This window comes from Oreochromis aureus, linkage group 23, assembly GCF_013358895.1.
Source record: "Oreochromis aureus strain Israel breed Guangdong linkage group 23, ZZ_aureus, whole genome shotgun sequence".
Taxonomy (NCBI): domain Eukaryota; kingdom Metazoa; phylum Chordata; class Actinopteri; order Cichliformes; family Cichlidae; genus Oreochromis; species Oreochromis aureus.
Genome location: NC_052963.1, coordinates 26,996,050 through 27,116,388, shown reverse-complemented (window position 1 = coordinate 27,116,388; position 120,339 = coordinate 26,996,050). Strand labels below are relative to the sequence as shown.

The following is a 120,339-nucleotide window of genomic DNA, read 5'->3' as shown; positions in this document are numbered from 1 at the left end:
GCTCACTTTTCTTTACAGCATTACTTACATTCACTGAGGTTTGTTGGCATTCATTTATTAACAGCTCTCTTAAGGTCCCAATTTCAGTGATGTTGAGGTATAGTGTGATTGTAAATTGCAACGGGGGCCATGATAGAAAAACTGCATTGTGCTGCTAACTGAACTTCAGCTCTTTGCAAACAGCTGCAAAGGGGCATGCTAATACAAAGCTAGCCAAGGACCCAGAGTGATGTTAAAGCTGAGAGAATACCAACCCAAGTCCAGCAGCCAGACCCTGAACTTAAACAGGTAACAAACTGATGAGCAGTCAAGTCGCAGCCTTCGTTTCTACCTGTTCATGTTTTTACAGCAGAATCACTGTGACAATCGCTTTGAAGTCTCTTTGTGCTTATTTTAAACTTTGCTTTGTGCTGTCGGCTTTGTGTTCATTCCTAAATTCTTATAGCCCTGTTCCACTATTACCGACTCAGGTTAGCTTGGCACGGCTCACCTGGCGTCCATTTTTTTCCATTAGGTGGTAGTACCTGGTACCAGATATTTTTTAGTACCTACTTGGCCGGGGTTCAAAGCAATCTGAGGTGATCCAAAAATGTGATGTCAGCTGACTGCATGCCACCAATTGGCTAGTCAGTGGTGTCACTCAATGAGTCATGGGAGCATCTCTTCATGAAAATCAGCAGCACAATTTTTGAAACCCTCTACAATGAGGGAAATGGTTACACAAAAAACAACACCCTAATGATCCCAACGCTGATCATAACAAAGGGCGAAGTAACTCCAAAATGCACAACCATTTGACCACACAGTATGCAATTAATTTGCACAAATGGAATGTCTTTGCTATGCTGCTTAGTGATATTGGTGCCTCTCAAAGAGGAGCTAATGAGAACACAATGAGAATTGACAAGAGAATCAATACGGAATCTAATTAATAAGTGATATTGATGGAATGTGTAAATTCTTATCAATTTCCATCTCTAGTCTTTACACTTGCTAATGATCAATTAAATGTATTTGATTCCCAGCTCTAGCTGCTAATTCCTATGGAAGTAGTGAAGTTGTACTTTTTCATAGGACTGCATAGAGTCCTGCAAAACATTTTTCACATGACTGTAGCTGTCTGGTAAGCAGGACCAGGAGCCTAGCTATTTTTTTTTTAATGGTTACTGCTTACTGGTTAAAATTGCTAGCAGTCGCCTAAACATTATAGGTGATTTATCATTTCTGTTAGCGCAGAACTAATTGACTATTATTAGTCAATTGTCTAATTGCGGCAGAATCCGTCCCATAGGACCTCTTTCAGTGCTATTTTTGGTACAGAAAAAAACAAACACCTGCAGGGTCGGTACCTCTAAATGACCTTCAAAAAATGTTACATGTGGCTGGATGCTGAATGGATAAATGTTGGAACACTTCTTTATTTTTAAAACCAGCAGTCAGTACGATGTAAGAATAGAAGCCGAGTAGCTTATCATGGCCGTCAATAATGTTCTTGTCTATACTGGGGGCTGCAACAAACAGCAACCAAATTATTACTTTTGACCATGATTTCAGTGGATTATAGAAAACAATAGAGAAAAAGACACTTTATGGTTCTGTGACAGTTTATGCAAATTAATGCCTGCCTGAGTTCCTGCAGTGGAAAGACTTATGTATGTGTACGTATGTTTCCATGGTCTCCCTCTGGGCACTCTGGCTTTTTCTAACAGTCTAAAGGTTAGGCTAAATGGTAATTCATAACTGGCCATGGATGTATGACAAATAATTGGTGGAAGTGTTAGAAAAAAACACTGTATGACTGTATGGCTAAATCTATGTCAATAAGTAAGTTTAGGAAAGCGCTGTATAAATGCCAGTCTATCACCAGAGGGGAACTACTGTATATCCTGGGTGTGCCAGACTTGGTGTGCAGTTTGTAGCTGACGGAAAAGAATGTAAACACGTCTGAAGTTTTTGCCCCATAGTTGTTGACCGCGCTCACTGAATGTGTGCTCAAAGCCTCACAGACATGCTGAATGCATTTCATTCAGGAAGTTTAAAGCTGCATTCTTTACATTAACAGCCTTCAACATTTAGCTGTGATAGTCAGAGAACGACGTTCCTCACAAAGACACGGAAAGTGCAAACGAGGTGACTCACTGGATTCTCAAAAACTGGGACAAACTACTTTCTCTTATATGAAAGAGAGAGAGGCCATTCATGCATGCTGGATGTTTTCTCTCTCTCTGTGTCTGCTGGCCTCGCACGCCCTCCCTCACTCAGCTGTCTTCACTTTCGATCGCCCACACCCTATTTATCCTGATAGAAAAAGAGAGAGAGAGAGATGAGTCATTCACACATTATTCACGTTTCTCTCAAAGACACACGCATTTGGTCTTCTCTCCTTGTGAGGCCCATCGATCAGTCTGAAACCACTGTGAAAGCCAGAGTAAGGAGCAGACACAATGTCCTCACAAAACAATGTCCTCACAGGTGTACTCACAAAACACAATACAAAGGTGTGGGAAGGAGAAAGCAAACACTCACACACATCTGTGGTTTTCTCCTTGAGAATACTAATACACTTTTCAGAATAAAACTAAAACTACAGCTATCCAGTCTTTTAAACGCATACAAACTACAAGATAAAAGTTCCTAAGTCAAATATTTTGTGTGATAAATTAACTACTTCATTTTGCTGGTCAGTTGACAGTGAATCTCTTGGTATATTAAAGTGGTGTCATTTTGTTGGATGTTGAATGGTGGTTGAGCATTGGGTGATGAATTAGTGGGTTTGCTTGTGATAAATATTAATTTGGCGGATCAATAAATTGGGAAGTTGTCAGTCTCGTTAATTAGATTAATTTGTTGGTGATACGTTAGTCTAGATCAACAGAGATCTGCACGTTTGTGGTGAGCCATGACTTTTACAAAAAGACTAGCAGAGACGATGACCACACTGCTGACAGATGCAGTTCTTCTGCACTCCTTCCTGGCTGAAGAACTACATATAAAAACTGTACTGTTAGCAAATTGTACACATATTATCAAAAGTAAAGCTGCTTATTCTGCTGAAAAACATTACCCGTTAGTATTATATTGATTAATATTACTGCAGCAGATGTTTTGGGGGGGTTTCGGAGGGGGGTGGGGGGAGGCTCAGATTAAACAAGAGCAAGGGCTATACTAAAACTAAAGCTTTTTCCTAATGTGACCTTTAGCCACATGATTGAACCAGAAGTGCCTGAATTTGTTGTTATCTATTGTCCAGCTGGACCTTACTCAGCATTTCTGTCTGATTTTGCAGACTTTTTATGTGATTTAGTGCTCAGCTCTGGTAAAATAATTATTGTGGTTGACTTTCACATCCATGTAGATATTAAAAATGGCAGCTTCGACACGGCATTTGATCGATTATTAGACTCAATTGGCTTCTCTCAACATATAAAAGAACCCACCCACCACCTTAATCACACTCTAGATCTTGTTCTAACATATGTCATAGATACTGAACATTTAACAGTGTTTCCTGAAAACCCTCTTTTGTCCTGTTATTTCCTAAAAACATTTAAATTTACAATAATGGATTACACAGCAGTGGGGAGTACATTTCATCACAGAAGATGTCTTTTTGAAAGTGCTGTAACGAAGTTTAAAGATGTAATTCATCTACTGTTATTATCTTTTATGCCTTGTACCAACAAAGAGCAGATCAGCTACCTGAACACTACTCCTACAGCGGTCACTTATCCTGTTAATAATTATACTCTGAACATTGTAGCTCCTGTGAAAAAGAAAGTCTCAAATCAGAACTACATGACTCCCTGGTATAACTGTCAATGGTCCGGGCTGATTCCCTCTCTAGCTCACGGTGGGGGAGTAGGTTCGTCCGGATGGCTCCCCGGCCTCAATCGGGTGATGAAGGTATATGGTGGGCGTGGTCTGTGATGCCGTGCCGACGCACCTGCACGGCATCTGCGATCATGCTCGCCTGTTAAAACACGGGGACTCATGGGTTGGTGGGTTGTTGTTGTTGTGGTGGTGTGATGTGCGGCTGGCAGCTTGGACCTGCAGCCAGTGTAAATAAATGGCTCAAAACACGGATCTGTGGTCCCGCCGTGCCTTATTCACGCCACACACACTGTGGGACAAATTCAACAGGTGGACACAGATGAATGTATTGCAACAGATACTGCCCCCCCCCCACCCATAATTTTATGCATTTGGTGTGCTTATCATTGTTACGTTATGCATTCAGTTCTTTATTACCGTATTTCTGACACATACTGTGCTGACTGGCAATCCAGCTAGAATATTTTGGTCAATGATGATTCCCATGGGTGACACTTACACAGGCACTGAATCGGGCAGCTTTGGGGTCCTGTGTGTTTTACTGCACAGACAGCCTGCAGAGTGCAGCTACGCTAAACTGAAGTGCTTGTGTTTTGTATTTGCAGTTGCAAATGAGCAAGTAAAGAGAACGATTCTGAACTCATGCACGCCTGGAAGTGTCATTTGTCCAAGTGTGCAACAACACCAATTAGTTAAACTGCAGGAATGTCTTAAAGATATAAAGACCTGGATGGTCGCTAACTTTATGCTTCTTAATTCAGATAAATCTGAGGTTATTGTACTTGGCCCTGAAAATCTTAGAAATATGGTATCTAAGCAGGTACATACACGGGATGGCATTACCTTGGCCTCCAGTAACACTGTGAGGAATCTTGGAGTCATTTTTGACCAGGATATGCCTTTCAATGCACACATTAAACAAATATGTGTGACTGCTTTCTTCCATTGCATAAAATCTCTAAAATTAGAAATATCCTGTCTCAGAGTTCAATTCAATTCAATTCAATTCAATTTTATTTATATAGCGCCAAATCACAACAAAAGTCGCCTCAAGGCGCTTCATAGGTACAGTTGGGGTGAGAGAAGGAAAACCGGATAAAGACATGCTGTGGAAGAGAGACAGAGATTAATAACAGATACGATTCAATGCAGAGAGGTCTATTAAAACCGGTCAGAGCGGGCACGCTCTGTTTTGCGTAACTATTTTTAAATCCCGGTAGCACTGCAACCACGTGAGGTAGCACAATAATTTTTTTTGCATATGAAACCGGAGGAGTTGTACTTACATCTCATGCCATCAGCTTGTCCTAGGTCACAGTTTCCTTCCACATATAGCTTTGCAAAAACTGCATAAAAAGCACTTGCAGCAACAAAAACATAATATTCAAGAAACACGCTTTGCCGATCCGATCAGCTGTTCATAGCACTTCCTAGGTTGGAATAGACGTCAGGCCGAACTTTTGCATGTCCGCCATGACCTGCCCGAAACCGGAAGTGACGTCATTTTCGCGGAAATGTAGTTTTTTTTTTACCATCAGGGCCTCATGAGCCTGTACTGGTGTTTTTAAAAGTTATGTTTGACTTTATGACTTTCTGTGTCGTTTCTGGGATGCTTTGGACTCATATTGCACTGCTGGAAATAGTTTATTTTGATGCATATGCTCCTTTTTTGCAAATTTGCACTGTAATATTTATTTTCGTTTTTCCTGCAGTATATAAAAATTGGTGTATTTCAAAAATAAAACTATGAAGACACTCAAAATAAATCTCCTGTGGTGGGAAACTATTTTGTGCAACTTTTTTGTATTTACAGTTTTGAGGGATAAGCCTCTTACATTTCTCTAACTAGAAATATATGTTAAAAAAACAAAAACGATTTTCAACTTTTTTTGTAGTTTATTGCACTTTTTGGCAATTTATGTAATTACTATGCACTTAATGCATACATATTATTAAAATTTGGGCTATAATGGTTGTATTGATGTATAGCAACTTGAAATGCTCCCAAAAATGGCACTACAGCATGTAAAAATATAATATAAGCTCTGGCGGACTTGGTTCTATGGTAGGTCTTAAAGGGTTAACACATACTGAGTGAGAAAGGTGACTGGAAAGGAAAAACTCAATGCATCATGGGAATCCCCGGCAGCCTACATCTATTGCAGCATAACTAAGGGAGGATTCAGGGTCACCTGGTCCAGCCCTAACTATATGCTTTAGCAAAAAGGAAAGTTTTAAGCCTAATCTTGAAAGTAGAGATAGTGTCTGTCTCCCGAATCCAAACTGGAAGCTGGTTCCACAGAAGAGGGGCCTGAAAACTGAAGGCTCTCCCTCCCATTCTACTTTTAAATACTCTAGGAACAACAAGTAGGCGTGCAGTCAGAGGCGAAGTGCTCTAATGGGGTGATATGGTACTACAAGGTCATTAAGATAAGATGGGGCCTGATTATTTAAGACCTTGTATGTGAGGAGCAGGATTTTGAATTCAATTCTGGATTTAACAGGAAGCCAATGAAGGGAAGCCAAAACAGGAGAAATATGCTCTCTCTTTCTAGTCCCTGTCAGGACTCTTGCTGCAGCATTTTGGATTAGCTGAAGACTTTTCAGCGCGTTTTTTGGACATCCTGATAATAATGAATTACAGTAGTCCAGCCTGGAAGTAATAAATGCATGAACTAGTTTTTCAGCGTCACTAAGAGACAGGATATTTCTAACTTTAGAGATGTTGCGCAAATGGAAGAAAGCAGTCTTACATATTTGTTTAATATGTGCGTTGAAGGACATGTCCTGGTCAAAAATGACTCCAAGGTTCCTCACAGCATTACTGGAGGCCAAGGTAATGCCATCCAGAGTAAGAATCTGGTCAGATACCATATTTCTAAGATTTTCAGGGCCGAGTACAATAACCTCAGATTTATCTGAATTAAGAAGCATAAAGTTAGCGACCATCCAGGTCTTTATGTCTTTAAGACATTCCTGCAGTTTGACTAATTGGTGTGTGTTACCTGGCTTCGTGGATAGATAGAGCTGCGTGTCATCTGCATAGCAGTGAAAATTTATGCTATGTCTTCTAATGATGCTGCCTAGGGGAAGCATGTATAATGTAAACAGAAGTGAGTGATGCTGAAAAATTAGTTTATGAATTTATTACTTTTTGAGCTTCCATCCATCCATCCATCCATTTTCTTCCACTTATCCGGGGCCGGGTCGCGGGGGCAGCAGCCCAAGCAGAGAAGCCCAGACCTCCCTCTCCCCAGCCATCTCCTCCAGCTTTTCCGGGGGAACACCAAGGCGTTCCCAGGCCAGCCGAGAGATATAATCTCCCCTCCCATCACTCGTGAACAAGACCCCGAGATACTTAAACTCCTCCACTTGGGGCAGGAACTCGTCCCTGACCCTTCTTCAGCTTGATGGCTCCCCTCACCTCTGGTGTCCACCATTTGGTTTGGGGATTACCACCACGACAGGCACCAACTACCTTGCGGCCGCAGCTCAGTGCAGTGGCTTCGTCAATGGAGGTGCTGAACATGGTCCATTGGGACTCAATGTCCCCAGTCTCCTTCGGAATGTTGTTAAAGCTCTGCCGGAGGTGTGAGTTGAAGATCTCACGGACCAGGGCCTCTGCTAGATGTTCCCAGCACACCCTCACTGTACGTTGTCCAGCGTCCTCCCTCGCCACCTGATCCAACTCACCACCAGGTGGTGATCAGTTGACAGCTCAGCCCCTCTCTTTACCCGAGTGTCCAAAAACATATGGCCTCAGGTCTGGTGATACGATTACAAAATCGATCATCGACCTGTAGCCTAGAGTGTCCTGGTGCCAAGTGCACTTATGGACACTCTTATGTTCGAACATGGTGTTCGTTATGGCCAAACTGTGCTTTGCACAGAAGTCCAATAACAAAACACCACTCGGTTTCAGATCCGGGAGGCCGTTTCTCCCAATCACGGCCTTCCAGGTCTTGCTGTCATTGCCCACGTGAGCATTGAAGTCTCCCAGTAGGACAACAGAGTCCCCAGGAGGAGCACCCTCCAGTGCCCCACCCAGGGACTCCAAGAAGGCTGGGTACTCTGAACTGCCGCTCGGCACATAAGCGCAGACGATGGTCAGGACCCATTCCCTGACCCGAAGGCAAAGGGAACAAACCCTCACGTCCACTGGGAGAAACCCCAACATACCAGCAGCAAGCCGAGGGGATACCAAGATACCCACCCCAGCCTGCCGTCTCTCACCAAGGGCAACTCCAGACTGAGACAGAGTCCAGCCCCTCTCCAGGAGGCTGGTTCCAGAACCCAGGCCATGCGTTGAGGTGAGCCCGACTATATCTAGCCGGTACCTCTCAACCTCACACACTAGGTCAGTCTCCTTCCCCACCAGAGAGGTGAGGACCTCCGCTCCTGGCTGCCGCCCGGCTCACATTGTACCCGACCCCTACAGTGCCTTCTGCGGGTGGTGGGCCTGCAGGAAGATGGGCCCATGTCCCTTTTTCGGGCTGTGCCCGGCCGGGCCCCATGGACTAAGGCCCAGCCACCAGACGCTCGCCCTTGGGCACCCTCCCCGGGCCTGGCTCCAGGGCGGCGTGAACTGTTCCCTTGATGGTCTTTTCATAGGGGTCTTCTGAATCGCTCTTTGTCTGGTCCCTCACCCAGGACCAATTTGCCATGGGAAACCCTACCAGGGGGCAGAAGCCCCCAGACAACATAGCCCCTGGGATCCCTGGGACACACAAAACCCTCCACCACAATAAGGTAGCGATTATTGGAGGGGAAGCTTACAGCACCTGGTATTCCCAGGCGGTCTCCCTTTCAAGCACTAACCAAGCCCAACCCTGCTTAGCTTCCGAGATCAGACGAGAGTGGGCGTGCTTAGGGTGGTATGGACGTAAGCCATACCACTTTTAGAGCTTGACTACTGTAATTCATTATTATCAGGATATCCTAAAAACTCCCTAAATAGCCTTCAGTTGATCCAAAATGCTGCAGCAAGAGTACTGGCAGGAACTAGAAAGATAGATATTTTTCCTATCTTGACTTGTCTTCACTGACTCCCTGTTAAATCCAAAATCAAACCTGGGGGAGAGAGAGGTGTGCATGTGTTGACAACTGAAAAGCTGCCGCCATCACAAGACACTGTGTGCGTTCCGGGTTCTTGCTATTTACAGTGGTGGCAAAACTCAGGAAGAGCAGGATTGTGCTGGTTGTGCTGGAGCAGTATATAGAGAGGCTCCCGGGGAGGAAAGCGGAATGGTTCTGCTGCCAACGGCTGGCAAGCCTGGAGGTGGCAGTCACACTGGCGAAGGACCATCTGGCAGCTCGACCAGTTCTGGTCCCGAGGAGGCTTCTGCTGTAGAGGCGTCTGCCGAGACATCAGACTAACCTGTTCCTCTCTGCTGTCTCTTCCCAGGTACCAGTGGCTGCAGGTGCTGCAATTGACTCACCAAGGGTCACACAGACTGGGACAGGAGTGTGTTGGGGGGTGTGGGCTACTGCTTGCTTTTTCACAAAACTGGATTAAACCATGGGCTACTGGCAGATTTCCTTGTCTCCAGAGTCTAAGGAAAAAATGGCCTTCTCCACTTCTCCATGTTTGGTTTGTACTAATTTGTCACAGTTCTGTTCAGCTTGTTCAGTTTATGACTGATTACACTCCAATGTCATTCACTGTCTTTCTCCCAGCTTTCCTATCTTCTCTCCATTGTCTTGTCAAAATAAAGGCTAAAAAGCCCCCCAACTCCAACAAAAAAGAATAAAAACATTTTTAAAATTTCACTGGACAAGCACTGAATGCCTTGCTTACCCAGATGAAATGCTACAGTTCTAAACAAATATGTAAAATCTGCAGGCATGCTCATACTTTTCGTAATGAAAGTTTTCAGGTTCCTGTCTTACTGAAAAATTACGTTTGAATGTGATTTGGTTGCATGAAGATGGCATTTGATAAAATACATTCTCAAAACAATCTGTAGTCTTATGACAAGGTTTTTATTGAAATCTATAAACAATAATGTAATTAAAATGGTTACACCTGAACCCCAGCCATCTTCTAGGCTTCATCTCAGCTAACCAGAGTCCCTGAACTCAACATCTGGACTGATTTTGTCCTGATGGAGCCTTTTGGATTATTTTTAATATAATTAACTCAAGAAATATGGATGCTGTGAGGTTAATTTACTAACAGACTGTCTAAGAAGTCTGTACTCTAGTTTTTGTGAGTGAAAATAAAATTTTATTAGTTTATGGATGCAGCGTACTAAGTTTGCTAGCAACAGCTGTGAACTTCGCACTCCATTTTCTCTTCCAAATAAGGTCACTTCTGGCTTCCAACTAACATGGTGGTAACCATTAAGCCAAGTCTACAAACCAGCAAGTGATGTAATGATGGCTATGTCCTTTCTTACTATGATTTCATATTGGTTTAATTTTATATTGATTAGTTCCTGCGGGGTCAAAGGAGTTTGCAAAGAAAAGCGTCTGGACTTCTTTGAGTTGCTTGAAGACGTTTCACCTCTCATCCGAGAAGCTTCTTCAGTTCTAAGGTCAAATGGCCGAGAGTCCCAAATTTAAACCCAGTGGGAGTATCCCCCCAAAGAGGGACAAAGGACCCCCTGGTGATCCTCTAATCACATGCGCCAAGGTGTGAAAGCGGGTGTGGGACCTAATCAGCCAGGGTTTCGGGTGAGCTCATTGTGAAACCTGGCCCCACCTTGTCATGTGAATTCCTGAGGTCAGATGGCCCAGGATGTGAGTGGGCGTTAAGGCGTCTGGGGAGGGAACTCAAAACTGAATTATAGATGGCAGACAGTTGGTGTCGTAAACCACCGCCTCTGTTCAAAGATGGTCGCTCACAGTGGACATAGATGGCCTCTTTCACTCCTCTTTCAAACCATCTGTCCTCTCTGTCAAAAATGTGAACATTGGCATCCTCGAAAGAGTGACCTTTATCCTTAAGATGCAGATGGACTGCTGAGTCTTGTCCCGTGGAGGTGGCTCTTCTATGTTGTGCCATGCGCTTGTGAAGTGGCTGTTTGGTCTCGCCAATGTAGAGGTCTGGGCATTCCTCGCTGCACTGTACAGCATACACCACGTTGTGTATGCTGTACAGTGCAGCGAATTCACATGACAAGGTGGGGCCAGGTTTCACAATGAGCTCACCCGAAACCCTGGCTGATTAGGTCCCACACCCACTTTCACACCTTGGCGCATGTGATTAGAGGATCACCAGGGGGTCCTTTGTCCCTCTTTGGGGGGATACTCCCACTGGGTTTAAATCTGGGACTCTCGGCCATTTGACCTTAGAACTGAAGAAGCTTCTCGGATGAGAGGTGAAACTTCTTCAAGCAACTTAAAGAAGTCCAGACGCTTTTCTTTGCAAACTCCTTTGACTACGATGACCTGGATGACTGAGAACCTTCACAGACATATTAGTTTCTGCGTTTAATCAGTGATCTAGCTGGTTTGTGAAGGAACCTTCATGTGCGTTCCTGCTTTTTAAAATGTGGTTTTCACTGACCCGCCAACAATGAACACAGACATATTCCATTATTGTGAAACTCCATGGCAACAAACTGAGCTTAATTAGCGAGGAAAAAAAAAAAGTCTTAAAGACCGAACACGTGAAAGAGGTGGGGATGAATACAGAGTGATGTGAATATGAACCAGCTGTGTGTGTGTGTGTTTGGGCGTTAATGTTGGTGGAAATATGTTGTATGCCTTCAGCACTCCAGCTTCAGCTTCATTTTTTTCATTGCTTCAAAGTGCTGCTCAAACACATCGCAGTGTTTTTATCAAAGCCTTAAACATCTTTTCCTCTCGAAGGACACGATGACTCCAGCAGCAGTTTCAGTTGTGTCTCTAATTCAGTTTAGAGTTAAAACATGAATAGATTTTTTAAAATTAATAATTCTGGGAAACTTCCTAGCATGACGGACTGTTCCTTTAAGTGATGATAAACGAGGCGTCCAGCGGCATTGGGTTTCATCACCCTCACCTCCCCCATCAGAGGCACACACTTTCATGCAGCTCTGTCAAAGCCGCCGCTTACTCTCCGGCTTTTTGTGTGTGGTTTTCTCTGTGTGTGTGTATATAATGAGTGTGTAACCGTGATTGTGTGCCTGTAAACGCCTCCGTGTATGTGTGTGTGTGTGTGTGGCTGCCTAACACGATGCTGAAGACGACGGATTGAATTGCTAATGCGCCTCAGGGATTGTGTGCGTGTGTGTATCTGTGTGTGTATGTGTGTGTGGTTCGTCTGGCTGGCAAGCATGCGAGGCTGTTTAGCGAGCGAGACGAGCAGCGCTGCCGATGAATATTTAAACAGAGAGAGGGAGAGAGAGAGCAGCCATCATTTATTGATGTTGGTGAAGGGAAAGATGAATAGCCTGTCTGTGTACACAGCGCTGGAGAGGAGTGTGTGCTGGAAACAGCCGGCATCCGAGCGCAAGTCGACTCTGAGGCTGTATGGGAAACTGCAGAAGCCTGAATGTGAGGCCACGGGCAAAGATTCAGTCTTTGCCCGGAGTTATTTTCAGAACAGGAATCTTCTTGATCTCTGCAAGATTTGGTAAAAGTTTCTTAGATCATCTAAGAATTTGTTACGAGCATTGTTTTGAATCCAGACTCACCAGTTTCAACCAAAAGTTTGGAGCTGATATCAAAAACCTTTCAAGTGTTCCACTGCTGACATAAACTTTGTCAGTCAGGTGTTTCACTAAGCAACCTTTGGTTGGTTATTAGCATTGCTCAATTATCCAGTCAATAAAACTGAAAGTTCCTAAGAGTTAAAAACAGTCTACATTCTTTAATCGCCAATATAATGATCAGTGTAGCTGTTCTCCCAGGTGTTACAGTAAAGTTTAATGAAAAGACATACACGAAAGAAGACAACTGATGAAGTTTAACAGAGGTCAGCGTTAGCAGGAATTTAGCTAGCAAGTTGACATCTGGAGATGATATTCCATTTTCTGGATGAAGTTAGAGGTACTAATTGGAAGGTTGGTGGTGTCATCCCTGGCTGTTCCAGTCTGTAGGCTACAGTATCATTCAGCAAGATACCGAACCCCAAGTTCCTCTCAGTAAATCCATTGTTGTGTGAATGTGTTAGATAGACCACTTAGACATGGAAAAAAGTGCGTGTAAATTGCTGCATAAGATATTTTGTGATTTAAGTACTCAAGTGGAATAGAAAAGAATTGTACAAGAATGAGTCAATTTACCATGAAAAAAGTAAAAAAAAAAAGTAAATACTGCTTTAACTTTGTAGTTGAATGTCCAGGAACTTCCCCAGAAGCTGGTCTGCCTGGCCTGGTCCACAGGAGCTTCTCTTTCCTGTACTTTCCTTCCTGCACCTGCTCCGAGTTAACGCATTAGAATGCTATTTTAAGGCTGGCTGGCTACTGCTGTTCTCCACCAGATTATTGTCACTAGTATGGTAGTAATCAAGCAATCTTTGAAACTAGCAATTTATTGTGCTATCTTTCTAGTCATCCATTCGAAGACAGTTTGAATGGACAAACCTGCCACTCTAACCTGAGCCTAATCAACAGGTATGTTGATGTCTGTACCTGCAAAGGAATGGAAAGTACTTACCTGTAACTCACATGCCTGCCCACCTTCTACCATTGCATTCCCAGGCATGTTAGAATCCTGCCTGCCTACTGATAACCCCTCTGAAACTTTAATTCCAGTCTGGAACCTTTGAATTAAGTCACAAGTTCAAGGCTATTGCTTCATAGTCACCTTGGCCACTTATAACAGGTTGGCTTTTCTCTGTTAAAGCTTACAGTAACGTTCCTGCTGTGAAACCTCCCTTTCAAGCTATTTACTTCTTCCAAGTAAATCCACTTTTGCGTTAGAATAAAATATATAAAAATTTTAGGTCTATTTTCTCTGTCAATTTTGAGTCAAAACATGACAAGTTTCTTATAATCTATTTACACATCATGGGCAATGCCCTACAACCATCAAATCAGATGTCCTGAATGTCTAGCAGGGCCTGGACTTCATTAAATGTAGTGGTTTAGAGCTTGATTACATAGTTACTACCACCCGCCACCTGTTGCAGTGTAATATTAGAAATTGTTGGGCTTAAAAAACAAATAAGTTAAATACTGCAAGTCTAAGGAGCTTGGAAAGAAAAGCGTCTGGACTTCTTTAAGTTGCTTGAAGACGTTTCGCTTCTCAGATGAGAGGTGAATCTGCGGGAGCCCGCGCAGCTGCTTAAAGCTGTAGCGCCCAGATTACTTACAGCTACTTCCGTGCAACTGATATAATGTGCGGTAAGCTGAACACAGCTTCAACCATCTGTTTGTTGAAAAATAGTAACGCATTTTCTTGTTAGTAATGGTAACGACGTTGTAACGATAGAAATAGTAATTACCGTAAATCCCGTAATACAGAGCGCACCTGACTAAAAGCCGCATGCTCTAATTGTAGAAAGAAAATCAATTTTGTACGTGTACAGGCCGCACCGGATTTTAAGCCGTATGCGTTTCACTTGTAATATGAGATATTTACACAGAAATATTACACATGAGGATTTTTAATGTTTAATTTAATCCGTAAGGTAACATAAACATGGTAACATAAACGTTATGGTAACATACAAAAATACATACTGCAAATGTTTTTTTTCCTCGACCAGCGCCTGTAACACGGCTACCTTTAAGTAAACGTACGTATCAGTAACACACAAATTATGTTGCTTATGGTTTTTTTACGGAACAGTGCACAAACAATATTACAACGTCTCTTAACAACCGATAAAAATATATACCGTATATATACTACTTATTTTGATTGGTCTACTGTTACCAGGCAAAAATGTTTTTGGCTGCATGAAAAAAAATATGCATTAGCCGCACGTCAGTATAAGCCACAGTGCTCACAGTGTGGGGAAAAAGTAGCGGCTTATGACCCGAAAACTACAGTAGTTAGATTACTCATTACTGAAAAAAGAAACGCTGTTAGTAACGCCGTTACTTATAACGACGTTATTCCTATCACTGCTCATCATGCACAAGAACACACTGACAAAACATAGCGCGTTAGAATATATTTACTGTGTCCATGGTACTTATCAATAGATACACCCAAACTGTCTTAAGTAAATTATTTGATAGCATCATATGGACTCTGTAACAATAAATAACAGCATAATCACCTGCTTCTCCAATGTATAGACAGACTTCATCTCCACTGTGTAGGAGAAGAGCTGATAACAATAGTTCTTGTTCTATGCTGCAGCCTTGGTGAGTTTTGACATATGAACCACTTCTCCATTTGCAACAAATTGTAGCAAGTGCCGCTAACAGATTTTTATGGTAGAAAGATTAAAAAGCAGTAACAACCTTTTCAAACCATCTGAAACTCATTCAAATGGGATGTTTATAAACATTCTTCAGAGATTTTGCTCCATATTTAGATGATAGTATCACACAGTTGCTACAGATTTTTCAACTGCAAATCCATGCGAATCTCACATTCCATCCCAAGACTGAATTGAAATCTTGTGACAATGGAGGCCATTTGAGTATAGTGAACTTAACATGAAACCAGTTTGATTTCAGCTTTGTGAAATGGTGAATCCTGCTGGAAGCTGGTATCACAAGAGGGGTAGGCTGTGGTCATAAAGGGATGGACATGGTCAGCAACAATATTCAGCAGGTAGGCTCTGGTGGTTAAACAATGCTCCCTTGGTACTAAAAGAAGGAGAGGCATTGGTTAAACAATGCTCCCTTGGTACTAAAAGAAGGAGAGGCATTGGTTAAACAATGCTCCCTTGGTACTAAAAGAAGGAGAGGCATTGGTTAAACAATGCTCCCTTGGTACTAATGAGCACAAAGAGTGCCACGAAATTAAACCCCACACCATTACATGACCAGCAGTCTGAAATGTTGGTGATACGCAAGATGGGTCCATTATTTCCTGTAACATGCAACTGACTCACTTTAGGAGTCTACCTCAAATGGAAGTTAGATAAACTGCAGGGTTTTTCTTTATTTCTCAATATCATCCAGTTATTACTACAAGCTCAGCAAGCTAAAAAAAAACCAAACAAACAACAAAAAAACATCCCTTCAAATCAGCCTAGTTGCATGAGGGTGAATCTGCAAATAAAGTTAGAATCATTGAATCGAGTCTGAAGTCTTGAGATGCCAGTTTAGGAGGTGGGGTTGACAACTGGATGTTAAATATATGAAACTGGTTTTATAACCTATATAGAACCACCACTAGGGGGTGATCAAAAATTTGGGCTTTAACGCTGCAAAGCAGGAACCTCGTCCATCTTTATAAACAATCCCTTGGCTAAACTAAGCTAGTAACTTAACTGTAACTTATCATAATGTTACTTACTGTTACTGTGGAAGCTGTAGGCTCTTTCTTTATTGTAGCGATTCATCGAGTTCAGTTAAAAACATTCTTTTGGAGGCATTTCCACATCAATTAAGGGACTAAATTTGAAGTTAATGGTGCATTAACCATTATATAAACCCATTAATCACAGCCTATACAGCTCAGTGAAATGGATGCTGGAGTTTGGCGTTGCGTCATGAAAAACTTCCTCCATCACTTTCACCCTCTGCTTTCGCCTCGCTGGCAGAATAATTGCTGCTTCTCTCAGCTCTCATCTTTCAAAGAGAAAGAGGAAGGGAGGTCGTTTAATGTTTACACGTCAACAGGAAGGCGAGAGGGCAAAGGTCAGCGGGGGTGACCTCCGAGGCGGTGCTGACAGCAGGAGACAAACAAACACAAAGAGAAAAGAAGGAGAGGAAAAAGGTTTGGAGGAATGCACGAGGGTGAGCGAGTATGTGTCTGCATGTATGCCGGAGAGAGAGAGAATAATGGAGGAGGGAATCAAGACAGTTTCAAGGCTCCCCCTTTCTATTCGCTCGCTCGCCCTCGTTGTCTCGCTCTCTCTCTACCGCACATACACACACGCTGCCAGACAAGGTCACACACACACAAACACACACACACACGTTTTCATGCTTCACTGCCAAAGCCTTCAACGGTCTCTTTTCCCTCTCGCTCTCTTTCTCGCTGAAATGCAGACACTTGCTCGCTCGCCCACCGCTGCACTCGTCTGACCTGCTCGCTCTCTTTCCAGGGAGGGAAAATGAGGAAATCAATTAGACTCCCCACCTCCTCCTTCTCCTCCTGCCTCCTCCCTCCCCCCTTCAATCCTTTCTGATGTGGGCGATTTCATCCGGCAGGGACCCGACTTCTCGTCTTTCAGATCTTCTGGTGTTTTGTTATGTTCAGTTTTTAGATGTTCAACCAGAAGCGCTGCGACTGATGCAGGTGGAGGGTTTATGAAGGCTTAACATATCATATGGAGCAGAAATAAGAGTGCAGGATCAGCCTTTAACATTTATCCTGAAAGTTTTAACAAAATGTTAAAAATTTTCCACCAAAATATCCGTTCTTAAAAAACAACATAATTTCAGCTACATTGAGTTATTCAAATATATACAAAAAGCAATGACTTCAGTAGCTACTTGACTTGATTTGTTTTTTTGGAGCTAGTGCCCGGCTTAGGGCAGCAGGTTTTAATTCAATTCAATTTTTATTTATATAGCGCCAAATCACAACAAAAGTCGCCTCAAGGCGCTTTATATTGTACAGTATACTCTATAATAACAGATACAGAGAAAAACCCAACAATCATGTGACCCCCTATGAGCAAGCACTTTGGCGACAGTGGGAAGGAAAAACTCCCTTTTAACAGGAAGAAATCTCCGGCAGAACCAGGCTCAGGGAGGGGCGGCCATCTGCTGCGACTGTTTGGGGTGAGAGAAGGTTTACTAGGTTGTAGTAAATCAATGAATTATTTTCCATTAAACTGTGTGGAAAATGTGGACAATGATTTTTATTTCTTCCTAATCTTTTCTGGGAAGACACAGGACAGCCTGTAGGAGGCGCTAGAGAAGGTCTTCACTCCTTGCTGAATGATACAGGAGCCTAAAAAAACTAACACTGTTAACACACCAAAACAATAAATGAATAAAAGACATTAAAAAGGTTAGAACAGTAACCAAAAAGAAGTGTGAAAGAATTCTAGGATTCTGTCAGAAGTTTTAGTCTTTTATGGCGAAGGTTACGGGAGGTGGGAGGGGGACTACTCTGAATTTTCTTGGCAGTTCAACAAGTAATGATTTCTCCACATGCGTCATGTTTGCTACTATCATCAAAACTGTCTAATACCATGTTAAAACCAGCATTCTTTCTAATGATCAGCAGGGGGTGACTCCTCTGGTTGTAAAAAGCAATTTCATTAAACAGAAGTCCATGGAAAAATCATTCTACTACTTACTTGAACTCCCAACTCAGTGAACACTTTCCTGATGAGTTTATGGTCTCAGATGCTAGTTTGAAGTCTTAGTCAATAAAACATGAAGTTCATATTGGAAATTTTGGTCCCATTAGAGTGAAACAAGACCAGAAAGCAGGGAAGGATATACTGTGTGATTTATAAGTTGCAATGTCCAATGTTTCTCTGTTCAAGCTATAACTGGCTCATCATATCTGTTTTAAATTTGAGGTGCTGAAGTTAACCTCAAGGCTTAAAAATACTGATTCCCACCAGTGCTACCCCTAGTTTTCAATAATCAGAAGGTCGATCCCTGACTCTTGCAGTCCAAAGGCAGTCCAAAGCACTGTCACATCATGACAAGCAGGTCCTGGGTTTGACACCAGTCTGTGGACTTTTTATACAGAGTTTCCATGTGTTCTCCAAATACTCTAGCTTGCTCACATAGTGCAACATGTGGGGTTACTTTAATTTGCGATTCTGAATTGTGTGAATGGTCTCTATGTTAGCCTTGCAATAGTTTTGGTGATATATCCATGGCGTACCCTACCTCTTGCTCTATGACAACTAAGGTGCACACCCCCAGCCCCCCAACCCTTTATGACCCTGAAATGGATAAGCAGAAGAAAATGGATTGATGGACTGAAGACTCTTCGAAGGTGCCAAAAGCCTTCAATTCTACAAAATGTGACCTCTAGCAAGACAATCGTGGACAAACCTTTCCACCATTATTTCCAGTAAGTATTCACACTGCAAAAACTCAAGTATGTTGTTTGCATACTGAACTACATTGAAGCCACTTTATAGCATCCACCAATCCATCATTTTTGTATAAGGCATGCAAGCAGGAGCCTCCTGATGGCCTAATCTTCAACCACCCCAACCAGCTGCTTTGCAACCTGGGAATTCTCATCCTCCTTTCCAGCTCCAGTGCTGACCACACCCACTGAAAAACAATGCAGCATCACCAACATGCAATGTCGCAGCACCTGTCACTCCAGATCACTTACAATAACAGCAGGTATATTTTTAAGGTTACAAGGCACAGACTAGGTGAGGATAGTAGGAAGTTGGACACATGAACAGTTTGGCGTATTTGGGCAATTTTCAAAATAAAATGTCTCAGAATAAATGTAAGGGACGGAACAAAACTGCACCTAAGTCCTGTTGTCAAAGATGTCTACTTGGTGTATTCCCAGGGTTTCACTCGACAGAGGTTAATTCTGGGCTTTAACAACACTCCGAACGCCTTATGGAGTTATCGTTTCTAAACGGGCGCCAATCAAGAAAGGATGTCCTGACTGTCCTAAATCTTTAACCGGCCAATCACCATGTATAGAGATTGACAGACCACGTGACTTTCGCGCAATGCATGCCGGGCACCGGTGGCAAAACATTGAAATTGCCGCATTAAATGCAAGCATTTGCAGCACCGCAAAACGTTTATTCTCCGGTTCCAATACCTTCTTGGTTTTTCTTTCCTCACCAAAAAAGCTATGTACAAAACGAAGGAGAACAATGCTGGTCCGTACAAAGACAGACTCGACGAAAAGGCAAAGAAAAGGTACTTGGAAAAAGTCAAAGGAGTGAAAGGGTCAGACCCTTACGAGCACACAGAGTGGACAAAAGAGGTCAGCGTGCTGCCCAACTTTCACCACGCTCAGATTTATAATTATACGGTTCTTGGGTGAGTGCATACACTCATGAAGTTTTTAGTAACTTCAGGTCACTGCAACAAGCCCAGGTACAGTTTACCATCGGATGGGTACAGGACCTTGAAATGCACCGTGTAGAACACAAGACCATCGTACGAACAAAGGTAAGTTTACCAGTCTCACAAATCGCCTTCATAAATACACATTCGTTAACCGTTTATTAATAGGAGCTTTGAGCTCACGGTAATTAATTTGTAGTGAAAAGAATTTCTGGTACGCATTACAGAAATGTAGCAGTGACAATAATATTGTATGCTGTAATCGCACTGGACAATTAGTGATACAAAAATCTATATCCTGTGAATAAAAGTATATGTTTTCAGCGCCATATAAGACGTATTAACTACTACAAAACACTTACCTTGGTGGAAATGCTTGGAGCAGACTAACGTGAGCTGGAGTGTATTCGAACGTTATATTAGGTCTTCTCATAGCGGCAATCCAGGCCATCCCTCGCCTCTTCGTGACTTCAGAGACATGGCTTGGACAATTTCTCTTCCACGCCAGAATCCGATAAAAACCAATCACATTTCCCGTCGGCTTCACGCGGCTGTCGTTCGCCCGGCTTGTGCAGTTAATAATACAACAGCTTCTTGCCATTTTTTTGTGTCTTTTTATCGCTGTGTAACTGATTTCAATTGAAAGCCTGTGCCCGCTAGTACCTCTTGCCACGAGTTCCCAGAATCCTTTGCGGTTTTACCCCTGAATGACGTCACATTTTCAATCTCTATTACAAACCGTGTTTTATGGTCAAAATCAGCTTTTCTGTGGGAAAAACTAAAGGGCAACTGTTTCTTTCAGTTTGTACACATAATCGTTGCCTGATTAATGAAACATCGATCATAGCACCTAGGATGTAGCCTGTGCACATGGCTAGTGCCACTGTCGGTGTGCTTGTGTTGCTCTGTGATTTTATGGTCAAAACAATAGTTGGTGATGGAGTTTCTCTCTCCAAGTTCATCCATTATCTAGTAGTCAATTTAAGAAATACGGGCAGTTCAAGCACCATAGGAGGAACAGGCCAGTCGCAGTCACTGCGAGCTGCGTCAACACGACGTGTACTTTCATTTCTACGGAGGTGCATGCATATGTTTTTCAGAAGGATTTGCAGGTATAGAGTAAGGACGGTTTCACCGGCGCCCTCTGCTGTGCTACAGGTGGAATTAAAGGAGGTTTCGTGCAAATTTATTAACATGAAGTCAACTGGAGCTCATCGATCAGTGCTCATAAAAATGCTAACAACAGACTTTGTGTTACGACGTTTTAGCGGACATTTATAAAAAATGTCCTGTGTTTTGCAAGGTTCCGCTCATGTTAGCAATTTTCTTTTTTTGTTTATTCACCCTGTAAACAGTTTAGATTCAAATGAGCTGCGCTACTCTCATGCAACATTAAATACATGACAGTTTCATGCTGTAGCGCCCCCTAGCTATGCTGCATTAAGGCGTCGCAGGTGGTATTTTAAGCAAACCTGCAGGATTTATTGCTCCTGCTGGTGGGTTTTCTTTTTCTGTGTGCCGGCTGCTCGCTGGAAGAGAAAAATAGAGCCGAGCTTCGCCCGCAGCTGCAGAGGAAAAAAAACATCCGTGTGCGCGCATTAACACACACACACAGACACACACACACACACACAGAGACACACACACACACACACAGATGCATGCAGGCAATCAGGGCGTCACATGGAAGACTAAAAGTGTGTGTGTGTGTGTGTGTGTGTGTGTGTGTGTGTGTGTGTGTGTGTGTGTGTGTGTGAGGGAAATTAGACTGCCTCATTATTCAAATTGGCTCGAAGGAGAAACGACGCACTCGCCTCGTTTACGCCTCAACAGAGAGAGAGAGGGGAGAGAGGCAGAGCGAGAGCTCCCCGATCTGTCACTCCCTCCTCCCGCCTTCCTCCTCCGTCTCCTCGTTCTGTCATTCACCGTCCCTTTGTCCTCTCCCGCCCCCGTCTCCTCTGTCACTCACTATCCCCTCCTCTCCTTCCTCTTCCTCTCCCTCATCCCTCTCTCCATCACTCTCATCCCTCCTCCCCTCCTCCTCCTCCTCGTCCTCCGATCTGTCACTCCTTCCTCCCCCTCGTTCTCTCCTTCTCAAATTACATCCTCGTTGCCGCCTCGTTTCTCATCCCGTCGCCGAGGGCTGTCGCCGAGGACCGGCGAGGGCGCTAAACGATTTCCCACCATGCATCACTCTGCACACGCATGCACGCACTCACAAACACACACACACACATTTTTACCTTTTTCCATCTCCTTATAGAAATGCACATTGGACTAGTTGGTGAGACGGAGAGAAAGAATTTAAAGGTTCTCTGCATAGCCATCATAAATCATTATTAATGACGCCCGCATCAGATATTTGCTCTCCGTGTACGTGCTAGCATCGACCAAATCATTAATGAGTCATCCACAGGCTGTCCTGCTCTATTAGGTTACTTTACTGATACATGAATGTATGTTTTCCAACAGCTGGATTTAATTCCCCAAAACGGACGATCTATGCTGACACTGACCGCAGTTTTAGCCTGGCGGTTAAACTCTTCTTTGTTTCGGGGCATCCACTCATGAAGCAATTCGCTCAGCACGCAATGCATTGTCATGTGGGGGTGTCTGGTTCATGTTGCTTGGGTAACTCTGTAAGCTACCCGGTATCCTTCGCTGTCACTTACAATCGCTTCAATCTGTTGCCACAAAAATGATAAAAAGTTTGATTCTAGACCTGATCACTTTGAGACACCAACGATAACACTGAAGTCGGTGAACATTGTGTTGGGTGTAATGACCTAGGAGCCAGGTGAAATTGTAAAAATGGACCAAAAAACTACTTTCGATTACTTTGATCATTAGCAGGTTGCTGCAGTTGCCCATAGATTGTATGGAAGATGCCAACTTGTCTGCTAACTTGTTAACTACTTGCCAGGCAGTAGTAGTACAAACTGTTAAAAGCTAACCTTCAAAGTAAAAGTTGTGCCTTTTGAAATGTGTTGGTTCTATCACTGAGGCTTAACTTTTATACTGAAGTTTTGCACTTTTCAGTTTCAGTTGGCAACTATTTGCAGACAAGTTGGCATCTTCCAAGCAAACCATGAGCAATTGTGGGATTGATGCAGCATCCTTTCAGTTACCGATTTCACCTAGCAACAGTAAGTAACCACTCACGAAATGCACATTCTTCCCAAAGCAACCAGAGGATGTGGTGTGGATATGGATGTAAGTACTGTGATCTCACTAACTGGATAGTAAACTTCCGCCACGAAGCCTAAAGTCAAATATTGTCACCACTATCTTGATGTTTTAAAACAAATATGATGAGACAATGTGGCTGTCACTGTGAAATTATTTGCTCATTGACTAACGATTTGTGACTGAAAGACTTTCCTTTCATTACATAAAATAGAAATAATTTACAACTTAATGTTTTCTAATCTACCTATCTATCGACCATAGGTGAGGGTAGGGACGATGTACATCCCTACCCTCACCTATGGTCACAAGCTGTGGGTAGTGACCAAAAGAACGAGATCGCGGATACAAGCAGCAGAAATGAGCTCTAAAAGGTGGCTGGCCTCTCCCTTAGAGAAAGGGTGAGAGGTTCGGCCATCCGGGAGGGGCTCAGAGTACAGCCGCTGCTCCTCCACATCGAAAGGAGCCAGTTGAGGTGGTTCGGACATCTGACAAGGATGCCTCCTGGGCGAGGTTTTCGGGGCATGTCCCACCGGGAGGAGGCCCCGGGGCACACCCAGGACACACTGGAGAGATTATATCTCTTGAACGCCTTGGTGTTCCCCTGGACAAGCTGGAGGAGGTGGCTGGGGAGAGGGAGATCTGGGCTTCTCTGCTTAGGCTGCTGCCCCCACGACCCGGTCCCAGAAGAAGATGGATGGGTGGATGTTTTCTAATCATTGACTTAACACTAGTGGTTGAGTGAGTCCATAATGTAATCGGGAAGGTTTTTTTCCTTAGATATCTAGGGGACAGGAAAACTTATCTAAAATCTACCGCCTCCTAGTGGCCATTAGAAAGAATGCAGGTTTAAGGTACTTCTGCGTTGGCTTCATTTTTTTACACTTGCAAGCAAGTCCAGCTTTTGTACTATCTAAGGCTACGTTCACACTGCAGGCGAAAGCGCATCAAATCCGACTTTTTTGAGGCTATGTGACCCATATCCGATCATGGTATGACAGTGTGAACAGCACAAATCCGATATTTTCAAATCCAATCTGGGTCACTTTCGTATGTGGTACTGAATCCGATACATATCTGATGTTTTAGAAAGCGACTGCTGTTTGAATGGTCATGTCGCATTAAATCCGTCTTTTACATCACTGACACAAGACAGACGCCAATTATCAGCGCCCGAGAAGACATCGCGAACGCTTCCTGGCTATCCAGTGTAGATGTCAGTGAAACTGTTGGGAAGACAACGTTGGAGAAACGTGAACATTTTATGTGTACTGTATAATCTGCAGATTCTGACAGAAATCTGCAACTATCCTTTGAAGCACCGCTCCTCTCAAAAACAGCAATAAGGATCATTATTAGGCCATATGTAAATAACTTTATAACTTTATAACTTAAAGCAAAATTGGGAAACGTAAAGTCTGAAACAAGTCTTTATATTAAGGGCCATCAGTCAAACAATACTTTTTGGTCGGGTCTAAACAGAGCGCGTTGTGTGACGTCTTCTTTTGCGCATGCGGGCCGCTTTGAGGGTTCACACTAGAGCGCGTTTGCTGTCGCATTTTATTTGTAGTGTGAACAAGCAGACAAAAAAATCGGATTTGATCAAAAAATCGGAATTGAGCATTAAGACCTGCAGTGTGAACGTAGCCTAAGACTAATGCAGGCATTCATTTATATGTTGCTCTATAGATTTTTAAATATTTTCTCAAATTTGTGGTGTGCTTATTTAAGAATATACTAATAAATGATTAAAAAAAAAGTGCAACATATCAAAATGTTTGTCAGTTTATTGTGTACATTTACATCCTGCTTTTAAGGATTTGTGTTTGGAGTGGGTTTCTCTGTGCGATGAACGTGTTATCAGATTTCATGTGCTACACGAGCTGCGGCGTGATGTGAGTGTCGACTCTCCATGCAAACTTCACTTTAACTGTGAAAATCTGCTGTTCTTCTGTCATGTTTTTATGATCTGCTGCTGCTCATTTCATTTTGCATCTAATCACCGCTGACGATGGCATGAGAAACAGTAGCAGAGAGAGAGGGGGTGATGGAAAGAAAAGGTAAAGAGGCGAGAAGAAAGGACGAGCGGAGGGAAACAGAAAGAGACGGAGGCTAATGGATGTCTACAGGGTCGCATAAATCACACACATTCTGTGTGACAAATTGATCGCCCTGCTGCAAATTTCCCCCAGTGCAGCAACTGACAGGCGCTGTGTGCATGTTTGAGTGTGTGTATGCTTTCAGGAGGAGCCAACAGGACACAGCAGAGACAGAAGAAGAAAGAACCAAAACAAGAAGATGGAAAACAGACTGAAGTAAAGGTTAACAGGGACTGATCAAACTCTGTGTTGTCTCTAATGGCTCAGTCCCTCTAGAGTCAAAATAGGACAGCAACCTCTTTGCTACTAGGGGAAATTGGTGGATGCCTTGTTTTTGCATTGAAATTCATTGCATTAGGCAACCAGTTGCACCTGTTCACCCCACAGTTCAGTGAGCAACACTCTGAAGCTCTGGGCGACCACTTTTGTAACACACTAGCACAGGTTGCCTGATAGGAGGCAACCTGTCTGCAAATAATCACGGTCTGATTCACACTGACTACAGCTCAGTCTCAGACAGATTGTTGAAGGTGTGCAAATAATTGCAGTCTAATTTGTAAACGCCAACACATTGCAATCGATCTGATCTCAGCTTATCAATGTAACTCAGATCAAAGCAACTCATCATCCCTTTTTGCCACATGGGACTCAACTCAGCTATTTGTATTTCTCTGATATTATTGCATAAAGACAAGGCTGTAGCTACTATACTACTGCACTATTTAAAGTTTGCACAGTTTACATGAAATTGTCAACTTGACAAGATTCAATCATACACTTGTGGTACACCGATTTTATGACTGTCTTGACGCACTGATGTTGCTTTGACAATGTCGATATCTGACATCATACATGATAGAAATGTTACAACAGTTGGAAAAATATCCAGTTTGTGGAAAAAACTCAAATGCAATTACATTATTTCCAGTTTTGACTTCTTCTTCTCTTGCACCACTGGTAATGAGCCACATCTATAATGGTGCAGCAGAAATGGATGCGGCAACAATAACAAGCCAAAAACAAGTGGAACATTAACTAATGTTTACTAATGTTAGTCAGCAAATAGACTAAATAGCCTAAATAACAGAAAGTGACTGTGAACTATTTTGAACACAAGCTACCTGTGGTTAAAAAAAAAACAAAGGTGACACTTGCCACTCTCTTTTTTGGTTAGCAGTTTCCCATAGTTTGTCTGGAAGAGAGTAATTTGTCTGCAAGCACTTGCTGACTATTAGCCAAATGGTAGTAAAACTTAAAATTATTCGGCTGGAAACCAGAGTAAAATTGTGCCACTACTTACATACTTACTTTATACTTTGAAGGCAAATGTTCTCCATTTTCGTGTTTCACTAAAGTAGCCGTCCTCAGTGGAAAGCACAGACAACCACGGCAATCTGCTAACACCAAAATGTTTGCCAGAAGATTCAAGGAATACAAATGTTTCCATAGGAGGCAGAGGTTGCCAGGTTCTCACTGATCAGTCTCCAGCAACCACATAGCAAACAGTCATGGATTGGTCTCTAAACCAGTGTGAACAGATCTGGATTGACACTACATTGTCACACGCCCAAAATGGTGGATAAATTAATGTCATGTCGTTAGTGGTCACTTGACCGCAAACTAGGCAAAGGTGATCAAATTAATTCTTGAGGCTTTGGATTGGGGCTTCTCTAACCAATGGGTGATGTCAAGCTATATTTGTCTTTTATTCTCCTCTTAGCAAGTAAAGTAATGTTAGCTAGAAGAAACACACTCTAAAGGGAAGTCCACACAGGAAGTGACTAGCAGAGATGTTGTGATCATGAATCATTCATGATCATCCATCCATGCAGCCATCTATTCTCTTCTGCTTTTCTTTTTTCTTTCTTTATCAGTGTTGCCTGGGTGATGGAGCCTATCCCAGCTATCATTGGGCAAGAGTTGGGACACACTCTAGTCAGGTTGTCAGGGCTGGATTGTGAACCATTAAAAGTTAATGATGTTCAGCAGCTCAACAGGATAGCAGGTGAAGAAATTTCGGGCGATGCAAAGTGGAACAATTGAAGTAAACGTTTCTCAGCTTGAAGGCAAGCGACTTAAGTGACTACTAATAAGAGTAAGGGATACAGTTAAGTGATAAATGAAAACGTTACTTAGCCAACTAAAACCTTCGATGGCCACCAGTGATCAACTGCCAATGACAAAGCAGTGCTTGACTACTGGACGTTTGGATCCCCATTAACAAATAGGAATTTGACCTGAAAGATTTAATCCGTCAGTCAATCTGATAATGGCAGAAAGACGATAATAATATTGACCACAGTAGCTACAAAAATGAGGGTGGTTAGCTAGCTGTAACTTGTTAGGTCAGATACTTGAGTAAAATAAATAACATAATTTTTGTTCTTCTACTTTTTATTATCATAAATTATTTGCTGTTAACTTGGCAAAAAAAAAAGGTGTTTTTTAGTGCAACAACACATTCCTTGTTTTGGTGCCCCCTGGTGGTCAGGTTTTGATTAAAAAATTTTTTACATAGAAAATGTGTGAAAGCTGTCATAACAGAGACATTTGTGGTGTGTGTACATGTGTGTGTGTGTACATGTGTGTGTGTGTACAAGCTGTGGAAACCTCCGACTGTCTGTCAAAGCAGCGAGCCGCAGAGGGAGGAGGGAGACACACACACGCAGGCGAGAAACATCGTGTGGGAGAGAGAGCGAGCGGCGTGACAGGTGAATAATCAGAGCTGCAGCGCCGGCCGTCACGGAAACGAGGCCTGACAGCACCGACAACGCCGGAGACACGCACACAAAGAAAGACACACACACACACATAAAGAGGAGGGCTGGGATTAGGTTTAAAGTACAAATACACACACACACACACTGATCAGCAATCAATCACACAAAAACTTTAAACATGCTCCTCCACCCCCTCCTGCTGCTGGCCTTTGACCTTTAATTTTCACACTTTGCTTTCATTCCTCCACACGCAAACATTTACACACAAACTAATGAAAACCGTTTTTGTGTGTGGGTGTGTGTATGTGTGTTAATTATTCTGGGCCCAACCTCCCAAACACTAATTGGCACTCTGACACGCACACATACACAGACACATACACACACTCACTCTGCTGCACAGCGATATGAGGTGTGTGTGTGTGTGTGTGTGTGTGTATGTGTGTATGTGTGTGTGTGTACGTACAGTGGTGTTACCACAGCGCCCCCTGCTGACATCTTTATTGAAGTCTGTTAGAGGACAAACTGCAATAAATTAAATGAATGGAAACTTTAACTTTCAATAAAATGTATAAAAAACAATTTTAGATTAAAAACAAATTAGAACAGTGCTTTATTTAAATCAAGTGTGTTGTTTTTCGGGGGTCAATCCAGTCCCTTTATAGGTAAGTCTTACTACCTGGCAGCCCTCTTTAAAAAACCCTCTGGGCTTTTATTTTGAAGTCAGAGTGTATTATGCCCTGAATCTCATACATATGCATCGTGCGCCTGCAACATTAACTGTACCTTCTGCAGTATGGACTTTTCACTCCTGCAAACTTGACTGTAACTCATTGCACTGAAAAGCACTTTAAAGATAGTGACACCCCCTGTACTATGACCGGGTTGCATGCACTTGTGTTTTGTATCATGTTGTGCTGGTATGTGTCTTACTGTATTGTCTCCAGTTGGTCCAAAATGCAGCTGCACATTACCCCAGTGTTGGCCTCTCTACACTGGCTTCCTGCTCCTTACAGGATCCAATTAAAAATCTTCCTTTTTGTTTTTAAATCACTTAACGGCCCAACTCCTTCTTACCTGTCTGAGTTCCTATTTAATTATGCTCCAGAAAGAACCGTGAGCTCCAGGTCAAAACTAACCTTTAACTATTCCACGGACTAAACTGAAATCTCATGGTGACAGAGCCTTCTCTGTGGCAGGTCGCAGACTCTGGAATAGTCTTCCTCTTAATATTAGATCGCACAAACGCTCTAACATTTGAAATCATTATTAAAGACACATTTTTATGGTCTGGCGTTTAACACACATTGACCTAAACATTTTGGTTTTTGTGGTTGTTGTTTTAGTTGTTTTTATTGACTATTTTATTTATTTATTAAGTTTTCTATATTTTACTGCATCATTGTTGTGCATTTTACTTATTTTAGTGGCATTTTACATTGTTAAGCACTTGCATCATGGACTTTGGAAATGTGCTATATAAATAAACTTGACCTTGACCTTGCTCTATAAGTGAGCACACCAAGACAAATTTCCATTAACTATGTTGTTGAAACGGCCCAACAACTTTATCCCATTTTTTTTCCACCATCAGTTTGCACTTCACAAAAACATGCAGTAGGTGAATTATTATTTTGAGATAATTGACCAGTATTTTGAGACAATAATCTTAAAATGAGATTTGAGATACTAATCATAACTATTGGGTAAATTATCTCAAAATTTTGAGATGACAATTAACCAAACAATTTCAGATAATTCACTAAAAATATTGAGATAATGACCAAAAGGTTTTCGTAACCCAGAATTATGAGCTATTTACCCAATATTTTGAAATAATAACCAAAAATTCTGAGATACTAACCATAAATTTCAGGTAAACTATCTCAAAAATTTGAAATGTTCACCCAAGATCTTGAGAAAACCCTAAATTTTAGAATGTGGGATAAATGATCTATAATTTGATATGATTTACCCAAAATACGGAGATAATAACCCCATGTTTTGAGGTAACCCAGGCCTTTTAGATAAATAGCAAATTTTTTTAGATCATTTACTAAGCATTTTTAGATAATCTAAACAAAAGATTGAGATAATGACCCAAAGCGTTGAGCTAATTACCCAATATTTTGAGATAATCCACAATCCTGACATACTAACCCTATATTTGAAGTAAACTATCTGAAATCTGGAACAGTGAACACAAATTTTGAGATAACCCTAAATCTTTAGATAATGACCCCAAATTTTGACATAGTGTTGAGATAATTACCTAAAATTTTGAGACAATAACCTTATATTTTGAATGTAACATTTTGATATTTATGGGTTTGGTTTGAGGCCCAGAAGAAGTAAAAACAGAAACCAACATTATCCAGACATCATCTTAGGCCAGGTGATTTCACAGAGCTATTCAGGGACTTTTGGATGGGCATTATGTGCTCATTGCATGGCTGATAGTTCACCTGAATGGTATTTTACCTAATTGGGACAAACAAATTAAGGGGAGTGTTCCTATCCAAACCTGTCATACTGTTATAATAAAATATAATAATATAATATTAAATAATATAATAGTAAAATATAATAAAATTGGTCCATCTTAAAAACATTAAAAAATTATTTTTTAGTCATTTTTCTGACCTTCTATAAGGCTACTCTTCTTAATATTTGTTCCTTAATTTGTTTTTCTCCTTTTTATATTATTTTTCTTTATGTATAAATAACTGATGAATCAACATCACACTAAGCAGCAGATGGTTACTGGCAGGTGAAGAGGCGTTCACTGACTCCTCTGTGCTGGAAACTATCTGGCAGCTGAGTTTAGTCATTTCAGCTCCGAGGTCAGAGGGATTATGGAAGATTACAGGTGAATGGAGGTGTGATTGGCTGCAGATGTCCTGTTAGTCTTTCCATGAATTTAATGATCGACGAGATTCACCTGCTGATCTGATATGACCCAGAATAACCTGGCAATGACGACTTCCTGTTAATCAGCATTTTTACAGATCTAAAAAAAAAATGATTAAGACAGTATTTGATGCTTTTCTTTGTCACACAGAGGATTAATGTGAATCTTTCTGGAGTTGAGAGCAAGCAAAAAATCTGAAGAAAAAGACTATCAGCACTGGTGAATTTTTCATATGTAAGCTACGGCTTTGATTTGTAAGGTTAACCTACTGCGGGAGACAAATTACAGTTTTGGAGAGATACTGCTTAAATCTTTAATTTGTACCAACTTGCTGTGAATGACCATGATTTATTATTTATTATGATTGATTATTATTAATTATGATGATTTTTTTTTTTTATTAATACATCTACGTATATCTGTAGAGCCACGATGAATAAATAACGTGTCTGTAAGATCCCCAGTCTTTGCTGTATCTTATAGGTTATGACTAATATAATGTCAAACCCTGAACCTGAAGGTCGGGCTGCTCAGTTTAGGAAAGAAACAGCAAAAACAAACATAATTATAGCTATTCATTCACTTAACTGTCATATATTTGTTGAACTTTAAAAATACATGTCTTTTTACAGGAGCTTCCTTGCTCTTTAAATAAAACTGGGTCATTCAATGCCAGCTCATTAAATTCCTCCCACCTGACCATCACAGGCTTGCCTGGAAACTAATTTCAGGTTCCCAAATGTAAATTGACTCAAAAGGGATAAAGGGGTGTTTTTAGATGTTTTATCTAGAAAACTGCAGAAATATAAGCATTTCAAAGATTAACATTGAGGAAAAAAAACAAAAAACACTTTCACAAATTTATTAGAAATTTCCATTGTCTAAAGAAGTTCATCTGGATTTGGTGTATGGTGTCACACATGGGGAATATCACAGTGAAGTCTGTGAAACTACCTGGACTATTTTAAAGATATTATGTTCCTTAACACATGAAAGATCCCTGGTTTGAGACCAGAGGGATACACAAATCCTTACGGGGCATCTGGCATAAATAAATATGCCAAATCAAACATCTGGCGCTACCTGCTGTGGTGAGCCTTGTATATGAGAAGCTCTGGTTTCTACAGGCAAATCTGCTGTCAGATATCCAAATACTTTACCTAGAGCTCCACTTCTGAGAGTCCACATTCATAGAAACATGCTACCAGATATTTAGCCTAAAACATTTATTAAGGGGTTTTCTGCTGAAGTTTCTCATGTGATGTCATGCACACAAGGCATGAGGCAAAGGGCCTCCATTTCCAGTTTGTTACATTTTTTGTTTCACTACAGCTCAGAGGGCAGCTGGACAGAGTTTGTGGACAAATCCATCACTTCAAAGCAAAATATGACCTCTGCAAGACGCCAACAACTAAACCAAGCATAAGGAGGTATTTTTCATCTGGTTGGGGAATAGACATTTGTTCCTAGTGCCAGGTGGTCACTAACATGACTGTAGGCCTGTGTAACATAGGCTTTAGCAATCATTTTCCCTTTGACTGCAATCAACCGTCAGCAAACAGTTGGTAAATACTTAATAACAATAATATGAATTCCTTCATGACAAGTGGTTGCAGACTGGTTTCTAGGCCTGTGACTGGGGCCTTATTTACTTGATAATTCACTGTTACCGTGATTGTCACTCATCAAAAATGATAACTTAATGTCATGTGGTTAGTGGTCACATGTCCGCAAAACCTCAACATAATGAAATGTCAAATGACCCCTTAAAAAAGCATCTGAAACCACCTCTGCCTCTGAAACTTAGCAGATTCAGTTTTTAATTACCATTGAAACTGTTGGGTTAGTGCTGGACAAAGATCACTGTTGGGGTTAAACTACAACAGTTGCCACTTTTCTAAAGAGACGTTCTGTTTCAAGCGCAGAGACTGAAACTCGAACACGAGAACAAAAACCTTTACACAGTCACCTTTGTTCGGCATGCTAACATACCACTAGTGCTGTCATGGTAACATGTGGTCTGGAGCTGTAGATGGTTGCAGCCACACGGAAACCATTTTTTCAAATGTGGTCAGTAAGTTTTGATGAACGAAAAGACCAAAAATACACACCAAAAACTTTTAATGGTCAAACTGGACAGAAATAGAAAAACCAATAAACATCAGTATATGTACACCCAGCATTCTTCACACACACATACACACACAGACTCCAGAACGCCTTCAGGTGTAATCGACCATCAAGCAGTGTTCAATTCATTAAAATAAAGCTTTGAGACGACAAACAATCAAAACATTCACTTCTTTACGTTCAGTCCAATCAAATCAACAAAAATCTGCCAATAATCATTCGTTACACCGTCTCTTTTATTCAGCTGAAACCAGACAAAAACAATGGGTTTCTGCCAAACTCCTTAAAATTTTCAAAATTTTCCTAAGGTGCTTTAGTCCTTTAACAAACGGACAAACTGTGGCATCTTTAAAATATCAGAACTTCCACATTTAAGAAGCTACAACCAAAGAACTGAGAATTTGTGGTCTGGTTACAATCGCTTGTCAAGAGATATTAAGAGGTTATGAACGATCATGCACCATGAGAACTGGGTTCTTATTACTATTGGGAAATTTAAGGACTCCTATTTTCTCCTTTTTGTGCGTCTAAAGCTGTACAGAAATGTCAAGCCAGCTTCTTTTGTGCTCTCGTCTGTTTGCATAGTTTGGAATTTGCAGCATGAAATGAAGGATGTCAGGAGATTTTTTTTTTTTTTTTTTTAAAGGGCAGACAGATGTCAACCCTGAAAATAGAATGCAAGCAGCCAACCACCTAGATGAAGTCTTCAAAAAAAAAAAAAAAAAGAAAAAAAAGAAAAAGAAAGGGAAGTCCATTGAACATGTTTTAGCTCTTTAACTACAAACTGCTGTAGGGAGCTCAGAGCAGAGACACTCTAATCTGCTGAATCTTAACAGGATGTCATATCCAGAAGACAAAGAGTGGATTCAGGTGTTTAAAGTATGCCAGAGAAAGAGTTATTGGAATCAGAGACAGATTTTTGGCTCGATGGCATTCCACAGGGATTATACCAGGATCCTCTTTCATTTAAAATTTTTTAGTTTAGGTTTTTTTTAAGCTTATGTTTGTTTACAATTGTTTAGAACTGCAACAGATTTCTCCTGATGAAAGGTCAACTACCCGAATATTCAAAATTAATCAATTTTAGATTGTTTGTCCTTCTCCTGCATACCCACCATATATCTCTTAAACTCATTAATTTGATATATTTAAGAGCTGATAATCAAATTTAGTCTTAACTTTACAATATTTAAAACTGAATTTGCTACTAAAGCTACTTTGTGTAATCACATTCCATGTGATTGATCTCCAACATTCACCACCAGTGAGCAGCTGATGAATTAAAATGTTTTACTATTGGTTTATTTTGGAGGGTCTCAAGCAAAAACTCATGTGCAAACATTCTTTACAAATTCATTACCGTACTGACTTATTGTTTAGTAGCACAGATCCAGACTTAATTCAGAATTTTAAAGCTTGAATCAGTTTTGTGCTTAGTGACATATACTGATGTCACTGCCAAGTCTCTTCAAAAAGACCAAAGCATAAATTGGCTATAATGAATGAAGTCGGCATCAGTGCATGTGCCAAAATGAGATCCAAAAAGCTGCCAGTGAATACAAAAAAGTGGCATTTAAGATGACTTAACGACCCTCACAAGGACTGTTATTAAAATTGTAGTTCTCATTATTTGACAAAAAAAAATGCCCAAATTGTTCCAGTCACACAATCACAATCAATCTGCAGATATTTTTATTCACCGTTATTGGGACTGGCTAGTTAATTTAACACAATGATATCCACCACTGCAAGCTGTGAAAAAGCTTTTAAGTGAATTCTGGTGTCTGCACACGCTCCTTCCTTCACTTGTAGTTACTGAGCTAAAACCCACAGAGCGCCAACCGTCGGGACATTCAGCGGTCAGTTCCCGCAGCCGATCTCCTCCTTGTAGCGATTCGTCAGTGTGTTAGCTTTATGCGTCAGTTTCGACAGAACCGCGTGGAGTCCATTCAGGTGGAAGTGAAACTGCTTCTCCAGGTCATCCTCCTCTGCCACTACCACGCTGGCCACACCTGCCTTCTCCTTCCGCAACTCCTCGCCTTGCACGACGCCCCACTCGATGTCATTGCGGATGGATTTGAGCAGGATGTATGAGCTGTACATGTCAGCATCAGGCTGGAAGTAGGCGCTGTCATTGGCGGGACTGGTGTTACCTGTGCCACCACCGTCATCCCCACCATCCCCGTTCTCTGTTGGCTTCAGGTCATCCCTGTCGTCCAGCGGGACGTCCCGCAGCAGGCTGGGCAACATCACTGTCTGGTCCATGTTGTTGACGGCGCCAATGAAGCGGTTCATGGCGTTGAAGAGTGAGTTCTTCTGGTTGTAGGAGTCAGGTATCTGCATGACTGCGGCTGGTGAGGGCCCGTCTTGGCCAGCGGTCGCAGCGCCAAACTTAGCCCGCTAATGCTCCTTAAAGGATTACTGAGAGACTGCGGAGGCACTCACTGCTCCAAAATGGGCTAGCTCCTGAGCTGAAGGCCCCGTGTTTCTGCTGCAGGACTCCAGCTGACCCCAGAGGCATAAACCTGAAATAAAAAAACAAAAGGAAGAGGAGGAAGGATGAAGCAGCTTCAAATGGAGACCCAGCATGTCCAGAAGCGACAACTAGAAATCTGCAGGGTCATTTGAGGCCTTCATGATTTAACTACAGAGCTCAGGGATGGGAGAACTAGTCAGGAGCTCTAACAGTGTATCCTGCATCCATTATCGGACATCGGATCCCCCCCCCGTTACTCACTTCATATTCAGCCACCTCTGTTGCTGCTGGATGTCGGTTTACATTATTTAAATCCCTCTGTGCTGCACGGCCACAGCCTCGCATGCAAATAAGAAACGTGAGAAACGTGAGGTGCTGCAACGTTTTTCAAAAACAGCGTGAACACCTGCGGGGGCAGCCCGGGCAGAGGAGGAGGGGGGTCTGCGGGACAAAACACGGAAATGAAGGGGAATCACAGCGCCGTCCGATAAAAGCACCGGCCTCCACCTGCTTCATTCTAAAGCTAAACCAGGGGACCTTTGAACAGGTGGGACCAATAAACCATCTACCCCGTCTATGTAACTGTGAATTAGTGACGCTTACACCGCTTGAATCTTCATTTTAACCGGAACAAATGACCGCACATCTGCTCTTATTAGCCTCGCCACCCCAGCCAGCGGGTGATTCCGGGTACCGTTAGCTCGCTAAGTCGAATTTTAAACCGGGTAAACACCGGTGGCAGTGCGCCTACGTGAGCTTACCGTGTGTCGGCTTTGGTTCCTGGGTACCAAATCGCTGCTTCTGCCCGTTAAAGCTGTCCGGAAAGGGGATCGTGCAGACGGTCGGGCCGGTGGTGTTTGTCAGGGAGGCAGGACAGTCGGGGCGGAGCGAAACATGGGATCACGATCACAGCCAATCACAGAGGGCGTGACGTCACGGAGACCGTCGGTTAGTGTTGCATTGTTTATAAACTGACTTGAATAAAAATAAAGCTTTTTCTAAGCTTTATTTTTATTTCAAAAAAATAAAGCTTAGAAAAATAAAGCTTTTTCTAAGCTTTATTTTTATTTCGAAATAATATATTTATTTACATTTAAGGTTTAAAACGAAAACAGTAATTAAATTAAAATTTAAATATATTATTAAGACTTTGTTTTATTTTATATAGTTTGTCACGTTGTGACTGATGCAACCTTGTCCCCCCTCTTTGGGGGGAAATAAATTATTGTTACTTTTGTATGAACAAATAAGCATCAATATCCCCCTGAGAACCCAGGAAAAGAGAACTTTTGTGATTTCCTTCCTATTTGGAGGTAACAGAGACCACCCAAACACATCAGATATCAACGGAAAGCCCAAGATGTCCTCTATTTAGTACATCAGGACTTAGTAAGGTAGCTCAAATAAGTCAAAAGATGTAGATCAAATAATATATATAATGATAATGATAATCAGATCAGACTAGATTATATTTCAAAGGAGTCAAGGATGATGTTACTAAATGTTCGTTACAAATTTAATTTAAAATATTACAACTTTTGAAACTCACTAGAAGTTTCTGATTCCATATGAGGAAGGTTTTCACAATCTCATACTCTTGTTTTCATTTCCACAAATGAGTATTTTAAAGATTATTTCATACGTTCTAACGTGTTTGCAAGGATTCTCTCAGGGTATTCTGGTTTCCCACAGTCAGTTCTGAAACATGCAGGCTAGGTTAACTGGTGATTCTAAATTGTGTGTTATGTATGAATGTGAGTGGGAATGGTTGTCTGTCTCTAATGGATGGATGTGTTCCTCTGTGATGTGTAAAACATTGCCCCCGTCTGGCTCCACGTTAATATTACGACTGAGTTCTTTCCCAGCCATGAAGTATTTATTTTCACTGTGTATTTTAGTTTATTACCAGGACTCTCTTTTTTAAATAATGCCAAACAGCAGTAGGTATACTTTTTAGCTTCTTGTTAATACAAATATCTTATCAGCCAATCACATGGCACTATCTGAATGCATTTAGGCATGTATAAAATAGTCAAGACAACCTGCTGAAGTTCAAAATGAGCATGAGAAGGGAAAAGAAAGTTGATTTAAGCGACTCTGAACATATGATTGTTCTCTAAGAGAAAATAGCTCGAGAAGCTAGCAGATCATCTGATCTGATGAGTTTCAATTTCTGCTTCATTATTCAGATGGTAGGTTCAGAATTTGATGAATGACATGTAAGCATTGGTCCATCCAGCTTTGTATCAGTGGTTCAGTTTTTTTCTGGTGTAAAGGTATGATGGATATTTTCTTGGTATGCTGAGCATTGTTTAAACGCCACAGTCTAAGTATTGTTACCTATCCTAATAATTCTTCCATTAGGAAAACACACCATGTCACAAAACTCAATCTCAAAGTGATTTCTTGAACATGACAAGGAGTTCTCTGTACTCAAATGGCCTCCAGAGACACCAGATCCTCAATCCAATGGAGCACCTTTGGGGATGTGGTGAAACAGGAGATTCTTGTGGATGGATTCACATGAATGTGGAGCTGACAAAGCTGCAGCAACTGTGTGATGCTATTATGTCAATGTAAGGTTACATATTACATGTAAGGTTTTCTTATATTGGACTTATCGACACAACACGCAGCCTCATTTATTTTTTTTGAAAACATTGACAAACTCACTGATAACTATTTGAGACATGCATTCAGAAAACAGAAATATAAAATCTGTCACATCACAGTACACAGAATATGAAACACGAACATCTTTCAAACACAGCACACTGCGAAAGAATCAAATTTCAACTTTAACCTAAAAATGTGAAAGCCTTTCAAGTGTTCTGGTGCCCCTAAGAGGGCTTTCTGAATATGATTGTTACTGACAACAGGTTTTTTCAGGACCTGAGCCTGACACACATAAAAAGAAAGATCGTAACAACACAAAGAGAGAGAACACAAAGGGGTCAATTTTCAGTATTTCACAGCAAGACACAAAATAAATACAACAGGAATGTTAACAGTGCGTGTTTGTATGTGTGTGTTTTTCCTAAGGTTTCCATGGTGATGTACATCTTATTCACTTTCCTGCAAAAGAAAACACAAACAGAGGAGATGGAGGTAAATAACAGCACATGCTTGTTTTACATTCACTTAAAGAGTTGAGACTGTGGTCAGGTAAACTTTAGATTAAAGTTAAGTGTAGGTCTATGTTGGGGGTACATCAGATATAGTTATGAGGTTGGAGTTAGGTTGGGAGTAAGTTTAATGTTGAGTCTTAGGGTAGGTTAGGTGTAGCTTTAGGTTTTATCCTGGTTTGAGATAGGTAAGGTGTAGATCTAGGTTTAGGTTAGGAGTAGGTTTAAGGTATAAGTCTTGGGGTAGATGGTAGATTGAGGTAGGTCCGGTTAGATGTAGGATTGTTAAAGGTTATATAGGTTGGGTACAGGTTAATGTTTTGTATGGGTGAAGGTCTCGGTTTGTATTAGTTAGGTTTGATTTAGGTCAAGATCTAGACGTGCACTGGTTGTGTAGCTCTAGGTTTGGGGTAGTTTTAAGTGTAGATTTGGGGTAGGTTCTCTTGTTTGATGTAGGTTAGGTTTAGTTCAAGGTCTACATGTAGGTTTGAAGTAAGGTAGATGTGAGTCAGGTTAGAAGTAGGTTAAGATCTAGGTTTGTGACTTATATAGCCCTTTTCTACTTTACTCACTTAAAGTACTTTCTTACCACAGTTGTGTCCACTCTTTTATGCACACATTCCTATTATATTTTTTCCTATGCCTAAGCACTCTAGTTTAGGATCCTTTTGTTGTTAGATCTCAGTTTCAGGGCCCTGTTTCAGAAAGCCGGTTTAGAAAACTCAGAGTTAAAAATGATACTCAGGGTTGAGTAACCCCGAACAGTCCAACTCGGAATATTCGGTTTCAGAAAGGCTGATAACAATTAGTTCAATCAACGCGGAGTTGCTTTAACCCCAAGTTAAGCGCGCGCATAAAGCCCTGATTAGTGGAGCACAGATTAAGCGAGTCACCATGGAGACGGAGGGAAAGAAGGCGCGGTCAATGTATTTTACAGCGCTTGAGGCCGAAATTCTGATGGCAGCATATGCCGATAACATGCAAATTTTATGGAAAAAAAAACACAGCCTCAGCTGCAAAGAAAGGAGAGCACGCATGGCAATACATAGCCGACAGAGTCAATGCGTGAGTGTTAATTTAAACATTGATCTAGGGAGTTCCACCCATTTAATACGTTATTTTATTATATTTCATTTTATTTTTATTTTATATATTTTATTTTGTGATGTGATGTGAGCGCAGGTGCAACCCAACAGGCCCCAAACGTTCCTGGCAGCAAGTAAAATGAAATATAAAAATGTAGAGGAAGAGGGTCCAGCCACTTCTCCAACAAACCTTTCCTCAGTAAGATGTTCAGCACTGATTTACAACCAACCTAAGTAGGCATGTACTATGAATGTCAATGCTATTTTCTGTGTTTCAATAGCTCCCTGTAAAGCAGCTGTACAAGACCTGTTTGATCAAGAAAATAAAAATGCTTTTTGGAAATGGAACACTTCAAGCAGCAGAATGGAATGTGAGTGCCATCTATACAGCCAATCACGCCTGGGAACCCTGAAAATAAATGTAAAATTTAAGTAGTAGTTCAAGTATCACCACATCATGAATTAAGTTTTGTTCATCCTGATACCTGCAATTTTGTGGAATCCCTCTTTGATAAATCTTGTGGGTCTATGACCGGGAACACCACAAACGAGTACAGGAGACGTTTCAGTGCAACTGTAACATTCCTGACTGCCCGACAGACGGTAGCCTTGGAAACGTGCTCAGTGTCACCAATATTATACAGAAAGCTCCCGTTTGCAAAAAAAAACGAAGTGCAATACAAATAATATGTACAGAACTGAGAGAATGTCCGCGATGTGTCACATGAGCAATATAAGGCCTGAGGATGTTATTCAAATAAATTATGGATTGTGCTGAAAACGGTAACGTTCACACAGAAAATCATCAGGACATGATAAAATGTCCAAACGCTCTAATCACTCTCTCCCGGCGGAGAGCTCTGCGGAGAATTTGGGCTTCAACATCTACTGGCTCTTCAAGGAAGGGCACGCCATGTCTGACACTTCCTACAGTCAGGTTTCCGACAAAGAGGTGGAGAAAGTCAGGGTTAGTTGAAGTAAACCTGCTAGGGGGCAGGTTAGCTTCACGGAATGTGTCGTCATAGTAACGCACTCAGAATTAATCTAAACTTGCTTTGTGAAACCGAAAACCCAGAGTTTTCGTTAACTCAGGGTATACTTACTCAGAGTTTGCACTAAACTGGCTTTCTGAAACAGGGCCCAGGTGGGTTAAGTGTAGTTTTGGTTATCTACGTTACACCTTGGTTGGTTAGTTAGTGTCCATCAGAAAGTGATGGGTTAGTGCAGGGGACGTGTGGATTACCTGTTAGATCATCTCGTACTGGTTGCTGTTGATGAAGTGAGACAAGCAGCAGGCCAGAGTTACACCGACCAGCTAAAACACACATAGAGATGGATTTTATTTCTGCTTCAGTTTCACTGTCTCCTGTTGTCTTCTATTGATTCCAAAGGCCATGTTTAGTACCTGAGAGAAGGCAATACCAAAGGTAACTCCAGCAATGATTCCCATGTTGCTCTCTATGAAGGACACAACCAGCTCATAGCAACCCTGCACAGGGTAAAGTGATTTGCATTAAATACAAACTGATGGATCATCATCATGTGACCACTTAGCATAATTGTGGTTGTTAGACTTAATAATTATAATAATCTCAATCTCCACAGAAAAGCAAATGCAAATGAAGGCTTTTGGGAACTGAATTTTCTTCATGTATTATGTGTGCCTTCCTGACCTCTTTGTAGACCTTCTGTGCTGCCAGAGTGGTGTTCTTCAGGTCTGCTTCATTGCAGTCAGAGACATGAACACAACAGCTGGTAGGAATCCCACTGATGGGAAAATACACACTGCTGAACCAGCTGGTGTAATTATAAACTCCACAGCAGTGTAACTGAAGAAACAGAGACAACCAGATCACCACTTTTTAACATCTCATCATGTTTGTTTCTGAATGTGTGAAATGTATAAAATCAGTGTAAAATCTGCATAAAAGAACGCTGGACATATCAGCAAATTTCTTTGCCTTTGAAATCTGACATTGTTCCTTTTGCTTTTTTTTGTTTGTTTTTTTTATTAGGAAATTAATTATCTCTATTGTATGTTATTATCCTCAGGCAGCAAACTGCATATTTGGTTATCACACCAATCCTTAAAATCTTTGTTCTTTAATGACATGAGACATGTTTAATAAAATAAAAGTAGTTATATCATTTTTATATGTTTGAATAACTGCATTAATAAAACATGTGCATCAATATTTGAAATATATTTGATTGCTACCACAGGAGTATATATACAGTGACACTGACATTTTTGGTACCAAATATTGCCTTTAGTAAACCAAGGGGAGAACAACTTTGTTGACTGATCCATCAATAGGGACCCACAGGCTTGCAAGAAGTAAGGTGAAATATTTCATCTCTAAAGAAATAAAATAAAATTAATGCCACAGAGGGTTGTTTAAAATTTAAAACTATAAGAGACCAACAATATGACCCTGAGGAACACCCAAAAGAAAAAAAACAAATGTAGGTGTTGGTATTAAGGTAAAATGCTCCATAGAGTAGCAGGTTGGACTTTTGCTTGACAAGTAAAAGATCCCTGAGTTGGTCTCAGTAGGGGACACAAAATCCTTTGGGGTTATGTCAGGAAGGGCTACCAGCATAAAACATGTGGCACTTCCTCCCGTGGTGACCCTTTGTGAATAAGGGACCACCCAAAAGTTACTTCTTTTATTAAGATACTTGGCAAGTTTAGAGGTAACACTTTAGTTTCCAATATACCACTTATGAGTGGATCATGAGAAACACCTACTCTGCGTTGGACACCATCTACTGCCAGACTCCTGTCATCTCGTCCGTCATATCTCATCACTGCTGCACTGTATGCAGTGAGGAATGTCCCTTTAATCTAAACATGCATACACAGACAGATATTGGTCAGGATGAGCAGCTGTGTTTTTTTGAAGGCATTCTGAAAACTCTGAAGTGTGTTTTGACCTCATGACGAAAGACAAATCCAGAGATCCCAGCAATGAGTTCAGTCATGAAGACCAGAGACAGAAACACTGCGTACTGAGGAGAGATCAAAGATTATAATGAGGTTGGACAAGGAGTCACACCATACAGAATGAACAAGTTAACTGGTCATTAAACCTAAAAACTTGTTTAATATATATTAGTTAGCAGATATTTTTCATTTTGAAACATTTAGTCTCATAAAAAAGATAAATAAAACAGAACTTCTAGGAGGTCATTGAATAGAATCATAAAAGGTTTACCCAGACATTTGTTAACAAATTCCAAATAAGCTGGAAGACCCACCAGTTTTAACATCCAGGGACGCCCCCTACAGGTGGCAAAACAGCCGAACAGTCCGAACAGGACAATGGCGGCGCCGGTGCCAGTGAGGACGTAGGGAGCACTGGAAGGGCTGCTAGAGATCAGCAACATGTAGGGACCCAACATGAACTTCCACCATAACCCCACCGCCAGCAGGACCACCCCTGTCACCTGAAGGAGTGTTTAAAAAAAATGAGTGTAAAAAAAAAATGAAAAACTTAAAAACACTACATTGATTGTATTGTAATTTGTATTTTAATTTATTTCAGTTCAGTGTATTAATTGCTCCATTAAAAAAAACACAAAAACAAAACACTAACATTTTGGTAGATGGTTTATTAGTGCGAATTTATCTGTCTTTTTAAAATATTCATGTTATGTTAGGCAACATCACTTTAATGATGATATGCCTGTTGCTATATTTAGTGGCTATTTTGAAGAACTGGACAAAAGCAGCATTTAAATATACAGTTACACAGTAGATTTTCAAATTAGAGAGAAATCATTGATGTACAAGTGTAGAAAAAAAGAAAACTGTAACAAATCATTTTTGTAATGACCTGGGCTGTTTTTATTTTTTGTGTTTTTTCAAAAAAAAAAAACCCAAAACAAAAAAACCCCCGCTATTCTGACGCTATACATTTGGAAATACAGATCATTTTACTTGGTTGGATTGAACCAATTGAATAATATATTATAAAATGAGACAAAAAAAAGATGTAGATTTTTTAAGTTGCAATTGACGAGCTTCTTATTTATTTAGTAATTTAGTGAAGAGACTAAATAGCCATGATAAAGAATAAAAAACCTGTGTGTTTAATCTGTGAAAGAAAAGGTCATTATTTGATTTGAGGTTTCTAGAAGGATCTGAAAATTTGTGTTACAGCTGCACAAACTCTAATACAAAAATGAGTAAAATGAAAACTAAAAATGTAAAGAAAAAAAAAAGAAAGCTTAGTGTTCACAAACAGCTGATAAAGACATGAATCTCATATGATTACAGAGCCCTTATAAACTCATCATTCATTCATAAGGAAGCATAAAGGCGTCTTAGTTTTATACAGTTGGTACGTAAAGCAAGTTATAATGTTTTCTGTCCAATCAAAAGAAATCATTCTTATTGTAAAAGTTTAATCTGCAAAAAAAGTTAAAGCTGTGCAGCCGACGTGTTGAACTGCACACAGAAGCTGGGACTGTAATTAAGCACCACATGTCTCTGCAGACTCTGACAGTGAAGTGACAAAGTGACAAACAGATGGGAAAAGAAGCTGGACCAGCATCCCCATGACAAACTGGATGCTACATACAGCTGAAACCAGCTGAAAGAATTTAGCTCAGCAGCTGCAGACACAGTCAGAGCACACAGAAGACGAGCAAAAGCAACTCTGACAAACTCCTCATGTCTGCAGTGGAGTGTTTTCACTCCAGTTTAATTTACTCGTTGTACTCGGGGCTAGCTCATCGGATGTCTTCAATAATAATTGCATCCATTTTAGGGTTCGGCACTTAGTTGTGACAGTTAAATTTAGCGGCAAGAGGTTTCAGAGTGCACTAATGTCAGTGAATGTCCTCAAAAACATTCCCAAAAAACACCACTGTGGAAATGTGTGCTCCACCCCGTCAGAGTGGATTGGATGAATGGTTGTCAGTAGATGTAGTACAAGACAGACACTGAGATTACTAGAGTTGTTGGTAGGTTTGTGTTTACAGACCAGGTTTCTATAATGATACAAATATATTTAAGTATATTTGTATTTAAAAGAAAAAGATTGTGGGGCATCCGGGGTAGGCGTCCATAGGTCATATCATTCCCAACACCAATCTCAGCCTTTATTTTGAAGTCAACTGTACATTAGTATGTTGACATAATCTGTCCATAGACATCATGAAAATCAATAAAAGATAATTACCAAAGCACTTAAAAGCACCCGGGCCACCAGCACCAACTCTCAATACCAGCCTCCTTGTCGAAACTGGTAATTATAAAAAATAAAATAAAACAAAAACAAAAAACGTATGAAATGTGATTCAAATCTGCAGTTCTTCTTCATCTTCTTCTACGTCTGATTGTTGCAGTTTGGTTCTCAATTTTTCTCTATGCTACATGAGTCCGTGAATCTGATTTCAGCCTTTCAAACTTAAAATATAACATTATTTGAGAACGATGTACAAACAAAATCACCAGACATATTGATTAAAAGGTGTGTTTAAAAGGTCCTAACAAGGTGAAATTCTCTTGTTTTGAGAATCACTGTAAATTCTCTTGAGGACCTATCATGCAAATATCAGTTTCATGATTTATAACAATTTTTTCTGATGAGCCAGCTCTCTATCTGGATACTATGTCTTGCTCAGGTGGTTTATGAGGATGCCTGATCAGATTTGGGAGTAAGACCGGCACAGGATGAAAGAGGAGAAAAGGCACTGGCTGCTGGCAGGAGATAAATGAAGGAGGCATTTGATTTTGACTCCCGGTCGTGCCGGGCTGCCTGCTGCGCCTGTATGAGCGTTTCAAAAGGAGTCATGCTGGGATGTTGAAACACTCCGCAGATGATAAGAAAGCCGTCTGTCAGCTGGAGTCACGTCAGGTTGGTTTGATTCAGGATAAAAGTGGGAGTTTGTGTTTGTGCAGCAGACAACAGATTGTGTCTGGGAAGACTAAAAAAAAAATAAAAATCTGATTCACTTCAACAATAAATGGACCGGGAAATAATGTTCGATATCTTTATCATTTACTTTGTGCCAGCAACAAAGACAATGACATTTAAAGTAAAATGTGACTTACATGATCGTGTACTAGATTATTTTGTTGTAAAATCTGTTATGAAAGACTAATGTTTAAATCTTGAAAAGAAATAGATCAGGTTTAAGGTCAATATTAAATATTAATTTAATAATAATAAATAATAATTTAATTTAATTTAATTTAATTTAATTTAATTTAATTTAATTTAATTTAATTTAATTTAATTTAATATTGAGCAGGTAAAATTTTTCTGACAGACTGAACTACAGTCAGCATCCATCGAGAGAAAACAGTCTCTCAAATACTGAAATCTCATTCAGAGCAAGAGGAAGTTAGAGATCTAACCAATAGCACAGACTAAGACCACACAAAATACAGTCCTCATTAGGACAAATGGGCCGCTGCAATAGGAAGGACCTGATAATTATCAGAGGCTAAAAATCCAATAGCAACCAAATTGGGAAAGAAGCTGAACTCGATGAACTCAGTCTAAGCAACAGCTAAAGCTGGGGCAATATCTTGGACAATACAGCTAACTGGACTGCAATAGAAAGAACAGCAATAAAAATGGCTAGGCAACTACCAGCACAAGGCAGCAACCTGGAGAAGATCATGATTTGGGCTCCCAAATCTCTAGGCATTAATCACGGCCAAGTGACTTAAACTCTATATGACAGCAACACAGACCAGTCAATAACTGGGCCTTACCAGCAATGTTAGGATACAGCCAGAGGTAGGCAACAATCAGTTGTTGCAGCAACAACCATTGTCTTCATGACAAGTAGATTAAGCAGATTTAAGCACTAGAAAACCACAGGACAGACTGTTCAAACTAGGCAACAACCTGTAAAAAACAGCAGTGAAGTAAACAATCAGGAATACAAAACGATGAATGCTCCTCAACAACCAGGGTACGGCAACTTTAGGCATTACAAGACAAGAAACCAGACAAGTCAACAATCTGGGTTTTGTAGGCAACAGTTAGCTAAAAAGGAAACAATGTGGACTGGCTAGATAGTAGTGTTAGTCAACTACTGCAGCAATGGAACGACCAGACTCTTTGAAAAACCTAGGTCATAGGCATCGAGGTGGCCTAGGCAACTAGCAACTAGAAAAAAATCAACTCAGAGTATTCAACAAACTGAGATAGAAACTACACAGAGGGCTGAAAACAGGACTGTGTAAGAAAAAAAAAAGACAACAGCTGGGAGAAGATTGTAATGAGGAACAGGTAGCAACCCAGACTAGACTGTAAATGGGACTGGACTAAAGCACTAGAATACAGGCCTTGTTAGGACAACTGGAAGAAACAAAATTGAGGACTAGAAAGTAACTAGCATAATCCATTAGGTAACAATCAATGGTACACAACTACCTGAATGGTTTAAAAAAACTCAGTCTAGGGCAAAATAGTTATATGGGTTACAGTGGAAAGCAACTATAAACAATAAACAACCATGTCTAGGCTACAATATATGCTAATCAACAGGGCAATGTATTGAGATAGGAAATAACTGGGGCTAGGAAAAAAAAAAACTAGTGAACAATCTAGTCTGCAAAACAAACTGTACAGCAAGTTATAAGAAATAGGACTGAGCAACTGATCAGGAGTAGAAATGTAAGGTTAAGTGAAAAGTAGGACAAGCCAACAACAACAATTTATAGATGGCTAGGAAATACAGACTGTGGATTATGAAACAAAGCAGGAGCTGGACTAAGACAACCAGACCTGAACCTGAAGGAGACAAAGAAAGAATATTCTGATCAGGTTTACTGACATGACTGCTTCCTGTTATCAGTTGTTGTTTCAGCAGTGCCCTCTGCAGAGGTCCATGTCTTCATTATCAGGTTGGTGTCAGAGCTCTGGCTTCATCCTACTCATTCCTCAGAATCCAGATAATTACCGATCCTATGACCTTTGACTTTGTCCACTTTAAAAATAGATAAATTGGTTGAAGTTTTTATCTACTCACCTGCATGTTTAATTAATGCAGCTTATTCTAAAATTGATCAAATTTACACCTGTTCAAAATATTTCAGTCTGAGGATCTGAATGACATTTCAGCAGTTTAAACATGTTTTAAACAAACCCGTTGAGCTCTTGGATCTGATTGTGAGACAGGATTCAGCTGAAGTTAAAATAAGAGATGAAGAACAGGTTTTCTTACCCAGAAGATGAAGGAGTAGAGCAGCAGCAGCGTCTTCAGGCAGAAGATCGCCGGTTTGGTTTCCATCCTCCTGGGAGCCATAATCCATCTGACACTGAGGGACCAAAACCAGGACTCCCCTCTTCTTTCTCTCTTTTATCACCACAGGAAGAAGGAAACCTCTCCCTCATGATGACAATCACTCAGCCCCCTCTGCTGGTTTTACCAGTAACTGCATAACAGAGCAAACTCCTCATGTTTTATGTTATTAGTTTATCTGTATTAACCTCACATTAATTACAGACAAACACAAATATAATACATGATTTTCAACATTAAGATTTAGCAAACAAAACATTCACACAAACACAAATATTCCCCATTCAATCTTAGAACATAAACCCTTATGGGGACATTTTGCATATGAAGTACTTTTAATTTAGGCACATTCTGAAGCCAGTAATTCAAGTCGAAGTTATAATGGGTAATGTGTAGCAGGGTAAGTGTTAAGTGTGGTGCTACTCTTTTCCCAATTGCTTTGAGTGTAAGTTCTTTGTCTAAATCTGTCCATTAGACCATGTTGAGCCTCTCAGATGGTTCCACTCTAGATGTGAATCAGTTTTAGTCATACTACAGTGTCTGAAGTGCACATACATATATAAATATTTCAAGTAATCGTGCTCTGTTTAATGGGTGAGGTGTGCTGGGCCTTCACAGGCAGGTGTTACAGCAGCTCAGACTCACTGATAGTCACCACCATGTTAATTGTGTGGTCAGTGTGTGAAGAATGAGGCTCGCATGTTTGTACCATCACTTTCTAACCACCAACCAAACCTGCACGTATCCTTTAGTCTCCTCACGTCAATCTGCTGCAGCTTTCAGACCAATCAATCAGATCATTAATGCAGTCAGCAAAATGTCAACTCAATGTGCTTCCTTTCAGTCACATTGATAAACATGTTTCAGCTCTGTGAAATACATTTCATCCCCTGAAAGATTTATTCTTGAGTTTTAAACCACATGTGGCACCGTTTTATTTACAGGACTTGTGGTGGCTCTGGACATCTGCTAATTTAATTCAATTGTTAACTTTAACAACATGAGTCAAAGCAAGAAAAGCCAAACCAACAGATGTGTTTAATATGTTTATTATCTCACACTGGGACTTGGTGTAACTCCCAGTTTATCACCTGTGAAACTAAGAAGTAGTTGCTGGGGTTGAAAAGTGTAACCAACACCTACGGTTCCCCTAATGTACCTGTGAGGCTCTAAAAGTGAGTCCCAATAAACTCCTATGTTAAAATGTCCAGCTTTATAATTGAAATAAACATGTTTTTAGCCTGTTTAAATTTAACAAAGGCTTAAAGTTTGCATTATTCAATGTGTGACCTCTTTGACTAACTGCTAACTGTAGGACTTTTATTGCATTATTTAGCACTAATAAGCAGATATCTGTGTCTGTACAATCTAACAGCTCTCCCTCTTGTTCCAAATATGGTCACTTCTGGCTTGAAAAAAGACTATAGTGGTCAAAATGTTGAGGCTTGACAACAGGACTTACCAAATCAATAGGGAATTAGGTCATGGTGGCTATCCAAACCTTTTTTAACAACCGTCCCTCATAAAAGCTCACATTCTAATAACTGGACAGCTCATGGAAGGCTGGAGAAGTACAGCAGCTCTTGGCTATGAGATGTGCTTTGTCTGTAATAATGACCTAAAGTTAGCTCTGTAACACTGCAATATTATATATACTCTATATTATAGAACAGAAAATGCAGAACATGTCCCCTTTAATTAATACTCAGTTTACAAAATTACAACTGAAATATTAAAGGGAAAGTGCAAAAAAAAAAAAAAATTGAATTCTTTCCTATTAATGCTGTATGAGTAGACAATGATTAGAGTAACACCACACCAGGATATCCTAATATTCTAATCCTATCATAATTAAATCATTGGGTAATATTTGGTCCTTCAGGAGCTTTTCTGGAAACAAGGCATCATTAAATGTGACTTAATGTGTTCTTGAGGTTTTTTGATTGATCATCAGTGGAGCGTCCTACACCTGAACAGACCAGGGGATAAAGGTTCCCGCTTCAGCTGGAGGACACTGCAATAGAAAAACAGCTGGTAAGTTCAAATATAAACAGTTTTAGGTCTCTCAGTTTCTTTTATCCAAATCACATTTCTGCATATTTTCAATTTCTCCTTTAAAGACATGAAAAAGATTTAACCATCTCACAATGTAAAATTTTCTTCTTTTTTTCTGTTTTTTTTTTGCTCGTGTATCTGGATTCTATCTCTTCAGATCTGACAACAATGCAGTTTGTGTCAGCTGGACAGAAGAGAAACAAAACTGTTAATCCAAAGCTGTAACAAGGCCTGATTCTCACTGAACCTTTTCATGGACAGGATGGTGTCATCGGCATAAAAGCTAACAATGAGATACTCATTTGAAAATTAAATATCACAAAAAGTATTTTGTTAAAAGTTGGAGTTGCATCATGCTGCAATGAGAACATGAAAGATGTAGTTATTCTCATTTTTATTTACTGAGTGTGTCCACTAAGACTATTTTACAGTCTTCTGCGACATTTTTTAACTACCAGAATTATTGCTGGTATCAAACTTTTGCAAAATTATGTTCATTTTTATGTTGAACAACCTTTGTTCTATAATCTTCTCCACTCAGGGAATTTTTGGCCAAATCATTAACATTGTTTGCACTGTTCCTTATTAACCTTTAAAAACCGCAGGTCTTACTACTGTACCAGTGGAGCTTGTCTCATCTCTCATATGGAGCCAATGTTTTTCTGATTCTCCTAATTTTGGGAAATCCGTAAAATTAAACTGTTATGCCTGATTTGTCAAGCCGGATCTTTCACAAGATTTTCATACCAGTTTAGTGAAGCGGTCACTGCAGGCATTGCGGATCCTCTCGGCAGAAGCAGGGCTGTCCAGTCTAAATGGCCCGGTAATCCCTGACTCTGCCCGTGCAGCACTGATGGCATCTTTGATGGCATAGAAAACTGAAGATGCCAAGAAGAGAGGAGGCTCACCTACAGCCTGGGAAAGGAAAAACAAAAAGTATAAGTCCATTAGATCCAGAATCATCAGTGTTTAAACTGTCATGAGCATTACCAGAATTCTTACCTTGGAGGCAAAAATGGCCTTTTCATTAGGAGCATCACGAAGCAACGAGACCGTAAGCTGGGTAGGAATGTCACCGAAGGCCGGGATTTTATAAGAACCAGGACCCCGAGTGAGGAGGACTCCCTGGGGTGAATAATGAAGCTCTTCCAGGGTGAAGAGACCCAGACCCTGCATGAATGCTCCCTCAACCTAAAAGTAGACATGAGCATGAGGAAGGAATCAGTACCATAAAAATGTGGTTTTTGTTACTTTTACTGGTTCATTGATCCATCAGTTGTCTTTATGTATGATTAATATTTAATTATTTATTGACTACTTGAATATCTCACCTGTCCGATATCTATAGCTGGGTTGAGGCTGTTGCCAACATCCATCACTATGGTGGTACTCAAGTTCTATAAGACAAATACATCATGAAAATATCTCAATTCAGAATTTACCAGTAAAATTGAAAGGTATAATCAAAAACTGTGAAAAAGTGGGGGGGGAAAGTACTGTTAAACACCTCAATCAGATTGACAGAGGTGATAAAATCAGTTCGAGTTCCTTAAAACTTTCTGTGGCTGAGGAGAAAGACTGGTCGGATTGGAAAGCTACTAAGCAGAATATTGTAATATTTCACAAGCATACAATTTTGCAATACCTCTATTTTAGGGGACCTAATGCTGATTCTTGTGCGATACCACCAATCAACATTTTAAAGATTTGATTCAAGAGTTCGAACTCAGATAAATCTAGCTGTACTTGGTGCAGACCTTATGTGATCCAGTCAAACAGTCTATCTCCACCTCTGAACAGGCCACTCCGTAGGAGAAATAGCTGAAGGCTCTGCCTGAGTTTGTTTCAAAGTCATAACCAATATCTGGAGTCCTGATAAGAAAGAAGGAAACGGTGAAACCTTTTATTTTGTTGTAATATGAAGTTAACCAATGATTCATTTGGTAAACTCACTTATAAAAACCATTTGCACTGAGGCTGACTCTGTCAAAGTAAGCTGCTTTCACCTGGAAAACAGAAACAAATACACGAAGTAAAAAGATGAATATTTAATGGGAAAACCCCCATAAAGAAGTACTATGACAAATTTAGCCCTGTTTACCCAGTCCTCCCACGTTCCATTGGGATTCTTGGCCTTGAATGGCTCAAGACGTTTCAGCAGGATCTCGCAGGCATTCTTCAAGGCAGCACCATTGAGGTCTGAGGATACAGAGGCAGCGGTTGCACTGGTGTTGGGAACTGTGTTGGTGCTGGTCTCTGATATGTGGATCTTTGAGGAGGGGATATCCAGAACTCTGCTGGCAACCTGAAAACACACAGCAAAGACAGTTCTGCATGCTTCTGAATGGCTGACCAGCTTCTCATTAATTTGCAGTAGTGTAAAAGCTTTGTGCTGTTTTTATAAAGAACATAGGTATTTATAATACTTTTTTAAAAAGCGCTTTAGAGAATTAATAAAAGCATCAACGTTCGATACTCCAAAAGAAGCTTTTAGAGGCTATTTAATGTTTAGTATCCTTATGTGCCAAGAAGAATTGGTAATAAATATTTCTGTGTGTGATTTCACCAAAGGCCAGAAGAGAGAGAGTACATTTATTTCAAACATCCAATGTGATGTTTGAAATAAATATGTGGATTGTAAATAGACGAGTGGAGTCCTTTACCTGAACCATCTTGGTGTGAAGTCCTTGTCCCATTTCAGTCCCTCCATGAGTCAACAACACTGAGCCATCTGTGTAGATATGAACCAGAGCCCCAGCCTGAAGACAAATCAAAACAACCAATCAAGGCTGCTCACAATAAAAGAATAATAGGAACTGTTTAGACTTAAAATATTTGTTTTTTTGTGGATCAGACCTGGTTTAGGAAAAGTGCAGTGAAACTGATGCCAAATTTGGTAGGAACCACAGCAATTCCCCGTTTGGTCCATCGGTTCTGTCTGCCCAGAAAACAGAAAATGATAATTTTGAAAAAGTAAGTTTCATGTTTTTATCTCTTTGCTTAACACTTTTCGCCTCTCATCCCACAAAGTATATTTGGAGAAGTTATGCAGACTGAATAATTATTACCTCTTGCGTTGCTAAAATTGTTTCTAAACTTGTTTTTATCCACTCAAAAGCACTGAAATTATGGTCTAAATAACTTGCTCTTACCTGTTGTAGAGGTCAATGGCAATTCGACGTTGCTGGTATCCAGAGCGTGACATGCATTCATCCCAGCAGCGGTCTAAGGTGATCTGGTCCAGGACTTGATTAAATGGAGTTGAATCACCTTTCATATACAAGTTCAACCGCCGAACCTACAGGAGGATGGAGACACTGACTGGACTGCCATTCATTAACAAGACTTAGTTGTTTATCCAACTTCAGTTATCCACCAACCTCCTCAGGCGACTTCCCCAGACTTTGAGCCACATCGGTCATCCAGCTCTCTGCCACCATCATACCCTGTGGCCCTCCGAAGCCTCTGAAAGCGGTGTTGGATGGCAGGTTGGTGCGGCACAAGAAACCTCGGCCACGTATATTTGGCACTCTATATGAGTTCTCCATGTGAAACAGAGCTCGCTCCACAATCTTTTTGAATACATAGCTAACTTTAGGGCATTATCAGCATACTATATCATTAGATGAATAAGATCTGTGGTTGATAATAATACTCACTGCCTGAGAGAGGTCCATGGAGTTTCCAGCATTACCATAGTACGTCACATCCAGGGCAACAACTCTCCCACTGTTTAGAAACCCAACCTGCAGCAAGACAAAAGGATCAGTAAAATTACCTTCTAAAATAGAATTACTGCCATAAGTACTATAGCTGCTGCTACTGCCAACACTGATGGTAGTACTACTCCTCATACCTTGTATTTACCATAGAAGGGATGTCTTCCTCCAGTAATTAGCATGTCCTCGTCTCTGTCCAACATACACCTGACAGGCCTCTTCAGTCTGAAGCACAGAAAGCCAGATTTTTACCAATTTTAGATTCTTGAGGTTTTAAAAATTGATGGACTTACTTATTTGCTGCCACAGCAACCACAGTGGATAGCAAAGTGGTCCGGGATTCTTTTCCTCCAAAACCTCCACCCATCCTCTTCACGCGGACCACCACCCTGTTTGCAGGGACACCCAATGCCCTTGCCACCAGAGACTGAATCAGAGACACACTCACAGGTTAATTTATTACATATTATTTTGCTTTATAATGATGTGTTTTTATTGTTTCCTGTGTTTTGGAGCATTGGAGTTACCTGTGTATGGGTGGGTGCCTGGGTGGAAACAAAGAGCTCCATCTCTCCATCTTCTCCTCGGGGAACAGCCAGAGTGACATTTGTCTCCAAGTAGAAATGCTCCTGACCACCGATGTGCATCTCACCTGACAGACAGCAAATCAAAAATTAATGCCAGTTGGAAAAGTGAGGAGTCACACAGAGTCACACAGAGTCTCAGAGACGGTCCTACCCTCCAGGATGTGGTCAGCCTGTTTAAACCCCAACTCCAAATCCCCATTTTGTATGGTTCTGATTGGCTGATAGAAGGACTGGGTGGCAATGGCCTCCTGTCAATCAAACCAACACAACATTTTATTTTAAACATAAAAGTCAAAATTTGAATAATATTATTTTATGGTTCTCAGCTGCCTGAATCACACAAAGTTACAACATTTTACTGGACTTTATGCAATAAAAAAGATACATACATAAAGGTACATGTTCTAGAGGTAGATTTTTAAGTGTAGAGTAAAATATATTATATTCTACACTAAGTACACAACAGAAAATGTTTTAAAAAGTGAAACTAGAAATTATTGCAATACATAGAATAAAATGAAATTATTAAAAATTCAACAATGTTACCTGTAAGTGCAAATTTATTTTATAATGTAAATGTAAGTTACATTTAATGTAATATTTCATTTAAATGTAAATTTACATTAAGAAATTAAGATTTATTTTTGTGTCAAATTACATCGACATGTTTAAAATGTTACCTCAGCATTCACTCTGGATCCATAACCATCAAAGATCATCAATGATTGGTCAATAGCAGCTCAGGTGTGTCAGCTCTCACCTGTATGGTTATGACAGGCTGCCGCTCTTCATACTCGATCCTCACAGCTTTGGCAGCCCTCTGAGCTTGAAGCTGAGTGTTGGCCACCACAGCACCAATGATATGACCCACACAAGTCACCTGCACACGGGACGGACGAGATATCAACCTCAACCCTACAAAGCCTGATGACTGGTTGGATTAACAGAAACAAACCTCGCCGTCAGCAAGGACAGTCTCATCAAATTTGATAGATCCGGCGGTGTTACTGCCGGGGATGTCATCAGCAAACAGGAAGCAGACGACACCAGGGCAACGCTCAGCAGCTGACGTGTCTATAGACCTGTAACACATAACTGGTTACACATGACATATGTCTGTAGTACAGGTGTGTTTTCTACAGGTCTCTTACAATATTCGAGCGTGGGCCTTGCTGCTGGTGATGAGTGACAGGTAGAGCTCGTTCTCGTACAGCGGCACGTCATCGCAGTAAACCGCCTCACCCGTCGCCTGCTTCATGGCCGACAGGTGCATTATGGGACGGCCCACCACATCATCCTGGCTCTGCCCCTTTGGCACAGCCTACAATAGGAGAATCGAAATACACACATGGACAATAAATCTCAATCTATTACATCTCCAGAGATTATATACTTATAAATACCTACTGTAATTAAACTCCGAATTTTAATATGAAATAAAAAATTTAGAATATTTTGTAGACATTCATATAAGAACAACATAAAACACCTTGTTGTACCTGGTAGATCTGAACACTGGATGGTGTCTCTGGATGGTACACTTCAGTCGCACTCAGACAATCTGAGGTGACCTCGGTCACGTTTAGCCCCTGAGAGATGGACCAATGAGATGCTGTTAAAAACGATCACATGACAATTGTTGTTTAAATCTGATGATGGGAAACAGACAGACCTGCAGTCGGAGTTTCTGCAGCACTGTTAGGTAGAACTTGTAGAAGAGGCTCAGAGTTAAAGTTCTTCGGTATGTCACCATGCCACCCGGCACAGATGGATCCAGGCTCATCTCCTCAGCCAATGAGTTGCAAGCCTCCTCTATAAGCTCCTCTCCCCACGGCCTGTGTGATGCCAGACATTCTTACAGCCTTCTATCCTTCCTTCTTATTTTTCTTCTTTGTTACTTTCCTTTCTTTTCCTTTCCTTTTTTGTTCATCCTGACCTTCGTCCCTTTTTTACTTCCTCCCTTCTTTAATTGCTTAATGACTTTCTTTCATTCATCCTATGTGCTTACATCCTTTTATATTTTTCCTTCCTCCCATCATTCCTGCCTACCTTCCTTTCTTTCTCCTTTCTTTCTTCTTAAATCATCACTTCTTTTGATAATTTCTTGATTCCTTCCCTGTATACTTATTTCCATTTTCTTCCATTCCTTCCTTCCTCCCTTCTCTATTTTTATCTTTCTTTCCTTTGATTCCTTCTTACCTTCCCATCAGTCTGTTTGCCGTCTTCTTAGCCAGTACTGTGGTCGGTGCCATGCCACCATAACTCAGCCTCAGGTCCTCAACAACATCGGTCCCAGGGGTGAAGGTGACACTCATCGCTGCAGTGACGATACTGATGTCATCCTCACGGCGAGGGGATTGTTTGTAGGCAGACACAAACTGAGTCTGCAGGTAGAAAACAAAGTTGTTGACTGACAGAACACGAGGTGGTCACAGGAAATGGTTGGAGGGGTTTAAATGTAACAGGAAGTAATGGCATCAACAAAACTGCTTCAACCTTTTTGCTGTATGGGATATGAATTGAGAGTAGGATCTCCTGTGGTCGCAGAGCTGTCCTCCTGTAACCTGTGAAGAACCCATCATCCATCTGAACCTCACGGCTTCCATCTGAAGGACAGACAGAGGTCAAAAGTGAGGGTCAACCAGACAAAACACATGGAAGCCACACAAACAGCTGGTTGTCAGTGGTAATTCTTATTCAAACATATCAATGTTGCAAAATGAATACAGTTATTATTATGAACACTTAAACTACAGCTTAGACAAATGTAACCAGGAAACAGCTGAATTTCCTGTGAGCAGCTGCTGTTTTGGCACATGATAGATGATCAGACAAATGTCACCTGATCACTGTGAGACTGAAGGAAACCTAAAATCAGGCAGATTCTCAGGCAGGTTCTGAATGAGATTTGTCTGATGTTTTTTTTCTGGAGGTTTACCTTGAATGGATAGCTTAGTTTGAATCTTTATCAATTCCTTATCTCAGCCAGAATAAAAGTGTGTGCTGTTACCTTTGTCCACCAGAGTGAGCTTGCAGCCGGCTGCCATAAAGACCGGGTTCAGGTCTGATATGGGGCTGGCTGTCATAATGTTTCCACCGACAGCCTGAAAAACACGACACAAACACGTCTTATCACAATGTCACAGAAAACAAGACAGTCTCAACTTTTTAGATCACAGCAATGTTTTTATGACGTAAGGTGTTCTTTAAAGTGGTAGGCATGGTTCAGTAGCTAATGTTGAGCAAAACTCCTTTTTCAAATTCATACTGGATTAAATTTGCTTCTAAATTTACTCTATACCAAATAGCTCTGTGTATTTACTGGTATAGTTCTACTACAGTGGGTATTTCCTTGAAAAGGTCCAAATGCAACCGAATCCAAATTGCTCTGTATATTTTGCCACGTCCAAGACGAATGAAACTTCCCACTAACTTGGTTTATGTCATAGAAGAAATGTTTTCTCTTACAGGGCGTCAACCACAAACCTCTTACTACCTCTCTGTAGGTACCCTAAACTCCCCCATGAAGCCTGCGTATATTGGGGTATTCCCACTGTCTTGCCCCCTAAAGTACTTTCTTGCATTTTCAGGAAAAATCCAGTTTTCACACACCTACTGTACTATCATAGAAATTATATAATTGGTTGAAACACTCCATAATCCCCAACCCTGCAAAGCTAAACCTTAATTGTCATTGGACCAGAATATCGTTGAAAATGTCAATTAACTTTGAAATGATTGACATTTTATACTGTCTCTGTGTATTGATTAGTGATCGTACACTCTCCATTGGCCCCTCGTGCCTAGGTACACTGGGTATCTCTTCAAAAAGGTCCATTATAACATAGAACCTAAATTTACTCCACCAAAGTACCCACTTATGTCTTGGAAAGGGTCTAGTTTCCTAGAATCAAACAACTTTTGTACCAGTCAGTCCAGGTAACTCACCGCTACATTACGAATCTGCACTCCAGCAAACCAGCGCAGCTGCTCCAGGACAGCAAGGAACACTTCAGTCTTATGAGGAGGAAGACTTTCCACTGCCTGCCTCAGCACCACCGCCATGTGGCTGAGAGTGCATGCTGCACCAAACACAATCCCTGAAACAAAGAGATTTTCTCATCACTGCTTGCAACCTTTAACCTTTTTGATTCAGAAGACAATCTGACATGTTCTCTTAACACTTACTCTTCAGTGATAAGAACCAGTTGCTTTCTTATTTACTTTCCACTTTTTTTATTTAATTCATTCATTTGCAATCAGAAGGAAACGTTCATTAGCAGTGGTATCAATTGAGTTGTACTCACCATCTTTAGTGTGAGTCACTGCGCTCAGTTCAGGAATGAAGGTTGGAGCAAGGATGACTGGGTAAACCATGTTTTTAAACTTAACTTCAACACCTGAAGGCATAAATGAAGGAGTGAATGAGTCAGTAAGTTAGTATTTATCTGAGTAAACGAGTTGCTAATTGTGAAATGAAGGAGTGAATGAATGATCTGAGTGAACCAGACTGACCAACTTCAGTGTTTCCCACCACCACACGGGCATCTGGATGTTTCCATTTCAGATTCAGAAACTCATCCAGATTGTCAGGCTGCAGCCATGTCATTCGCTCACCATGGAAACACAGCGAATGTGGCTTCTGATCTTTAGAGAGAGTCTAGGTGGAATAAAGTGGCGAGAGAGTGACAAACACGATGTGCGAAATCAGTTCATTATACATATCAATAGCACAACAAATGACTGGAGGGAAACTGTGGAACTACAGCTCACATGGTGCTTATGGAACTGTAGCTTGATGTGTCACAGCCACATCTGAAGCTTCACCTGCCTTTGTTTAGTAATCAAATCAGCCAGAGCTCAAGAACTAACTTCCTGTTACACCTGCATGCACCTCTCTGTTTCTCTACACTCAGGATCTTGGCCTCATGTTCAAATCAAATCAAGGTTCTATGTTTGCTTGTATGCCGATAATATTCACATTTACATGGAGGACAAGAATCATGTTTAGTAAGTTCAGTTTGAGTTCAGCATTTAAGATATTTAGTTGAAAAATCTGTTTTACTATCTCATATCAAATACCTTTGCAATATAGGAAGTCAGTTCAGGTCTTTGCTGGCACAAATATTTATATGAGGGGCCCCACGTATTGGCCGTTTAGCCACTCTGTTTCCACTGTGAAATTTTACATTTACACAGGTGGTTGTGCTTTAGAAGCCAAGACATCCATATGGAAAATGGTAGATGTTAATAGGGTTTTTTTAGGTCTGTGAAGGTTCTCAGTCATCCAGGTCATCGTAGTCAAAGGAGTCTGCAAAGAAAAGCGTCTGGACTTCTTTGAGTTGCTTGAAGACGTTTCACCTCTCATCCGAGAAGCTTCTTCAGTTCTAAGGTCAAATGGCCGAGAGTCCCAGATTTAAACCCAGTGGGAGTATCCCCCCAAAGAGGGACAAAGGACCCCCTGGTGATCCTCTAATCACATGCGCCCAGGTGTGAAAGCGGGTGTGGGACCTAATCAGCCAGGGTTTCGGGTGAGCCCATTGTGAAACCTGGCCCCACCTTGTCATGTGAATTCCTGAGGTCAGATGGCCCAGGATGTGAGTGGGCGTTAAGGCGTCTGGGGAGGGAACTCAAAACTGGATTATAGATGGCAGACAGTTGGTGTCGTAAACCACCGCCTCTGTTCAAAGATGGTCGCTCACAGTGGACATAGATGGCCTCTTTCACTCCTCTTTCAAACCATCTGTCCCCTCTCTCAGGGTTTTTTTAGGTTTAACCCATCAGCATCAAGACCTCCAAGCATTTTTTTCAGAAGCTCCTACACCTCAAGTAGGTACTTTGTTTTTTTCCCAAAATGACCTTGAAGGAGGTTTTATAGGAGCAGGTTCTTAAAATGACCCCAACATGATTGTGCTTGATTGTGTGCTTGAGTTTGTGTGAATTTACCATGAGCTCCGGAGGAAAGATGACTTCCTGCGTAGGGTCAAAGGGCGCAAATTCTGCAGGGTTAAAAAGAGACGTAGCTTCCTGTGGAAAAACATACACACAGTTTACATCCAAATACCTTCAACAGGCTGGTCAATAGTTTTTAACAACAAGAACGAAGGTCACTTACATTGATTTTCTCCTCTGAACCATTCTGTGCTCCATTCCCATTACTCATACAGCAGCCATTTTTCTGCCCCCTCCCTCCACAGCATCCCCCCTCCTGGAGGAAAAAGCACACAGATGGACTGTCATCAACAGAGTAATGGCAAAAATAAACCTTCTCCAAGGATGTCTTCTCACCACAGTGAAAGTCTTGTATCCTTCCAGTATTGGTCTGTATCCAGTGCAGCGACACAGATTTCCTGAAAATTTGATAATTTGTGTTAAAACATTAGGTCTGATCACTGCTACCTAGCTTCTTTCCCCATTCAATAAACAACAAAAGTCAGTCTGTCTCTGGCAGGACCTTGGAAAGCCTCCTCCATATCGGCCATCTTAGGTGTGGGATTGTTCCTCAGCAGGGCATACATGGACATGATGATACCTGGCGTGCAGAAACCACACTGAGAGCCATGAGCCTTTGCAATTCGTTCCTGAATGGAAAAAAAACACTCATTAAGGGAAGTATTTACAAAAGTAAATATTTACATTTACAAGTATTTACGGCATTTGAAGCCTCAGATTCCTTAGGAAAACATTGTAATGGTTCCTCAACTTTGTTCTTCAACAGCAATTCCTCCATTAGGGAGGAAACTAGTTTTAGCTAGCATTAGCCAGAGGAATGACAGCATGGTGTCAGATTTGAGCCAAAAACCAAATAATTCATGAATAATTCATGAATTATTAGATAACTGCAAAGTTTTGCATTGTTACAAGTTATATTAAAGTTCATTTAAATATTTGCAATAAAAACAATTTAATATCTGCAAAAAGTTGCTTCATTAGTAACTTTGTACAAATATACAAATAATTAATTGAGTAAAAATGCTTTGTTAGACGAAGGTATTGAAGTCATTATCCAGCTGGCAGACGAAAATTTCTTCCCCCTGCTGGCCAAACATCAACAGATACCAAAAGTCATTAAGGCAATATGTCACTATGGAAACTTGTTTCTGCCATTGTTTCTCAACTTTTTCAACAATTTTGAGATAATAACCCAAAATTTTTAATTAATGGAAGCCATTTTGTTTCAGTTGCAGAAACACAAGTTCCTTATGTTCCTTTGTGTGTGTTGTTTTTTTGTTCTTTTTTTTACCTGGACAGGGTGCAACTTCCTCGCCACACTGCCGATTCCCTCCACAGTCGTCACGGCCACCAGGTGCAGGGAGCAGAGAGGGGCCAGGCAGGCGTTGATGGCGTAATGACTGGATGCAGTTAAAGACTGTTCATGTGCTCTCAGATGTTTTATTTAAGCTGTAAAATCAGTTTGTTATGGATGGAGCACATGACTGCAGCTGATCGACATACACACATTTTAAACACACACACATGTATAAACACACTCAGAGTAAGGATACAGCAGCTGCTTACTGTGTGTTTGGTATCTGGACAGCATTACAGTACAGGCTCCACAGCCGCCCTCAGCACAGCCCAGCTTGGTTCCTGTTAGACCCACTGAACACACACACACACACACACACACACACACACACACACACACACACACACACACACACACACACACACACACACACACACACACACACACACGTTTACTGTGAAATCACTAAATCATTGAATGTGGTCATGAAGCGTGTCGGAGTACAGTTATGCTCCCAGAGACCGTCTGTAAAACCTGAATCAGCAGTTCTCACTGTTACTGAACACGACACTGAGATGAGATGTTCTCATGTGACATGATACTCGACTCATTTTGTCTTTGTGTGGAATATAAATGGATATAAATACTGGCAGGCTACTACAGCCATAAACAGGTCAAGTTTAGGACTTTAAAAGACATTTTAAAACCACTTTTAAAGAAATTTAAGAACAAACATACAATGGAAATACACAATAAGAGGGAAAATGATGTTCTTCCAAGTATAAGGAATAGCAATGTGTTTTGATGCTGATGTGTTCTAAAATTACGCAATTTGGTTTAGACACTGAATTCACTTAGAGTTAGACATTAAAAACTATTCTGTGAGGTTTAGGAAAAGACTAACACAACTATAATTGATTACTTTTAGGCGACAGATTACTCTCAAAAAAGTGCCAAAGAAATTGCTAAAGATAACCTTATGCTTAAGAGCGTCATCCCATTTTCCCGAGTTTTAGGATACCTTTGACATACATTTGTAAGCATTTTCACAGAGAATAATTGTTGCTCCAAAGCCATCTGCTTGCTAGCAGGGCCTTCTTCATCATCGTCTCCATCCAGGACCAGGTCAGGCCTAAAGGGCTGAGGAATGTTGTATTTGTATTGATTTGGTACTATATGCTGGAAATGATTTCAGTAAATAATTTGAGACCGATCAAACAAAGTTTTTAGTTTTTTTTACAAACCTCTAATCACTCTCATAGACCTAAAAATGCTGCTCTGTAATTGGTTCAGGTGCTTCACAAGGCACTAGAGCCCCTTTATTGGGTAATTTGGATCCAGGATAACCTGTGATTCTAAGTGCTATACAAATGAAAAAATAGGTGTTAGTTTGGTTCTAAATAATCTGAAATCTGTTGTTACTGCTCTCATTGTAACATTTATAGAATAATAATAAACGTAAACTTGTAACCACAGCATTTACAAGAACATTGTTGTAATGGAAAATTGCAGATAGCAGTTGCAGTGAATAGCTGTAATTCAACAAACTGCAAGAAGGAGCTTCAAAACTAACCTTTGTGGATGGAATATTTCTTGGACTTTTTTATGTAACACTTAAACAGTGTGATGCTCTGAATCTGTTTAATTTCTCTTCCTGGTCGTGGCAGACAGCTGTTCCTCCCTGACACTGGTTCTTCCTGTTAACAGGAGTTTTTCCTTCCTGTTGTCACAAAGTGCTTCCTCATATTAGGTTGCCTGTTTTCTCTCTATTTTTACCTGACAACATAAAGTGGCTTTAGGTGACTCTTCTGATTTGGTGCTATATAAATAAAATTTAAATAAACTGGACAGAAAATCAAAGTTGGGAATATATTTTTATATTTATACCCATTATTAACAAACTGTACCTTTGTGGTATATATATATCTAATGGTGAACAATACTGCACAATTTGGTATGATTGCTTTCATTTCCTGTAATTAGCTCCTTTTATTTACTATTATTAAAGGCAGTTTAATAGTTCCTATGAATTCAATTTCCTCTAGTGGGACACGAAGATACTGCTGTGCTGTGAGGGCGGTCTGAAACATCAGTCACAGTTTAATATTTCATAAATGATGAAATCCAAATGACACATGAAAACTCAGGAAATCAGAGAGGAAAGGTTTCTGGCACAAATCCCAAATGTCTAGGAAAGTGCTGGACTTTGACTGTTTGATTGCAGATACAGTCACTGACCCCGCAGCCACTCATCATGAGAAAAACAACAAACCAAACCAGCACTTAAAAAGCCCACTGATTTAAACCTCTGTATTCATATTAAAGACATCAAGAGCTGTGTTATTGGGTTAGGTTGTTACTTTGAGTTCTTCCTCTTTTTCTTCATGTAGTGTGCGCGAGGCTGAAGGTGGAAACGTGACCAGTGACAGAAAAAGATAAACAGGACCGTCTGTACAGTGAAAAAACACAAGGCTGAACTTAAACTTAAAAAAAACACTCACTGAGGACAAAGTCTATCTACCACTACACTATATGTTTACTCTATAGATTATACTACACACTGCATAGATGTGTGTGTGTGTTTTTATGTGTGATCATACATTTTCTCCGCAGATATGTCAGCAGGGTCATCTCAGGGTCTGCGTTCTTCTCAACAATCTGCAGCACAAACACAAATCAATCTTTCAGAGCACAAAGAAGCTCAAAAGTTACATTTTAATAAACATGAAAAGACTAAAAATACACAGATTTACAGGACATGTAAATCAGTGTTTTACAGTTAATTATCAACAAGTTATTCACTGCTCGGAGACAGAAAAGTGATGGCAGCTGAGGTACACTGAGTGCAGATCATGTCCTTCCAGTTTAAATTTAGAGAAACAAACTAACAGTCAGTTACCAGGAGGACAATTCATCAAACATTCTGAATCAGAAATAAAACATAAACGTAAGTCTAGATTTTAATAAATAAAAATATACTAAAACTTGCATGGACTCTGGTTTAAGTGTAGTATAACTGACCAATGTAACATTCTGAATATTTTGAATTAATCATGTATTTTAATGAATGAAACTTTTATTTTGCTCCCTCTCAGAAAAATTAAAGCTTTCACTGAGTATCAGCTTCACATGCACAGCTTATTATCATTTATTTTACCAGCTTTTTTGTGTTTGTCTCACTTATCAGAAGCAAACTGAATGTCATTATGTGTTTTTAATGCACCGTGTCGCCTGTAAGTCATCAATGTTTTGCTTTCACCAACATTTTGTTCCACATTCTGAAATACTTCAATTTTTCATCCCAACTTTTTGTTCAGCTGAACAAACTTCTGTTGTTTTCTAATTACTTTAGTAGTTTTGTGCTTATTTGTTCTTTTATGTGTGAAAAAATATAACATTAATAGAATCAATTTACTGGGATTACAATAAAAAAAAAATCAGGAGATTCAGCTGCAATTTGAAGCACAGTCTAAATTCTTACATAATTAAGTGTTCATGATCTTTGTTATCGTTAAGATGGATTAAGCATGATATAAATGTTACAGAGGCAGACTGAGATCACAGTAAAGTCACTACGAATGAGCTACAAGATGAATATTTTTACCTTCTTCCCATTAACAAAGAAGATGAGTTCATCAGACTCAGACCAGGTCTTGGTTCCTGTCCGGTCCCCCATGTTGCCGGTCTTCTGTGCCCTCTCCATGGTGCTGGTGTTACTGGTCTTTAATGATCCGTCCTCGTGGGCTCAGTTATCTGGAGGGAGGTATGTCCTGTCCGGCCCCCCTTCTCCTCCCACAAAACCCTGATGGTGCATTCACGAGCGTAGCAATCCCTCAGATGTTTCGATCACGCTCAATAATCAAACGTTAAATCGTGATCAGTCATGTGTGGATTAACTGATAAAGTCTGAAAACTATTTTCCCCTCACTTTAAAAAATAAAGAAATAATTTGTGTCAATGACCTGCAGTACTAACATTGCAGATGTTCCTGTTCTGAACAATTATTCACAGCTATGAGCATACCTGAAGGTCAAAGGTCACAGTCCTGTATAATAGTTATGTAATAGCTGTATAATAGTTACTGGATAACTATTATGTGAATTTCAAGCTGACACAATGGTTCACGAGTTCCAGCCTGTCAGGTCAGCTTCCTGCTCGGTTTTTATTTACCTTGAAATAAACACTGAAAATGTATCTTTGCATCTGAGAGAACCCTCCATAAACTACATCCACTGACATCAAATACACATAAAAATCACAGTAAATCTATCAGCAGCTTTAATGAACAATGACTGGAAACAACAACAAAGTCCTCCCCAATGAAGGTCACAGCCAGAAACAAACTGTGATTGAATAAAGATGGAAATAGAGACAAAAACAGAAAATCAATTCTAATTTAAAATATGTAACAACAAGATCTATGTAATAAAACAATGATGGTATTAAAGTAAATATAAAACAGATGACTATGAAAACATGCTAACATATTCAAATGGAAAAATAAAATACATAATAATAAACTCAGAATTCAAATGTTCATAAATAATGAAAAGAATGATAATTTGTAGTATGAATATAACTCAACCATAAATACTGAGAAAACAATAAAAATAAATAAAAGGTATAAAATGAAATAAATACAGTAAAAACATTTCCTTAAAGTTAAAGTTTTTTTTAACGGAACATCAGATTTTAAGTGTTTATCCATTTTAAACACAGTTTAAATCCACTACATCACCATCAGCTCAAAGTGTAAAACAATTAATTCAGTGATTTTAAACTTTATATTATTATTATTATTATTATTATATGGTTTATATTAGACTTTAGAGCTGAAATAGTTACTCATGTCACAAGACCTGTCAGCCAACATACAGTTTTGTAACACAGCACAATGAATACAGTGCTTTCTCCTCACACATACATTAGCGTCAGATCACTCACAGACTCATGTGATCTGAATTCCAGCTGTGAATCCATTTGATTTGCCCTCCATAGCCTCAAAGGCCCCTGCTTATAGTCAGGAGATGCGGATAAATGAAAGAGTTCAACCAGACTCCACACAGTTATTCTGCTTCTCTGTTACACATGTACATGGATGTGTTTGTTGTGGAGGATTTAAAGGTTTCTACAAGAGACAAATAGAACTGTTCTGCCTATAAACAACTGACTTTTAAATTCACAGTCAGAGCGGGCCTATGACTGAGCCCTGAGGTACATCATATTTAATGGTGCTGGCTACAGTCTTCGCATGAGGTTAGACAACAAATATTAACTGTGAAAGTAGTTTTTAAAGTAGTAGTGAATGAGTGCTTATTGTCAGCGTGCCACGCTGGCTGACTCCATGTTAGGCAACAGGTTTTTGGTTTTTGTTCTCTCTCTCTCTCTCCCTTTCTCCTCTGCCACGGCGGTGCTCAATGCGGGCTCCCGCCCCTGGCCCACGCACCTGTGCTCATCATCACACCTGTCCCTGGTTGTAGTAATCAGAAGAGCTTCTTAAGATGGCCGACCTACACTACTCGTCGCTGGAACGTTGAGCCACCAGCGTCAGTTTTTCTGCAATTAGCAAGTCTGAATCTGTGAGTCTCCGTGTGATCTTGTACTAATAGGATTTTCTGTGTGTGTAGATCTTCCCCGGACCAGTCCCTGTATCTGTGAACGAGCGAGTGAACGAGAGGAGCGTTGGAGGAAAAGAGTGGGACTTTGTGCTGAGAGAGTGGAGTGTGTTTTTGGACCTTTCCCCCTTCCCCTCGGACCCTGGAGCCCCAGAACCCTCTCCCTAACACTTTGTATATATAATCACCTGGTGTAATCACTGTAAATAAACTCACTGTCAGCTTTTGAAAAGATTTCCTGGTCTGCGCCTGAGTCTGTCTACAAAACCGTGTCACTTATGCCATTTGTGCCATTCTAGTTTGATTTGCTAACAGAAAGCATTTAGTGTTTGTACGACCCAATAGTTTCCTAAAACACATTTTCCATCTCAGTCCACACATTAAATTCTCTTTATATTATAAGGTTGTACACAACATGACATGAGTCAACCATGAACTTGAACATGTACTTAGTAGGTCTTTCAATTAGGTAAAGAAAACCTCAGCAAAACTAGAAAACATGACATATTGAACCATTTTATTATTTATTTAACAAAAATTAAGTCAGAATGCACAAGCAGTGTGTGAAACACATGGAAAGCTGGTGATTTGGAAGGACTGCCTTCCAAAATTTAAACACATATTAGGTTTGCAAAGTAGCATCTGAACAACCCACAAGACTTCTGGAACAATGTCTATTGGACAGACAAGACCAAAGTGGAGATGTCTGGTCATAATGCACAAAACCAAACACAGCATTTCAACACAAACACTTCATACTAACCGTGAGCAATTGGTCTTGTGGTTTTCCTTATTTTCCAGCAACAAGACTCGTGCAGCCGCTGAGTCAACCATGAATTTGAACATGAAATCTGTACCAGAGAATTCTACACTGTAAAATGTAATATTGTGTTTAATTAAAAATATTAAATAGGCTGAACTCAATTTTTATCAATTTGTTATTAGAACTCAATTTAAATAAGTTACCAGTACTTTTTATGCAAAAACGCTGATAAACTCAATTAATTTGAGTTGTCTTAACTTAGAAAAACTAAGTAAGCTGAAAGTTTTGCATCTCAGTGCGGAAGGATGAAAGATGTGTTTTGAAAATGCCACGTCACTACCGTCCTCCGCATTTTTTATGGAATATGTTGAGCAAACCTGGAGAAGCGTCAGCTCAAGATATTATTGTTGTCATTGCTGTGGATCTTTACCTGATACACTGACTTGGTGAGTAAATGTTTACTCTTATTCAAACTGATTTGTGGCTTCTCTTAGTTTAACACCAGGTTTAAAATCTTGCTAGCTAGTTAGTGTTAGCCTAGCGTTGCTGCTGCCGCTGGGCTCATGTTACTTAAAAATTAACACCACAGCCTTAAAACCCTTATATAATATTATTCTTGAATGAAGACATTGATCTGACACATGTAGTAATTGGCTAATTGACTTTATTGTTCCTCCATCATCTCTCTACCCTGTGTTCACTTTAACACAGGGTAGAGAGATGATGGAGGAAATGAAAAAAGGGGGGTAAGGAAAAGGTAGAAGGGAGAAAAAGAGGTGAAAAGAAGGGATAGAAAAAAGGAAAGAGACAGAGGAGAGAAACCCCCAACAATCCCCTCTGAGCAAGCACTTGGCGACAGTGGGGAGGAAAAACTGCCTTTAAGCAGAAACCTCCAGCAGAACCAGGCTCAGGAGGGGCAGTCAACTGCTGGGACTGGTTAGGGGGTGAGGGTGAAAAGAGAGAGAGAGTGGGGAGGGAGATAGGAGAGGTGTTAGGTTAGGAGAGAAAGGGAGAGGAGAGGTAAAATTAAGATGGAACAGAGGTTGAGAAAGATGAGGCTACATCAGGTGAAGAAGCAGCAGTGTCCCTCCTCCGGAACAAGCAGAAGCGTTTTTTCTTCTTTTTCAGTTGCTGTTCCACGAGTGCTTTTTTCTCTAGGATGAGGGTTCTCAATTCATTGATTGTTTCTGCATTTTGCATCTCAAGTTTCTTGCATCTTTGCTCCACTTCTTCTAATTTTGCTTGTTTTTCTTCAAGCTTTTCTTTCAGTTCTTTAGATGCTGCCTTTTGGGCCTGCATTTCAGTGTTTTTGCACTTCAAGTTGTTAGAAAGTTCTTCAAGCTCTTCTGTGTTTTTTCTCAGCATTTCAGCAATCCTACTCTGCATCTCTGAGCATTGTTTTTCTAGTTTTTCCTTTGCTACTTCCAGTCCAGTTGTTTTGTCCTTCATTTCAAAATAAAATTCTTGCAGTTTTAGATGTTTCCTCATAAAGTCCTGGGAAATAATTTTTTCTTCTTTCTGTATTTCTTCCTGTTGCGCTTTCTCTTGAAGTAACCCTTTCATTTTGTGCACTGTGTCATCAAACCTTTTTTCCAGCACTTTGTATTTTCCCTCCACGTGTTTGAGTTTGTCCTGCGTGCCTCTGTGCTTTATGTCCAATTCTTCCTTCTCATAAAGAATTTCTTTATTTCTTTCCAGCGCTTCATCGAAATTTCCTTGGAGCTTCTGATTCTTTATATTCATTTGTTGGAGGTCACACTGTAACTCCTTATTAATAGCTTCCCTGTCTTGAAGCTGCTTGGACATTTCTTTCAATTCAGCTCTTTTTTGCTTAATTTTGTTCCTCAGGAACAGAATCTGCTCTTGGACTTGTGTACTGTTGTTAGTTTGTTGGTCCTCGATGTTCTGAAGCTTGCGATCCATTTCTTTCTGTCTTTCTTGTCGTTGCTCGTTCTCATGAAGTAGCTGTTCATTTCTATGCAGTGTTTCATTAAGTTTTTGTTTGAGCTCCTGATTCACTGTGAACATTTGTTGGACTTCACAATGTAACTCCTCATTCGGAGCGTCACTGTGTTGAAGCTGCTCGGCCATTTCTTTTAATTCAGCTTTCTTTTGCTTGTTTTGGTCCATCAGGTTCATAATCCTCTCCCGGGTTTGACCAAATAAAATTCCCCAGCCCTCATTAATAATCTTTATGTCAGGCTGGCGCCACTTATTGTTAGTTTGTTGGTCCTCTGTGTTCTGAAGCTTGCCATCCATTTCTTTCTGTCTTTCTTGTAGTTGCTCATTCTTGTGAAGTAACTGTTCATTTTTTACCAGTGTTTCATCATGCCGTTTTTGGAGCACTCTGTATTTTTCCACCATGCCTTTGAGTTTGTGTTCCATGTCTCTTAGCTTTATGTTCAATTCTTCCTTCTCAAAAAGAATTTCTTCATTTTCTTCCAGCACTTGATTAAGCCTTTGTTGGAGCTCCTGATTATTTTTGTCCATTTGTCTACAGGGAGGAGAGTTAGTGTGAACTTTTGGTCTTTTCTGGTGAGACATGTCGTGGTCTGTAAACAGTGACTCTGAAAACAATCCAAATGTTTCAAAATACTTCTCTGGTGAACCTTTGAAAGCTGTGAAAACAACTTCTGCTAATACAATTGCTGCAAAAATACTGACTAAAAGCTGTTGCCTTTCTACCCTATTTAAGGAAAATTTTCAAAGGACATTCCAGCACATCAAAGCAGCAAAGGTGATGTCACAAAGGTCCATATGATATCATCATTCCATAAGCCAATATTGTTGTCACATGACATTTTTGAATGGGGATTTTTTTTTTGCTTGGACAAATTATCAGTAAAGTTTCAATCACATACAACAGAAAATAAATAAATAATTACAACAAAATAAAATGATACGAACAAGACAAAAACGGGTCTTTTGTAAATATAATAATAAATGTGAATTCACTGTGTAAATATTCCTTATTAGTAGCGTCCTCCTGAAATGTGCCAACAACATTGAGAGTAACATCCTCCTCTCTGCCCCTTAATGCTCTCTCGTCGCTATGGGACCGCTGTGGGCAGCTGGCTGAACAGGACACGTAGAGCTGTGATATTGATGCAGTTTAGCACTTTTTCTTCTCAGGCCTCAAATGGCTATTCAACACTTTCATATTTAATTTAAATATAGCTCGTAATGATGTTACCGCCGTGAAAAGCAGTTATAGTAGCAGCCGATTTAAATCAGCATTTGTTTGTCTTTTGTTAAGCTGGTCAAGGCCGAAATAAAGCGTGGACAGTCATTTTCTATAGAATATTGAAAGATAACAGACTTATGTTCACAATTACAGAGGTCCCTCGCTATAACGCGGTTCACCTTTTGCAGCCTCGCTGTTTCGCGCATGTTTTTAGTGCAATTTTGCATGTTTGTTTTTTTTTAAGCGCAGTGTGTTCTGCCTCCTGATCAGCTGTAGAGCATTGTCGATCTCCTCCGTGCGGTCTCTCCTGTACAGTACAGAATCGCTACATCAATCGCTAGCAGTGTGACTTTGGGTCAGGTGTAACTCTGTGTCCAACAGCTAAAACTTGGACCTGTTGGTCATACTGCAGGGCATACATGAAATACTGTAATACGTTATTTGTTGTTATTCACCTGAGTCGTAGTTGCCCAGGTAAGGTCCAGATTACTTATATAATGTTCTGGTATATTAACCTTTGAACACAGCATGTACTTTCCTTTTCCTGTGACTTTTACTTTCACCAATCACGAGGGTCATAAGATTGAGCCCTGAGGTACATTTAACACAGCTCACATAAGATTAGTCTTACATCATCCTAATCTAGTTATGAAAAGAACAACAACCACCCTGTTAGTAGTTACACCTAAGCTGGATTTACTAAAAGAAAAGTGTCAGCGTTTTTAGAAACTAAAAATCTACTCAAGTTTAAAGGTAAACACGTTTATTTCCTGTTTATTTTATTAGAATAATAAAATAGTATCATTAACAGCTGTCAAATATTAGGCGGATCTTTAATGTAAATTAACCACAATATAAGAGTGCTCATACATTTAACCATAAAAAAAAAAAAAACACTGCAAAGGACAAATGTTTTTTTTTTCCTTTTTATTTATTTATTTATTTAAATCAACACCTCTTACAGACACACTTTGTCCTCTGTGGACAAACAAAGTCCTGTCACAACTTAATGTGTCTCTTATATGTCCACAAATCTAAAATATCCAAATGTAAAGTGCTTTGATTCTGGAAATGTTTTTGGTCCTGCAGTCGGCTCCACCTGGTGGTTAGTTGAAGTTATGACAATTTTAAAAAATTGCTAGAAGAGTTTGAAACCTGTTACAGCAAGCATAAAAACACAGTAAATAAATGCTTAATATTTGATTATTTACAAAAGAATAACAAGAAAATTCTTCACACTTTGATCAAATCTTTTTACAAACATTTTTTGTAAAAAGTTACATGTTGTGTTAAAAATGTAACTATAATCTTGTATTGACTTAAAGCCCATAGTTTCATATGAGGAAACCAGAGCTATATAAACACATAAAATAAAACATGAAATGTTTTGCTGAATCAAAGTCTTGGCAGAATCACAACTCCTATAAAGGAAGGCTGCTTGAATATCCAGAATAAACTTCCAGGAATCCACTTAGAAACCAGAGAAACAGACACATCAGAGGTCCTCTGAGAATCTGTCTACTTTAACTTTCCTTCAGTGTCTCAGCGATTAGTGATGTTTAATCTGCACATCCATTATTCCATGTTCTTAGCTTTGCTCTGCAAAGCACCACAGGAGCAGTTTGTTCCAAAACAGACCAAAAGTACGACAATCTATCACCATCGTTACTAATCTTTCCTTTACTTTAAGACGATGCAGATGAATGTTCAAACTCCTTACCTCCTTCAACATTTCAGCTTTAATAGCTGGTGACAATTTTACCTTTTACCCTCTAAACCAAACCTTTTTTTCCTCCTCACGATGCTTCCACCAGGTGGAAGCCTCCGTTCTCCTCCCTCATCTTCTCCCTTTTCTGGGCTTGAACCAAACTGTAGACCACAGCTCCCAGTGTGTTCCTATTGAGGCTGAAGCCCCGCCCCCCGCCACGCTCTATGAAGCTGGATCGTTCCTCCCGACTGCTCACGAAGTACGTTCGAACCTGAAGGGAAAACACTTTGATCAGAGGTGCATACAGTTTATGTAACTAATACATTAAACAAGATATTTTTCTTATCTGAAATATTTTTCTCATGTTTATGAAAAGTTCTGTTTATATTTCTGGGGTAAAAATATATAAAAATGATCTCTTTGTGTTAGGCAAATTTTACAAAAATGTATGACACACTTTTCCTGCACAATTGTGTCATACACTTTCTCATAATTTTGACTTCTTTTGATTTGTATATGAAAAAACTCTTAAATTTTTGTCATACTCTTGATATATATTTTTTTGTTTAAATATAAAACCTCCAAGTTAAAATGCAGTTTTTTATGGCTATGTTAAATGTAACTATTTTCAAACTCATTTGTTCATACCTGCACATAGATCTCATAGCTTAGATCTTTTGGTCATGTGTGTGGTCACATGATGATGATGGCTCACCTTTCCATGGCGTTCACTAATCCCTTTGAGATAAACGTCCCCTCTGAGCTGCCTCAGAAAGCCTCGTTCAACCAGAATAGAGCTGGTGAGTTCTGAGACCTAAACACAAAGGACGACATTTAAAAACCTGTTGAAGTGATGATCTCATGTTTCTACAAACAGGTGAGCTCACCTGTATCCGCCCGCTCACACCGGTGCTCTCCATCCTGCTCGCCATGTTCACCGTCGTCCCCCAGATGTCGTACTGAGGTTTGGTGGCTCCAATCACACCTGCTATCACCGGACCGTGAGCCACACCTGGAAGTGATGTCAGAGGTCAAAGGTGAGTGTTTAATGAAATACACAATAATAAGAAGGGAAAAAGAAACACTTTGTATTTTTTTTTATTTTTTGCTAAAGCTTTTAAAAATGTAATAATAATAATGAAAATAATAATACTACATTAAACTTTGTTTAAAATTTCTTTTCAAGACATGTTTGTAATTTAAATATATTTTGAAAACATATATTTTAAAAAGTTCATTATTCAAAAACATATTAAAATATTCGTAGTTACTGTTTAGCAATGATTAATTTAAAAAATATATAAAGAAGAATGATTTTTAAAGAATCAATTTTAAAGTATTTTACAGAATGATTTTTCATATATAAAATAAAAAGAAGTAAATACATTTTTGAAATTTTAAATTTGTGAAGTTTTTATGATTCCCATTCTTGATGAAAATCTTTCACCTTTACACCTAAAATACTGGTTTAACTGTTTGTTTAAAACTTTCAAATTTTCCCTCTAAACTCTTTCTAACTCATGAAAATGTAAAGATTTTTATTTTTTTCTTTGAATACCAAAGTGGTATTTATGTGTGTGTTTGTGTGTGTGTGTGTGTGTGTGTGGTACTTACCAACACGGAGCTGGAAGCTGTTTCCTGTCTGTGTGTTGATGTGTTTTAGAGTTTCCTGCATGGCAAGAGCAAACAGGACCAACTCGCTCAGGTGATTCCAGCCATCCTCACAATCCTGAACACACACATGCACGTCTGAATGAAGTGTGTATGGACATCAGAGCCTTGGACAAGAGGCTCAGAGGGAGCATTTAAGTGTTGTGATGTAACAGCAGGACTCACCTGCCTGTCAGGTGAGAGGCCTGAAGCTGCCATGTAGCAGCTGCCAGTGGTTTTGATCTTCTCCACCTGCTGAAAGTAGCATTCATCCAGCAGCTACCAACACACAAACACAAAGGTAAAAAATACTACATTTAATAAAGTTTACAAAACATATCTCGTTTGTGTGTGTGTGTGTGTGTGTGTGTGAGAGTGTGATTTATGACCTCATCAAAGTCGCTGATGATGTGGTTAAGGAGGCGGAGACACTCAACATGCTGATGAAGGACCTCCTTTTCCTCGTAGAAGTCGGAGAATCCAGGCAGAGAGGCAAACAGCACGCCCACTCGCTCATACGACTGTGAGTACAACTCCTGATGACACACACACACACACACACACACACACACACTTTAATGCTATGTTAATATGACTCATACTAATAGAATAAGTAAATATTGATTATTGATCAGGCCTACTGGTCATGAGGCCTGAGGGCATATGATGATGTCACACCTTGCATTTAAAGATGAGAAACAATTCTACAAAAACTTGAAAAAGCCACAAAAGACTCAAAAAATGTGCAAATGGGCACAAAATATTGTCTAAACCACTTCCAATTCTTTCAAGGTCTCAGCTGTTCTATACAGTCATTTTTGTATATTTTTAATATTATGGTTGTAATTTTTTTCATTCTCGAGATCTTTTTTGTACAGTTAGATTAGTGAGTGTTGTCTATGTTAATATATCCAAAAATTCATCCAATGATCATTGAGGGTTATGTGAATTTAGACCACCAGATACTGCAATAATAATGTTCAAAATTAAAGTAGGGAATTTTTTAACTTCTTCTCCTCTGTACTCAATTTAACTGTCATTAAACTCAATTTCAAAGATCCTGGATATAACTATGAAACTTATTTAACACTATTCTGCACAGTCACCCCTGTGCAGAATAGGGTTTTTTTTTCTTATTTTAATTTTTAGAAATCACCTGGTTAAATTTTTATCAAGGCTGAAATATTGGAGGAGTGGCCTCTTTGGATGGCAGGTTGATGATGACATAGGAGGTTATACATCTGAGCTAATTGGAAAACTTAAACTCTGACCTCTGGACAGTTTGAACTGATTTGTATAATTTGGTAATATACAGAATCACATCATGAGTATACAGTGATATTTTCCCTTCTTTTTGGACCTTTTTTCAGAACACTTTAATACAATTATCTGACCAATAATATGTCTGCTGCGTGGTTACTTGCACTCATAAATCACTCAAGAAGTCTGTGCTTCTGTTTTGCTGAAGGAAGTCTAGGATTTTATTTACACGCTGATTAACAGTTATCTGTCTGTGTAATGGTCCCATACAGTCATGTGATGCTCCCATGGCGACAGCATGATAATGAAATTAGCTTTGATTAACTGATAACTTAGTTATCCTCTCTCATAAAGATATGGTCACTTCTGACTAGAAAAAACTAAATGACAGTGACCAGAATGTTAATACTGAAGCTCCAAAACTCAATAGGAAATCAAGTTGGCTGCTATGTGAAAGGCATCAGGTACCTCATCATTACGGTCTCTCTCCAAGAAGTGCTGGGCGACATGTGCGGGCAGGATATTGAGCAGCAGACACTCATTGTGCTCCCGCTGCTCCTTCATGTCCTCCACCTCCTTCTTTGCCTGAAGGCCCCAGAGGAAGTCCAGCCGTGCTGTTGCCTCCAGCTACCAGTGAAGAAATAGAAACGGGAAGTGGTGGATATTAGCATACTGAATTCATATCAGGGTTATCATTGTTTATTTGTCAGCAATAAAAGCTGGTAGCCTGTTTAACAGAATCCACCTGTCTGCTGTTGAAGAGGACAACCACCACAAACATCACCATAAGAACAACACAGACTCCATTCCTGCACAAGTGATGAGACCTGACAACAACAGAGGAGACCACATTTTATTTTCCACACCTTTAAACAAAAACACAGGAACATGACCTGAATGGAACTTGTACCTGTAATTCTCGATTATGTAGGTGTAGACGGCAGCAAACAGCAGTAGAACGGCCAGCTGCAACACGCAGCTCAGTCTGAGGAACACGGCACAGGTAACCATAGCAACCACGCCACTTAGAACCATGTACTGTACACAGAAGCCCAGTGATAATTTTAAAAATGGTTACTGACTAATCAAAACAATGTCATTATGGTTTTGAGCTCATGTGATGTTTGAGTGTTCACCTCTGGATATGTGCAAATGTTGATGTCGGTCCAAGCCGAGGGAGGCGGAGCCAGCAGGGAGTCCCTGCTGCTGATGTCAGTTTCTGATGAATCACACCACAGCTAGTGGAAGCAAGCAAGAAGGTTTATAACAAGTTATTTTGTACTAAATTGTATTTCAGTGAGTTTTTGAATGCTACTGGTTATTTTACCAACAGCTTTTTGGCGGCTTGAAGAACATTTTAAAAATGTTCAACATAGAAGCTTGGTTGTCAGTATATGGGAAACCGTAATAGACAATAAGATGTGCACGTTATTGCAGGTGAATCATTACTTTTTGGCATAAAATACCAAGAAGCTAAGCTAAAGAACTTGTGGTTTTTATGCTGATGATGCCGTCTTGTATATATGAGCAATGAAAAAAATGGAGGTAACTATTTGAAATGCTTTAAACAAATGTTCCCATTGCTAGTAAAAGAGAATTTTAATTTCACATTATGTTGCTTTTAGCACTGTTGCGGTGCAACTAAAGAATATGTAAATACATATTTTTAGTTTTTGTCAAAACAACAATCATGTCAAGCCAGAAAACTTGAAAGTGATGGTAATTTCACATTTCTTTTACAGAGAACAACAGAACAACATTTTGAGAAACTTTAGAAATTCAAGGTGATTACAATCAGGATAGTCTTTTATACCTATGGAGAATCATCATCAAATAGTAATCCTCACACTGTGTTGTGTCAACATTGCTTCTTAAAATGTAAAACAATATTTTTGGAAAATTAAATTTCCCAAAAATTGCTTCATTGTTTTCATTTCCTTCCAACATTCACAGCAGCAACTGTTACTGTAACATATATTTTAATATGTTAACGTGTTTTGTTTTCCCATCTTTTCTTCTGATGGTGGGCATTTCTGACCTATAACATTTCTTAGTTGTTGCTTTGATAAAAACAACATCAGACTTACAATGTCTGCAGAGGCAATTCCAAAGTTGACAGTGATGGCAGTAAGTGTTAGCAGTGTGCGGGCACTCTTGTTTTCATGAACCCAACAGCAGATTGACTGGAGGGGAGCAGGACAATGCTTAAATTCCTCCCCCAGAGTCAGCAGCAGGAGCAGAAAGTAAATGCTGCCACTGACCACAAACTGTGCGACCATTGGACACAATCTGTAAGGAACAAAAAGTTACTAAACACACACATGTCAGCTGTTATAGAGGTTCCAGTCAGCATGAACAAGATGTTTCCTCTCCTTGATTACATTTTTGCAAGTACCTGGTTCTATGCAGATTATGTGAGGGGTGTTTAAAAAATATCTACTGTTTTTGCACTGTTACATTTTGGTGCTGAAAAGATCACAGAGGTTTATATATTCAACACTGATTTAATTACAGCTGCTCATTAACACAAACATCCAATCACATGGCAGCAACTTGATGCATTTTGGCATGTAGACATGATCAAGATAAAGGTCAGAATGGGAAAAGGTGATTTCAGTGACTTTGAACATGGTACAATAGAAAGTAACACTACTTGAAATATGATCAGGACCAATAACAGTGACTTCAGTTTTATCTGAAAATAGATATAAGCTAAAAAAAATTACAGGTCCAAGGACTGCACCCTGTGGGATCCCACATGTAAACATAATACAGATTCCATTGTTTTGTTTTTTACATTTACAACATGTTAAGCTTATGTTTGTCCAGTTGTTGGATAACTGGACAAACATCATTTACATTTATTTACATCATTGAATAAAAGGAAAATCTATACCTTGGGGCTGGGATTAGCATCTGGACTGTCATTAGAAGCAGCAGCAGAATGAAGGAGCAAACCATGTTAGATTTGAAGAGTTCGTCTCTCATCTGGGAATACTGAGAGACAAACATTTTATTAAACACTGTTTTCAAACGGCCAGTTTCACCTTAAAAACAACAACAACAAAAAATGTCACGTGTTACCTTTCCCTCCACGTGGGAGTCCTTAAACACCTGAGTAAAGGTGGTGATGTGCTCCTTCCTCATTCGCTCACTGCTGCGCACCTCCATGGCCTGGCGAATCCTCTTGTTCACCTCCCGTGTTCCTGAGCGCTGAGCTGCGATATGATTGGGCAGCTGGGTCAGTGAACCATTGGTAAAAGTAGCAAGGATCTGTGAACCAACAAAGAACACAACAAAAGGTCAAAGGTTATTGAAATTCAATCAGAAAAGTACTAATGGACTTTGAATCTGTCTCCTGCACTCACAAAATTCTTTCCTAGGATGTCCCCAAATGGCAGCTCAGCACTCCACGTTGTTATCTCATCATAACTGGGGCGCCTTGCTTTAGGCGGCTCCACATCTTCCTTCGATGCCGGACGGACCAGGTATGTGTCGATGTTGTGTTTCCGTAGAAACTCGCTACGCTCCTGGCCATGTCCCGCCTCCGTCTCATAGATCCCACCTAGACAGTCCAGAGTGGCCTGTGAGATGTGAACCTGTCTGAAAGGAGATGAAAATGTACAACTGAGTAACATGAACACATAACAAAATATTCTGTATTTTAATCATTAAGATTACCTTTGTAGGATGACACCTATGGCAAACTACGGTTTGACAATTAAGTAATAAGGATTTATTATGTATTAATTTGTCTTACCCAGGCACTCCTGCAGCCTCCAAACTGTTGGCGACGTCCACGTCCCAGCTCCAGATGTCAAACTGCCACTTCTGAAGACCCAAAATACCACAAAGGACAGAGCCAGAGTGTACGCCAATTCGCATGTCCACCTCCTGCTGCAGCTCCCGACGAACGTAACTAAAATGAAATACACCGATGAAGTTTTGTGGAAACAGCTGGTGGGATGTGTTAGCCATATGTAGATGACTGGTACCGTATAGTGTTGATCATACTGAGGCCCATCTCCACACAGCAGCGGGCATGTCCTCTCTGAGGCTCTGGGACTCCTGATACGCAGTAATAACAGTCACCCAGAATCTTAATGCGCAAACACTGGTGCTCCTGTACACAAACACAGGGGGGGAAAAGAAAAACTGTTGCCTTGTACAATTAAACAACAATAAATAAATAAGTAAATAAACTGCAAATAAAGATTAAATTCAAATGAAAAAACTTTATACAAAACTGAACAAAAGAACCCCTAGTAGAATAACAAATATTTAACTCACAAAAAGCCACCAAACCAATCCTTCAACTAGTATAAACAAATAAAAGAGGAGCTGATGCGGTTGACAAGGTGATCTGACCTCAGCCAGCCTGTCGAAGTGACCAAAGAGTTCATTGAGGGTTTTAACGAGATCCTGAGCCGAAAGAATCAACGAGAGCGATGTGAAGCCGATGATGTCTGCAAACAGGATGCTGTGGAGAGGCAAAATTCTCATCATGAGAATATCATTTTAATCCCACTGAAACCAATGTAAAACCACTACTGCAATACATTTTTGGCTAAATTACCTTTACGTATTCTTTATTCATCCTCTACATTTTTAACGCTACAATCTGTAATGAAATCATCTAAATAATTTATAAAACCACTAACAATACCTGTTTAGTCTTATTTTACATTAGATGAAAATTAAAAACTTCTTTAAAAAATTATGCCTTTGCATTATTACTGGTGTTGTTGCAGAACGGGGTTAAAAATGACACCTGCTGGCTGTTCAAGCGTTAATTAATTTTTGGGGCATTTTTGTTCTTTTTTGAAATGTAGACAGAAAGATGGGACAGTGGAGGAAGATACTCAACAAAGGTCCATGAGTTGGACTGTGTTATAGCTGTGTAGTATGTGGTTGGCTTCACCACTAGTAAGCTAAACTAGTGCCTAAAGTTAGAGGTTTTGGATCCAAAACTCTGTGGTTAAAGTTTAACTGCTCATTTGACTGTTATAACTAGTCTATTACAGTCGATACAGTAACTATAGTAGAGTTGTTAGTCTGTGACTTGCTGAAGCTCCTCGAAATTCAATTATTGGTTCTTCATTCTTTAAAAACTACATTTATAGCATGTGTGTCAAGCTGATGGCTCTTCATTTGTGGGATGTGGGTTTGATTACCTGACATCCTTGTAATGGTGAATGTAGATCTTGTGCAGCTGCTGAGGCAGCATATAATCTTCCATGACGGCCATGTCACCAATCATCTCCAGAACCAGAAATCGTGGCAGGATTGACATCACCAGGCGTTCCTGACAGCACAAAGACGCACGCATCATTAGCTTTGGGATATATGAGGTCCAGACATATCCCAAATACTTTGTTTCACATGACTTGCTACCTAGCTGTTTCTTAGTTAAACATCTTGTTAAGTTGGTCAGAAAAATTATGATTTGACTTTATGCTGATAACTGAGATCATGAATGAATAGATAAATAGGTTTACTACATTTACAAATGATCCCAATACTTCTTCCACTTCAATAGGGAGACAAAAAATTAGAGAACCCTTAAATATAATCCTCACTTGTCTGTTGTTCTCCCTCTCTAGTCTGACTCGTCCTTCGATACAGCGCCTGGTCTCCAGGAAAGACTGTCTCTGAGTCCGATCAGACAGGTAGTGAATGAACAGACCCGCAGTGTTCATAGCCAGATACAGCAGAGCCTTGGACAACACCTGCACATGTACAACCAAACAGTTTAACGCCTGCACAACGACAGAAAGCAACCAAGAAAAATTGAGGAATTTTGTTACCTTTCTGATGAAGCTGTGGTCATTATAGTGACAGCAGAAATCCACCAGGAGGTGCAGAGTGGAGGTGGTTGCCCCCGCAGTGATGGACCAGAGGAGCGGGAGGGGCAGGAGGGTGTAAGTGGAGAAAAGCGTGAAGAAGACATACCAAGAGTGATCGCTCTCCGCCCAACTGAAAACACTCACCAGTACTTGGAAGGTCTGAGACAGCCAGCTGACCACTGACAGATACCTTAAAGGAAGAACAAGTCACTGTCTTCAATGTTTAAGTGAAACATTTTCAGAATAAGTATGTTTGACTCTGGAAAACTGAAGAATTTTAGAGGTTCCTTCGGCTGAAGTTGTAGCTCTTCTTTCCTTTTCTGGAGAGAATAACAAACCTTCTTCCAAAAGAATTTATGACATCTTACAGCTTTCAATGCTGGGAATTTGTCTTAGAAAATGACTTCTGTGTTGGTAAACGCAGAGTCAAGTAGTCACATTGACTTATCCGGGTTTAAAATTAGAGCTACTGTTTAGATTCTGCTGGTAGGATGAAATGTCATCTGCATATAACTTGATATTTATCTTAAAGAATACTAAACATACCCTCTGCAGTGCAGTGCTTCTTTCCTAATAATAGACAAATAAATAAACGAATAAATTCAGATTGTTTTGCACATCAGGGTACTATAATTTCAGTGACAGATTACATTAAAAGACATAGAAACTTCATGTAGGATGTCACTAAGTTGGCACAGAGATCCTTATAAGGAGCCCTGTGGTACACCACCGTTTGCTTGTACAAAAAGCAAAGCTTTAAAGAGCAGAATAGAATCTTTGTGTTTTTAATCATGTGAATCCTTTGGAGATTGAGATTAGCTAAAAAACAAACAAACAAACAAACAAAAGAACTGCTGACTACATCCCAGTGTACCTAAGCCAATGAGGTGATGACATGACTTCCTTTCTGGTCAGAACCACCAGGCAGATTCCTATCCACAAGATTATAGACAGGCCAGTAAACCAATCACAGGCCATGCCCCACCAGCCCGTTGGCCATGTTAGCAATGAGACTAGCAGGCGGGTCAGGATGTCAACGACAACAGTGACGACCAGCGAGGTTCTTCTCTGAGCCGAGGAGAACTGCTGGTAGAGCTGCTCCAAGTCTGCAGACCTGAAGAGGTTATAAGCGTCAACATTACTTATTTTTATACCACTGTCAATAAGCAACAATAGAGTCAATAAGACACCTGAATAAATAAACCAGACAAGTAAAGATTTATGATTAAATATGTAAAAATTTCTAAGTAATATCAAAGTTTATGCTACAAAGCATATTTAAACAAAGATCATTCATTTTATGACTGTATCATAATTGTTACTATATACAAGTAATAATTGTATGGTTTTTTACAGGTTGAATGTCCCTTTGAATGTCTTTACTTGAATTTGTGCTGCAGTGTGGGGATGAAGACGCCTCGCACTGTCCACCCAGATGACACAAAGAAGTCAGCATCACTGAGTGAGTCATGTTTGGTCTGTGTTGCTGTGGTGACTGTTGGGTGAATACGAGCTGCAGAAGAACGGCGCTTCTGCCAAAATACTCCATGAGACGCTTTATTGCGAATCTGCCTAAAAAACAACACAGATTGAAGAACTTGTGTAATATTTCAAGCTTGATTTAAGGCAATAAACACAAAAATTATGTGAAAAACGTTTTCTTTTTTTTTGTTAAATGTTCTTAATTCAGTAACAAGTTATCAAGTTAACTAACTTTTTTTGTAGTTAATTAACAATCAAGAAAAAAGTAATCAGAAATTTCAAGGTTATATTTGGGGCAATTTGGAATTTAATCAGGATGAAGTTAACCTTGATACCAACGTTTATTATATTTAACGTTCAGTTAACTCAGTTTCTTTTTACCTGTTGATGTCCGCGATGTAGGCATCGGTGACTTTGATACGGTGCTTGCCTCGCTCCAGACCCCCAGCGAGCCTCAGTGTGTACAGGTTGTGCTGGTCAATGATGTTCCTGACGGCGTTCTGCCACAGCAGCTGCTTCCTGCGCAGGTTGGAGGTGGGGCTTATCCCGGTGCTAAAGGTGATGTCGCTAGTCTGCCGTGCCACCTCACAGTCACCATTTAACAGCTCGCTGCAGTCTTCACCCATGGTTACAGAGTTGTAAGGCCTGGCTCTTCTGGGAGCTGATTGGTGTCAAACAGATTTACATCAGCGATAACAGCAGCAAAAATGTTCTCTCTTTCAGTGTTGAGAAAACCTCCAGGCTCCCGTACACAGGGCTGTTTCATCATTTCTACTAACACATGAAAACAAACCAGAAATTTTTTTTGTAATGACAACTTACTAAATTTTACAGTGTGGTGGAGTTGAACCCAAACATGGGATAAAAGGAGGGATACAGTTTGGACAGGCTGGCCACTTAATAGCTTTTCAGTTTTTCAGTTTTTACACTTATCAGTCTTTTAAATGATCATTTATCATCATTTATTGGTTTTATTATATTTTTTGCAGTTACACAAAGGTCATAAACTGTTTTTTTCACAAATTTCTCACTTTAAATGTGAAACACGTGTATAGAAAAGAAACAAAACCAATCAATAAATAAAAATATTTGGAAGATAACTAAGATAAAAACCTTCAGGTTACTTGATTTTTAATTCTCAACTTGCATTTTCAATTTTTCTTTTGACTGTCAAAGGGGAGATATATCGACTTAATGTTTATTACTGAAGTGGCCGGTCTGGATTGCATTTAAATGAGTTCCTAATATTTTATACTCCACACTGTAAATGTCATGTAGATATGTAAAATGTAAATATTAACAGAAATATTTAAAAAATAAAATAAATCATTGCCAAGTTGTCATACTGGACTGCATTCAACCTCTCAGGTGTATCTAATAAAGTGGCTGCTGATTATAAATGGCTTCAGGTCTCTCTGCCAAAAACCTAAGACACCTCTCAGTGGCACAGTTGGCTGAACGCAGTCTTGGCCCAGATCAGGTCCAGGTTTCAGGGTTAATCCAATCAGGTAGCAACTCACTAACCTGACTGCTGACAGGATATTAAATCTCTATTTTCAGATGTCTGGATTGGTAAATGGAAGAAAAATTACTCGTTAACACTCTAAAATTATCGGACACTTGTTAATAAAACAACAATATTTACAGTAAGATACATTTCAGCAAGTGAAGCTTTAAATTTGGGCTTTAGATCCAGGATATCTGAGCATAGGTTAAAAAAGAAAGAAAGGAAAATTATGAGCTTTAAAATAACCTTTACTTAGTTCAAATTGCATTTGATTGCTTCCTTTTCTCATTCACCTTATAATATGTCAGATAGCTACCATGCCTTAGGTACTAAGCAACTTGCCTGCATTAACAGGTAAACCAACATTAGCCAGTATAAATTCAGTTTTAAACTGGTCCATAACAACTTTGTTATGGACATGACTTTGACCATCTTTTGATAACTACAGTTCATACCAGTCAATTGATCCGGTTTTCTGGATCAAAAATGATTTTGAGCTCTTTTTTCTGTTTAATATTAGCATCATTAATATTACCATGTTAGGGTTAGTATTACATAGCTAAATCCCATCTTTATTTGATAAGGTTAGCTAATTAATCCAAACTTCTACAGCTGATCTGGAAACGTATCTGCCATTTTCACTTTATCAGCTAATATTACAAGTATTACTAAAAAGAATGTTAGTTGGTTAGCTTTCTGTGTTAGCAAGATCCATGATACTAAATAGTGTGTGTCAAACGCAGATTCTGTTGATGTGAGGACAGACTTTATCATTTATCAGAGATGTTCCAGACTCCTCTACAAATGAAAGAAAATAGTAACATTTTACTTTAATTTAATTGATACTTTGTAGAATAACATTCTAATCACATCGCCCCTCCATTAAGCCCCGGCTATTACTTCTTGACCAATGAAATTTCAGCACTTTGAATTAAAAAAGCCAATCTACAATCAATCTAAATCAAGTTGAAAATATACATTCATCAGACAACTTCAACACAAGAAACAGATATGTGAGGGGCAAAGAGGAAACTAATATAGTTTTAACTTATTCTGTCAGTATTTGACCTTTTACTGGAGTTTTTTAAAACTCTGAAGCAACTCCTAAGCTGTTGGAAACAGCCAAAACTGTATTTTATTTTTCTACAATCTATTAATATTATTTAATTTTATTATTTATATTCATTTATTTTTGTTTGAATAGAAATTGATGTAACTCTGCAGTTTAAGGCTGGTGTTTGAAGGTCTGAAAGCAGATTGTGAGGTTAATTTGTCTGCCTTTGCCTTTTGATTGATTATTTTTCATCAGAGTAAACCATTACAAACCAAAGTTTAGGGAGAAATAATGGAGTTTAACATAGGAGTGTCCTTCAGAAAGCAAAAACTGCTTAAGTGCTTCATAGTCAGGAACATACAGAGGATTACTTGATATGAGACTCAATTCAGTTTCAGTTCAATTTTATTTATACAGCACCAAATCACAACACCAGATGCCTAAAGGTGCTTTATATTGTATGGTAAAGACCCTACAGTAATACAAAGAACATGGAGAAAACCCCAACAATCATATGACCCCCTGTGATCAACAAGAGTTGGCAGCATATACAACATGAATTCACCTCAATTAAACTGTGTGGAAAGTGTGAAGTTTGAGTGTTTGTGTTGTACCTACTTGTTGCTTTGATCCTGTCCAGATAAAGGTTTAACACCAGTTTGATCCTTCAAACACTCTTCCTGCTTTCTTTGGTTTCTCTCACATTTCAAATTCACAGTTTTTCCTTTTCAGTCCAGTTTATTTTGTCTTCATTTCACTTTTGCTCCTCAGCCTCAAAGTTTCTTCTTTAAAACATGCTTCATGTTTGTCGTCTCTTGTCAAACATCTCCATCATGTTTCTCTCTGATGTTGAGTTTATGCTTTCATAAAAGCAGTACTTTCTCTGACAGGAAAACTGCAAAATTACAACGACGACGAGTCATTAGTTAACCTCAGCGGAACAAAATGAACCCAGTGAGGTAGTGAAGGTCACCATGGCTGTTTCTGGTCATTCCTGCAGCTTTAACAATGTCCCAAAAATCAGAAAAATGAGGATAAAAAGAACCAGAAGCGACAAACAGAGCAGAGCGAGGCCGAGTGAGGAGATGAGGATTTGAGTAATGAGCTGATGTGAAGCAGCAGATGTCTGACTGAGCATGTTAATCCCAAAAGGAATCCCTGAAACAAAGACAAATGGCCCTTCATTAATCAGACAGATTAACTGTGTGTGGGGAGGTTCAGGTGCCTGATGGGATTGGCAGACCTCCAACCAGGTCAGTTTGAATCACCATGGTTCAGTTCAGGATAGAAACAACTGAAACTCAAGAGAAAACTTCATAAGGTCACCTCAGTTTGTTCAGACAAACTAAATAGTGAACAAGACAAAACATTAATGACAAAGTTGATGTTTTCCTATCAGTCAACACCATAGTTGAAAGTTTGATGGTCTGTTAGTACAATTAACCACACAGAGCCACACTGTAGGTCAGATAATTGCATTTAAAATGCTCTAAAATGTTTCAACAGCACAAACACAGACCAGAGATCCAGCTCAGTGAATCCAATAAACCGACAGGCTGACAGCTTGCAACTACAGCCACCTATATCACCATTAACCTGTCAGTCAAAGAGGCCACACCCCTAACAATGCAAACTTATCAATGGAGAATTTAGCTACACAAACTAAATGTGTTTTTGTGTCTCAGGCTGCAAACTTGTTCATTTCTGCTGAAGCCAGCCACTAGTGGACATTAGGGGAACTGCAGTTTTTTGGTACGTCTTCTAACACAGAACCCATCCTGTTGTGACCAACATGTAAATATAAAGCACAAAGCAACATTATATTATGTTTATATTTGCACTTAAAACAAATAGAAATAGAAGAATCAAATGGCAATGTAGCAATTCCAACTGATATTAAACCCAAACTCTGAACATAACCTGATCCTGACCAGATTATGTGCACATGTTACCATGGTGATTTAGCCAGGTAAAAAGAGAGATTTAATCTGACACAGCAAACTGACTTGAAACTCAACAGAGCACGCTAAGCCATTAACCTCACTTCATTAAACTGGGTTCAGTGAAGACAAGATGAAGTACAGACAACAAGAAGTCAGAACTGCACTAAATTCAGTCCTCTGTTTGTGGTGGTGCCTCCTGCTGGTCCTAGTTCACAACATTCTAGAGGTTTAGTGGTTATATGAGCACATGAAGGTTGACTTTGGCTGAAAAAAGTTTTGTCACTGAAAAAAACAAACAAAAAAAACTATAACTTTATTCATGTACCCACAGCTATTAGAATCAGATTAATTGACCCCTTGCAAGAAATTAGAGACAAAAGTTGTGGAGAATTATTTGTAAAAAATAAACTCAGTGATGACACAACCTTAACATATTAAAAATTATACAGAATATAAAAAAAATATCAAATAACTAAGTTACTAAAAACTAAAATAATAATAATTTGTTTTCCTCCAAAAAGTGAAATACGTTCAATTTGAAAATATTCTAAAATAGTCAAACAATTATAACAAGTTGTGTTCAGAGGTTTGAAATATAAAAAATTAAAAAGAAAAAAGTTTTATATTTATTTTTTGTATTATTTCCATGACACAATCTGAATTTCTGAATCATTCCATTATTATTATCAATTACTAATTATAAAATACTAAATTATAGTAACTTATAAATATAAACTAATACAGATGACAAAAATAAAAAACTCAAGGTATATTTCAGAATGACTGGAGGTATGGTTTAAATCAGCGGTCCCCAACCTTTTTTGCCTCACGGACCGGTTTATGCCTGACAATATTTTCACGGACCGGCCTTTAAGGTGTCACGGATGAATACAACAAAATAAAACTAGTACCGGTACCGAAAAAAAGAAGATTTATTCATAACACACGTGAAAAGACCCAGGAAAACTGAGTTAACGATAAAAACGATAACAAAATAACGCTGAAAACTGATAAAAACACTGAAAACCATACATTTCACACCTGAGCCTCAACTCTCGCGGCCCGGTACCAAACGACTCACGGACCGGTACCGGTCCGAGGCCCGGGGGTTGGGGAGCGCTGGTTTAAATTATACATCAAGGATATCCTAAAATCTTGAGATATCAAAGGAAATCCAGGACCTGGCAGCAGGTAAAACACCTCAAGATAAAAATCAGAACAGGCTGACATCAGAATTCATTTTTGTGACTTTTTATTACTTAAAAACAATCTAGCAGAACAACAATTAGTCTGTAACTGTAACATACACTCACTCCAGCATTCGCACGTCATCATGTGACTGATGACTGCACAAACTAAGGGGAAATTTGTACTTCTGTGTTAAATCTATGTCGTAGGCTCTACATAGATTCAGAGCACAAGTATAAATTAAACATCAGGCAACAGGAAGTCAATATGTTTGAGCCATGAGGTACAGAGTTCAAACTGTGCCATATCACACATTCATCAAACACATAGTCACATTATGAGTTAGCTCAGTTTGTTTGTAACATAAATCATGTGATTATAATAAACTACACAGACAGAAAATTGGTTGAAATAAAATGATTGATTGGCCAACGCTCATTAAACTCCTCTTCCACTTTCACGTTTAGTGTGATTTTTATTTTTTAACCTCATACTTTACTTTCATATTATGCACTAATATATTTTTTCTAATGTAAGTTAAATTGACTTTATACTTTTTTCATCAAAATCCTTTGTTTGCATAACAGATTTCAATTTGGGGGATTTATCTTTTTTTTAAATTAAAGAGCATTTTTAATGCGTTACAATATTTTTTTCTTTGATATCCCTTTAAGAAATTTTCATTATATAAAATGCATAAAACATTAGAGATTTTCTGTTTGAAAATAGTCTTATTTTGTAATATTTTTATATAATTTAATATTAACTTTTCTCACTACTCTCTTTTTTTTACTTTTCTCAGTTAACTGGGTTGGTTTTCAATGTTCTCACTTATACGTCATTACAAACTGAATTAGAGTTGCTTTACAATTTAGTATTCTGAAAATATTAAATATACTCACATCCACAGAGATTAATATAGTTGAGTATTAACAGGGCTGATGTAAAATGTTGATGAAAAGCCACTTTTGTAATATTTTTTAATCAAGATCAATTGACTTGAACTTTAAAGCATAACAATAAAAATCACATTAAAGCAACAAGTGGAACCTCATTCTGGATTTTTTTAAGTTAATTCCTGTGGTTACGCATACGTAAAAATATAAAACTATGATAACATATTCATGCTGCCTATGAGTTCTTTACAATATGAAACGCTTTTCAGCTTTAACAGGACATTTTGTGTGATACAAAGTCAGTAAACGGGCACAAGTCTCTCTTTTAGCTCGAACAACCAATCGTGTTCACTACCATCATGTAAACATCAACTATGACTCTCATCTCATGGAAGACGAATCACACATTAAAATGTGGTGATGAGATGGCCATGTTGAATTTTTTTAATTTGTTTTTCTTCAAGAAATATTTTGTTCATTTTTCTTAAAGTGAAAATAATTTAATAAGAAAACCAATTAAGTAATTTAGAATCTTAACAAAATGTGTAATTTCTATCAACTGCCAAAGAAATAAATCAGTTTTTCCTTTTTTAAATATATTTTTTAGGTAATAGCTTACTTAGAGTAAAAGTAACAATAAATAACATTAGGGAACCAATATTCAGTATAAGAAAACAGTTTGGCAGTTTCAGGGAAAAAAATAAATGAACTGAGGCAACAAACCAAGAAAATATAAACATGCATAAGTGATTCCATTGATTTTAAAGGAACAAGACTTAAAAATACATCTAGGGAACTATTCAATGAGTTAAAAGAATAGGTTGGCAGTTTGGAGAAAAAAGTGATATAAGGGCATGCATTAGCATTTTCACTTTTTCCACAGTAACTTCAGGGAACGCTTTCAGAGGGAACAAATATATACAAATTATAGAAATCATGGAGAAAGTCAATAAAACGAACAATGTACAAAAAACTAAAATTAATAGTTTGGGCACAAACTAAACTTTTAGGCCAATAATCAACCGGGAAAAGGGATAAATTAACTAGTTAAGGGAACAAGTTAGCTACTTGGGGTGAGTGATTTTAATGGAGGAAATTAGTAGTGTGAGAGTAGAGATATGCTTTTTTTTCAGGGAACAAATGTGAGGAGCTCCATATAAACAATTTAGGGAACAAAGCAGCAACTTAAGGAATAAATTAATTTAAATTGGGTAGCATGTGTGAGTGACCTAATTGACACTGACATGAACATAACTAATTTGAAGGAGTTTCACATAATTTCCTTAGGGATTAATAAAGTATTCTGATTTGTCCAAAACAAGTACATTAAACTAACCACATCATTACAGAGAACAACAGCCGATTGGTTCATTTTGATGGGTTTATTTCTAGTCACAAAGAAAGCAAAGCTGGTAGTTTAACTCCACCGTGTCTACAAGTTCAACCCATTTTGGTTTCAGATTCGTTTTTGATGAGGAGGACTTGGCAGGTTTTTGCTACATTAAAATTTAAAGTTCTTTTTTTTAAATATTCAGCATGCAGTTTTAGTGATTATGCCTTTAATTTGTTTTTGACAGCTTCAAGTGGACACACACAGGATAAGTACCTGTAAAAAGTAAAAATTTGAAATCATTTAATTTTGAAATGTTTTTCACAGAGTTATGAAGACAGAATAAGGTTTCCCTATTTTCCATTCTGTATCTTCTTCATTTGTGTGGCACTCATCGTCTTCCATACTCTCTCCAGTGTAGTGTTTAAAATGTCATACAAGTTAAAACTGGTTTTATGTTGGCATACCGCACTGTGGCAAGCAACATGGCACACATGACACATATGCTGAATAAATACAGAAATAAATAAATAAATAAATGAAGTTCGTCATCAGTTCGTGCCTGAGTGACAGCAGGTCCAGTTGTTTCTGTGTGTGTGTGTGTGTGTGTGTGTGTGTGTGTGTGTGTGTTATTTAATGTTCTTTAGCAGTGAGGTGCGGGCATTCACCACCGCCTTGAATGCATCTTCACTGCCGGGGGCAACACATTTGTCTGGGTGCAGCAGGACAGCCAACTTCCTGTACGCCTTGTTCACCTCCTCCCTAGAAATGAAAACATAGTAAACTGTATTAGACCACCGTAGGAAAAAAAAAATCCTTTATTGAAAAGATGGTATGTATGCTGGCGACTCACCGCGTGGCCCCGGGTTTGACTCCCAACATATCCCACGAGTCTTTGCTGTTGCGGATGCGTCGGATGGTGTCGGCCTGCTCTTTGGTGAAGCCGACGCTGACCTCCGACACCGGGCGCTTCCCGCCGTTCTCGCACATGTCAGTGATGGAGGAGAAGAACGCCTGTGGAGAACACGACACTCACTGAGACCCGTTCCATAAAAAAATGTACAGGAAGCTGCGCATGTGTGCGAGGAATACCTGAAACATCTCGTTGATGCCCTCGCCGCTCTGTGCTGATGTCTCAAAGTAATGAAAGCCTCTGGACTCCGCCCACAGGCGCCCCTCGCCCTCATCCACCACCCGCCGCTTCGTCAGGTCCACCTGTATGAACACACAGACATTTACCTCCAGCTGCAGGTGTGTTTAATTAACCTCAATGAAAGATTTCCCACTCATTTTAAACAATACATTTTACAAAACAACTACTTTTTAGTTCTCTGACTGTGCTGGAGCAGCTTAGCATGAGTCACAGTTCAAAATAATGCTTCTTTATTTCATTCGGGGCCTTAATACAGCTCCTTAGTACATCCTCTGTCTGAATCAAGCTGCTTCAGCTCCTCTCTCTTTAAGCTGCACTCGGTCTGACCTTGTTGGCGCAGACGACGAACACGATGCTGTCCATGTTGGCCTGAGAGCCCATTTCTTGTTTCATCTCGCCGAGCCAGCTGTCGAGGGCGTCGAAGCTCTCCCTCAGGCCGACGTCGTACACGAGCAGCACGCCCTGGCTGTCTTTATAGAACTCGTTACGCACCTGGTCGACACCACAGAAAAGAAACACATGTTCACAGAGCGCTGCCTGCTGGGTGGGTGCAAACATTACAAGAAGGCTTATTTTTTGCCTTTGAAAACATCTTGTTTTAAGAACAATACAATTTAAAATTTCATGACTTCAAAGATTGGTGAGATGTACATAACTGCCTATCACAGCCATTGAAATTCAGAGAAAATAAGTTAGAATTTGAAATCTTCTTATTGTATATTGGTCATTTAAAAAAAAAAAAAATTATCTAACAGGATTTTTGTCATAAAATTTCTAGACATTTTTACTTATGAATTTACCAGTTTTCTTTTCTTGTAAATTTGTGAATTCTCTCCTATTTCTCTTTCACAGCACCTTTGGTGGCGCTCTAACATGCATGTGTTTCATACATTTCTTCTGATGTGAACACCATAAATTACTCGTTTTGACTCACTTCATAGAAGAACGGGTGGCCGGCCATATCGAAGATGTTCACCTTGATTTCTCTGTCTCGAACCTGAACTCTGTTGGCAGATAAAACACGTTAGTGCTCAGTAAGACACATCATTACACACACAATGACAGGAAGCAGTCTGTGAACTCACTTGGTGACGCCATAGTCGATGCCGATGGTTGCCAGATACTTTGGAACAAACCTCTTTTCGCAGTAACGTTTGATGATGCAGCTCTGAAGAGAAAACAGTATTTAATTTAGATGAGCTCCACTGCCTTTCACACCAGACACTCCATCACACTGAGATTTATTCATTTTTTAGTGTTTTTATTTAGATAATTTGTGTTTCGATAGGTTTTAATTGGATAATCCCATTTGCAGACGTATTTCAAATAATAATCAATCTACAATTCTGAGCTATTTTGGAAAATTTGGCTTCATAAATGAGCTGTTACGCCTTTATAACAGGAACTTTTTTAGCCTTCTGCCCTTTAAAAGTACATTCATGTCAAATTTTACATTAATTCAAAACAAGGATTTCTCAGGGTTAAACTAAACGCCTGATCAATTATAACTAACTAGACCCTAATTCGGCTCACACATCAAACATCAAGCTGATAATACAGCACAATAAAATAAACGTTTTTTAAGTGTGTGCTGCTGGTTGTTGCCGTCTGCTACATGATGCTCCCAATATTAAAGGTAATAAAACAATAAATTCTTTTTATGACTAAAATCTGCGCCGAATTATAGCTAATGCAAGCAACATTGAAAATAATTCTCCCTGGGTGCTGAAATCTGTGAGAACGTGTGGTGAGATATAAATAAAATCGGTTTTAAACGGAGTGTGGCGACAGATTGAACAAAATAAACCAGAGCGCAAAACAATAAAACTGACATCCAAAACAGAAGAAAGACTACATAAAAAATCTTTCACGACCTTTATACAATTGTTTCAAATGTGATATTATAAGCCATAAACGCACAGCAGTACAGTACAGGTGGTTTATAACAAGCTCACGTAAAATGAACCAGACTCTATTTTAGGTTTGAGCTAAAATAAACAGGGGGTCTAATACCTTTCCGACCTCGGCGTTTCCGAGGCTAATCACCTTCACCCGAAGAGACTTCTTGTTGTCTCGTCTTTTCGGCGGGTTTGTTTCCATTTGGATTGTTTAATTTTTAAAGTTTTTTGGCGTTTAAAGCGACGCGACTGTGCCGGAATACAGCCGCTGTTATTATTATTGTGAGCGGAGCTAACAGGGCTAACTAGTTGTTAGCACGCTGGTTAGTATCTCTCACAGCCCTTAAACGGGATTATTTCCAGATTCATTAATCTCATCGCATCGTTTAACTTCAGCTCTGATGTTGACGTTTGCGTACACCAGACAGGCAGAGACCCTGCTGGCCTCATAGCCTTAATGCTAATCAGCTGTTTGGGACTAGCATGGAGTTAGCTGCTCACTCACTTCCGCCTGTGTTTTCAAAATAAAACTACATATAGGGAAAACTGTAGCTTTGAGGTTTTCCGTATACGTACCAAAGCAAAAAATGTGCACATAAATGCTATCTATATGATTTTAAAAACAAAAAAAACTTAAATTTACATCAAGGTCTTTTATTTTATAGTCAAAGATGTATTCAGTTTTATTTTGAAAAACGGATACCGGACAACGTAAAAACACTGAAAAGCTATTACTGTAAGTTTAAACTGTGTAATTTAACAATATGTTTATTACAAAATCAATTCATTTTATGAAAAATAAGTTGTAATTTTCAGAATTTGAAATATTTTAAGAACAATACAATTTAAAATTTCATGACTTCAAAGATTGTATTATTTTTATACATTCATGACATGAAATCCAATAAAATGTACAAAATTGATCATTTTATGTTAAAAGAATCTTCATTTGAATAATATAATTTCGGGGAAAAAAGCCTTTCAGTTGATTTCAGTTGATACAACTGATCCTGATGTCTTTACTACATACTACATAGATCTCTGTCCAAAAGAGCGCAGTCCTAGGAACAGTTAAGATACTGCGCAGGACCCTCAAGCTCCCAGGCCTCTGTTAGAGGACCTGAGCTTGGAGGATAGACCACCCGCAGGGGCGAGAGGGGAATTTATACATGTATATATAATAAAGGGCTATACTTGTACTTAATTTATACCTTAAAGTGCCCTTCATTTCTTCAGTTTTAATATGTATGTGTTTTAAAATCATCGGTAACCCATGAATTTAAACCTCACTTGTAACTTTAAGCTTATTTAAAAATAAAGGTTCTTTAACTGTTATTGTCACCAAGCCTTTTCTGCTATTTTTATTTACCAAAAAAGAGCCACAACCTTTTTCTAAACATATAAAGACCTTTAAAGAAATATTTTTAATGGTTTACATGTAATTAATCCATTAAATTCTTTAATTTACCCATTAATCCATTAATCACATCATTATGAATTTTAGATTTAATGGACTTTAAGGGGATAAGTTTTTTTTTTTTCATCATAAAGTGAAAAACTAATTATAAAGGCTGTTTTTGTTCAGAGATGTGCTTTAATGTCTGTCCATCAGGTGGCAGAAGCATCCAGCATCTCATCTTCAGGTCCTCTGAAAACTCTCACGTTTATTTATTTTTTTTATTTATGACACATTTTGAAATGAGAAAAAAAAACTCAGAGTTTTGCAAACTTTAATAATGAAGCAAATATATTCATACAGGAACAAAATAACTGACTGCAGTACAACTTCTCAGGAAAATATCAGAGAGACATAACGTTAGAAAAAAAACAAACTTCCATGCAAACTATCTGACACATCAGATAAAATACATGAACACAGAAAACTACAAATAACTCTATACAGGACAAGGCAAAAAATATTGAAACTTAAAGCTGCAGTGCTCTTTTAAAAATTACAACTAAATCTTAGACCTGAAAAGTGTGGAAGCCCATTCATTATTGCAGAAATTTGAAACGGTAAATAATGATAATAATAAGCTTTTGAACATTTTTTAAACATTTTTGTTTCATTTATTTTACTGTTTTTATTGCTCTTTTGAAAGCTTTTTTTGTCTTTTATTGTGAACAAGACCAAATGAAGAAACATTTCAAAATACATACTTCAAATTATTACATTTTTTTCATATTTCATATCGTTTCATATTTTGCCATCACTCGTGTAATGAACATTGATTGATTCAATCCTGAGGTCTTTCTTCCTTTGCAGCTGTGATTCTCCAGATGTTACTCAAGACTTCATCATTTTTAGATGATAAATATAAAAGCAGAAATAAAACTACAGTTTTTCTGTGTTGATCTAAGTGCAGACTGAAGTTCTTTGATATCTTTTTATTTTACAACCTAATATATACATCAGTGGAAAATAACTCCTCGAGTGTCCACTGAAACGGCACCAAACTCTTTTCAGGAATATTGTGAAACATCTGTCTTCCACACCACATTAGTGTAGCTTTAAATTTTACAGATGTTCATTATTTAAGACAGACTTGGTGTTAATGGCATTTAACCATTTTTAAGGATCTTTATCACATTTGAAAGCATTTCAAAAGAAGCAAATCTCCATTTCAAATCATAAAGTAAGTTCTACATTATTTTATCTCACAAATGCACTTTGGATCAGTTTTAAAAGTGTTTCAGCCTTTTAAATCTTTAAACTGTGCTTTTAATCCACAACAAATACCCTGATATATGACTGTGTCAAATTAAACAACAATATGTAAACAAGGTACAAACTGCAGTTTGTTTGTTTACAGTTTTATACTGAGAACCAGGTCATATCATACTCAATATAGATTCAGAAATAATCATGTAAGCATTTTATATTACCTGAATATGAAAATTTATAGAGGTTGAATATGTCATATGTTCAAGCCTCTAATACCAGTTATTACATCCGACAACACCGATGATTAATCCAAAATCTAAAAATGTGTTAAAAATGTAAAAGAATTCAACATTGTTTTAATCGGGTAATCAATTAAATGATAAATCGTTGCAACTCTGATTTCCAGAACATTCCTGAATCCTGGAATTCTTGAAAACTCTCGTGAATTATTGTTTGAACTAGGAACTAATTTGATTTGTTTTTAATACAATGTGCAAAGGGTAACCTTATGTAAAAAACAAATAAATAAAAACAAATAAAAAAATAAAACAATAAGTAAAATGAATAAAAATAAAAATTGGGATTATTTGACTGTCTAGTAACTGTATAGTAATTAGTTAATAAATGTTTTATAAATCACTGTAATGTAGTTGTAAGCAGATAAAAAGATTTCATAGTACTACACAACATAATATGAATATTTGAATGAAAAACTAAGCACAAAAATGTATTTCATATTTTAAATTTGTTTTAAATTCCAGTACATGTCGTACTGTTTTTTACTATGTTGTCGTTATGGGTCTTAAATTTGCATTACAGTCAGATAGACACCAGATATTAACTGTTTATGTACTAGTATACTTCAAAATGTCAAGCTCTAAAACTACAAAAAAACTAATGTAAAAAAATAATGAAAAGTTGCATCTCAGTTGATTACTATTGAATGTGTAAAAATATTTGTAAAATATTGGACATTAAGTCATTAAAAAGACCATTTTTAAATGCACTTTGAAGTCTGATGGAAAGCAGACCTTCCAGATGTTTTGTTAAATAGAAAGTCTGAAAAAGGCTAAAATTTTCAGTCCATTTACAGACTCATTATAAACTTGGCAAACCTTTATATCTTCAAAGTAAAACAAAGATTCTCAAGCTGTTCTCAGTTGGTGTGAAAATTCCCATGAATAATTTCTGGAGCGTCTGGACGGGGCTCATCAGCGGCTCTTTGGCGGCTTGTTGGTTGCTTCTTAGCGAGGTGGAAGCGATTGCATCTGAAGGGAGTCGTAGGTGTCCCTGGTGGCCGAACTCAGACCCTAAGAGTAACCAAAATCAATCAATCGTCAGTTTTTTTTTCATTTAATCACAAAATTATATTCAAGTGATATGGTTAATTTTGATTTATCTCTTTAAAGCTAATGAAGCTTTTACACTCACCTGGTAAACCTGTTCGTTCTTTTTTGGACGCTGTAAAAATGTCAGTGTAAATAATTAGAAATCAGCTTTTCGTTGATGGAATTGAATTACGTAGACGCTAAACAAGAAGTGAGAAACTGACGATTTTGTTTCGGTCATTCATTACAAACCTTCAGAGGAAGCTCCTTATATTCTCCATCTGTGCGTTTGTTCAGGCCCTGAATTTAAAAATATAACAGGTTCAGATACGAGTTTTCTGTGTTAGTACACAAACTTCCAAGAGTTCTGTGTTTACAAAAAGTTAATAAGAATAACAATAATAATAACAATAATAATAAGATATTGCTTGTTACCGTGTACGTGGCGTCATCAGCTACCCTGCGGTTCTGTAGAAAGGAACAGAAGTCACAAGTGCAATTTTAAGTCAGGAGGTTCTAATAGAATTTAAAATAGAGAACCTCTGTTGGGTTCTTTAAGGATAACCTCTAAGAAGGAATTCAGGGTTCTTCAACAAATTTCAAGTCTTTAAGATTCCTGAGAAACCATTCTTTGGCTTTTTTTTAAACTTCTTTGGACATAATCTACGAGTTCTTAAGAATACTTCACATTTATTGTAGTTCTTGTTCAGGTGGTTTGGAGCCTGTAGTGTTTTTGAAATTGATCGGTTCTTTAAGTATTTAACAGTTTGGGGTTTTTTATTGCATTGTTCTTGTCTTGGTTCATGGTTCCTGTTTTATTTTTTAGGGAAACATGAACCCAATAAGCACAAAAACCACCGAAGAACCCAAACCACTTGTGCAAAAACTACCAAATACAGTATAAGCTCAAAGATTTTTTTTCAATTATTCTTATAATCTTCGACTTAGGTTCTTCTGAACTTCATTTGCTGAGGTTATTGTACAATTAATTGTACTACTTGCAGAAATGGTTTGGGTTCTTCAGGGGTTTTTCTTCTTCCTGATCTCTGAACAGGGTTTATTTAAGAAGTCCGTGGTTAATGAATTCTTTCGAACTTGTCCTATTCCACTTTAGTTTGTCACAGTTTCTCCCAGGTGTATGTTTGATCCATGCATTTATTCCATGTGGTTAAGAAGCATTTTAGTGTTCTTCAAACATCTTCCAGATATTGACAAGTCTTTTAAAATTACTGCAAATCAGTTGTTTTGTTGTTCTTTAGATTTGTTCTTGAGGACATATCCTAATAATTATTTTAGAGTACTCAACAACAAACTCAAGATTTTGCGTTTATTGTGGTTCTTGGTGTGGTTTAGGTTTTTCACAGGTTTGTGGTTCAGGGTTTCTTTATAAAGTATACAGTTTGAGAGTTCTTGCAGTTTGTCTCCAGTATTTTAGTTTGTCACTGTTCTTCTAATGTTCTTCCTTTAGGATTCAGGATTGTTCTTTTTACACGTGTTCTAGCAGAAGATTTGAGGCTCTGTTATTTTGTTGATCTTATCTAATTAACTACATTAAATCTCAATGCATGCTCAATCATTCAGGTAAGGAAATGGGATTAGTGACGATACGTTTCTACCACTTGAAACGCCGTGTCCATGAGGTCTTAAAGATCTGGGAATTTTGAATGAACCGGGAATTATTAAACTGTACATAACTTCAGAGAAGTTTAAGAAAAACTTTAAGGTTCTCTCAGCAACAGTCACTACTGCAGGGTGGCGATCCATGATGAAAGCAGTGTGACAACACTGAGCCTTATCCTCCAGAATCAAAAAAGTGGAATCAAACCTATAAACATTCTAAATTTGTTTTTTGTCTTTTGTATTTAAACATTTGACTTCAGTACTATAATTAGATGTGTTGTATGAGAATAGCAGACTTACTCTTCCTCGTCCACTCTCGGGGTCTCCTGTTCGCAGTGGCTCGTAAGTACCTGGATCCTGACCTTTCAGATCCTGAACAAGAACATGTTTTAATCCACATCATTCTCCTCATTAACAGTTACCCCCATTCTAATATCAGTACAATGCCAATATTCACACTTAAAATCTGTGAAAATAGGCTAACAAGCAGTTTATGGTGTTAGGTGATAGTAACTTACACTGTATAAGCCCTCCTCCTCCATCTTCGCTTTCGATTTGAAGAACTACAGAAAAATATAAACGACTGTTAATCAAAAACAGCCTTTTGTGGAGTGTGAAGTAAGAAGGCTATAGAGTCATTATTGAACAGGTCTGATTTGAATCAGAGATGAGAATTGGATTTGAATCTGGTTTTACTCCTTTGAAGAATCAGCAGTAAATATTAAAAACAAACAAACCCACCTTCTCTTTGATAAACATGCCGGTGATGATGAGGCCATAAATGCCGAGGAAGCCATCCAGGATGTAACACAGCTGAGGGTCGTACACGTTCATCGCCTCTGTGGAGATCAGAGTTCAAAGGTTAGAGGAAACACAAACTTGACTGAGTTCTGTGTTCAACTAAGAGCCCCAATAAAATGATAGTACACAATAAAAATGACTGGTAACAGTTCATAAACTGTTGTTACAACTTCTAAGCTTCTATTCAAGCTTTGAACATTGTAAAATTTTCCACATTTCACTAAAATGTAAAGAAAAATGTCTGGGCTCCTATGTGTTTTTGTTTGTGAATCCTGCGTGCCTGATAAAAGATTATTTAAAATAAAGCTATAGACGAAAAAATGTCATCATTTTGACTAAAACTGAATAAAAATAAGGTTGACAGCTACAGCAGTCGACAGCCTTTGTTTGTGCAGCGTGTCAGTGTGAAGGAGCTCGGCGGTTTCCTCAGCTGCTGCTGAGTGCTCGCTGTGGCTCATTAACTGACAGGTGTGTGTTCGTGTGTGGTTCAGTGTGGGCGTGTGTGTTTGTGTCGGTGTGTGTCTGTATAGCCGAAAGATGCAGCAGAGCCTCATCTCACATCACAGCCGCTCATTAAACATTTAAACAGGTCAGAGTCGCTCTTAAACTGCATTTCACGAGACAAAAAATACGCAAGAAAATAATTCACTGTCCATAAACCTTTGGCAACGTTTCATTTTGATTCACGTTGTTTATATAAATACAAAGAAATGTAGAAACGGTGATGAAGTTTGGCTGAATTTGCTCTATAAAGATGTGTATAGAGACACGTTTGACTAAAAGTGCACTAAATGCATTTCTACTTTGCCACGCTCCTATCCACGTAACTGACACAAGCATCAGTCATGTGATTCTTGTGGCATTCATCACCAACAGGAAAGAGAAGTGATTTATGAGAAAACACACCATAAAGAAGCATTTTCCCACCAAAGTAAATTAGAAATTTGCAGAAATTTGCCATTTGTTCTTTTAACTGTATTGCTAAACAGACAGACAAACAAGCGAGCAGTGTTTAGTTTGAAAAACCTGGTGATTACTGTTTTTGGCCAAAACTGTATGGAGGCTGTTTTCCATTTATGTATGTGGTATTATTTTAATTTCTTGTTTGGAGTGGGCTGTTGAGTTTCAGTAAAAATATGTGAGTCAGTCATGTGATTCTGGTGAGAACATATTTTCTCCAGAGAGAAAAAGGAGACGTAGCTCATGAGAAAATACGGCGAAGTTGCTGCATTTTCTTTTTTGTCAAAGTTTAGTGAACTCTGTGCATTTTCTTTGAAAAACAAGCAGCTCAATTTAATGAAGATGGAGTTTAAAACCTTCAAATTTTACACCACACTCGACAGACTTCAGATAGACAAACAGGTTAAACTCCACTCACGTACCTCTGTAATTGTTATCAAATGTTTGTTATCATAGAGCGCTGAAATGTGCTGTAAATTTGTGTTTCATGAAAAAATTCACTGTGACAATAAGGTTAATCCACCAAACACAGTTAATGTTGTAAACATTAACACCCCCCCCCCCACCCCCCCACACACACAAAAAACAAAAAAAACAAACAAAAGATACACACACACACACACACGCGTGCACATACACAAGATTCATTTAAAAAACAAAAGTATTAAATGAAGTTTGGCCAAGCGCATGTTGACGTGTGAGGAATCAACAGTGTCGTCAATTTGTTTTTTCTAACCCTGTAAATGAGATATATTTTTATCTTTGGTCACATTTTTTCTGAGGTTAACTGCTTCATCTGTGTGGTTTGAAGCCCTCTCCTCGTCTTTTTCTTATCTTCAGTTTCCAGGAAACGGTTTTTGCCCTTAATCAGTGATCTTATGAGCTTAGAGCCAGCATCTATCAACATCGTTTATAAAGAAACTCTGCTTTCCCATTTCTAACTGAATGGTCAGACAGAATTATGGTTTTGTGTTGAGAAACTATGAGAGAATAGTGAAAAGTCGCTTTCCTACATCACGATGGTGATGATATGAAAACATCAGCTCATAGGTGCTTAAACCGCATGCTCAAACTTTTTTTTTCTTAATCAATAAAGATAACAATTTTCAGCTGAGTGTCACTCTGTTCATCCTCATAAAGATCCACCTGAAGTTTTCTGCATCTGAAGCTGAGAGGAAGCCCACATCACAGCTGTAACGCCTCCTTTCACTGTGCGTTCCATTTCATGGTCATTTTAAGCTGACAACACGTCTGGTTAGATAAGAGCAAAGATAAACTGAAAATATACGCATCAGGAAGCCCGTGTGTGAGTGTGTGTGTGTGTGTGTATGTGTGTGAGTGTGTGTGTGTGTGTGTGTGTGTGGTCGAGGTTAGGGTTTAATCTGATGAGCACAGTACAGTTTCATGTTCAGTTTCACACACTCATATACGAGGCCTGCTTTTAAAAAGGTAAACTATATCAGTTGTATGTCTGCTGTGATGAAGTTACACTAACTACAGTCAGCGCAGGTAACCGGTTTATGCAGCTCTGCACCAGACTTCCATCAAAAAATATGCAGTTGTAGGTGGCACACACACACACACACACACACACACACACACACACACACACACACACACACACACACAGTAGATCTGTATCTACTAATTTAAGTTTGAACATGGCTTATGAATTCTTTTTATAAAGTGACAGTTTAAATGCACGTGCACATGAAGTTCTCCACCGCTATGGCTTTAAAAAGAAATGTAGCTCTGTAATGAGCGTGCATAAAGTCATAATGCCAGTGGACACATGCAGGCTACATTTTTAAATAAAGACACACAAGGCTCCGATACAGAATGGCTTCAGCAAAGCCCAACAGTTATGTGTCTGATAACGTGACATCAACTACTGTCGTGCATGCAGCTCGATACCAGTATTCTTTCAAAAAATGTACAATGTAAGCTCACACACAAAGTAGATCTGTTTCAGACCTGCTTTCATAAAATCCTGCATTAAAGTTTGGACGTGCGTTGCACTTTAAATACACATGCACCACTATGGCTTTAAAAAGATGCCTCAATTTAGGTACAAAAACATGTGCGCTTACACTGAAGCTTCACTGTAAGCGCACACTTACAGGTAGCTCTAACATAAGCTTGCTTGAAGATGTCATAACGTCAGCTCGTTACAACTAAATAAAGATTTGTAAGATCTTTACAATAGTGTTTCGATAATATTACACTAATGCGGTTATACTTTCTGTACCACAACTGCTTTTTTAAAAAGTTTAAATTGAAGTTTGAATATTCATTATGTGGCTGCTAATGAAATGATAGCTGAAGAAGGTATGCACAGAAAGTTCAGCACCACACCTGCTTAAAGATGCATCAATTTAGGTGCAAAAACATGTGCCAGGCCTGCTTTTAAATAGGTAAACTCCAGTAATATACCTGTTTTGATGAAGTCACACTAACTACCGTCGTGCAAGTAGGTCACCCACCTGCCTGAAAAACGCTTCAGTTTAAGCACACACATGCAGGTAGTTCTGTAAGTGGCAGGCTTAATGCAAGATATAGTTATAAATACAGACAGACTTAAATATCTGGAAGAAATATTTAAATTGGTTTAATTTTAAACTTGCAGACAATTAGAAATACTTCATATGAGACCGTGTTCTTTAGACGTACTTTTTCAAATGTTGTTTGATCATTTTGTGTGGGGTAGTAGTTCTAGTAGCAGAGGAATTTAGGTTTTAGTAGTATATGCATGCAGGTAGTGTTCTAATAATTCAAATATGATGTGGTCACTGTGTAGACCATCTTTCCTATAAGAAATCCAGACGTCAGTGTTACCATCATTATAGGAAATTATTTTCAAATGAAAAAATAAGCATTTATGGTATGTAAGATAGCTAAAGATATCTACTTGAGAAGTGTACCTACATTGTTGAGCTTGCGTAATATTATAACATAACACAGTACCACCTTCGCTATGTCAACCCACGAGTGACTGAAAGCGGTGCTGGCAGTACTGTTCTGGTGCTCCGTTACAAAAAATCTAATGAATATATTTATGTATAATACATATAATACAGTCAGCATTATGTATGTATATGATAAACATAGTAAAACCTTTAAAAATGTGTACACATGCATACACCTCGAACATAAGTTCACATATAATCACCACAAATAGACAAAATGTTGAATAGTGAAAAAATAGTGAGTTAAAAAGTTTGCACCTTTTTTTTCATCAGTGTGTTTTTGAAGGATTTGGGACATTGCGCTGTTTAAGTTGGTGGTCAAACAAGTAATACATGATATACATAATTATGTATAATGTATAGTCAATACACTATAATGGGGTACGTTAATTTACTGAAGATCAGGATCAGGAGCTACAGTTTTATTTTATATAATTTGGACTAAAGCAGATGATTGCTTTAATTACTCCAACAGAAACTCAACGGGCCGACCCAAATAAGAAAAGTAGGCTGCGACCAGAAAGGCGTGGAAATGCATGTTTTTGGCCATAAAGTGTACTTACTCTCATCAGCTTTTACAAACTAAATTGCATTCATATATTTTTGAGAAGGACGCTTTAAAACATTATAGACAAATATGTTGTTAGAAAATGTTAAAAACTGTCTTTTCCAAATCATTTTAAGAGTCAGCGCTCGGTACATTCGGAAAATTGATAATACAAATGCAAGTGATGTATTTTCCAAGTACTGTTTTAAATATTTATACCAGTTTTGTAACTGGACATGAACCCAGGCCACGGTTCAAACATAAAATCGCATCACATATGAGCGATATTATTTCTGAAGAAGCCAACTAATATAGCTGAAATTCTTTTACGATGTGCTAAAAGTACAAGTATATTCTGAGCTCTTTAATCTGTCTTTTATTCAGTATATCAGAACAACCGTATTCATCATACAAGAACAACCGTAAGATAAAGTAAAGTAAACATATGTGTTTCATAATGTGGATTTATTGGAGGACTGAGTTTTTTTTCTTTGCATTAATATCTGATGGACATAATCGCTTACCCTTCATATGTCTAAATTCTTGTTTCTGTTAGCTGAAGTTAGTGATTACCTCCTGGTATAATAGTAAAGATCAGGACTTCATAATTCATGTAATCATCATATTTTAGTATATAAAATGCCCCCAGCTGCTCAGAACACACCTCTGTCACTTTTGCAAGTACATATGACCTTGAAAACACCGCTCTGTATAACTCAGTAAATTAGAAAAACTTGAATAATAGCTTAAAATTTTGATATTTTTAGAGGTTGTTTCTATGGTTTTTATGCCTGTTGTGTCAGTAAGAAAGGTTCAATAAAGCTTTTAAACGAGTTGCATTAAACTGCTTTATAACTAGTCCATTTGTTATTTGTTTTTACTTCTCCTAAAAGGGAAATGACAGTAAAGAAGAGGAGAACTGGAGGAGTTTCCACTGAAACTGCATTAAAAACAGTTCAAGAAACACCCGGTCTGTCTAATCTGAATGACTGACACATCAGCGGAAAGATCAGTGACATTTTTTATGTTTACACGAATTCTTCGTGACTCATCAGAAACATTCACAGACACCATTCACAAAACTGGCTTTGCAAAGTTTTCCATCACAACCTCTCGTAAGGGATCCCAACATCACAGAGTGTCCGTGAGTGCAACATCAGCAGGTTTCCTGCATCTGCTGTTCAACCACAGGATCACAACACAGCCCTGATTTGCAGTAAATGCCCTGAGCCAACATGGAAACACTCAGCTTTACTCAGCTTAACCTATAGCTTCTTACGCAATTATTGCAACATTAAAACTGTACAAGAATAAAAATAGTAGCAAAGCTTCGTGGTTAAAACAACAAAGCAATACAGATTAAAAAGTCAAGAGTCTGTTAAATACTGATGTTTTAAAAATTTCTTGCAGCATTCAGCATAACATTTTTTCTCTCCAGTTGGCAATCAGACTTTTTCTGGCCCACAAAAAACTAGTAGAATTATTTTATTTACTGCTAACTTAATCTAAAAGAATACAGAATAATTTATCAGTGTTATAAAACAGCAGAAAAACCAAAAACAATGAGAAGTAAACCTTAAGAATAAAAGAAGTGGAGTAAATACTAAGCTCTTCTTTAGACTAACCCCTGATGAATTGGCTGCTGTCGAGGTTTACAACAAATCTGCCTAATTGAAATATCAGTTTACCTGCATGCAGCGATCTTTCATTTTAGCTCCTTAATTCAGTTGCGCTGTCGCTGCGTCAAACAAACCAGCAAATGGAAGCAGCTACATCTTCTATCCACACAGTCAATCAAATCACTTTCATTGTAATAAAAGTCATTTTTATTTCAAAAGTCATATTTGCTGAAATAAAACAAATACTGACTGTAAGGATAGAAATACTAAATAGTGAAAGTTCATTTCAGTCAGTGGCCCAAACAAGGCAGTTGCCAATGAAGTTGCCCAACAAATGGCCCCGTGCCATTGATGCTGGTGAAAGCCGTCTGGTAAAAAAAAACAGTTAAGAACTTCTGTATGATTAGACTGGACAGCTGAGGTTGATTATGTTGTATTTATTGAATAGCCACACACAGATTCTTATCTTTTAAAACCACCTCTTCTCTTACAGGACATTTATATGCAGACACAAAACCATAGAAAGGCTGTGAAAGACTGGAGTCTTTATAACTCAGACAAATTAAAACGTGTTTATTTAGGCATCTAGCATTAGATCTAAGTTTTCTGAAAGCTAATTAACATAATTTACATCTTAGACGCCTACAAACAATTGCTAATGACATAAAAGAGGGTTTAAGAAAGGGCATCATATCAGAGTTTCTAATCTATTTCCACTGCACTCATTACAGAGCTCACATTAGGTTCTAAACGCATTAACCGAAGTTCTGGGAAATGAAATCTGACCAGAGAATTGGAAATCAGCTTGTGCTCAGACTCCTGCCAAGTTCAGTAGTTAGAATGAAAATCGAAGAAATGCTGAGAGGCTAAAGGGTCAGGACCATCCAAACGCTCTTCTAAAGAAATTAGACTCAACCCAAAGCTGTTTCTATGTGGTTTGGATGCTGAGGGATACAATTAGAATTAAAACTTGACCCCAATGAAAAAAGACAAATAACGTCAAGTTTCCACCAGAAAGAAAAGCGATCGTTAAAGAAAATAGGGGTGTTAGAGGGTCTGGATCTACTTTAAAGGAAATTTGAAGAACTGTTTGTCATAAACAGGTTTCATTTGAATGGTTGTACATTTTTAGATGTTTGCTGTGTCTTTTCAGAGTGAACTTTGTGACTGGATTGCCGTGCACTTGATATGAGTGAGAGATTGCTGTTGGTTTGTTTTGTCGGTACTGTTGGAAATAAATATGACAGTAAAATCCAAGCGAAGCTAAAACAGAGCAGATTACTGTGGCCTGACACTCGGCAACTCCATGTACTCCCACGGCCGCATGACCACACAGAGATGAAGTTTTCAGATTACCAACAACCTGGCACGCTGGACCTATCACAGGGTTGCAGTGACATATATTTTGCCTCCGACAGCTGATAAAGGTGATATGTGATACGTGTAGGTGTTCAGCAGAACAGAGGCCCAGGGGGAAGATCGTGTGGACTGTTTGTGCTCGATGCAGATGATATCGCAGCCTTGAGGTCTTGACCTGCAGGTCCTCAGACCGGTTTCTCAGGCAGGAAATCCACTAACACAATCTGTACACCTCCATTTTACTTCTACTGTACATTACACAGGGTTTTTTCTGCATGCACAAAAGAATGGTGTCCCTTAAAGATGTTCTGGCCTTCGCCCAAACGAAACTTGAGCAATAAAGACAACTTTGTTTCTCTAATGGGCAGAAATAACAGGAAACGGCTCCTAAATTTGAACGATTACACTTCAACATTAACGTCAGCTCGGCTTTTTGAAATGTTTTTTTACAGCATGGGTTGAGACATTTAATCCACTTTTACTTTGTTTTATTAAATTTAGCTCATAATTCTACTCTATAGAATATGTCTGTGACGGTTCTCAGTCATCCAGGTCATGGTAGTCTAAAGAGCTTGGAAAGAAAAGCGTCTTAAAGAAGTCCACATGCTTTTCTTTCCAAGCTCTTTAGACTACTCTATAGAACCACTTTGTTGTATTAACCCTTTCATGCATAGTGGTCACTACAGTGGACAGCTATTCAAAGGCTGTTTGTATTTGCGTCAGTGTTGATGGTGTACTTGCACATAAACCACGACACTGGACACTGATGTGGCACTCCATACCCTGCCACCCACCCCAAAGGTGATGTTGTCCACCTAAGTGGACATGCAAAAAACTATTTGAAAAATACATGTTTAAAAATGAAGTTCAAAAAACCTTTTTTCATGCCTAAAGATGAATAAAAATACTTAAGAAAAAACCGATTGAGGTTGTCATGAAAGGGTTAAAGTCTGATTTTTACAGTTTATTTTATTTTATTTCCCTTTTTCTCTTTATTTTCTCCATCTAATGAGCTGTTTTTTCATGTTATATTTGCTTTCTGTGGGATAGGCTCCAGCTCTCCTGCAACCCTGTATCACACAAACAGAAGAAGATGGATGGAGCAATGGGATCAATATTTAGCATCTCAGCATTTCTTGTCTTACCAAAAGGCAATTTTGAGCAGGAAGGTCCTATTATTTTTTATTATTGTTGTTTTATGAGTTATTTCTTTTTTTCATGCAACATTGAGGAGCTAAAACCTCTTAAAATGAATCTTTAGTGCAAACAGAAAAGTAGAAACACAATGTTTGGCTGGTTTTTCGTGACTCATTGACAGACTTATTTGGAAGCTGTTAAATTTAGACTTATCTTCATTTATGCCGGAACAGAAATTAAAACGTGAAATGAACATTTACAGTAAAGAGCAGTGAGGAGGTGGAAAAATCAGTTTTGCTCTGACGTTACAGCGTGTCATGTGTAGATGTCTGATAGCAGATCAGACTTCTGTTAGGATTCATTCATTCTCAGATGGCTGCTTCTCTGCCTGCGAAACAGTTCAGACTGGGTAAAAGGTTTGAGCCATATTACAGCGCTGGTTGTGTTGACAGACGCGAGACTTCAAACACTCTGAGAGCAGCGACAGTTTCCTGAATGAAAGTAGAGAGATGAAGAGGCCGAGGTCGCCTTTAAAAATCCAGCTTGTCGCTTTTAGCAAAAAGGATGTCGTTTCTAGGAGACCTGAAGAGCATGTGACGCGATGTAGTTAATGCTCAAAGAAAAGGGCGTGGCCCGAGTGCTGTCAATCAAAGATAAGGTGCATGTTGTAAGATTACGTCTCTTCCTAAGGCTTCCTGTATGCTCTCTGAAATAAATGATCTTCACCAGATAAGAGTCATGTTTCCATCCACATGATTTCGATTTAAGCAGAAACTACAATTACTGCCTTTGGGTTTTATATGTCACCCAGTCTTTGCTGCTCTTTCCACTGTTGTTTTTTTTTTCATTGTTACTGCAAAGTTGAGGAGGCTAAACCCGAAAATCTCCTCACAGTGTATCGTTTACATTCATGCCTGTTGACTCATTTCTATTACCTCCAGAAATGAGGTGTTCAGGTGTTCCCCTGAAAAAATGAAACCAGAGAAACCCGGTCAGATTTGTATTTGTCTCCAGGCAGAGAAACTTCACTCTCAGGAGTTTATAGTTGAAACAAAGTTACATTTGTTTGTTTAGAAATGATCACATTTTCATTTACAGATCAAAATCATCACCTTTGAGCTTCCTGTACAGCAGCACTGCCTAGTTTTAGCCTACAAGACACAGTTAAACTGGCTGGCTCTGGGGGTTAAAATTTGTGTTCAATTGTGAGTTTGGGCTTCAAACTTATGATAAAAGAACACAATCAGAGCAAACAGCTATGGCACCACTTTCAAAAAACCCAGACTCATTAACTGTTTAATTCAACTCAAGCCAAGACAACAGAATTAGAGCCTCCAGTCAACAAAATCAATCAATCAAGGAGTTAAAAATCCTTCCAAAGGCTGACGTACGGACCCCTGCCTGCACCTCTCAAAACTTGTTTCCACAAATCGTTCTATATCTAACTGGTTCTACACATTTCCATTAAACAAAGACCAGGTACCAGCACAGAAGCACAAAGCTGTCCAAATTTGCAGCCATCATTGTTAGTTGCCATGGGAGGCACTAACCTCATTGACTGGTAGATGCGGGCCACAGATTCTGCCCACCTTAACTCCCTTCTAATTTAGTTACCCCCAGTTGTGTTCCATTATGCCACGTAAAGAGAAAACGGCAAAACATTAACACCACAAAAAGAGATGTCAAATGCCTAGTGTGAAAGAGAGTGAGAGCCCCTCGACTCCTCTCCACCAAAGAATAATCCATAAATAACTTAACAGCTGTTGTAATTAAAGTAACACACAGTTTAAGAAAGAAATATATACGCATGTGATTGAGATAATAGCCAACTTGCTTGAAAGCAAGTTATACTCTAATGAGTATATTCACTGAATCAAAGCATATTTCTGCACTGCAGCTGAATGGCTCAGGTTATGTGGGTCACTGTAGGGTGTGGCAGGCAGGTTCAGGTTTGCTTAAGAAAAAGGAAAGGGGACAGTTTTGAAAAAAAAAAAAGAAAGAAATATTCAAGGCAAAATATTCAAATAACATCCAAAGATTCGTTCATTCTTCCTCCAGATTTTGTGATGAGCAAACAGATCCTCTTGAAGATTAGTTGTTAGCTGTGTTTGTCCTTGCGAGAGCGGTTTTGCAGTCAAGTGATCATACCCCACAAAGTCAACATAATTTTCTTTTCAGTTTTCAGTTGCATGACATTTTAAGCTAATCTGCTCTTTAAAAAAACCCAAACAAACAGTTGAATAAATGCACATCATATAGTGTTGGGCCGACTCCAATAGGTAACGCTGAGCGTTTTATGAGATCTCAGTGCATTGTAACTGCCAACAACTAAATTCTAATTGGTTAATGCTTAAAGGGGCATCAATATAGGAAGCGATTTACTCGACATGTGTCAGTTTGCCACTGACAGTTGGTAACTAATAGACATTACAGGCTCCAGTTGCGTGACAACCCCCTAACATATTTACCACCTTCACTGATAGTGGTAATCACTTCAACTGCTTGCCTTGAAGTTAAGAAAGGTCAGGACCTGCCCACTTTGAGTCCTTTATTTTTCCCCATTGCTGCTTGAAGTTGCCAAATGTCATTTCTATAGTGCTGGTCCCTCTGTGGATACCCCTTACGCCCAAATGATGCTTGTACAAAATTTAAACAAATTCCTTTAAGGTGTTTCTGAGATTTTGCCTTAATCTGAAAAAAAGACAATATAATATTTCAGTCTACACAAAGCAGAGAAAAGCTCGGCTAAAGTGAATTAAAAGCAAAATGCACCAAAGGCCAATGGGAACTTCTGCATTTTGCATTCCTGGATTTACAACAATCAGAAAATAATTACTTCCCGTTTTATCTGCTTATCCCACAAGCCATGGAAATCTGGATAAGGACATCCAAATAAAAAATCCACCTTTATATTAATGATGCTGTTATTTATACATGTGATTCTCTCTCTAAACTGTAGCAAGTACAAGAACTTCGGACTGAAGTTAAAACTGTTAAAACTGGTTCCAAATGCCCACAAAACAAAGTTCAGTGTAAAAAAGTGCACTTGCAAAATCATTTAAGCATATGAATAGTTAAGATGCTTTTCTCTGTGTATACATTGATAAAATACAGAATGGAGTTTATTGTAGGGATAAATTAAATTTTTTATGCCAAGTCACTCTGCCACAATAATTATGTCTCCCCATGTTTTCATTTCTTTTAATTATCTTAATTGTACAGCACCTTGTTGTTTTAAATGTGCTATATAAATAAATTTGACTTTGACTTTGACAAGTAAAAATCTGCGTAAGCTACTTTCCTGCCTGCTACTGATTATAGTGATACACACTTTTAAGGACCTTTTATCAAGTGTGCTATGCATTTCTAAGGTTCGTTACAAACATGAACCCTTCATTATGATTTGGTGAGTTGGCATTGACTACTCACTGAAATACCTGTAAAGCGAATATGGGTTAACTTCCAGCTCGCTGTCTGTATTTCAGCTCAGATAGTTACTATCTTGAAGTCTCAGATGTAATGCACTCAAGGTTTTGAATGATGTGGGTAAAACTCCACCTTGGACAAGGAACAATTTGCAGATAGGTCTGTGGTAAATTGACTGGTTCTTATATAGCACTTTTCTATTCTGCCTGAGCTCTTAAGGTTCTTTATACAACAAGCTTCACACTCCAACAGATGCATCTCGCCCAAGAACATTTGGCATACAGACAGGAGCAGCCAGGGATCAAACCACCAACCTTCCAATTAATGGCCACTGCTGTTTCATTGTTTTGGTTGCATTTACAACAGCTCTCTGTGGTAAAGAAGATTTCGATGCCAATGAGACCTACTTGTTAAAGGCATTTAAAAACCAAGGCAGTTAGATGCTCACAGCTTGAGAAACCCTGAACTGTACTTGCAAACATGCTGCTGTGGTGTCAGAGTTGGCAGTTTGCATCTGAACACCTGAACGAATCGAGGACATCTCACCGCTCTCTCTTATATATGTATGCTGAGTTGTTTTGGTTTTTTTTTCACCTCTACTCTGTGCTCATTGTCTCACTTTGGGCCTAGAAAGTACACCAGTAAAAATAGGCTGAGCATCTGCTTAGTATAGCCGTTTTGTTTGAGTTGCATTTTCTGTCATCTTTTGCACTTCTTTTAAACCTTCTGTTGAACCGGGGTGTTTCCTTAGCGGGGGCTGAGAGTTGCGCCTTGTGCAGCTCTCTGGCCACCACATCGAGCCAAGGTACAGCTCAGTTAGGGAAACACGCTTTTGACAGCTAAAGAAACCACAAAGCTGCTTCCTGAAGTGGGGGTCTTTACTTTTTGTGGTCAGTTATTTCTCTTGAACTACAAAACACAACTACACTGGCACCTTCAGACCTCAGACACTTACAAGGAGGACTATTTCAAGCTTGAAGCCTGTTTGTATTGTTATTAAATCATCTTTTAATGGTCTAAACTTACTTTAGAAGTAAATGGAAATGGAAAAATACTAATCCAAGAGGCACCTAACCAACCCATGCAAACTAATATGGATATTGTAAGTCTTTCAATTTTAATTCATTAAAATGACAATAAAAAATCCCTTTAAAAAGTCTGATACATACAGTTGACTCTACACCTTCTCTTTTAATAATATTTCAGAGCTGCCAACATGTTGGTGTATTTAAATCATTACATCAAAAAAGACCCTCTCGTCTCCGTTTAAATATACGCTAATAGGGTTGAGATGCTATTTGAGAAGTCATTGAAACTGAATGGTGTTTATTTTGCGCAAACCACACAAAGTATTAACACTACACCTTTGGACATAACGTCGGTTACTGTGGGCGCTTATAGCTCTGATACTGCTCTGTAAAATATCTTGTAGGCCAGACGAGGCCCAATTGTCACAATACGACTTACATAAGGTAGACTTGTGGCTGCTTTGCAGCATGCAGACTTACTGTCTGAGGGCCCAAGAAAAAAAACTGCCCAATTGCCAACAGAAAACTGCACATATGAGCTAATCGTCTGATGCTAATGTAACATGTAATGCACCTCGGTCATTATATTTTAATGCTGTTTTTTTTATGTAAAGCTCACGAAGTGCATTAATCTGGGCAACTCTGAGTACTGTAAGCAAATGCTTTGCTTACAAAGCTGTAAGCAGCTCTGCCCCACTGTTAGAGCACACCTGGCGTCTGGCCTTTATAAGGTCCTGTGGTGTAGCCCAAACACCCAGAAAGTCCCATAGAAAATCTTTCATCCTATCATGTTTGACTAGAGCAAGTTTGGATTATTACACATTTAATGTCGAATGAAGCTGAGAGATAGGAGTTATTCAGGAAACAGAAACCACAGGTTTTACACAGCTGCACTTCATATCATTGCTGAATCTTGATTTTGCCCCTTATCTGGAAAAGAGGGCCTTCATTTCTCGGTTTAAACATACAATAAAAAGTTTCAGATGCCAAACGGATGTCATCATAATTTATTGCTGTTTATTATCCAATCTGGCTGCTCGCGGCATCTAGAGCTCAATTACGGTACTAGAAAACATTTTGTGTGCCAGATGTTGTCTAAATTTCACAACTCTGTTAGGCCTTCATTGGGTAAAACTGTGGCTCCTTGAATCAGGCAGACAAAACCATATGTGGCCCAAAAACCAGTTTCACATGCGGACCACATTTGGCTTGGTCCAGGAAATTGCTCAAAAGTCCATTTTATTATTTTTAAACAGGCCGTGCATGTGATGAACAGCACTAATACTGGTTAGACAGCAGTTATTCAGGAAACTGTAGCCACAAGTGTTAAAAAGCTGAAGTTCATGACTTCTCTAAATCTTACATTTTGCTCCTTATATCAAAATGAAGAGCCTCATTCCTCAGTTTGAACATTTGAGGTCCTAGTTAAACCTTTCTCGTTCATGTCATCAAAACTAAATGCTGTTTACTTTGGATAAAGTTCACAAAGTGCATTCAAATCACGATAGCAGACAGATTTAGGCCTAATTTGCTAATCACTTTTAGCACTTTTAGCACAGTTTGGCACTTATGTGTGCCAGATGTGGCCCAAATGTAATAACAAACTGGACATTGAGCCTATATAAGGTGTTACTGTGGTCTGTCTGTGTTGTCGTTTAAGAGTAATACTACATGTTTAATCTAAATTAAAGCTGAAAAGCAGTAGTTCTTCAGGAAATAGAAGCCGCAAGTTTTAAACGGCAGCAGTTTATGCCTTTATTTTAATTCTGAAACGTAATCTTTCGCCCCTAACTTACAAAGAAGACACTGATTTCTTGAGTTGAACATATATTAAAAAGTAGCCCTTCCTTGGTCATGCTATTATAACGTAATGATGTTTATGTCTTGTAACTCACACAAAGTGCATTTAAATCATGATAGCAGACACATTTAGCAATAATCTGGGATACTTTGGTCACTTATACCAAAGTTAGGCGTGGATGTGTGCCAGATACGGTCCAAATATCAAAATACTGGACACTAAGCCAGCATAAGGTGGTGCTGTGGTCTGGGTGTGTCTTTCTTGAAGTGTGATTTTTATCTGACATTAAAGCTGAGAGACAGCAGCTATTCAGGAAGTATAAGCTGCAAGTCTTAAACGGCTACGCGCCATGCCTTTATTTTAACTCTAAAATTAAATTTTTGTCCCCTAACTTACAAAAACGACCCTCATTTCTCACTTCAGAGGTGTACTTAGCCATTTAATAACCATGTCAGCCAAATACAAAAGTCTAATTCTCATTACAACATGTGAACTGAGCAGTTTTAATGCTTACTGTACGAATTAAGGATGTGTTTAGTGAAGAAAATGCTTTGTTTAACGAGCATGATTTTATGTGTTAAGTAATGCCTTTATCGTGCCGCAATATAGCGCTTATTAAGGAAGCACTGAAGCCACAAGTGTTGAACTACACGTCTCATGGTGCTGCTGCACAAACTTCATTTTTTTATAAAAACCAAAGCGACAAACGTGATTTCTGAAAATTGAGCTATAAATGTTCCCTTCTACTTTTAGCTTTTATTCTCAACTTTATTTGCTCATCGGAGGAAGGTGATGGTAAAGTGATTTTTATCTGTGTTACTATATTCTTGAAATGGCTCTAAAGTGTGAAAATGTATTGCTGCCTGTGGTGTACCAACCTGTAAAATGGAGGAACTCTCCATTTTCTAGCCCTTTGTCTTTGTTAGAATCAAACATCTACACATATATATTTACACCCCACAGTTTGAGGAACTACTTCGTTTAGTTTTCCTAAACTGTTTCTATTCTTTTATTCGGGTCCAGGAAACACGTGATCGAATTGGTCCCTTATTTTAAATGAGCATGATCTGCCTACACCGGATTAGCGATCAATATTTAGACGACTTAAATTTGTTTTTGACTGTTTAATTTGTTATTTAATGCCCTAAACTTTGATTTAGGGCTATTTTTGGCTTTGCACTACATTTGTGATCATCCAAACTAGCATTAAATGTCTGAAAATGTAAATGTTTTAAACTGAGCTTGAAATGGTCTAATGGTCTAAATGGTATCCAATGCTTTCAATTGTAGTTGGTTTAAACTGGATTTCCTGTGGTCTAAACTGGTACTTAAGTTAAAAAAAAAAAAGCTTTTTGTTTAACTGTTTTCTTTTTAATCTTTGAGACCGCTTTTAATACTTAGCTTTGGCGCACACTTATCAGCTTTAAACTAATCTATTAAAGCGCTAAACAGGTCATTTCATAGTCTAGACTGGCTTTGGATCTTGAATGGTTTGAACTGGATTTCTGTCTAAACTGGTACTGACGCTGAAAACCGCTGCTGGTTTAAGTTCTTTTTTTCTAATTGTTGAGACTTGTATTAAGACTGGTACATTAACGTTCTAAACTGGTCATTTGATGGTCTAGACAGTTGTCTATGGCACTAGACCGTGGATGACCTACATTAGAATTTGATAATGAAAGGCCAGTGTTAATGCTTTCAAGGCTCTCATCACTTCTGTGCCTTACTGGTCCTCTGGGTCCCAACAAACTTGTTCCCTAAAGTCCGCGCCGAGTTTGGAAGAAATGCTTTTAGTATTTGTGCTCCAAACACCTGAAAGTCTTTACAGTGTTTCCAGAATGTCATTTTTTGGTAAGTCTTAGTGAAATTAAATTTATGATTACCAACCTTGTACTTCTATGTCTATCTAAATCGGCTCCATTATCTAGATTTATTTCTATATTGTTTTATTTATTGCTCACCCCCCCCTCCCCCCCCTTTTTTTTTTTACTCTCAAAAAGAGTTCAAGCTCAAGTATATTAAATCAACTTAATACCCTAAATAAACTGGAGGTCTGATTATGTAAACTCTAAACATTTACTTTACGTAAACGCCTGTGAAAGGCTACGTGAAATGGTCTCAACTGGTATGCAATGCTTTTAATTGTTTCCTGTGATCAATACTGGTACAACCAGTGAAAAATGTTTTTTGATCAAAAATTTTTCCATTTTATTTGTTTCAGTTTATATTTAACCAGTTGAATTTTGACACACTTTATTTTTAGCTTTACACTTGTATGTTATTGATCTAACTGGCCATTTGATGGTCTAGACCAGCATCTATGGCTCCAGGCCTTAGTTTAAGATAATCGGTATATTTTATTTTATACAACTTTTAATGGGAAACTATCACTTCTGTGCTTGACGGGCCCTCTGCATCCCTACAAACCTGGTCCCTAAAGTTCGCACTGAGTTTAGAAGAAAATGCTTTTATGTTTTGTACTCCAAACGACCTGGAAGTCTTTGACAGGGCCTTCAAAAATGAATCCTGTGGTAACTCTTGTTCAATTTAATTTTACGATTATTTGTATATTAATTCATTTATTGGGTTTGAGTTGTACTTTAAGCGCTGAAGATATTTTGATTCCAAAATTTACTTTAAAGTTTGGGTGGCTTGAACTGGACTTTTGATAGTCTAAACTTGGCTTTAAAGCTTGACAATGTAATTGCTTTAATCTGGCCTTAAAGTGGGCTCAACTGGTATGTAATGTCTTCAATTATAGTTGGTTGATTTTTTTATAGTGTATTCTGGTATGTAACTCTGCAAACTAGATGCGGATAACCTTTTGGGTTATTTTTTCACGAGTGTAAGACATAAACCTGTTGTTGAGTGAGACTGTACATTTGTTACATTGAGTTTTGCCCAACTTCAGTTCAGATGTGTCGTGACATGAGTTTGATTAACTTGATTAAACTTCTACCAAAGAAGTCTATGAATATAAAAGTCTATATTTATAATAAAGTCAGAGTTTAAACAAACTGGAAGGAAAGATTAACGCATTATGTGTCATTTTTACACCTCGACAGCATGCACGAACTGATTAGTCGACGTCCGGATGTAGATGTTAGCCGATAGCTTAGCTATCAGGTTCAAGTTACATAATAAACTTTTTCTTCTGAGTATAAAAAGTCATTTAAAAAAAAAAACAGAGGGGTCAGATATCTTATTTATTTAGGCAATGATGGGCCTTTTTTTAAAGGTAATCTACGCAGATTAGCTTGCGTGATAATCGGATGCATCGACACCAGAACATTTCTGATTTATAGTGTTGGCTAGCTAATGGCACTGTAGTTTTTAAATGTAAAATTGGTCATTAGATGACAAAAATTTTCTTTTTACCCCTAAAATAATGACAGAAATCTGAATTTTGTTTGGTTGTGTCGAGACGAACACGATACAGAATCCAACATGGCTACCAGAATTCTCCACTACAGGCATGTTCAGCTTAAGATTTTCTGCTGCTTGAAAACATTTTAAATCTGTTTTATGTAGATGCTGTTCTGTTAGATATGTGGGGTTATTTATGTAGAAGACACACATCTATGCAAGTAAAGTTGGTATTTTGTTTTAATTTTCAGATTCGTTTGAGGGTTAGCACTTTGTTTGTCGATTAAGAAAACTGATTTAATGCATTGAATTGTGACTGCTCTGAAAATTCAACCATATCCTACTGACAATCGCTTCATGACTGAGACTATAATATTTTTTCTTAGCTTCTGCAAAATCAGCATTTAAAAAACAATAAAGCTAGCAGGATTAAACCCAAGTTTAGGTCTGATTTCGTATCATGTTTCTGCTAATCATAAACTATTTTTAAAAACCTGTCTTAACTTTTGTCTTGCTTTCAGAAGGGAAGTGATGCCTCTGCAACGCTTCTATTTCAAATCTATTTGTAGAACTGCAAAGTGTGTTCGGGGTCTTACCAGCCGGGGAGACCATTGAGGCGAGGACCAGCAGGCCAGATATCCACATCTGGAGCGCCATCCCGAACCAATATCCCCAGACAACGTTGTTTCTTCAAACTGGTTTCAGCGATGAAATGAGATGACTGAACTACACTTGTATCTTCCTTCTCTGTTGCCTCGATGTGGAACAGGAAGTGGTGAGGAGCTGCTGTGCCAGGTGACACTCAGCGACACACTTACATCAACTTTTCTCCCACACATGAACACACTCTGTAGCACACATGGAAAAACAAATTCAGCCTCTTCTTTTGCCAGCTATTCATGCTCTTGATGTTTAGACGGTTATGTAACTGAGAGTAAATCCTTTAAAATAAATCTGAAGCACTCTTTGTTTAAATTATTTACATCACCCTTTTTCTTTTAACGGCTGCTTTTCAATGCTAGAGGCTGTGTAGATTGGTTTCACTTACAGGTTGTCACTTTTGAGTGCAAACTCAAGACATTTTAATGTGCTGGGTACTAAACCATGACCTTTATTTTATCTTAGTCAAGTGGTTTTAGTCCCCAACCCAAATCAAACAGCAAGTAAAAACTAAGCAGCACAAACTGTGGTTTCCTGATGGTCTCTCTGCCACCACTACTTTGTCAGGACTTTTACCCAGGATTTAGTCAAGTACCACAACTAGTGCAATCAACAACTGTGTTCATAAAAATTGACACAACATCTACACTTGACATGTACAGCCAGTGAAATGTATTTCAAAATCACTACCTCAAACCGTAAAGTTCCCTTCATATATAAAAAGATTCACTTGCAGCTGGCAATAGGACTGGATGGCAGGAGGACACGACTGTCTGGTCAATAGTTGATTATAGTTAAATTTCAAGGCTTGGTTTGATTAGATAACTTTCCAATTTATTTACCCCCAGCTTATATCAAGCACCAATATCCTTTGCTCCCATTGGTAGTTATTTCAGTCCAATTGTGCTATTTGTGTCAAAGCTGAGAGAAGTTCAAGTCGAGACTTGCCCACTCAATAATGCTAACAGTTAATTTGCCTGGATTTAAAATGTCTATGGTGGCAGTGTTGATGCTAGTCTTCCTTGGCATCATATCTGGTTAAAAGAATCAAAACGGTGACTGCCAAAGTGCTCAACTTGAGGTCTCAGAATAAAACCTCAATAAAGCTGTGGG

General features: G+C 38.9%; 6 protein-coding genes, 2 long non-coding RNA genes and 1 pseudogene across 10 annotated transcripts; 2 read left to right on the top strand and 7 right to left on the bottom strand.

Moving 5' to 3' along the window:
• Positions 1-8,600: 8,600 nt before the first annotated feature.
• On the bottom strand, positions 8,601-8,719 carry LOC116325037 (annotated as a pseudogene).
• Positions 8,720-32,873: 24,154 nt separating this feature from the next.
• Positions 32,874-36,307, bottom strand: LOC116325021 (mid1-interacting protein 1-B-like). 2 transcript variants are annotated; one of them, XM_031745822.2, is made up of 2 exons: positions 36,137-36,307; positions 32,874-35,424 (listed from the first exon to the last, which is right to left on the bottom strand). In XM_031745822.2, exon 2 carries the CDS (start codon positions 35,240-35,242, stop codon positions 34,760-34,762), a length of 483 nt encoding a protein of 160 aa, XP_031601682.1. In that variant the 5' UTR covers positions 35,243-35,424; positions 36,137-36,307; the 3' UTR covers positions 32,874-34,759. The 2 variants fall into 2 exon arrangements, with proteins under 2 accessions (XP_031601682.1, XP_039463399.1); XM_039607465.1 differs by lacking the exon at positions 36,137-36,307 and adding an exon at positions 35,637-36,064.
• Positions 36,308-37,986: 1,679 nt separating this feature from the next.
• LOC116325010 (tetraspanin-7-like) lies at positions 37,987-48,753 on the bottom strand. Its single transcript, XM_031745814.2, has 8 exons — positions 47,779-48,753; positions 42,847-43,035; positions 42,523-42,597; positions 42,338-42,433; positions 41,259-41,414; positions 40,991-41,074; positions 40,829-40,900; positions 37,987-38,450 (listed from the first exon to the last, which is right to left on the bottom strand). Exons 1-7 carry the CDS (start codon positions 47,857-47,859, stop codon positions 40,832-40,834), a joined length of 750 nt encoding a protein of 249 aa, XP_031601674.1. The 5' UTR covers positions 47,860-48,753; the 3' UTR covers positions 37,987-38,450; positions 40,829-40,831.
• A 136-nt stretch (positions 48,754-48,889) lies between these two features.
• xdh (xanthine dehydrogenase) lies at positions 48,890-65,194 on the bottom strand. Its single transcript, XM_039607290.1, has 35 exons — positions 65,071-65,194; positions 64,067-64,124; positions 61,723-61,819; positions 61,461-61,569; positions 60,672-60,798; positions 60,506-60,567; positions 60,333-60,425; positions 60,164-60,244; positions 58,733-58,877; positions 58,525-58,617; positions 58,166-58,317; positions 57,228-57,321; positions 56,714-56,823; positions 56,417-56,601; positions 55,890-56,052; positions 55,717-55,806; positions 55,369-55,538; positions 55,173-55,299; positions 54,978-55,097; positions 54,369-54,465; positions 54,158-54,282; positions 53,924-54,057; positions 53,768-53,855; positions 53,571-53,657; positions 53,292-53,483; positions 53,064-53,209; positions 52,768-52,849; positions 52,575-52,670; positions 52,013-52,216; positions 51,865-51,917; positions 51,669-51,783; positions 51,243-51,308; positions 50,914-51,102; positions 50,659-50,826; positions 48,890-49,870 (listed from the first exon to the last, which is right to left on the bottom strand). Exons 1-35 carry the CDS (start codon positions 65,167-65,169, stop codon positions 49,820-49,822), a joined length of 4,068 nt encoding a protein of 1,355 aa, XP_039463224.1. The 5' UTR covers positions 65,170-65,194; the 3' UTR covers positions 48,890-49,819.
• A 1,692-nt stretch (positions 65,195-66,886) lies between these two features.
• LOC120436364 lies at positions 66,887-67,315 on the top strand. Its single transcript, XR_005610355.1, has 2 exons — positions 66,887-67,012; positions 67,094-67,315. It is a non-coding gene; the product is annotated as an uncharacterized LOC120436364 (long non-coding RNA).
• A 916-nt stretch (positions 67,316-68,231) lies between these two features.
• On the top strand, positions 68,232-77,524 carry LOC120436050. Of its 2 annotated transcripts, XR_005610080.1 has the most exons (9): positions 68,232-68,290; positions 72,843-73,033; positions 73,395-73,536; positions 73,614-73,773; positions 74,361-74,441; positions 74,763-74,909; positions 76,578-76,649; positions 76,818-76,905; positions 77,389-77,524. It is a non-coding gene; the product is annotated as an uncharacterized LOC120436050 (long non-coding RNA). The 2 variants fall into 2 exon arrangements; XR_005610081.1 differs by lacking the exon at positions 77,389-77,524 and having other exon boundaries at positions 74,400-74,441.
• Positions 71,990-82,853, bottom strand: LOC116325033 (adenylate cyclase type 8-like). The gene is made up of 21 exons (XM_039606358.1): positions 82,367-82,853; positions 81,454-81,682; positions 81,226-81,375; positions 80,821-80,951; positions 80,015-80,126; positions 79,642-79,769; positions 79,407-79,565; positions 79,015-79,249; positions 78,731-78,919; positions 78,543-78,643; positions 77,734-77,935; positions 76,783-76,884; positions 76,557-76,684; positions 76,392-76,473; positions 76,115-76,273; positions 74,776-74,922; positions 74,573-74,665; positions 74,351-74,465; positions 73,624-73,748; positions 73,452-73,550; positions 71,990-73,007 (listed from the first exon to the last, which is right to left on the bottom strand). The coding sequence occupies exons 1-21, from the start codon at positions 82,468-82,470 to the stop codon at positions 72,825-72,827; spliced, it is 2,973 nt and encodes a 990-aa protein (XP_039462292.1). The 5' UTR covers positions 82,471-82,853; the 3' UTR covers positions 71,990-72,824.
• A 5,860-nt stretch (positions 82,854-88,713) lies between these two features.
• Positions 88,714-94,448, bottom strand: dnajc27 (DnaJ (Hsp40) homolog, subfamily C, member 27). Its single transcript, XM_031745807.2, has 7 exons — positions 94,059-94,448; positions 93,131-93,213; positions 92,980-93,049; positions 92,373-92,537; positions 91,985-92,107; positions 91,746-91,906; positions 88,714-91,654 (listed from the first exon to the last, which is right to left on the bottom strand). The coding sequence occupies exons 1-7, from the start codon at positions 94,143-94,145 to the stop codon at positions 91,522-91,524; spliced, it is 822 nt and encodes a 273-aa protein (XP_031601667.1). The 5' UTR covers positions 94,146-94,448; the 3' UTR covers positions 88,714-91,521.
• Positions 94,449-95,656: 1,208 nt separating this feature from the next.
• Positions 95,657-119,339, bottom strand: LOC116325020 (T-cell surface glycoprotein CD3 zeta chain). The gene is made up of 8 exons (XM_031745820.2): positions 119,163-119,339; positions 100,298-100,395; positions 100,075-100,119; positions 99,857-99,928; positions 98,372-98,404; positions 98,189-98,236; positions 98,040-98,069; positions 95,657-97,918 (listed from the first exon to the last, which is right to left on the bottom strand). Exons 1-8 carry the CDS (start codon positions 119,221-119,223, stop codon positions 97,853-97,855), a joined length of 453 nt encoding a protein of 150 aa, XP_031601680.1. The 5' UTR covers positions 119,224-119,339; the 3' UTR covers positions 95,657-97,852.
• Between the last annotated feature and the right edge of the window lie 1,000 nt (positions 119,340-120,339).

Bases quoted from the DNA above. Each gene is read 5' to 3' on its own strand.
- dnajc27 (XM_031745807.2), bottom strand. From the start codon at position 94,145: ATGGAAACAAACCCGCCGAAAAGACGAGACAACAAGAAGTCTCTTCGG. The intron at 92,538-92,979 runs GTGAGTCAAAAC...GGTGTCGACCAG, and splicing joins GCCACCCGTTCTTCTATGAA to GTGCGTAACGAGTTCTATAA. The intron at 91,907-91,984 runs GTATTCCTCGCA...TGTTCTCCACAG, and splicing joins GCATCAACGAGATGTTTCAG to GCGTTCTTCTCCTCCATCAC.
- xdh (XM_039607290.1), bottom strand. From the start codon at position 65,169: ATGGAGAGGGCACAGAAGACCGGCAACATGGGGGACCGGACAGGAACC. The intron at 64,125-65,070 runs GTAAAAATATTC...TTTGTGCTGCAG, and splicing joins TCTTTGTTAATGGGAAGAAG to ATTGTTGAGAAGAACGCAGA. The intron at 58,618-58,732 runs GTCAGTCTGGTT...TTATGCCTTCAG, and splicing joins GGTGGGAAACACTGAAGTTG to GTGTTGAAGTTAAGTTTAAA.
- LOC116325020 (XM_031745820.2), bottom strand. From the start codon at position 119,223: ATGGCGCTCCAGATGTGGATATCTGGCCTGCTGGTCCTCGCCTCAATG. The intron at 98,405-99,856 runs GTAAGTCTGCTA...TCCTTTCTACAG, and splicing joins CCGAGAGTGGACGAGGAAGA to AACCGCAGGGTAGCTGATGA. The intron at 98,070-98,188 runs GTTTGTAATGAA...ACATTTTTACAG, and splicing joins ATAAGGAGCTTCCTCTGAAG to CGTCCAAAAAAGAACGAACA.
- LOC116325033 (XM_039606358.1), bottom strand. From the start codon at position 82,470: ATGGCCTGTGATTGGTTTACTGGCCTGTCTATAATCTTGTGGATAGGA. The intron at 77,936-78,542 runs GTATAGATTTTC...TGTTCCTTACAG, and splicing joins ATGCTAATCCCAGCCCCAAG to ATTGTGTCCAATGGTCGCAC. The intron at 76,885-77,733 runs GTAAGTCTGATG...TGCTTCCACTAG, and splicing joins GAATTGCCTCTGCAGACATT to CTGTGGTGTGATTCATCAGA.
- LOC116325010 (XM_031745814.2), bottom strand. From the start codon at position 47,859: ATGGCTCCCAGGAGGATGGAAACCAAACCGGCGATCTTCTGCCTGAAG. The intron at 41,415-42,337 runs GTAGGTGTTTCT...CTGTTTCTTCAG, and splicing joins TAGATGGTGTCCAACGCAGA to TTACACTGCTGTGGAGTTTA. The intron at 41,075-41,258 runs GTCAGGAAGGCA...TACCCTGTGCAG, and splicing joins CACAGAAGGTCTACAAAGAG to GGTTGCTATGAGCTGGTTGT.
- LOC116325021 (XM_031745822.2), bottom strand. From the start codon at position 35,242: ATGCAGATACCTGACTCCTACAACCAGAAGAACTCACTCTTCAACGCC.